Source organism: Mirounga leonina, unplaced genomic scaffold, assembly GCF_011800145.1.
Source record: "Mirounga leonina isolate KUSES-001 unplaced genomic scaffold, KU_Mleo_1.0 Mir_175, whole genome shotgun sequence".
In the NCBI taxonomy this organism is placed as follows: Eukaryota; Metazoa; Chordata; class Mammalia; order Carnivora; family Phocidae; genus Mirounga; species Mirounga leonina.
The window spans coordinates 22,361,710-22,468,490 of record NW_023270453.1 but is presented as its reverse complement, the minus strand read 5'-3'; the positions used below and the strand labels follow the sequence as shown (position 1 = coordinate 22,468,490).

Below are 106,781 nucleotides of genomic sequence, written 5' to 3'. Positions count from 1 at the left end.
GGGGGGGGGGCTCGGGGCTGGGCCCGGAGCCACCTACCCGGCGGGGCCACGGCTCATGGCCTGCGCGCCGGGCCTCTCCCCGCGCCGCCCGGGCCTCGGCGCCCGCGCCCCCGACCCCACCCCTCCCCGCCCCCAAAACGCGCGGGGCTCCGGGCCCGCGCACCTGCCCCGCACGCCGGTCCCCAAAGTTGGCCCCGGAACGAGGGCGAGGGGCCCGGATCCACCCCGCCAGGGGAGAGGCGCGAGCTCGCCTGCGTGCACAGGGGACTCCATGGTGGCCCACGGCTGCCGGTCCGCCTGCTTATTTTAAAACACATAAAGAGTAATAAGCTCGGGGTTTCTGGGAATCTTGCTTCCCAGGGTGGGAGGTGTGTGCTGCTGCGGAGATTTACAAATTAAAAATGCTTTTGCAACAAAGGAGCCTGTGGCGTGGAACAGGTGGGAGCCACCCGTGAAAACGACACGACAGACAGGTCCAGATCCAAATGCAAGAATGGGCAGAAGAGGGCTGTGCAAAAACTCTTGATAACCGTTAATAAATTCTTGCATTCACTTTGTTACCCACTGCTGTGTGAAATGTCAACAACAACACTCGATGACTCTATAAAAATGCATCTCAGAATGCAGACCCACTCAAAAATTAACTCAGAGAGTCAGGTAGTATCAACCTATAAGCCCCAAAAGGGTCAGTAATGTGTACCTGTGATAAAGCAAGAAAGATAAATATTAGATTCCTCAACAGGTGTTGAAACTGTGCCCAAACTGTGCTTGAGGTCCTCAACACAACCGCTCAGAACGGAAACATTTCAATTCAAAAGGGGAAAGTGAGCAAGGCATCAAGGCTAACAATGAAATACAGAAATAGGGGCAAGGACCTCTCATTGAAAGATTTGCAAATGAGTAAAAATCAAAGTAACACCTACTACTGCTCTGATGTATTGTCACAAAACGACCTGTAACATTTTTCATTTGCTGGAATTGGTCTAAGACAAAAACAAAAACAAGAATCCAGCCCAAAAATAAAACTATACAGGACTAATAGCCAAACTTTTTAAAAGACTTCATCGCATAGGACTTCTTGCTGTTCGTTTCTCAACCTTTCCATTCCTACTTTAAAAACCTGGAAATACTTTAAAGGGCCTCTCTCCGGGTTATAATGTGGAGAACCCTACTCCCAGGGACCTATTATCCCCAAACTACCCATAGTCAAGCCAGGAGACAGAGCACATACCAGCCAAAGCAGAATACACTTGCCCCCCGTCTGCCTGGCTGAAGACTGGAAGACACTAAACTGAACACAGAAGGTCACGGCCTTTCAGAATCAAGAGGATATTGACACATATCAGAGTTTTCCCCTACAGGAAAAGGAAGCCACGGGAATGGAATCCCTTTACCGAAAACCTCCAACGCTACTTCCTGACCGTGCACAGAGGTGGAATCAGCTCCAGCAACATCCCCGCCCGACACCGTTTGTCAGGTTTCGGGAAGGAAAAAGCAAAACCCTCCGTGTCTCGGGTCGAATTCTGGCTGCACCACGACACTGTCACCGCGTGTCACCGCGACACTGCTCGGTCCGGACTCCTCCGGGCCACCTCGACAAAGCACCGCGTGCGTAACCACCGCCGCCAGGGCACAGGCCGCTTCCCCTCTCCCGCAGTCCCGCTCCGGCTGGGGGCCGGGCCTCGCCAAGACAGCCGGTCGGGGCGGCCCACCCCTCCCGAGCCCCAGCCCCCGGTCACCTTCTTCATCAAAGCCTCGCAGCGGCCTGGCTTCGCGGGCTCCCCGGGGGTCCCCCGGGCGCCCGCAGAACCGGCCGGGCCGGGCAGCCCCGGCCCCCGAGCGCCCACTGCACAGAAGTCGCGACGCTGGTGTGGTCCTTCCGCCTCGGAAGCAGATGCCCAGCGGCGCTCGCCCCGGCACGTCCCCTCCGCGCCCGGCGAGCGGCGGACGAGGATGCGGGCGCCGGCGCTGCCGTCTCTCAGCTCCCGGAGGCCCGGCTCACCGCTCTCAGCAGCAGTTCCGGCTACGGCGGCCCAGCGGAGACGGCGGGGACGACGCGCGGGGCGGGGCGGGGCGGGGCGACGCGCGCGGGGACGAGCTCGCCCGAGGTTTCCAGCGCGCGCGCCCCCCTAGGGGCGCTGCCATTGGCCAGCAACGGGCGCGCGCGCTTGCGCGTATGGACGCTGGGCGGGGGCGCGGGGCGGGCCTGCGACGCGTGTGGTGTTGTGACGCCGGCCTCGCGGCCGTGCGGGCTAGTACGTCTCTCCGGATTGGTGGGTCGACAGCCAATGGAGTCAGCGCCCGGGCTATGATTGGCCGGGGCCGTGTTGACGGATGCGTGAGAAGAAAACGCTGCCTCAGCTCAGAGTCTTGAATCAGGCGCGAACTGAGTTTTTAACGACAAAGTGTAAAAGTGCAATTGAGTCAGATAAACGCGCCCTTTATTAGATTGAGAGTTTGCTTTTGAAATTCCTGAGCGTAGCGGATGGCGCTGGGCACTCGGGTCATGTTTCTCCGTCGTGGCGATAAAGGAGTGTGTTCTCAATTCTAGTATTATAAAGGCAAAGGATAAGAAAGATGGTGTCCCAGGGTCCAGGCCTGGAAGGAGCACTCATGAGCCATAGGGATCTAAGGGGAGGATAAGAGAGATGGTGTCCCAGGGTCCAGGCCTGGAAGGAGCACTCATGAGCCATAGAGACCCAATGCACAGTGAGATGATCACAATGATCCTGTACTGTAATTACGTGATAGGACTGACATCAGTCTGATAGGACTGACATCACCACATCAGCCATGTTACAACACGAGCATATGTACTTCGCAATACACCTTGAACTTACACGATGCTACTTGTCAAATTTTTTCCATAAAAAATTCTAGTATCGGGCGCCTGGGTGGCTCAGTTGGTTAAGCGACTGCCTTCGGCTCAGGTCATGATCCTGGAGTCCCGGGATCGAGTCCCGCGTCGGGCTCCCTGCTCAGCAGGGAGTCTGCCTCTCTCTCTGACCCTCCTCCCTCTCGTGCTCTCTCTCATTCTCTCTCTCGCAAAAAAAAAAAAAAAAATTCTAGTGTCCATGAAAATGAGGTTTTTAAAAACGGGATCTACCCTGTACCTATGTGATCCAGCACCTAAACTGTCGGATCCAGTAGTATCTGTACTTCCCTCTTTTATTTTTTCACTTTTTAACAATGTGGACCTTTTCCCCGTAGCAACTCTTTTTTTTCTTTAGTGACAAGATATCGCTTTGTTCAAAGTTAATTTCGAAGTTGAAGCACACGTTGCTAATGCGTTTGGGCATGCAATCTGTCCCCACGAGTCAGGCTGATTTCCGATGGGATGAAACGGGAGGTACCCTTGCCTACCATCTTCTTGCCAAAGGAATCCATACGCTCCCCCCAAAGCGTTGCACCTCAAAAGTTCCGTCGAAACCAGTGGCTTTGCTCAGAAATACTCTTGAACCACACCCTCCTCCTTGAGATGAGACAAAGCAGAGTCCAACAAACGGCCTGCGGTCCAGAAGACCCGGCAAGAAGATGAGCCAAAGAGGAGGGAATCTCAACGAAGATGGCAGTTCCGTTTCTCGCCCACATTCTCTCAGCTGACCGACACGGTTAGAAAGGTGTAATTGCAGGAGCGGGTCCCAACAGGCTCTGCATCCTCATCACACCTGCAAGAACATCACCAGCTTCCCTTCCATGCGAAGAACAGGCGAATCCTGACCTCCTAGCTCCCCTTTCCGAGCTGGCGTTGTTGATTCTAGACAGCGGCTGCGACGGGGAGAAAATGCCCCGCAGAACCCCGAAGCTTGCCGCCCCCGGGGACGCGTCAGGAGACTCCTGCCCTCGGCGCCTTACGAACACTCCCGACCGTCTTCGGCTCTTTCCGGCCGCTCGGGGCGCTTCGGGCGGCCTCGGCATCCGCCGCGCTCACCTTCGGCTGTTTCCGCGTACCGCGCGCAGCCGTTGTCTGGGCAACGCGCGGCGGCGCGACGGCTCGGACGGGGTGAGTGGGGTCGGAGGGCGAGGGCGGAGAGCGGCCGGGGAGGGTCTCTCGAGCGGCCTGGGGCTGGGGAGCGGGGAGACGGCGCAGCGGGCCGGACCCCCGTCCCGCGGCCTCCCAGGTCATCTTCGTCCGGAAACCGGGCCTCGGCCAAGCGGGTCGGGTCCGGGCCGGCGGGAGCTGGGCGCGGCGTCCGAGGTCAGCGCGCGAGGACCGACACCGCGGGCGCCGTCGGGTCCGGGCGTGGCCCGGGAGGGGAGGCTGGCGGCGCCGGCGGGGACGGGAGGAGAAAGCGGTCGGCCCTGCAGCCGCACAGTGGGCGGCGATCCCTCGCGTCGCCGGCCCGCGGCCGTGACCCCGCACCGCCGGGGGCGGGAGCCGAGGGGGGGCGCCCCGGCGGGGTGGCCAAGACTGCCGGCGCCCCTCCTCTCAGCATCCCCCGCGGCCCTCCTCCCAGCCGCACCCCTCCTCTCAGCCGCTCCCCCCGCACCCCTCCTCTCAGCCCTGCGCTCCTCAGCCCCTCATATTGCAGCCCGAATGTCTGCCGCGAGCCCCTCAGCTGACCCTGGTAGCACTGAAGACGGGGCTCGGCCGGAGGGGACTGAAGCAAATCTCTTAGAACAAACGGAATTTTTGTCTTTTCCCCAAAGTGTATACATTTGCCAAATATTTTTGTTTTATTCTAGAGACGGAGAGTTTGTTTTAAGGAGACGAAGTGCACTTGTTTCTGAACCACTGCCATTAATCGATGTCTTTAGGTAAGGGTAGTATTGCTGGTCATCTCTCCTCGTGTTTGTTCTGGTAGCTTTTGTGCTATAATTATGCGGATGATACTTTTTTGTGCTAGAAAAACGTTAAATTACAGGTAAAAGCAATAATGAACGTATAAAAATGGACTCATCCGCCCTGGCAGCTTTTTACAACAAAACATCAAGAGCATTTTTCCTTGCTAATAAATATCTTCTTTTTTTTTTTTTAAGATTTTATTTATTTAGGGGCGCCTGGGTGGCTCAGATGGTTAAGCGTCTGCCTTCGGCTCAGGACATGATCCCAGGGTCCTGGGATCGAGCCCCACATCGGGCTCCTGGCTCAGTGGGGAGCCTGCTTCTCCCTCTGCCTCTCTCCCTGCTCATTCTCTCTTTCTCTCCCCCTATCTCTGTGTCTCAAATGAATAAATAAAATCTTTAAAAAAAAAAAAAAGATTTTATTTATTTATTTGACAGAGAGTACAAGTAGGCAGAGCAGCAGAGAGAGGCAGGGAGAAGCAGGCTCTCTGCTGAGCAGTGAGCCCGATGAGGGGCTCGATTCCAGGACCCTGGGATCATGACCTGAGCCGAAGGCAGACGCTTAACCGACTGAGCCACCCAGGCTCCTCGCTAATAAGTATCTTCAAAGTATTCACATATAGGGGGCCTGTTCTTGGGTCTGGGGATGCTGCCGGGACCTCTCACTCTGTGGGGCAGAGAGTGGGCTGCCGGTGCAGGACAGTCAGCCAACCGCACATTTGTGATAAAGTCTAAATGCAGCAGCGCAGTGCAGGGATCTACAGGGATGCTGGAGAGAAGCCTAGAAGTGAGGTCAAAGGGAGGCTTCCTGAGAGCTTCCTGAGTATCCACAGGTGGAATGTGGGGGAGAGAACCTCTGAGAAAACCCCAGGCAGGAAAAAGTCACTTAAAGATCTGTTGGCATACATGCTTATTACAAAATGATATTTGAGATTAAAAAACAAAAAAAAGAGGAAACCAGGCATAACTTTGTTAAGTGCTATTGTAATTCTTTTTGCATCAGTCTAACAAAATTAACATTACTTATTTTTCAGAAGAATATTTTCACAAAGTAAACTTGTAAAATATGAATACAAATTTCCCATAGCCCAAAACTTTCAAGCCTTGGTTGGCTGCAACACATGAAAACTCAATTTGAAAGCTTTCCTTTGCTATATATATAAACACCCAGGTTTTTATGTGTTGGTTGTTTTTTTTTTTTTTTTTTTTTTTTCAGTTTTAATGACTTTATGAAAGTTTGTGTCAGTACTGTACTCCGAAATCAGAGCCCTGACCAGTGTAGATGTCCCCTCGGTGATGTGTGTGTGTAGGAGGCCTCTGGATCCTGCTGCTTCCCCTGACTCCAGTACCCGCCCCCCATGGCAGTGAGAACACCACCTCAAAAAGTGTGCCTTTGTTTAGTATTCAGGGTATATATTCATAAGAAAAAGGTACCTCTGTGCCTTTAGCTTCTCACTGAATGGGATTTCCTTCTGTAGATGCACACTGAGCCTTCAGGGCTTCCTCTGATAATAGCTATTGCATTGTTAAAAGCAAATGGCACAGTCCATGCCCCACTCCAGTGGTAGTGATAGAACGTTGCAGTGTTGAGTATTTTTTTACACAATCTTTTTGTTGTAGTTAAATATACATAATTTAAATTTTATCATTTTAATTATTTGCATGTAAACGAGTCGGTGACGTTAAGCACAGTGACATGTTGTGTAATCATCCCCACAATCCCTCAACAGTACTTTTCCATCTTCCCAAACAGAAACCCTGTCTCCATTAAACATGAACTTCCTGTCCCCCAGCACCACAGGCCCTGGTACCCACCCTTTCACTTTCTGTCTGTGAATTTGACTATTCTAGGGCCCTCCTATAGGTGGAAACACACTGTATTTGTCCCTTTTTGATTGGCTTATTTCACTGAGCATAATGTCTTCTACGTTCATCCGTGTTGTAACATGTCAGAATTTCAAGGCTGGATAGTACTTCATCCTATGTATGCACCATATCGTGTTGATTCATTCATCTGTCAATAGACATTTGGGTTGTTTCCACCTTTTGGCTACTGTGAATGGTGCTGCTATGAACATGGGTGTACAAGGATCTGTTCAAGTCCCTGCTTTCAGTCTTTTGGGGATATACCCAGAACGGGAGTTGCTAAATCATATGGTAATTCTATGTTTAAGTTTTAAGGAACCACCATACTGTTTTGCACGGCGTCTGTGCCAGTTTACACTCCCACTGGCAGTGCACAAGTGTTCCAGTTTTTCCACGTCTTTGCCAACAGTTATTTTCTCTCTTTCTGATCACAGCCATCCTAATGGGCATAACGTTGAATAATTTTGAATGAAAGCAAACTAACCTACAAATACTCTCCTCTGCCAATTAGTGTCCCTAAGCTGACTCTGGGGTATGAAAAGTGGGCAGTGGTGACCATCCTGTCATTCGCCATCCTATCCCTCCCGCAAAGGGGCAATAAGCACATCTTTTCCAGGAGAGAAAGATGTTAAATTTGGGAAACTAAACAAGTTCAACTACCCCACAGTTACCAGGGCTTTGTTTTCTTAATTCTCTAACAAAGGAATCCTGTTGCCTCCTACTACCTGAGAGCCAGATGTAGAAGACAGCCTTGGTTTTCACACTTTATCACAAATTGAATACTAGCTTTTCTTATGTATTTTTGTGAAAGAGTTTTGGGCTTCTATTTGGTTGGAAATTTTTGCTTGAAGGGCAGCTATAGAAATACAAATTTTCTTCATTATGATGAATAAAAATGATCAAGATTTACACATGTGGTCTAGGTGGCTGGGCTTTTTCTTATGGTTTAATGGCAGTGTTTTCTTCTTTTCCATCACACCCTGCATCATTCTAGGTCCAATTTCTTGCTTCTAATTATATATTTTTTCCCTGTTAGAGATCTCTTTCATGTAAAGTTGCCCACATGGTCTTAAGGGGTATTTGTAAGTTGCACTGTGTTATGACAGTAGGTTTGTGATGCTTTTCTTTCCTAATTCTATGTAGTCATTTCTTCTCATTGTTCAAAAGCAACAGGACTTGGCTGTTTTTCTTCCCTGCAGGTTTCATCCTTGGCTAGGTCTGAGTTTCATCATGGCTCTCTATTTTGACCACCGAATAGAAGCCCCGGACTCCGTCGGGTCTCCTTCGCACATCCATTGGCATCCTGTTCATCCATTCCTGGTGGTTGCCTCCGTCAGCACGACCTCAGGAGGCAGCGTGGATATATATCTGGAACAAGTGAGTCCTAGGAAGTAATGTTTCTGATTTCCAGGGCTTCTAGCTCTTGTGTCCCTTTTGTTCTCACATATGTGTGCACATGGATGTATGTTGTATGTGTCATGGGGGAGTGTGTACAGGTGTGTGGTATGTGTTGTGTGTGTTTTTTGTGTGCTATGTGTGTCATGTGTGCCGTGGAGGGGCTATGTTGTGTGTGGTGTGTGCATGTGTGTGGTGTGTGTGTCATGTATAGGGGATATGTGGTGTGTGTGTGCTGTATGGTATATGTATTGTGCAGTGTGTCGTGTGTGATATGTGTCACGTGTAGTATGTGGTGTATGTCACTTGTCTTGTATGTGGTATGTACATATGTGGTGTGTGTGGCATGTGTGTGTCCTGTGGTTATGTGGTATGTGTGCGGTATGTGGTACGTGTGTTGTGTATGTATGTGGTGTGTGTGGTACGTGGTGTCTTTGTCATATGTATGTGGGATATAGTGTGTGCGTGATATGTGGTATGTGGCGTATGTGTGGTATGTGTTATGTGTGGTGTGTGTGGCATGTGGTGTGTGTGTGGTATATGGTGCGTTTGGTGTGCATGTATGTGGTGTGTGTGGTGCAAGTGTGGAATGTGGTGTGTATGGTGTGTGTGTGCCATGAGCATGGAATGTGGTACATGTATGGTATATGGTATATGTGTGGTATGTATTACATGTGGTGTGTATGTATGTGGTATATATGTGGTATGTGTTATGTGTGGTATGTGGTGTGTATGGAAAGTGGTGTGTGTGGCATGTGGTAAGCGTGTTGTATATGTATGTGCTGTATGTGGTATGCGTATATGGTATATGGTGTGTGTGGCATGTGTGGTATGTCGTATGTGATGGGTGTGTGGTGTGTGTGGTATGTGGTATATGTGTGGTACATGGTGTGTGTGATGTGTATGAATGTGGTACATGTGTGGCATGTGGTGTGTGCAGTATGTGGTATGTGTGTCATGTGTATGTGGTATGTGCTATGTGTGGCATGTGGTAGTGGTGTGTATGTATCTGGTGTGTGTGCAGTGAGTGTGGCATGTGATGTGTGTGATGTGTATATATTAGGTGTGTGGTATGTGGTGCTTATGTGGTATGGGCGTGTGGTACATGGGGTGTGTGTGTCATATGTGTTGTGCGTCGTGTGTTGTGAGTGTGGTATGTGTGTGGTATGTGATGTATGCATGTCATGTGGTGAGTGTGGTATGTGTGGTGTGTATATGTATGTGGTGTGTGGTGTGTATATATGTGGTATGTGTGGTATTTGGTGCTTGTGTGGTATGGGGATGTGGGATGTGGGGTGTGTGTGTCATGCGCGATGTGTGTCGTGTGTGTTGTGAGTGTGGTATGTGATGTGTGTAGTATGTTGTATGAGTGTGGTATGCGGTACATGTGTGGTATGTGGTGTGTGCATGTTGTGTGGTGAGTGTGGTGTGTATATGTATGTGGTATGTGTGGTATGTGGGGTGTGTGTCATGTGTGCTGTGAGTGTGGTATGTGGTATGTGTGTGGTGTGTGATGTGCGTAGTATGTGGTGCGAGTGTGGTATGCGATACATATGTGGTGTGTGCATGTCGTGTGGTGTGGTGTGTGTGTATGTGGTGTGTGTGGTATGTGGTGCATGTGTGTGTCTTATGTGTGTGTATCACTTCTTCCTGAGGTTCAGATTCCCAGTACTATAAGAGCCCTGTGATGTGGATAATTCTTTTAGCCCTGCTACTTAGGTTTGGGGCCATATTTAGGGATGTAAAACAGATTCCGTAGTCCATGCCTCGAACCAGAAATGGCCCCTCCATGCTATCTGTGCATCCTGGGCCAGTCTCCTGTTGGCCCCACTGGCCATTGGAAACTGTTGGTGTCCTGTGGCTGCCATAACAAATTACAACAAGCCGGCTGGCTTAAAACAGAAATGTAACCTCTCACCGTTCTGGAGGCCAGAAGTCTGAAGTAAGGGCTCCTCAGGTCCACGCTGTCTCTGAAGGCTCTGGGGCAGGACCCGTGTCGGGCCTTGCCCTGGCTTCTGGTGGTTTCCGGCAATCCTAGGCAGTCCTCCGGTTGCACCTGCATCACTCCACTGCATTTGTCGTCACATGTGTCTCCTCTGTGTGTCTGTGTCTCTTTCCTCTTCTTATAAGGACACCAGCCATCAGATTAGGGCCCATTCCCAATGACCTCTTCTTAAGCTGAACATCTGCAGAGACTCTATTTCCAAATAAGGCCGTATCACAGGCACCAGGTTAGGACTTCAACATGTTTTGGGTTTTTTGTTTTTTTCTTTTTTTTTAAGATTAATTTAGAGAGAGAGAGAATGAGCAGGAGGGGAAGAGGGAAAGGGAGAGAGAATCCCAAGCAGACACCCCATTGAGCACAGAGCCTGACACGGGGCACGATCTCACGACCCTGAGATCCCGACCTGAGCCAAAACCGAGTCAGACGCTTAACCGGCTGTGTCACCCAGGAGCCCTAGGACTTAAACGTATCTTTTTCAGGGTGCACAATTCCACCTGTACCAGGAACTTTGTAGAAGCCCCTCAAACTTCCCATACTTCACCCCAGTCCCCACCTTCCTCAGTGCATGACACACCTCATACTTCACAAAGAAAATCAGAATTTTCTTCCCAGTCCTCAACCTTCTGAAGTGTCACTGTCGCCCCTGCAACTCCAGCAAAGCAGCTAGGGTCATAGTGACATCTGCATGCTCTTGGGTCCTTATCTGATCTCCCCCTCTCTGCAGAGTTCCTCACTCTAAGTCTCTTGGGAAACAGTCTGGAGGTGAGAGGGGGCTGAAAATAACTTTGGCCTTGCAGACCCTGAAAAGGCTCTTGGGGTCACCCCAGAGACTGTACTTAGAGAACCTTGGGATCAACAAATTTGACCTCTTGGCCCACTGCTTGTTTTTGTAAATAAAGTTGTATTGGAACCCATTAAAATGCTAGCTAGCAACCAAGCAGCTGTGAGTATGAGGTCATCCTCCTTGATAAGCTGGTCAGTGAGCTCAGTTGAGTGTTAACTGTATGTTTTCATAGTGCAGCCAAGAGCAAGCTTGGCGATTTAATGAAAATTAAGTAGAACATTTTTTTAATAAATGGCTCTTTATATCTTCTAGCTGATCTCGATATCATTGATTAGCCAGAAGTTCCTAGAATACTGTCTCTCTTCACAATATGGAATTTACCTCTTGCCTATTATAGGGTGAGCATGTGCCCGATACCCATATGGAGAGGTCGTTCCGGGTCACTTCCCTGTGCTGGCACCCAGCGCGCCTGATCCTAGCTGTTGGCTGGGAGACTGGAGAAGTGACAGTGTTTAATAAGCAGGACAAGGAGCAGCATTCGATCCCCCCGACACACACCACCGACGTCACGGTCCTCAAGTGGAGCCCCAACGGGAACTGCCTTGTGTCAGGGGACAGGGTAAGCAGACTTGGCTGACACTGATTTCAGATCCCTACCTTTCCCTGCCAGTGCTCTTTGGGATACACATTGGGAAGGCTGTTAAAGACCAAAGTTTTAGAAATATGTGGTTGCTGAATTCAGTTGATCTTGATGGATGTCATGGCAGATTCTGTTTCATACTGGAAGCAAGGTTTGCAAATTTCATTCTACCATCCCGTAGAAGTTTAAGTGAACTTCTTCAGGAAGCTGTATTCATAAAGGTGGGGTGACTTTTTCAGGTACTATAGTTTTAATGGCACCCCTGAATCATTAGCTTCCCTGAGCATGCTTCTTCATTGCCTGGGAGGCCCTGGTCCTCATTGTCTAGCTCAGGGCTTCTTCACAGGGTCATTTTGCCCCCAGGGGACATTTGGCAGAATCTGGAGACAATTTTTGTTGTCAGAATGGTGGTGGGGCGGACACAGGGCGGTGTCCTGACATCTAGTAGGTGGAGACCAGAGATACTGATCAACATTCTGTAACGCACAGGACAGACCCCACAGCAGAGAATGATCCAGCCTAAAGTGTTAACCATTCCCAGGTTGGGAAACTATGGTCTAAATCGATTCATAAACATATGGCAGAGATTTTACAATGTACTCATTCATTTTACATGTGCCAGGTAATACATTTCCCTGTTTCAAAGTCCCGATAAGTATGAGAAGGTATATATATCATGGCAACTCTCCACCCCCACCCCATCTCCTCCTCCATTCCCCTCCCACCCACCCTCAGTGCCCAAGCTTCGTAAAGCTTCTGTTTCTTCAGATACAAACCAGCACATCCGAATGCATTCTTTCCCCAGTTTCCAGTTTTTGAAAAATCTGAAACTTTCAGAGGCTTTGAAAGGATGATTTAATGAACACTATATACCGTTTATGTAAATTCATTAGCTGTTACCATTTTGTTACATCTACTTTCTCTCTCTATATATATTTTTCCCTGAATATTTGAGACTTTGTCACAGACATCACGCTTCCCCCCTCAACCCTTAGACGTTGCTCTCTTTAAGGACAAGGATTTTGACACAGTTGCACCATGGCATTTGCACTCAGGAAGGCTGGGCTGGGACCGGCACCTGGGACGTAGGCCACTTCCCAGTTTCTCCAGTTGTCCTGGCACGTCTTTGGTGGATATTGTCCTAATGTAGAGTCCAGTCAAGGACCATACATTGTGTTTTTCCACCCCTTCTCTTTAGTTTCCCTTAATCACTAACAGGTCCCTAGTCTTGTCTTTTCTTTCTTCACTTATGTTTGGTCTTTGGTGACACCGACGTTTTGAGGAATCCAGACTGGTTACTTTGCAGAATGTCCTTCAGTTTAGACTTGTTGGATCATCTCCTCGTGGTTACCTTTAGATGAGGTGGTTTGGGCTGGAAATACCACACGGAGGGTGTTGTCTCCTTCATCTTCACAAAAGTGATAGCACACGACGTGCACTGCACAATTTCTGGCTTTTATGTTTTCGTCTGCCTTGCATGTCTCTCCACATTCATACACCGTGACCTTCCTTCTCTCTAAGCCTGTGCGTCGTTACTTGAGCCTGTTACCATGTCCTTCACTGGCCCTTGCTGATAAGCACTTGGTGGTTTCCAATCTTTTGCTAAACAGACAGAGGTACGGTAGCTAACTTTGTGCTTATGTTGTTTCGCGCGCGGGGAAATCAGTGAAAGTCCTGCATGTGGGGCAGCCGGGTCCCAGAGCTTGAGCATTAGTGGTGGGTGCCCGAGACTCCCTCTATGGGGCTAGTACCAGCTCCGACCAACACACCAGCATGTCCCCCACAGACAGTTGGATCCACATTCAGAATTTTGCTGAGAAAAGTGCCGTGTCAGAAGTGTTCTAATTTACATTTCTCTTGCTATTGAAGGGGTCTGTTACTTAGAAGAGCCAATTATATATCCTTTTCTAATCAAATCACTTGCCCATCTTGGTATCGATTTGTTCCCCTTTTTTCTAGATTTTCCTTCTTTTTTTTAAAGATTTTATTTATTTATTTGAGATACAGAGAGAGTGAGCGGGTGAGAGAGAGAGAGCACAAGCAAGGGGAGAGGCAGAGGGAGAGGGAGAAGCAGACTCCCTGCCGAGCAGGGAGACCGATGTGGGGTTCGATCCCAGGACCCTGAGATCATGACCTGAGCCGAAGGCAGATGTGTAACCGACTGAGCCACCCAGGCGCCCCTAGATTTTTCTTCTGTTTTTCAATTCAATTTCCACCTAATGGCATTGCCCTGTCTAGTTGCTTCATGATCTTTCCCCTCTCCCTGCTGTGGAATACTCAGCAGATCCTCTGTAGGAATAAAAGAACTCAAGATCATCGAATCTCATCATCATCTTGATTATATTAAGAAACAACTAACAAAGCAGATTCCTCAAGCATGCAAGGAAACCCAGGTTTTGCTGTCAAACCCTCTGAGTCAATATATTTAAGAAGAGAAATCCTGATCCTTCCAAGAAAGTCTAAGATGGTGCGGATCCTGATTTAATAATGGGCTCAAGCAGGAAAAGAAGTACTGAATGAACGAGCACTCGGAGTGCTGCACCACCTAGAACCATCCTTAGCAGGCTTGGCTGAGGGTCTTCCATCTCTTGCCAGAGACTGTTTTGGTTCAGGTGGGTTTGGTTACCCGTGAAACCATCCCAGACTACCTGAAGTAAGAAGGGACACTTAATCGGAAGCCATTGGAGTATCCCAAGGTCCCTGGAACAGGAGGACAGCTGGCTTCAGGACGTCTAGACCAAGAATGAGGTGCCAGTGGACACACATCCCCCTGCAGTGTGCCCCTTCTGCCACAGCCATGTCTCTCCACTGCCCCGCTCCATTCACAAAGCAGTACCCCAGGTGCTGGAAAGTAAGGCATTCACACCCCCCCCATACACCCAGGGACAACTGCCCCTCCTCCTCTGTCCCAAGTCCCACTCGAGCCCAGTGACCACATGGACAGCAGTCAGCAGTGCCCAGGGAGGTGGGGGAGCCCTGGAAAAGGGGCACTGGGCAGATGCTGCCCCAAGTGTCCATTAGAAGAAACTCCATTGGTGAAGGTGGGACTACTGCCTGGACCAGGTCTCGCTTCCCTGCACACTCACAGAGCTGGGTGGGGGCATCAGGACACCCAGTACAGGGCGAGCCAGCTCGGGACAATTTCAGTGTAAATTATTAGAGATCCTCTTTTAGGTTCCCAGAGGCAGTTCCAGCATGCTGGCAGGTGGGGCTCCTCAGATACCACAGGGTGCCCGCAATTCCCCTCAGTTGTGACACCATCCACCCAGAGACAGCGTCAGCCCCACAAGTGAGGGGCTCAGCCCCACCCGATCGCCGCCACCCCCACCCCAGAGGCCAGTCCCCAGTCCTGTGCTTCTGACCACAGGCTGCACAGTGGAGGGTCTGTCCTCCTTGGGCTCTTCCAGTCAGCTGGAGTGGCTCACATTGCTCAGGGAAAAATCAACAGCCAGATGAGGAGATGCACAGGGCGAGGTCTGGGGAAGGCACAGAGTCCTCTCTAGGTGCCATCCCCCGCAGCACCTCCAGGTGGTCAGCTACCTGGAAGCTCTCTGAACCCAGTCCTTTTGGGTTATTATGGAGCTTCATTGCATACTCAGGATTGAATAAGTCATTGGCCATTGGTGATTGATTCAACCAGGGGAGGGGGGCCCTGTCCCCTTCCTGGCGGTTGGGGTGGGACTGAAAGTTGAACCCTCTGATCACTGGTTGGTCGTCCTGGCAGCCCACCCCGCCCTTGGGCGGAGACCAAAAGTCCCCTTCAGTAACAGAACAGAAGATACCTCTGTGGCCCTTATCCTGGGAAATTCCCAGGGTTTTAGCACCTGTGAGCCATGAACCAGTGGTGAAAACCTGTATGTTTGGTCACCAAATATATACTTCTTTTCAATTACGATGTTGTAGATCCTAACATGTGATTCATCATTTGAAAAGATAGTATGTCTTGACAATGGTACATAGAACACACTACTCAAGAATCTCTTACTACATTAAACTCTTGCTCTTGCATAGGGCTGATTTCTTGCCTTCGGGGGTAACTTGTCTGAGCTTGATAGTATAAAATTGTGTTGGATGAAGTAGCCACAAGGGGGATGGGACAGCTCAGGATTTGTCTCTCCTCTAACCCCTGGTTATCCAGAAACCTGAGGGAGAGCACGTTTGACTCATTGTAACTTTTCTAAGAGATTTACTCTCCAAGTTGCTTTGTAAGGCCGACATTACAGTACAGTTGATTCTCGGACAGCTTGGGGGTTAGGGGCATCAACCTCCTGCCAGTCAGAAATCTGAGTATAGCTTTGACTCCCCAAAAAATTACCTACTAATGGCTTACTGTTGACCAGAAGCTTTCCCAATAATATAGTCAATTAACACATATTTTGTATGTTGTATTTATTACATACTGTTCTTACAGTGAAGTAGGTTAGAATAAAGAAAACATTAAGAAATTCATAAGGGGAGCGCCTGGGTGGCTCAGCCATTAAGCGTTGCCTTCGGCTCATGTCATGATCCCAGGGTCCTGGGATGGAGACCCACATCGGGCTTGTGTTCCTTCTCTCACTGTGTTTCTCTCTGTCAAATAAAATCTTTTTTTTTTTTTTAAGATTTTATTTATTTATTTGAGAGAGAGAGAATGAGAGAGAGAGAACACATGAGAGGGGGGAGGGTCAGAGGGAGAAGCAGACTGCCCGCCGAGCAGGGAGCCCGATGCGGGACTCAATCCAGGGACTCCAGGATCATGACCTGAGCCGAAGGCAGTCGCTTAACCAACTGAGCCACCCAGGCGCCCCTGTCAAATAAAATCTTTAAAAAAAAAGAAACTCATAAGGAAGAGCAAATACATTACAGCATTATACTGTATTTGTCAAGAAAAATCCACATACCAGCGGATCCACGCAGTTCAGACCCGAGTTGTTCAAGGGTCATCTGTATCTGGAAACCACATTCTTGTTTATGATAAAGTGGTGCTCCCCGGCTTGCCTGCAGGGATATTGGAGACCCTGCTGATTGAAAGAAGGGTAGGAGGGAGAGGGTGTGGCTCCTGTGTCTACTGACCTTGAGCAGGAGGCACACCTTGAGGAACCCTTGGGCCTCACAGCAAAGGGCCTCTTTGCAAATGGATTTGGATAAAAGTAGTGCCCTTTGGCAAAGCATAGCTTACATCCTGGCCAGAGGCCTCCTGGACTGGTTCTGATGGTGCCATCTCCCTACCGTGACCTCTAGCACTGGTTGGCACCTTCAGTTTGAGACCTTGATGAGTTAAAAACTGAACCTATAGTACACCTGGCACCCAGATGCTGGTTTCTTTGGGTTTCCTCCAATAACGGGAGCCAGGGCTCCTTGGAGAAATAGCTGATTCTAGAACCGGGGCCGGACAGTGAGCCCAGAGACTCCAGAAAGAAAGGAAGTGCTCACAGAACCCAGAGTACAGGGTGTGTCAGAGGGACACAGAAGCTAACAAAAGACCTCCCAGTGGCCAAAGCTGGAACATCAAAATAAACAAAGTGGGGCTGGATTGTAACCTGAAGTCGAAAGTCAACATCTGTGACATAAATTGTGGTATAACCCTATGATTTCTAATAATTAAGTCAGTGGTGGAGAAGAGACAAATCTCACGTGCTGAGGAACCCCAAATGATTTATGGAGATGGTTCATGCTCAAGGAGGTGACTTCCTTCCAAACAGTATGGGACCAAGAGGGGGAGGAAGAAGGACTTCACAGGGGACAAGGTCACAGATGGGAGGTGACAGGAGGGGCAGCTGCAGCCAGATGAGTCACGTCGACGGCACCGACCCCGACATGCCGCGCCATAACAAGGAGGAGGGCGCGTGGTCTCCATGGCCTTCTCCCCAAACCCACAACCCAGTCCAGTCATGAGAAGAGCATCAACCAAGGCCCAGTGGAGAGATGTTCCACAGCATCCCTGACCAGTCCTCAAAGCCGGGGAGTCAGAGGAGCCTCAGGGGACGTGACGCCCAAATGTCCTGTGGCTCCTGGAGGGGATCTGGGGACAGAAAGCAGATGGCAGGGAGGAACTGAAGAAATGTGAATAAAGCACGACTCTAGTTCATACAATATGTCAGTATTGGCTCATTAATTCTGAGAACTGCCCCACACTAAGTACGATCTGCTAATTGGAGAAGCTCGAGGTAGAGAATGGGACTTCTCTGAATGACCTTGCCACTTTTTGTAAATCTGAATCTGTTCTGTTTTAAAAGCTGGGCACATGACCATTGTTGTCTCCAGGGCAAAGGGCACATGGGAAGGCTTCTGGTTTCTTTGTGTAAGATTTTTGAATTATTTGTACTTGACTGTGCACGTGTAGTAGTTTTGTACTTTGGTTTAAAAGGAGTAAGCCCGGGGGCGCCTGGGTGGCTCAGTCGTTAAGCGTTTGCCTTCGGCTCAGGTCATGATCCCAGGGTCCTGGGATCGAGCCCCGCATCGGGCTCCCTGCTCCGCGGGAGGCCTGCTTCTCCCTCTCCCACTCCCCCTGCTTGTGTTCCCTCTCTCGCTGTGTCTCTCTCTGTCAAATAAATAAATAAAATCTTTAAAAAATAAAAAAATAAAAGGAGTAAGCCCGTGTTCTGTGGCACAGCATAACTCTTGCCTTCTACCAGTCACTGGTAAGAATGTGTCTCCTCCACATGGTATTGGGTTTTCCAGCTTGGTGTCCTGCTCTTGTGGAGGTTGGACCAAAGGGGTCGAGTACAAGGGACGCCCCTGCTGAAACACGATCATGGAAAAACCCTAACTTACTGCATCTTCCGGCTCCCCCCTCCTGGCGAGTAAGTAGGAACTCTAAGTGGTGGCCTTGTCTCAACATCCCTAGGGGCTGGTGCCGGGCGGGATGTGGCTCCTCCTGATGGGATCATAGCTGCACCCCCCCCCCCCCCCGCTCTGGGCACATCTGTAGTGACCACACCTTCCTATAAGGAACATCTTCCTGTAAGGAGTCCTGACTTCCCATCATATCTGCCTTTCAAAGGGACCTCGTTCAGTTGGCGAAGGCGGCTGTGAGCGGTGATGAGAGAGCCCTGGACATGTTTAACTGGAGGAAAAGTGGCTTTGGAAGTTTCCTGAAAATGGGATCTCAAGAGGGACTATCATTCTTTGTCAGCTTGATGGATGGTGAGAAACTTAGGTGGGGACTCTAGGACATTGAAGCATTTTAGGGGTTCTGGTAAGGATTTTAAACAAAGAGATGATGTTTCTGCATAATATAGTAGGCTGTATGTGGGCCGGTTTTAGAGTGATGCGTCCACTGCTCTCGGCAGTTACTTATCCAGTGTTCAGAGGAGGGCCTCACTTTGTCCTGATAGAGACGAATTGGCTGTGCTCGTGTTTGGCGGGCTCTCGCGAGCAGGCTCTCCACCAGCCAGCGGTCCTCCTGACTGCTCCCCTGCGCAGCTCCAGGCAGCATGCGTGGTACAGCGCTCCGCTGTCCGCTCTGTGGGGGCAGGAAGCATCTTCCCTGTAATTCTTTGGCCAAGCTCTGGGGAGGGAGCGCGACGGGGCAGGATGGGCGCAGGCTTTGCTTCCAGGCTGCAGCACCAGCCAGCCTCCGCCGGTGGCCAGCGTTGAGTCCACAGTCTGGACTTTGACTCCTCCTCAGTATAAGCAGGGAGACAGGCCAGCAACAGCAGAGAAATGCAGTGTGAAGTAAGGGGGGAGAAGAGTGCTTTGCCTTCACGGGAGGCACTCACGTGTGTGTCTGCTGCAGGCGCGAGAGCAAGAAAATGCGGTTCACGAAGGTGGTGAGCTTCCAGAGGACGTGCCACCACGCAGCTCAGCCTTGATGGGAAGAAGAGAGCAGAGGACAGCTGGAAGGGGCTGGGGCCTTCGTCATTTTTAAAATAGGGATATTGTTTGTTTCTGGAGGTGAAGAGACAGCTGATGGAGGGGACTTTGAGACGGTCCCGAGGGACAGGAGTGGGCACGGAGCCTTGGGCTGTGTGGGGAAGAAGATGCTAGTGCAAGGCCCCCTTAGCAAGGAGTCGAGAAGATGGTGTGGGAAGAAGGCCTAGCAGACAGGGTTGTGCAGTGGGGACAAGCCTGGCTCTGGAGGGGTCAGTCCTGTCCCTCATTCAGGAGCTGTGGGCTTCGGGGACAGATTACCCCGTCTAGTCAGACTCCTGCTGTGTGCTCACTGGAAATGTCAGCTGAGTGAGCATGTGTGAGTGTGTCGCCAGGCCTGCCACCGAGGCTCGCTGAGGCCAAGGCGGTGCCAGTGTGGTCATATCATGCTGACCATGGGCCTCTGCACAACCTTGAACCTGCCAGTTGAATGGGAAGTCAAGCATTCCTTGGAAACAGATGAGAGGAGATCAGGAGGGTGAGGAGGCTCCTGAGAGCAGCAGAAATGAGTTGCTTCATGGGCGCTCACAGGAGACTCCCCACGGATGCAGAAGCCCGAACGGAACCTGGAGGGCAAGGAAGGGCTGGCAGCCTGGGCCAGGCAGGGGAAGAAAGGTCCCTGGGCCAGGACAAGTGCCCGCAGAGGTTGAGAGCGCAGGCAGGAAAGCCAGCCCACCAGCACGTGGGCCACAGGGGGGACAGGGAGCGGCGGCTGCAGGAGGGCCGTAGCGGCTGCAGGGGGGCCGAAGCGGCTGCGGGAGGGCCGAAGCGGCTGTGGGAGGGCCGAAGCGGCTGCAGGGGGGCCCTAGCAGCTGCAGCAGGGCTGTAGCTCTCAGCCGCCACGTACGGCTGATGGACATGCCTGGCACGTGAGCACACCAAGGTGAACGAAGTCTCAAGGCTGCTGGGCAGGCCAGTGGTGCTGAGGTGAAGCTTATTTCAGAGATGGCCTGGGGGTTATGTGCAGAAGTTGTAAATTTTTATAACAAAGATGTTTATTTTGCAAACATCCCTAAGTAGATTCTGGTGGCTGCTGGTGAGTGCACTGCCGCCCGGACTGACCCCTTTGCCCTTAGGAACGGTGCACTACGTGGATGAGAAAGGCAAGACCACGCAGGTGGCTTCCACAGACAGCTCCGTCCAAACGCTCTTCTACATCGAGGAAAGGGAGGCCCTGGTGGTGGTCACGCAGAACCTGCTGCTGTCTCTGTATGTAGTGAGGCCTGAGGGTGAAGCCGAGGAAGTGATGAAGGTAGGTGGGACCGTGGGCAGCAGGACACGGCCGGGGCCAGGCTTTACCTGACTTCACCACAGCCACCAGAGCTGTCCAGTAGTATCACCTACACGACTTGCTTCCCAGGAGCTTTGCAGGTGCCATCAGATGGGGGTGGGAGAGTCTGGGCTCGCTCAGGGCTGTGCCCCCTCAACTGGCTAGCTCGCGGCCTGTACACCCGGCTGTGACTCAGAATAACCACTCACCTTGCAGCAGCTCATTTGACCTTCAGGATGGAAACGGGGGACGGGCACATCATCCTGCTTCTCATCTGTGCGTAGATACAAGTCCTTGCTTCTGTCACGGCTGCCCCCGGCCCGGGTGTACACAGGTTGTTTTGCGCAAGGGTGTATCAGTCCCCGTCCTGGGCAGCAGCTATTTGGCTGCGGCTGCTGGGAAACAGGAGAACTCCATACAGGTGCCTCTCGGTTCTGCCCTGGGCTCTCGCTGACAGGAGGACGCTGTGGGGCGCACCCCTGTGCTGGGTGCTATTCCAAGTGTGCAGCTCACCAGGGACTGGTCCTCCCTGCTGTCCTTCCAGTTCCCTGGTTTATACCAGAGAAATCTGTGTTCCTCAGAGAATTTGAACTTTCCCTGAAGATACTCTTGTAGATGATGGAGCTGATTTTTTGTAAGCCAGTGTTTACACAGTCATTTACATACCCCTGGCACAGTAGTGGAAAAGAGAGTCTCTGAGTCACCTGGACCTGGGTTCAGATTCCCTTAAGCCACTCACTGGCTGGGGGCCCCGGGCAGGTTTGTTTTCTGCAGAATAGGGTCATGACACCTGCTCAAGAGTGTGTGGTCGTGCCTGAACTGGGCTCAGCGTGGTGGTCGCTCTAGAAATGCACTTACCAGGTGTCATGCACATGGCAGCTCTCATTATCAACCACTTAATGCACAGCAGAGAGCAGCAGTGCAGGGTCAGGGCTGCCTTCCCACATGTCCACACCTGCACCTGCCCAGCTAGAGCGTCCCCGCCCCCCCCCCCAGGCCACCACACACCAGAGACTCCGGGCTCACAAGAGCAACATGCTTCTTTTGCATGTGTCTTGTTATCAGGTCAAGTTGAGCGGGAAGACGGGTCACCGGGCCGACATTGCATTGATTGAAGGCAGTGTACTTGTGACCGCCATAGGGGAACCCGTTCTCAGGTAAGAGCCTGGCCCACACTGCCGATAAGATTCAGTCTCTTTGGAGTAATGTCCTTATTGTCTGTAAGGTACAGACAGATTATGATGAACTTCCACAAATTGGACACGTCCATATAACCAGCTCTGAGATCAAAGAGCACAACATACCACAGACCCCAGGCACCCTCACGCGGCCCTCACAGGGTAGGCTTCTCACTGTCCTGATGGCTGCGTGTGGAATTTCTTTGCCTGGTTTTTTGAGCTTGGTGTCAGTGGAATCGTGTGTTGTGTTTGCTTGTGCAGCTGCTTCAGTTCCGTGTGATGTTGGGGGGGTCCCCCATGTTACTGCGTGTGGTTGGAGTCCCTTTGTTCTCATTGTGAGCTGGTGTCACATATGAACCCCCTGCTCCCTTTGATTATGAACAAGGCATCGAATAGATGTAAACGTGTTGCTGGCAGGCCGTTCATATCGGAGTCCCAGGGGCTGTGTGTGCTTCCTGAGGGTTCTGCCAGTTGAGCAGGACTCTTGGGGCTGAGGGCAGTGCACTGACGTGGCCCCTGAAGGGAGCTGTCTTCCTTTCATTGTAGATTCTGGGATTTAGAAGGCGGAGAGAATTATGTGCTGAGTCCAGAGGAGAAGTGTGGTTTCGAAAAAGCTGAGAATATAAATTGTGTTTCTTACTGTAAAGCCAAAGGTGAGACTTCTCAGGGTTGGTGCAGGAGAGGGAGGGAAGCGGCCTCGGGCCTCGCTCTGGGGGCTGCAAAATGATGACATGACTGCAGCCCTTCAAAGAATGGCGAATTGGTGGTGACTGTCAGTCACTTGAAAGAATCGCTTGGGAACAAGAAAGTGACAGTAAAGCTTTGCTTGCACACACGAAGGTCAGGGGATTTGCTCAGGGTGAGTTGACCTCTGTTCCCTCCTGAAACCGCGAGAAAATGTGTGGGAAACATTAAAAATACCTGTGTATGTGTATGTGCCTATATACATACACACATACACGCGTGGAGGACAGAGAAACAGGAGATGAGCCAGAGCGCCGTTTATTTCGTGCCTGCTGAGCGCTAAGTGCCACAGTAGCCCTGGGGAAGCAGCACTGACCAGGCAGACAGGCCCCTGCTCTCGTGGGAGACTGAGGGAAAACAGCACCAACACCCCCAGCACATGCACACTCACCCTCTTCCCAGGGGGGAGCAGCTATGGAGCTGGAGGCCACTGGGCAGAGGGCTGATGCCCGGATGTTTGAGAGCCATAGTCAGGAAAGAGATTCCTTCAACTCACTTCCTGTGAACTTTGTTTTTACCCATAGGTCTTTTGGCAGCGGGTACCGATAAGGGGCGAGTAGCCATGTGGAGAAAGCTGCCAGGCCCCCAGAGCAGCCGAGTGGCAGAGGGCAAGGACAGGTGGACCCTTCAGACCCCTACTGAGCTCGAAGGCAACATCACACAGATAAAGGTACGAGCCACCAGGGTGCTGGGCACTCTCACCCTCTGCCCTGCAAAACTGGAGGAAGTGATGGTCTTTGAACTTTTTGTCAGTTATGCACCTTAAGACTATATAAAAATAACAACAATAAAATAGTTCCAAAGGCCTTTGGGCTTTCAGAATTGTGGGTCTGGGATTGTGGACACCTGTGTCTTACCTATGTATCCATCCCTTTATCTCTGGTCCCTGTCTACCCTGAGAGCAGCTTTATCGAGATCTGTAACATACCAGTTTTTCTTTTAGCATGTTCACAGTTTTGCACCCCTCACCATACCTCTTAGACCATCTTCAGCACCCGGAAGCAAAGCGTGTGCGCGTCCGCAGTCCCTCTGCTCCCCGCTCCTCCTCTGTGCAGGCGCTCCTCTACTTTCTGTCTCTCTGGATTTGCCCGTTGTGGACATGTTGTAGGGATGGAAGCATAAATCTGTAGCTTTTTGTGTCTGGCCTCTGTCCCTGAGCATCATGTTTTCCAGATTCATCCGCGTGGCTGCACGTGGCAGCAGCGCCTTGCTTTTGCAGCTGAGCCGCGCCCAGGGCAGGGACTGGCGCCTTCTGTTATCCTTCCATCCGTCCACGGACGCTTGGGTTGTTTCCACATTTGGACTTTTGTGAACCCTGCTGCTGTGAACATTTGAGTACGCGTTTCTTTGTGGACGTATGATTTCATTTCTCTTGAGCCTGTGCTTTTTTATCTTATAAATTCTGTCTCGCTGGTGGTGGTCCATATTTGGGGAGACGTATCACACCTTCCTTTCCTTCTTTAAGTGTTATTTCCTTTAATTGTTTCAATATGTTTATAGTGGCTACTATGAAGACTTCATCTGTGGAATCTGACATCTTGGCCTTCTGGGCCATTTCTCTGGCTTGCTTTTTCTTCCTGGGTGTATATCATACTCTCCTGTTTTCCCTGGCTCTGAATTTTTTGTTGCAAACTGGACATTTTAGATAAAATATTGTGTCAATCCTGCAATAGTGATCCTCTTGCTGCACTCAACCTCTAGGGCTTGTGGCCGCTGTTTGCTTATTTGCTTAGTGACCGGAGGGACCACTGTAGTGGCGTCTCTTTCCCTTGTCGTGTGAAGCCTCTGACATCACTCCTTGGAGGGCCGACCTCAGGCATGTGGATGGTCCCCCTTGGGCAGCAGTGGCTATGGGGGCTCCCTGACTGTCCTCTCCCTGATCTGTTGAGCTTTCTGCCTCTGTGGGTCAACCTCTCCTGGGTTGGTTGCTCTGTTGTTTTTTGCAGTGACCCAGGGAATTGCTTGCCCCACAGTCCAGTCCCAGATTTGGGCAGATGTGGTCTTTGAGCTCAGTGTTTAAGGTTTGTTTTGGTCCAGGAAGGCTTCTCCTAGGTATGCCCTTCCCCAGTTCCCTTTGGTCAGTGGTCTGGCCTGCCGTTGAGCTTGTAGTTCTCATGAAGCTTCCAGCCTCCTCTTGATGCTTACCAACAAAGCCTCCACTCTCTTCAAGAACATCCTTAGGCTTGGACTTAACCCACATTGTGTTTCAAATGAAGTCACTTCCTTTGGGGAGCCCGTCAGAACTCTCTGTTCCTATGGACTGCCTCTCCCCTTGGGGAAAACAATCTGAGTCACTGCTCCAGAGCTTGGGAGTGGGGATGGTGGCCGCCTCTCTGGAATGACACCCTGCTCTGTGAGCTTGTGCAGTGTGAGCAAGCTGGGGCCAGGGCGTGGGGTCCCAGCATTCTCAGTCATGCCGTGAGCCCGAGGGACCTTTCCCCTCGCAACGTGGAGCTGGGGGAATGAGATGCCGTAGGCCTGACTGGGCACTGGACAGGGAGCCGACCTCTTGGCTGCGCCTACCAAGAGGGAGCTCCTGCACACTAAGTTGGGAGGCAGGAGGGAGAGAGTCTAGAGGCTCAGGTACCACAGATGCTGCTGTTCTTTTTTTTTTTTTTTTTTTTTAAAGATTTTATTTATTTATTAGAGAGAGAGTGAACATGAGAGGGGGGAGGGTCAGAGGGAGAAGCAGACTCCCTGCTGAGCAGGGAGCCCGACGTGGGACTCGATCCCGGGACTCCAGGATCATGACCTGAGCCGAAGGCAGTCGCTCAACCAACTGAGCCACCCAGGCGCCCACAGATGCTGCTGTTCTTACTGGATTTAGCAGATTTTCCTGAATAAGTGTTGCTTCGTTTGCCTCACGCCCAATTTCCAGAGCACGAGATGGCTGTTTCCTCATAGTTTTCTCCAGTTCTGCCTGTTCCCTCCTCAGGGCTGCTTCCCTGCTGTCCTGCAGGCTGTCTCTCAGACCTGCCATGAGCAAGCCCTCTGAGACAGAATCTACTTAACCCTACACGAGTCTTGAGAGGAAGATGTACCTCGTAAATCATTGAGGGCGCCATAGAGCACTCTGGGGGCTACCTTTAGATCCTCATCTCAGGCCATAGGTAAAAATAGCTTCTGGATGAATTAGTTAAATATCTTAATTATATCTTAAAAAATCTAAATATCTTATTTGTCTTAATTAGGGTAAATAAATGGCTAAAAATAGCATAGAATATTATCAGATCTGCAGAAAAAGTACAACTTTCTCAGATTTGAGGGATGCCTGGATGGCTCAGTCGGTTAAGTGTCTGCCTTCGGCTCAAGTCATGATCCCAGGGTCCTGGGATCAAGCCCCACATCAGGCTCCCTGCTCAGCAGGGAGACTGCTTCTCCCTCTCCCTCCGTCTGCCGCTCCCCCTGCTTGTGCTCTCTCTCTCTCTGACAAATAAATAAAAAACCTTAAAAAAAAAAGTTAAAAAACTTTCTCAGATTTATAGTAATAGGAAGAGCCACACTAATTTTCCTAAAGGACGTAAAAGAAAAACCAAGTACATGGTAACAAATACATACGTTCCTTAAGAGAAGCCTCATTGTTATAAGTGTTATTTCTTCCCAAGTAAATGCACAGATTACATGTACATCCAGTAAAAATAATGACCTTCTTTTTTTTTTCTGGGAGAATTCAACAAAATAAACTCCTCTGGGAGGACACATGGCTGAGGAAAGAATGTATAGAGAATCAGAACATTTCTGTATCACAAACCAGAATATATCTCAAAACTATAGCAATTAAAACAGTACATGCTTACTCAGGAATGGATAAACATATCAGTGGAATGGAGAGCAGATTGAGATAGGTTTGGAAGTTTAATATGAAATTATGAAAGTGGTATTTCACATCACCAGGGGAGAGCCAGGTAATTTAATACATCATGTCAACTTGCTATTCATTTATAAAAAATAAACATCTCTAAATTAACAACCGGTCAGAACAGACATATAAGCGTCTACCCATTGCTTTACAACTTGGGTGTCAGTATTTTAAAATTTTCAATAAAGTACATATTTTATGCTTATAAGTTTTTATATCACCTTACACAATGAGAAGAAGCAGTGCTAGGAAAATGGTTGGTGAGTCCTTGTGTGTGTCACACTTTCCTGCCTACACCTCCCTTCTCCTTGTTCACACTTCTGTCTCTGTCTCTGGCATGGAATGAAGTGGGGTTCCCGGAAGAGCCTTCTGGCAGTGAACAACATCACCTCCGTGGTGATCCTCAGCGAGCAGGCCATGTCCTCACACTTCCACCAGCAAGTGGCCGTGGTGCAGATGTCCCCAAGCTTACTCAGCGTGTCCTTCCTGTCCACGGGGGTGACGCACAGCTTGCGCACAGACATGCACGTCAGCGGGGTGTTCGCCACCAAGGTGACTACAAGGGTGGCCTGGGGTTGACAAAAGACCTGGCCAGTGGTCTGGGTCGTTCAGGGTGGTAAGGGGTGCAAGTGGCAGGTTCCTTTTTAATTTCCATGATTCTTTTTAGGATGCCATTGCTGTCTGGAATGGAAAACAGGTGCTGGTCTTTGAGCCTTCTGGAACCATGTTACGGAATGCAGGTGGGAGTCTTGTCCCTTAGGAGGGGGCTCACAACACCCTGCTTTATCTTCTGACCATCTAAGGGGGGTGTTGGTGCCTGTGGTGTGGGCAGGGGGCTGGCACAGGGCCACCGGGAGCCCCTTATGTCAATCATGCCTGTGCTCTGGCCCTGTGCCGCTGGGCATCACCCTACTGAGGCCGGTCAAGGTGGCTGAGAAGCCCAGGACAATGAAACAGCCAGGAAATAAGGCTAAAGGAGTATAAACCACCACAGTGCTTGCCAGGGAAGGGGGTTGCTACACACCCAGATTCTGAACTTGTTCCAGACCAGGCAGAGCAGTGAGCCCCATGGCATCTTGACCAAGGCCAGCCTCTGTCTGGAAATTTGAGGACATATCGTCAGAGGTGCTCCATCAGCCTCCACCTCCTGTCCTAGTGAGCCACCATGACCTTCACTCTTCAGCACATGCCTGTGGGAGTGGCCGGGGGCTGCTGGATCAGTGACCACAAACCAGACAGACATTTACTGCCTCACAGCTCTAGAGGTCAGAAGTCCAAACTCACGTTGCCTGGGCCAAATCAAGGCATCAACAGGCCGCTCCACCTCCTGAGCTTTGGGAAGTCTGTTCCTCGTTTCTATCAGTGTTGGGTGGCTGCTGGCCATCCTTGGCCGGCTTGCATCGTTCCAGCATCTACCTCCATTGTCACCTTGTTCCTGTCTGAAATCTACCTCCCTCTTATAGGGGCACTTATGGTTGCATTTAGAGCCCACCTGAATAATCCAGGATAATCTCCCCATTTCAAGACCTTCCCAACTTTGGCCATATACTAGCATTCACAGGTTCCAGGGACCAGAACCTGATAGCTCCAGGGGTCACATGCAGCCTACTCTAACAGCCCCCTTGGCCAGCAGTCCTTCTGTACAGTTCTTCCATTCACCCACGCTGACCCCACAGGACCGGTCATTGTGTGCTCCAGGGGGCTACCCCCTGTGGGTTTGTTGGAGAAGCTCTTGCCTCCGGGGGGTGTTTCTTTACTGGTGGTCACCCCTCTCCCCTCCCTCCTTTTCTCCTCTAACACGTCATTGCCTAAACTTTTCTTGTCACACTTTTCCTGCTCTGCCTTATATTATGCCTATAATTAACGTCATCTCCTCCAGTGTGGACCCCCCAGGCCAAGGATGAACTTCTTATCCCCTCTGTAGGACAGCACAGCAGGTGCTGAAGTGTTTCCTGTCGTGTGTGATCATCTCTGGCTAGATAAGAACCCGTCTAGAGACAGAGACTAAGGCTTGTGGCCTCTAGAGCCCCCTCTAAGAGGAACAGACACCCGTCTAAACACTTGTGCTGCCCCAGACCACAGATGCAGCGCCGCCATGGCCCCGCTGCTAGTCACACGGGAGAGGTGGCGGCTCGTGAGTGAGGCGGGGAGCCTGGGGCCACGTCCCTACACCAGCCCCAGGCCTGCAAACTGTCCCTGCGCCTCAGGGCCTCGCTCTCTTCATCTACAGGATGCCAGAAAACACAGCCCTCATGACGCTGTCTGAGCATTATGAAGAGATGGGCCGCTGCCGCATTACGTCCCTCTCTCATCCTAGGAACCTTCCTTTGTGAATCTCCGGTGTTAGCCATGCATGAGGAAAACGTGTACACCGTGGAGCCAAACCGAGTTCAAGTTCGAACATGGCAGGTAAATCACTGCTCTGGAGTGAGTGGGCTTGGAGATGAAAGCCACTAGAACAGTTTGAAAGGCAGTCTCTAAATCGAGCCAGAGCCACTTACTGACTTCAGCAGCCAGATCACAGTCCCCCCGCCAGGTGCTTGCTCGTCACACTGGATTCTGGGCTATCTGGTGCACTGACTGCCGGCACCTGTGAGATCGGGAGGCAAACCAGGGCCTCATGCAGTGATGAGGACTGGATCGCTGGACCCTGAGCACTCAGGTTAGGAAAGGGGAGACCATGTTTGCTGGAGTTAATGTCCATCTTCACTGCCCATAAGTTCAGGACAGGCCTTTCCCTGCATGTGTCTGAGGGTGAGTCCGGGACGGGAGCAACATGGGCCTTGCAGGTGACGAGCTCGAACACAGCCTCGTTCCCCCTGGTGGCGAGGAGTAGGAGGCCCCTACCTGCCAGCATCCCTGATGCCTGCAGGAACCCGGGGGCTGATGGGGTGTGATAGTTTCCTGAGCCTGCCATAATAAAGTACCACAGATGCGGTGGCTTAAAGCAATAGAACTTTAATTTCTCACAGTTTAGGAGATAAGAAGTCTGAAATCCAGGTATGGGCAGGGTTGGCTCCTTCTGAGGTTCTGAGGGAGCATCAATCCCATGCTTTCCAGCCTCTGGTGGCTCCGGCATGCCTTGGCTTGTTGATGCATCACTCCATCTCCACCTCTGTCCTAACCTGGCCTTCTCCTCGTGTCTGGTTCTTGTTTTCTGTATCATAAGGACACTTGTCTTTGGATTTAGGGCCACCCTAATCTGGAATGGTCTCCCCTTGAGATCCTTAATTACATCTGCCAAGACCTCTTTTCCAAATAAGGTCACATTTACAACTTCCAGGTAGATGTATCTTTTGGGGGCCACCACTCAACCCAGTACATGCAGCAGTGCTCTGTGTCAAGGTCGGGAAAACCTTCACGGCCCTGGTTTCAGCTCTTAGTGCGACTGCTTTGTCTGTCTCCAAGTTGTTTGCTAGGATCCACTGTTCGGTTTCTGGAGGCTGCCGTACGCATGCATGGTGTCCCTGTACCTCACGTGCTTCTCATCCTCCCTGCCACAGTTCCTGAAGCAGCTTCCGTGGAGTTCTTCCTGATGGGGCTCACAGTGGGTGGGAAGTGCCACTGGGGGAGGGTCCTGGAGTAGAGGCTTGATGTGGGGAACGGCCTCCTGGGGGAAGGTGTGAGGGGGGCCGGGGGGGGGGGGCGGTAGGCTGCTGGCCCCTTGAGGTCCTCAGCCTATTCGAGGTGGGAGGGGAGCTGGAGGGAAGGAGGCCAGAGCCCGCTGCTGCCGACACTTGTCGGGGACATCTGCTGCAGACATACAGCCCAGGCCGGGAGGGCCATGTTAACGACCCATGAAGGGCACAGCTCTGTGAGCAAGGCAACCTGCAGGTCCTGCTGAAGGGCCGTGGGGCAAACAACCTGTGGGGAAAGGGCTAGTAACCTTAAATATAAAACTGCCAGTTATTTTACCAGCAAAAATGGGTTTATCCGGGAATAGGAGAGAATTGCAGTCTGGGACAAGCATCTACAGCAGAACCACAGCAAGTCTGCAGGATCCCAGACAGGAGGTGCTTCTGTGGGGGCGGATAGGCTGTTGTAAACAGAACGTCCATTGGAGTAAGCTGGGAGCTGCAAGTGTGGTGGCTGCTCATTGGCTGGGCTGTTGCTGGGGGAAGAGGAACCCTTCCTTCCTCCTGCTGGGATAGCGCAGGTGACCCTTGAACAACTTAGAGGCTAGGGATGCTGACCCCCCCATGCGATCAAAAATCCACATATAACTGGACTCCCCAGAAATCTGGAGACTGGGATCTTTACCAATAGCACAGGTGGTCAACACGTATTGTGTATGTCATATGTATTCTGTACTGGATTCTGACAATAAAGCAAACCAGAGGAAAGAAAGTAAAATCACAGGGAAGAGAAAACACCTTTACAGTACTGTATCCAAAAAAAAAAAAATCTGCGAATAAGTGTGTAAGTGGACAGTGCAGCTCAACCCCTGTTGTTCCAGAGCCAGCTGTACTGTCCACTTGCATGGTGGGTCTCTGCCTGTTGGGTCAGCGACCGACCGGCATGGTGGTGCTGAGCGCGCCCCCTGCTGGCCTCCTGGCTCCATTTTCTAAATGAGGTTTCCTTAAGTTTCACATTTCCTCTTCTTGATCAAGATCTTTCTTTAAAAGCATCACTGATCAAATCACATTTTCCATATTTAGTGGTGTTGTTCCTTAGTGCCAGGAAGGGCTTTTCCATGTTGTCATGTCCTACGTTGGTGGCAAAGTGCATTGCTTGATGCAAACCATGTAGGGCCCATTTGAGTAACAACGAAGGTCAGGAGAGAGAAAAATCTCAGGTACTCCAGCATAAAACTTGTATCTTTCCGACGTTGTAAGAGTTAGAGAGCATCTCCTTATTGGGTACATCATTTTTAAAAAGTTTGAAGAGGTAACAAAGTACAAACCTTAAAATAATGATACAAAACAGTAAGTAACATGATAATGCCAAATTGTATGATAGACCAGAACCAGGTGTGAAAGTAGCCAACTGAAATATTTACTGGCACTTACTCTGACGTAGGCGAGAAAGGGTCTCCCTGTGAAAGCAAGCCCAGAGTCGTGTACGCCTCCTAAAATCTCCACTTAAAGCAACCGTGAGAGCAGAATGGTGGAGACTTCAAGAGCACACTGAAAGAACTAACTTAGTGCATTTGCAAAGAACCAGTGCAAATATTAAAAGGAAGCAATAGATGGTGAACTCTTTGCAAAACAGCAAAACTTCAAAGATGTCTTAAAACAGTATTGTTATTTCAAAGGAACTGTGTGGAACCAGATGCATTCTCAATACAGCATATAAAGTTGTGAATTCAGACCACATGAATTTGGATAGTAATTCAGATGAAAGAAAGACTTTTGTAAATTCTGAACCTTCTAAGCCTTCAGGAAAAACAAGTGAAAGATGACTTTGTCGCAGAATAGTAATGAGGCTGTTACTGAAAGGCCACAGACAGGAGAGGTTCCCTCTTTCTCAAGGGCTTCAGAAATGCAGACAAGAGCATCTCTCTCCACGAAAGAGAGAGAAGCAGCAGCAGTGAGGAAAAGGCACACAGGCCTGGGCTGGACATCTGGGGAAAGCAGTCTCATCAGATGTCATCCGCTTCAATTCCAGGAAATCTGTACCTTTAGGTCACCAGAGGGCGTGCAGGGCCAGTCAGGGCTTGCTGCTTTCTATAGACGTGTCCCATGAATCCAAGAGTCTTATTTCCTGTAGTTTGGCAGCACAAAGGTTGATGACCAGTAGCTGATAAGAGCCTTTCCGGTGAGGATGAAGAGAATCTTTCTGGAGGCATCTTTTCTAACAGACAAAATCTCCATGTTGCTGCGAGGTTGATCTACAGTTGTTGTCTCCTAGGAGCACACTGTGGAAAGATTGTGCTACCAAAGCATGGTCATTTTTAATAGAGGCAATCAGGCCTTTACAATATTGAAGTGCATCTCCCTTTATCAACTGTGGGTCAAGGAGGTAGGGGCCAAGTGCATTGGAACGTCTTGTGACTAACTCAGAGGGTGAGAGCCTGTGCCTTCCCAAGTGGGTGGATCTGAAATTCAGGACCAATAGCAGTAGTGCTTTAGGCCAAGATAGTTGAAGGGTCTCTACACAATTTAACAATTGAGTGTTAATAGTGCTGTTAGTGAATTCAACTAACCCTGATTGAGAGTGGTATGCCCAATGAGTGCTGGAAAACCAGCCAAACAGGACAGACTTACTGAAGCACCCACCTGGTAAAATGGGCTCCCTGATCACTGTGTAGTTTGAGAGGGGGTTCCCAGGTAGTGGTAATGTTTTCTAACAGAATTTTAGCCACAGAAGAAGCAGTGGCCTGTTTGCAAGGGAAAACTTCAGTCCAGTGAGAAAACATACAGACTGTGACCAAAACATGCATATCCGTGAGATGGGGCAGTTTTATGAAATCCATTTGTATGAACAGGTTTCTCTGGATTATACTTTTAACAGACGGGACAAGTGAGGTGGGCAATTTTTGTGGCCTCATTAATATTTCTCCACCAATGTTTGTTCATGAACGCTATCATTTTGTCAGTAAAACAGTGGTTTAACACATATACAGTGGTAAGTAGTAGGATTTTGGAATTTCTGATAGGGCCAGATTGTTATTTGGTCCAAACCAGAGTTGTTTTTTTTTTATCAAACTCACAGTTGTTAGATTTCCACCATTGTCTTTCTTTTCTGGGGCCAATTGTAGGGCATCTCTGGTCAGTTTTTCCAAATTGTCAGTTGAAAGAACATCCCTTTGGAAAATGACAGAGGTCTAGCTATCAGTCTCCTGATGTGGTTTCCTTTGGCCTCCAGAGAGTCAAGTCTTGAATGCCCAGGAACCTTAATAATAGCCAGAGCTGCTGGCAAAAGTGTGACATCTAGGGGCACCTGGGTGGCTCAGTCAGTTAAGCGTCCCGACTCCTGGTTTTGGCTCAGGTTGTGATCTCAGGGTGGAGGGATCAAGCCCCATGTTGGGCTCTGTGCTTAGCACAGTCTGCTTGAAGATTCTCTTCCTCTGCCCCTCTCCCCACTCTCCAAAAAAAAAAAAAAAAAAATGTATGGCGGCTAATAAATTTTGGACATAGGAGTCATCTTAAATTTTATTCCCATTGGAGCTAAGGAAACCTTGTTGATTCTTTAACATCCCCAAACCATGGGCTACCCCAAAGGCCTACTGATTGTCAGTATAAATATTTGCAGCTTTACCCTGGCTGAGGTACAGGCTCCAGCATGGGCATGCAGCAGCCTTTTGGGCGGAGGTCACTGGCACTTCACACATCGAAGCCTGGATGACTTCACAGGGAGTTGCGATAGCAGACCCAGCACAATGTTTACCATTTTTTTCCTTTAAATACGAACCATCAGTAAACCATGAAAATGAGCAGTGGGGTGTCCTATAAATGGTCCTGGGGAGTCCAAGGGTGATCTAGCAGTGTTCAGCAGTCATGAGGAGTTTCATCCGCATCCGGATGTCGTCCTTGTTCTGAGATAAGATGCCCAAAGCATCGGACCTGAGTTTGAGCAAACTGCAAATTTTCTTTGAAGACTTTGTCTCTTTAAGATCAAAAGTCTTAACAGGTGGATATTGTCTCTTGTGAAGAGGTTTGAGCAGCGGGAGCAAAACAAATCATCTACATGTTGTCACAGCCTAGAGTCTGCAAAAAGCTTTGTATCATCCAAATCGGCTTTTAAGGTTTGTGAAAAGAAGGATGCTCGGAGAAACACTGGGGCACTCCTGGCTATCCTTATCAACTGGAATACTAAAAATGCACTGTAGAGGTCCACTGTGGCGAAAGTTTTGCATGGAATGAATGCTGGTAGCGTGGGAGGTTGGGAACATCGGGTGCTGAGGGGCAACAGTGTTAGTTACTGCTCACAGGTCCTCAACAGACCTCCATTCCCAGCCACTGGTTGTTCTCACAGGTAAAATGGGGATGCTACAGGGTCTAGTGCAGGGGATAATGAGGCCCTGAACCTTGTAATGTATTATGTAATCTTGAAGGCCATCTGTATTTAGAGGGTTTTGTTCTGGGGAGAGGTTTTGAGGGATCTGTTTTAATCTTGATGGGTGTGCACTGTGGGATCTGCCAGCATCAGTTGAGGACTTTGCTTATAAAGAGGATAGAAGCTTATCCAATAGGGACAAATAACCAAGCAAGCCCGGAAAACCAAGGAGGAGAGTGGCAAGTTGGGAGGGCTGTTGTAAACTGAAAGTCCACTGGAGTAAACCGGGCGTTCTAAGTTGGGGGCTTCTCATTGGCTGGGCTCTTGCGGGGTAGGAGGAAAGCTTCCTGCTTCCTTCTTTTTCCTCCATCTGCAAAGGGCCTCTCTTCCTGTTGGTTCTGTAATTGACCAGGAGTGGTAGGGCTGAGAGCGCCCCCTGCCGGCTGTGGTAGTTCATTTTAAATGAGGTTTCTTTTCATTAATTTTCACAGGAATGTCAACATGCTGAGAAAGCAGGAAAGACATACTAGGAAAGGAAGAACAGACTGCTAGGAAAGGGTGAAGGGCATACTGGGAAGGGGAGAATGGCCTGCTGGGAAACATGGCGACTGAGGGTCCTGGGTGCTGGCCTTGAGGGTCTCTGACAACAGATGACCTGGAGTTAAGTCTTCTTGTTAATATTTTAACTAAAAGGAACATGGGTCCCTGATAACTAGTAATATAATGCCAGCATGTGTATGGCAACGTACAGTAACTTGGGATTTGGAAGCCTGGACTGCGTTTCCAGACCCTTCTCCCCAGCAGGGAGCTCTTGAGGACATAGACACACAAGCTTCGCTTGTTGTTGCTCCTTGGAGACGACACTAGACGGCTGCTGTGCCCCTTCCAGCTCTCTAACTGGACTTCTCTCCACACGGGAAGGGGGAGCTCATCCCCGTGCTTTATTCCGTTGGGGCAGGAGGGACGGGCACCCCGGGGGGGGCTCGTTTACAGGGCCGGAGCTCAGGAAGGGGCTGGTGTCTGACACTGGTGGAGGCAGAAACAGTGGGAAATGAGGCAGGAGGGCCTGTTGACTGGACTGAAGGCCCTTACCTCAGAGACAGTGGGGGTCTTGAAGTCTGGTGTGATGGTGACAAGCATTCTGGCTTGTTTCTTGGTTTTGTGTTATTTTCTCCAAGAAGATTACTTTTGTGTCTGTGTAGTGGGAGAGCCTGGGGGAGCTGGCCAACAGTGAGGTCAGGTAGGAGGGCCACCAGTAAGGTCTGGAGACCTGGAGCCCCAGCTGCCCAGCTGAGGCCAGAGCAGAGGGGAGGAAGAGGCCATGGTTGTGGGGTGGTGAGCAGGTGAGTGGCAGGTAGTTACAGAGGGAATCTTCTAAGTTCCCAGAGCTGGTTCCAGCGTGGTGGGGGGTGGGGCTCCTCAGATACCACAGGGTGCCCAGAATTCCCCTCAGTTGTGACACTGTCCACCTAGAGACAACGTCAGCCCCACAAGTGAGGGGCTCAGCCCCACCCGATCGCCGCCACCCCCACCCCAGAGGCCAGTCCCCAGTCCTGTGCTTCTGACCACAGGCTGCACAGTGGAGGGTCCGTCCTCCTTGGGCTCTTCCAGTCAGCTGGAGTGGCTCACATTGCTCAGGGAAAAATCAACAGCCAGATGAGGAGATGCACAGGGCGAGGTCTGGGGAAGGCACAGAGTCCTCTCTAGGCGCCATCCCCCGCAGCACCTCCAGGTGGTCAGCTACCTGGAAGCTCTCTGAACCCAGTCCTTTTGGGTTTTTATGAGCTTCATTGCATTGTCATGATTGACTAAGTCATTGGCCATTGGTGATTGATTCAACCTGGGGGGCGTTGTCCCCTCCCTGGCGGTTGGGGTGGGACTGAAAGTTGAACCCTCTGATCACTGGTTGGTCGTCCTGGCAGCCCACCCCGCCCTTGGGCGGAGACCAAAAGTCCCCTTCAGTAACAGAACAGAAGACACCTCTGTGGCCCTTATCCTGGGAAATTCCCAGGATTTTAGCAGTTGTGAGTACCAGAAACCCCTAATCTTCCCCATGTAGCATTAGAATCTGCAAGGTGCTGGTACACTGGGCCATCAGTAAACACTGAGTGTCGGCTTAGTGTGTACAAGATTACCTTTGAGTAACATTCATTAACAGAAATGAAAGGCTGCACAGGCTGCTTTCCTTAATCCTAATTCTTTCCTTTTCCTCAGGGGACTGTGAAACAGCTCTTACTGTTCTCCGAGGCAGAGGGGAGCCCATGCTTTCTCGACGTCTGCGGAAATTTCCTGGTTGTGGGGACAGACCTGGCTCATTTCAAAAGCTTTGATCTTTCCCGAAGGTACAATTTTTGTCTAAATAAAAGTGCAGGCCTACCTTGGAGATACTGTGGGTTCAGTTTCAGACCACTTTGGTAAAGCAGGTATCACAATAAAATGAGTCACATGAATTTTTTGGTTTCCCAGTACATACAAAAGTCATGTTTTTACTCTCCTATAGTCTATTAAATATACAGTAACATTGTGTCCAAAAAAAATGTCCATGCCTTAATTAAAAATTCCTTTTTTGTTAAACAGTGGTAACCATCATGTGAACTTCCAGCACATTGTAAGCACTGATCACAGGTCACTGTAACAAATACAACAATAATTAAAAGGTTTGAGATAATGCAAAAATTACCAAAATGTGACAGACACCAAGTGAGCAAATGCTGCTGGAGAAATGGCGCTGATTGACTTGCTCAACGCTGGTAGCCACAGACCTTCAGTTTGTTAAAAAACACAGTATCTTGGACGTGTACTAAATGAGGGATGCCTGTGCACATTTTAAAAATTAGGACAGGACACCTGGCTGGCTCAGTCGTTAAGCGTCTGCTTTCAGCTCAGGTCATGATCCCAGGGTCCTGGGATCAAGCCCCGCATCGGGCTCCCTGCTCAGCGGGAAGCGTGCTTCTCCCACTCCCCCTGCTTGTGTTCCCTCTCTCACTGTGTCTCTCTCTGTCAAATAAATAAATAAAATATTAAAAAAAATTAGGAGACAAAGTGGTGTGTAGAAAATGGTTAGGAGCTGGAAACCTGTTCATGTTCCCATTTCATTCCACTGAGTTTTTTTCATTCTACTAAATTTTTTTAACACCTTATGTTTTGGCATAAATCCTTTTTAAAAAATATTTATTTATTTATTGGAGAAAGAGTGAGGGAGCAAATGGGGGGAGGGGCAGAGGGCTAGGGAGAGAATGAATCCCAAGCAGATTCCACGCTGATTATGGAGCCCTACACGGGGCTCAGTCTCAGGATCCTGAGGTCGTGACCTAGCTGAAATCAAGAGTTGGACACTCAACCGACTAAGCCCCCCAGGCGCCCCTTGGCATAAATTCTTAATCTTTGTATACTGGGGGAGCGAGCAAACAGGAGTATAGTTGAGCACATAGAGCAGGGCAGTTTTTAGGTGGTAAAATTTTCTATTTGGTGGATACAAGGCACTGTAGTTGTCAGGGCCCAAAGAACTTTATAGCACAAAGTGAGCCTAAAAAGTATGCAAATTTTAAAAGTCTTTTAGTGGATCCCAGGATGGAATATGGAATGTGGAAGAACAATCTAAGTGTGCTAGAAATGTGTGAAACAGCGTCCCTGGAGAGGCGGTGCTGACCCCAGCCCTTTGGGGATCAGCGGCATTGTGGACACTTGGCTGGGGGACCGCATATGGTGCTGCCCTGCAGTCCATGGAGCTCCCCCGCACAGGGCATGGGGTGACCAGCCCCCACCGGCACTCAGGCATGCAGAAGTGAAGGACTGAGTAGCCGATGCAGGTTTTGGGAGCTGGGACTTCTCTGTTGGGAGGAGGTGACAGATAAGCAGGGGGACAAGGCGAGAGGAGCCGCATGGTGATAGGTTGAGTGGAAGTCATGTTTAGCTTAATACAGACACAGCCGGGTCAGATACACGTACATCTGGCAGTTAGTCCACATGTGTGTCCTGGCTCTGTGCGGCGGCCAAGAGGCAGCAAGCATGCCTGGCACCTGGATGCGGGTTTCCACAGCATTCTCCATTGGAAGGACCAGGCTCCTTGGAGAAATTCTAGGACTGAGGCAGGAGATGCACACATGAGCCTGGAGTCTGAGAAACTGTCCCAGCCCAGAGGAGCTGAAGGAGAGGGGACCATGAAATGTCACGTGAGGCCTGAAGGGCTCCTGGGACAGAGGATGTTAGGGAAACACGGAGGAAATGGGAATTCAGTGAGAACAATCGGATGAGCCACTGCTTCCCACCCAGTACTTCTCGTAGCAGCAGCAACAAGCCAGAACCAGCTAAGCGGGGGCTGCTTACCTGCAGTTTTGTTTCTCCGCAGGTGTAGCAAGTGTGACAAAAGCCCGTTCTGGCAGGACGAACCGAGGGAGGCAGGGTGCAGAGCGGCTGCTTCTTGTGTCAGAAGAGTGGGGGGGATACATACTCATATTGGCTCAGTAAACCTAGGAACTTTAAAAATTCACCCAGAAAAATCTTGAATCATTTTGTTTACACCTGAAAGTAATACGATGTTATTGTCAATTATATCTCAATTTAAAAACTTTATTTTATTATTTTTTAAAGATTTTATTTATTTGATTGAGAGAGAGAAAGAGAGCTCAAGCAGGAGGAGAGGCAGAGGGAGAACCAGACTCTCTGTGGAGCAGGGAGCCCGATGCGGGGCTTGATTTCTGGGACCCTGAGATCATGACCTGAGCCGAAGGCAGACGCTTAAATGACTGAGCCACCCAGGCGCCCCTCAATTTAAAAACTTTAAAAGTTTAAGCTAGCCCTGGGTTCTAAGCTGGCCCCTCTCCTGGGTGTCCAGACCCTCAGAGTGAGCACCCTTGGGGCTTTGAGGAGCCCCGAGTTTCGTGGATGAAGGTTTGCAGTCCCTCAGAGAGCCGGTCCTAGACTGTGAGCTGCCCGCATGCGGGGAGGGTGAATGGCCGAGGGCTGGGCTTGTGCTTTGCCCTGAGACCCTTGTGTCCCCCCTGCAGAGAGGCGAAAGTGCACTGCAGCGACAAGAACCTGGCCTCGCTGATCCCGGGCGCAGCGGGCATGGCCTCCCTCAGGTGTAACGCCAGTGGCAGCAAGATCAGCATCCTCCTCAGCAAGGTGGGTGGAAGTCAGCGGCTGCTCTCCCAGGACCGCCGTCCTCCTCGGGCTGTGCCCATCTTCGCACACAGCTCTGCGGCCCCACCTCTCCTTCTGCCACGAGGCCTGAGCCCCCACATGTCCCCAGTCCCTAATTCCTCTGAAACCGCAGTTCTCCCTCTTCAGGGCTCTGTAGCTCTTCTCTTTTCTATCCCTTTTCGTCAGCCAGCTGTGCTCTGTTGGCTCGAGGGGGTTGCAAGGACCTCTGAGCTCTAGCTTAAAGAACTAAAGGCGTGATGACAGCTAGAGGGTAGGTTCTGAAGGGCACTGACGTGCGCATGTCTGTCCCGCTCTTCAGGCAGTGGGCCCTGCCGCCCACGGCTGTTTGCTCTTGAATCCATTCATCCACAGCCTTGTTACCGATTGCCTTCCATGAACCAGGCACTTCTCTGGGCACTGTGGGCACAGGCCAGTGGTTAAACAGGAGAGCTCAGCCCCTCCCTGTGGATGAACAGACATCCATCTAAGAATGAGTCAAACTGTGCCACGTGGTGCCGGGCAAGCCGCCGGTTGGGAGGCTTCCCGAGGAGCTGTGAACCCGCCAGGCAAGCATGCAGCGGGGGAGCACCAGCAGAAGCACTGAGAGTGCGAGCAGGTGGCAGAGCCTGGCCTGGCCAAGGGTCCGCTCTCTGTGGCAGAGGGGCGAGGCCGAGGCTGGCACGGTCAGTGGGCCATCACACAGGCACCAGCCTTGGTGCATAATATCGTCTCTTTCTAGGATTGCTTCTCAGTGGTGGTGCCCACTGCAGCTGTCCTGGGGGTTGGGGTTGGCTGATGTGTGCAAGGACGCTTCTACCCCTCAAAGCAGTGTGGAGGTGGAAAGGGAAACCTGGTGAGGAGCTTTGCGGGGATGATGTGGCGTCCTGTTTCAATGTTGAGTTTGAGGCATCTCAAAGCAGTAAGTGGGCCTGTAAAGACAAGCCTGAGTCTCAGAAGGGGAGTCTGGCTGGAAATGGGGATCTTGGAAGGATAAGAGTAGTCCTGCCAGCCTGAGCACTGGGACGGGACATGGGGAGGATGGGTGGTCCAGGGGCACTGATCCAGGCAGCTGGAGGGCGGTGCCAGAACACGCGTGCACAGGACCAGAAGCGGGGCGTGCAGTGGGGGAGAGGGGGAGAGCATCCTGGGATGTAGCACCATCTCCATGGTGCTGGGGGTGAATGCAGGAGTGGGGACGACGCAGTGACTAGTGGCCCTAGAGACCCGCTTCTCCAGCACGCAGTGACAGTGAAGGATGAGAATGCCTCTCCTTGCATCAGGAATTCTTGCCCATGGTAAAAGAAAAAATGACAAAAAGAAGACGTTCAGGTAGCACAAGAGAGCTTGCAGTGAAAATCAGCTGCCCACCCTCCCCTCCAGCCCTGCCGGCACTCCCCTGGGGGTGGGGAGTGTGCTTTGGAAAGGAGAGTCTGGATTCTCTGGGGCAGGAGGCTGGGGCCTTGAGTGTTGCTGACGTGTTTCCGGTCTATTGTTTGTCTTTCATTTTGCTAATGGTGTTCCCGGAGATTAGAAGCATATTCATAGGTACCCAAACCTGTTGATTTTGTGATCCTTCTGCTGCTGTTAAGCTTACAGTATCTTCTGTCTAAAATGTTGACAAATTCATTTCTTGGCCTTTCTTAAGTACTCAGGCCCCCTTAGCTTTCCACTGTCTCTTAGAATAAAACCTGGAACAGTCTCCCTGAATTTCTGGTATTTGTTGCCCCAGCAGCCGAGCTGGTTTGTTGGGACCTGGACTCCCTGCTGTGTCTGTGGTCAGTCCCCCTCAGCGAGGATGACATCACTCAGGTCAGCACTGGCCACAGCTGGACAGCTAGAGTCGGGCCTTCACGACGTTTTAGAACTTGTTTTCAGTGCTTGGAAATTATAAAGTAGTGCTTGAGCTGTGGTCTCAGTGGGATGAAAGTGAATCGATGTCCACTTAGGAAGGCCAGATTGACTGGCGGGTCGTGGACACCAGACACTTGTTCTCAAACCTTTGGCGTGTCAGCCAGGCGGTACCGTGAGCTCCATTTTCTCTTCCCCCAGGCGGACAACAGCCCTGATTCCAAAATCTGCTTCTACGATGTGGAAATGGACACGGTGACCATCCTTGACTTCAAGACGGGGCAGATTGATCAGAGGGAGACATTGCCCTTTAATGGCCAAGAGACCAAGAAGTAAGACTGGTTTGGGAGGATTTCATTGAAAAAATACTGACACTGATACTCAGTTAATGGTCAGCTTTCAGGCAGGCTGCTGAGTTACACTTCAGACCTCAGGGATCTCAGTAGTTACCAGTGCTCAGAACAGGCAGGAGAGCCAAAACGCCCGGGCAGTTAGGATGGACTTGAGCCTCTGAGGCCCTGGAATTACCTGGCAGAACCGGGCTTCTGGAAGGGCAGTGGCGACCAGGGCCGCACGATGGCTGAATCTCAGGGTGAGTGTGGTGGTCACTCAGCTCTGTCAGCGCCTGGAAAGGGAGGGCGTCCGCATGGGTCAACATTGTCTTTCTAGAGAAATAATGGTCGCTGTCAGGGAGTTCGTGTTTGTAGTTCCTGCTCTGCCAAGGACTCACATTTGATTCTGCAGGAGGTGACGCCTGAGGGCCACGGGCGCTGCTCAGGACTCGGGGGGGATGCTGCAGCTAGCACCTGCACCGAGTGCACAGCGGCAGAGCCCACAGCTGCAGAGCCCACAGCTGGCCTTGCCGGAGTCTGTTCCTTTGCTCTTACAGCCCCCACCTCCCTACCCAGCTCAAAGCCTTTTCCAGAACCTTCTTTCCCCTGGTGGCTTAACTGGCCACTGCTGGTGGTCCCACCTGAACACACCCACCCTCGCTTCTCCCCGGCCTTGTTCTGCTGATCTGGCTCCATATGTCCACTGGAATTTCTTGCCATCACCTGAGCCTCATTCTCCAGAAACTGGTCTTGTCTACCCTGGTTGCTCTTCCACCCTGGTTGCCTGGTCTGAAACCTCACAGCTAACCTTTCCCTTAGTCCCCCCATCTGTGACTCATCCCATTTTCCTTGTTTGAACTGTGTCTTAGACTCACGCTTTCCCTCCACCCTCCACCTCTGAGCCACATGGAGCCCAGCCTGTCACTTCTCCGGTGGTGGTGGGACAGTGCACAGCCTCCCCTCGGGCACCTGTCCTCTTCTGAGATCTGACCCTTCCTTTGCCTCCGGACCCAGCTTGTCTGTCGGCAGCATAACACACACATCATCCTGGCAGGATGCGCGGTCCACCCACTGGTCCTGGCAAGAGCCCTCCATGGAGTCTTCAGAGCCAAAGCATCACATGTTCTCCAACAAGACTACACTGGGCCTCTTTCACCAACTTGCTTCAATCTGAGAGTCACCTCAGGCAGGCTGGGTGCACCGTGCTGTGGGGAGGGGCTCCAAAGCCAGCAGCCTAAGCAGTGCCCACCAGCCTGCTGATGCTCACCCAGGTCCCTGGCACGCGTTTCCAGAGGCTGCGAACCCAGATGCTCCTCTCAGTTCTCAGGACTCAGGACGGGCCTTCTCTTTCAGGAGCCACGCCTTTGTGGATGAGAGACTGATGGATCTCATTCCCGTGAACCATTTCTGGGACCAGAGCGAGCCCAGGCTGTTCGTGTGCGAGGCCGTGCGGGAGGCGCCAGGAGCCCAGCTGCAGCCTGGGGACAAGAAGCCGCCCACCGAGGACAACCAAGGCCCCACGGTACCATGGCCGCACCGTGTTTGTATCTAGTCACAGGGGGCTCGGCAGGTTCGCAGTCTCCTGATGTGGTTTATGGGGAAGTTAGAGGGAAGTTGGTGCCCGTGGAGCAGAGTGCCGCCTCAAGGATGTGTGGCCTGCGTCTCCCCTCAGGGTTGGCACGGACTTCTCTGTCTGGTCTCACTCAGACTGTCCTATTTCAGTTTTCCTGTTACATCAAGTACTATGTATTTCTCTCCAGAGCAGAGCCCGCTACCGAAACAGTTAATGGAGCTAAGCCATGGTGGGGGCGTGTCCTGGGGCTGAGTCAGCCGACTTCTTGCTCTTCCCTCCAACAGGCCGATTCCCACTGCATTGGCCTCCTTGCCTGGTCCCTGCCCTCCACCCTGACCAGACTCCCTGGCTCTGTAGGGCATTCCTCCCCCCAGTAGGGTCCAGGACTCCAACACTTTCCAAACGTGCTGTCGGAACGTCTGGTGCTCCCTGCGAAAGCCAGCGGTTGGCTGTGCCTCCCCATCTATGATAGGTTCCCAGTAAGTCAGCAGAGGCAGCCAGCCCGCCAACACTAGCGGGCTTGTATCCCTGCCAAAGGAAGTTCCCTCCCAGGGTGGTGAGAGTGGGGGCCCCAAGATTATCAGCAGTCAGTGTCCACGCCCCGAGACTTTGAGAAGCAGATCCAGTCCTTGGCTCTGAAACACTGAGTGGTAAAATGCACAGAGACGGCATCTCTGTGACTAGGAGCGAGAAGCAGCCATGCGCAGAGTTTTCTCACGGTAGAGGGTGACAACCCCAGGCAAGCGAGGAGGGCGCGTGCTGATCCCCAGTGAAAGGCACTTCCCGGCACTCCGATCAGATACCTCTTTAGGGCTCTTGTGAAGATGATGTGAAATTGCAGGAATTCACACAACCAAGGAGAGGCTCTGGTGTCTTCGACCTCCTGCTGTTCCCGTTCAGAAGGTGCTGCGGACGGTGCTGGTTCTCCAAATCGCACACGCAGGACCCAGCAGAGCACCCGGCCTCTTGGCTCTGTGTCCCTTCTCTCTTGAAAGCAGAGGAGAAAATCTTTCTGCTATTGTTAATTTTTTAGAAGATTTATTTATTTATTTTTAGAGAGAGTGAGCATGTGAGCAGGGAGAGGGAGAGAGGATCTCAAGCAGACTGCCTGCTGAGTGCAGAGCCCCATGCAGGGCTCTGTCTCATGACCCTGGGATCATGACCTGAGCCGAAATCAACAGTCAGACGCTCAACTGACTGAGCCACCAAGGCACTCCTCTGCTATTATGGATTTTTATTTTTATTTTTTTAAAGATTTTACTTACTTATTTGACAGAGAGAGACACAGCGAGAGAGAGAACACAAGCAGGGGGAGCAGGAGACGGAGAAACAGGCTTCCCACCGAGCAGGGAGCCCGATGTGGGGCTCGATCCCAGGACCCTGGGATCATGACCTGAGCCAAAGGCAGATGCTCAACGACTGAGCCACCCAGGTGTCCCTATTGTTGATTTTTATATCAGAGTCAAGGAACTGAACAGAAAAACTTTAAAACACAAGAGTTCTTTAGTTTCAGTCACCAACCAGGATGGGAAGGATTAGCTTTTGCTGCAAGAAAATCCATCCGTGAGAAGGGGCTAGCAGCCCTCAGACTGCATGAGGCTCATCCTTCCAGAAGGGGGAGGTGGGTTATCTCTAAGACTGTTCACGTGTTCATCCTTTCTTCTCTGTTGTGTGTGAACATCCTGACCATGAAAATGGGGATTAGATGCCAAATAGAAAATCGTATCGCCGAACTAGAAACAGCGCTGTTTCCCCTCTCTCGCAGACAGACGTGGTGATTCTGTCCTTCTTCGTCACGGAGGAGCACGGCTTCTTGCTCCAGGACAGCTTCCCCCGGCCTCCCGCCTACCAGAATCTTCTGGGGATCGAAGTGCCTCATTATTACTTCATCAGAAAGGTGGGAGCCCCACGAGCACAGGGCCGTGTTCTCGGGTTCTCCTCCCCTGTTGGGCAGGGGTCTGTGGGGTCTCCCGGAGCCTCCAGGGTGCCACGGCTCCCCTCTTGTTAAACGAGGCAAGCCATCTGCTCTCATGTGTTTCCTGAAACTCCAGTAGTTATGAGGTTTCCAGGTCAGGAAACTTACAGGACTTGGCTTTGCCATCAAGACAGAATAGTGCTGAGGTGGAGTGTCCAGGATCCCTGGTCTCAGGGGCCAAAGACGATGCAGACCCACACAGTCCCAGCCCCAGAGGTGGCCCCCTGTGCTTGTTTAGTGTTGACAGATGGGGTGGTTTGCAGCACACAGGTGCACACTCCCAGCTCCGTTCTTTGTGTGTGTGTTTTAAAGATTTTATTTATTTATTTGACAGAGACATAGCGAGAGAGGGAACACAAGCAGGGGGAGAGGGGAGGGAGAAGCAGGCTTCCCGCCGAGCAGAGAGCCCAATGCGGGGCTCGGTCCCAGGACCCTGGGATCATGACCTGAGCCAAGGCAGACGCTTAACGACTGAGCCACCCAGGCGCCCCTCGGTTCTTTTGGATAATAAGTTCTTTGCCTTCGCTGGGCTTGGCCTCCTCGTCGCCACGGCCCCTTGATCTGTAAGCATCCTGCGGCGAGGCTACGTGGTGCTGCGGGCGGCTCTGTCCACACAGCCTTCCTTCCTTCCCTCGTTGTAAACTGTCAGTGCCGAAACGCTGTTTCTGGACCTCATTTTTACTTAGTGCGCCTTGGGCATTTTCATTTCTCCTCGAGGTGAGAACTCAAAAAGTTGTGAAGGCGTTTAAGGTCCTGTCTATGGAATTTCCCCACGACTTTCCCATCACGGGCTGTGGTTCACTGCATACGCTGATGGGCCTCCTCTTTGCCCTCCTTTCTGTGTCCACACGCCCACCCTCCCCCTGGTCCCAGAGAGGAGACACGTGCAGTGCCGCTGTGAGTGCCACTCCCCACTTACCACCTATACCCCAGACTTTGCCGTGTTCCCAGGCTCTGTTTTAATTTATTCTAAGCTGCACTTGTCCGCATGCTCGTCCTTTCTGCTTGCATGCCTCAGTTACCAGGTTTGTTAGGGAGCCTGATGCCACGGCAGCCCCTGGGTGGGAGCAGCATGCCCATGTCGCTCCGTGGAGCCCTCGTCCTGGTGAGCAGCCCGTCACCTGATGTTTGTGATGCAGGAAGGAGTTTGTTTACCTGGATTGGTAACATAGGAAGTCTTATCAATTCAACCTCTGAAGTGCTTGTAACAAATAGCTGTGAAGCATTGTGTTTTTTTAAAAGCTGCCCTTCTTCAGATTACTGACCTGTATTCCAGGCCTTCAGCCCAGTGTCTGGAGGTTCTCCACCTGCACACTTGAGGGTGTGGATGCGAGTCTGACCCCCCAAGGTCCCCAGCTCGGTGTCCTCCTCTCGGAACAGAGATGAGGCTCCAAATCGAGGGCAGCAGCGAGTTCATGTGGCAGGTGACCCACAGGCTCTCCTGTTTGTGTGAGAATTCCCAAGTGTGACCACAGTAGGCCAGGTTCTGATCAGAACTCAGCATCAGATCCACATGGCCATCCAGCATGGCCAGCCTGTTGGAGGTCAGGCCTCTGCCTTGTGCTTTGTGCACACATTTTCTGTTCCCACTCAGTGCAAACTCTGTAGCATTCAGCCTCCTGACATGACCCAGCCTGTGCTCATCCATGAGCCCTGAATTCAAGCCACCTAGACAGTGGGCTGCCCCAGGTCCTTTGCTTATGCTCTGCTCTGTGCCTGGAAGGGTCTTGCCATCCACACCTGGGTCTGACAAATCCTGCCCGTGTTTCAAGGCCCAGGTCAAGTGCCCCCTAAAGTTGGGGACTGCAGGTGAACGGCAGAGGGAGCAGTGAGATAGGGGCTGCTGGGAACTGAGATAGAGGCAGAGGTCATACAGCAGCAGCGAGGATGAGATCGGGATTCCTGGGCCCAATTCCACCGTGGTGAGGGGTTTCTCCCACAGCACCATGCAAGTCTCAGCTATCACTCAGGTACCATCTGGGTGCCTGACAATTCAATTCAATTCTTTTATTACTGAAGTGCAGTTGACGTCTGATGTTGTATTAGCTTCAGGTGTACAACATAGTGACTTAACACTTCTGTCTACAGCTCTGGGCTCAACATGATCAACTCAGTCCTGACACCGTCCACCCAGAAACAGCGTGAGGTCCCACAGATTAGGGGCTCAGCCCCACCCACCGCCCCTGCCCCCACCCCAGATGCCAATCCCCAGTCCTGTGCTTCTCACCACAGGCTACAGAGTGGAGGCTTCCTCCTTCTCTGGCATACTACTAATCCAAGCTATTGTTTTGGAAACTTCTACCTGAAATCGTTTTGGCGTCACTTAATTTTAAGACTCTGTGCCTGTGAGCACGTCCGTGTGGGTCATGAAAACTCTTCTAGGCTGCAGAACAGACCTGGGAAGCAGACGTCTGCATAGTCATTTCATAACTGTTGAGAAGGTGGCTTTAGTGAACAGCTCCGTTGACCTTGGATGCCCACAAATTCATGCTGCATTTGGCAGGGTCTGTTGCTGGGCGTCCATGCCTGCCTGCAGACAGACCCAACACTGACCAGCTCTCAAGGCAGGGACTTAGCGTAGGCGTTCACTTTACGTGAGCTGACAGCCAGTGGTGGCCTTTGTCATTCAGCCAGGAGAAGCAGACGGAGAAGACCAGGTGGACTCAGGGTGCCCGTGCGTGGGCAGGAGACCCCTGCGAGACTTCTTCGGGCTAGAGGACTGCGATAAGCCCACTCGGGATGCCATGCTTCACTTCAGCTTCTTCGTTACCATCGGAGACATGGATGAAGCTTTCAAATCTATCAAACTCATCAAAAGGTGAGGACTCTGCTCCCTGCGGTGTCAAAGGGATGTGCACGGCTCTCGGGGTCTTTCTTTAGGCCTCTCTCCCCTTCTAAGTGAGCTTCTGAGAATCAGTAACTCTTCTGTGACTGTGTCGTGCTGTATTTCATGGTTTGTCACCTGCGGAAATGCCGCCGTGCTTGGGGACGCAGGATCCCACTGGCATGCTGTGTCACCCAGGAGCCGTGTTGTGGCCGCACGGTGGGGCGCGCAGAGCAGGCAAGCCGGGCTCTCCTCTGCAGGACTCCTGGGCTGCTACTAGCTTGATTTATTGTCAGCCATTCCATGTTCTTCCTCCTCAAAAGTTGTGCAGTTGCTAAATATTTGTAATAACTGTTCCTCTGGGAATAATTGCTACTAACAGGAAGGTTTGAATAACAAACACTCAAAACAGTATAGTGAAAATGCAATTAATATTGTTCTAAAGAAATTTTTTTCTAAAAGAAATTTTTTAAAGATTTTATTTGAGAGAGAACGAGCAGGGAGAGTGAGAGAGGGAGAAGCAGGCTCCCCGCTGAGCAGGGAGCCCAATGCGGGTCTCGGTCCCAGGACCCTGGAGATCACGACCTGAGCCAAAACCAAGAGTCAGAGCTCAACTGACTGTGCTGCCCAGATGCCCCTTTTCTAAAAGAAATTCTTCCTCAAGGGCTGTCTACAAGCAGCCTCCTCTCCATTCCTGAGAGAATTCAGTAATTCTTCTCAAGAGCATTTGACAAATTTTAATCTCCAAAGAATAGAAAAATTATTGCAGAATGAAACTAAAATGGGAAAAAAGACGAAAAATTAAGTCACCTAGAACAGATGCCCCTCCTGCCCTGCCACGGAACGCCCCCTCATTGGCCGCGAAGGTTTCTGTGACACAGAAGCACCTTTCAAAATAGCACATGAGGGACGTCTGTGTGGCTCAGTCGTTAAGCATCTGCCTTCGGCTCAGGTCATGATCCCAGTATCCTGGGATTGAGCCCCGCATTGGGCTCCCTGCTCCACGGGAAGCCTGCTTCTCCCCCTCCCACTCCCCCGCTTGTGTTCCCTTTCTTGTTATATCTCTCTCTCTGTCAAATAAATAAATAAAATCTTAAAAAAATAAAATAGCACACAAGCCCTCGTCCCTTACTTATTTCTAAAATAGTGAGGCCAAACCTTGTTTGTGATGGAAGAGCCTTTTGTACACTGGCTGTGGGTGTGGACAAGAGGGCTCTTAGTTTGGGGGGATGAACCAGAATCTAGATGGCACAATCCAGCCTTCCTCTGGTCACTTTTCATTTAAACACAGTCACAGATCATGACCGACCACAGGGTCAACTTGAATACTTCCATGTACCCTTACATAGTCGCATATGTAATAGTGTGAAGTCATAGATCTTAAATATTTCATTATTCTTTTAGGATATTATTTTTAGCATGTGATTCGGGGTCGAGGGGAGTCCTTTGTGGACAGAAGCTTTGAGGGAGGAGGGTCAGATTTGAATGTTGCCTTGAGTGCTCTGGTGTTGGATGTAATCTGTTATTTCCACAGTGTGTGATGAGCTTATTGTAAATGGTCAGGCCACAGACGCTTTTAGGTCATTCTCAATTGCGTGGTTTTTTAAAGCACCAACCCCAATCCACTGTTTGTTCTGACTGGAGACAAACTCCACACTGATCACCACACTCTCTGGAAGGTCGGAAGCAGCAAGGCTGAACATTTCTTAGCGGGAGGCAGCCTCATGTGGAGGAGGCAGCCAGTGGGCCTGGGCCGGACCCCAGCTTTGCATGCTGCCCACGGGCCCCCGTGTCGGTTTCGTGGGAGTCACTGCCGCCAGGTGGCACAGGGTCAGGCAGGGCAGGGTCCAGGAAGCGTCCAGGTGGGTGTGGGTGGCAGGCTGTCCTTACAAATGTGGTCAGGCAGTCTGGGGTTCTTGGGGGCGGCCTCGGGTTTGAACCCCTCAGATGCAGCTCTTTGATGTTTTCTGTTCCGCCTGGGGAGGTGGCACTGATTCACCTCTTCCAGATTTAGGACCAGGGTTGTTTGGAATCGGTGTGGTATCATGAAGGCCATCGGTAGACCACCCAGCATCTGGCTGAAGCTAGGTTGAAGATTTTTATAGGGAAAAACATAAAGTAATCTCTATGAATTTTCTTTAAATAAATAGATGCTTTTCCCTCCTACTCTGCCATTTGTTGATCTGCTGTCCCAGGGCCACATTGTTCAGTCTGTAGGAACGGAGGCGTCAGAGTTGAACGGAAATGTGAGTAAGGGCCCACAGCGGTGTTCCCACCAGGTCTTGAAAAATGTACCAAGCCTTCTCTTCCTGCCAACCCACAAAAATGACAGAAAAATAGACCAACTTCTTTTCACCCGTGTGGCAGTATGATGGATAAAACACAAGTTTTACACAGTGGTGAAAAGTTTGCATTTTATTTTAACTTAGAAAAATAATCAGGAGCAAAACAGACATTAGGAACACAATCCTGTCATAAAGCCGTAACCATCTGATTGTAAATTCTGAGTCACTCAAGGAAGACCGCAGACAGTTCCAGAAAATCTTCCTGGGTATTCTGCTTTACCAAAGTAAATATGACCAAGGACCCACCGCTCAGCAGATACAGAATAAATTAATCCTAGGCCAAGATGCAGAACAAGCTGGCTGCCACTGTCCATGCACCTCAGCCGCTGGTCTCCTCCTTGGAATGTGCTCAGAAGTGAAGCCAAGTCATGGGTGCATCAGAAGGAGGTGGAGCAGGCAATATATAACCACATAATATATTTATATATAATATAGTAAACATAGCTGTGTATCGTACATGTATATATAGGAAACCCTATGAATCGCCCGCACAGACAGCCCTTCAGTTTCTATACTGTTTAGTTATAAAGTCCTGAGCAGGCTCAGCACGGTGACTCCACATACTCGTTGTCCAGCCCTCGGCGAAACCGTGCGGTCAGGGAGCGGCTGATGACAATCACCCGGGGCCCAATGCAGTCCTCTCTCCTGTGAAGAATGTTCCAGATGAGCATGGCAGCTGCCAGGGTGGCCAGAAGGCAGGCACCAATGTTCAGGTAGCAAGACCAGGACAGGTTGGTATACGGGCCGATTCTGTAGAATGTCACCAGCCCAATGACCAGGACAAAACCTGTAAACGAGAGAGAAGTGTTCAGAAAGCCTTACTTGGAGCCAGGAAGAGGACTGGAAATGGGCTGTTGAGCCCCACAGAAGCTCAGCTCCCAGCTCTTCCCTGCCGCCCTCAACGCCCCCCCCGCCCCCGCTCTGTCTGTCCCAGTGGGTGGTAGCCCGATTCACATGCCGCGCTTCAGTGTTGAGCTGCTTTGCGTTGGGCCTCTGTGTGCTTTTACGACCTTTGGGTGGCTGTGGAGAGACAGTGTGCGTCTACTTAATCCTGGCACGGAATAATTTCGGGGGGGTGCTCCACAAGAAAACAGCCTGGTCCCAGCGCACTCGTCCTTTGGTCTCCAGGGCTGGGCCATTTTCTTAGCTACCCTCCCCATGGAGGTGAACTGCTGCTCCCTGTCCCTCACCCCGAGACGAATCCAGCCTCAGCTCTGCATGAGCTCCTCCCCGGCGCCTAGAAGCACTTCATTCATTCAAGTGAAAGTAGACACAGAAGTCTAAGTCTTAAAAACAACTTAGAAACAACTCAGATTGGTATCTAACGCAGTCCTGTTCTTAGCAGTTTTCTTGTTCTTAGTGTTCGCTTCTAGAGCAGATAGAGATTTTCTTCACACCTCTGGAGTGCCTAGCGCCCACGTGCTCTGGGGAGGGGCAGACAGGGCTGCAGACACGGCCAGTTCTCTTGCTGTTGCCTCCCCTCGCCTCTGCACCCTGCACCTGGTCCTACAGTTTCCCTCGCACCTCCACATCCCCTCCTCCTGCTTCCCCTCCACAGCCTTCTCTTCTGACGGTGGACAGAGTCCTGCGCAGGCCTCACGTTGTTAGCACTTAGCATCACGGTGTCACTTCCTGTCACGGTTTGTTAGTTCTTGCAATAGGAAAGCCAGAGTTCGTGCCCAGGACCTGTCGGCTAGGATAACAGGGCACTGATGTTTGCTAGAGTTCAGGGCCGAGTCGGGGCCGGGAGCCCCAAAGGGACAGAGGAAAGGCCCTGCTGTCCTGCTGCCTAGGAGGCTGGTCCAGTGCAGCCCTCCAACCCCTCCGCCAGGAGGGGCCGGACGAGGCAGATGAGGTAGGAAGGAGGCGCAGTGCTGAGTGGGAGCTATGGCTGTCGAGGGTGAGGGGGCCGGGCAGAAGCAGAGGTGGGGCAGCCCAGGGAGCACCCCACCCTCTGCGGTGGTGACCTGGGGGGAGCTGTTTCTTGGAACCCAATGTACCTGATGAGGACAAAGTCTCTCGCAGTGGTCCGGACGGAAGCCTCCCGCCCCTCCTGGACTCGTCCCTGTCCCTGCCTTGGGCTTTGGCCAGGCCAGCCTCCTGCTGCAGTCCCTCCCCCTGCCCTGCGCTCTGACATCCGTCCGTCTGTTCATGCTGGTCCCTCCGTTCCCCACAGCCTCCCCTGCTTTCCTCAGGAAACCAGATCATGCACGACCCCTGTGGCCCCAGAGCTGAGCCGCAGTGATGTCAGCTCATGGTTCTGGAAACTGTTATAAACTAGTGTGGGGTGAGGGGTTGGGGGAGGCCTGAGCTCTCACAAGCACAAGCAGTTCGGTCTCATCATCACTGTACCATCCAGAAAGTATGAATTAAACATTTATCCACCTCAGTCACGTGCTAAACAACAGCGGCGGTGACTAATCTCCGCATTAATTCTCTGCAGTACTTCGTGGAGCTTTTTATACCCAGAAAGCTTCTGGATACTTCCTTTCTGTTAAAAATAACTAATTCTCTTTGTCATGTACACTGACAGAAAGAAACTTCTGGCATTTCTTTCTCTCCCAGTGAAGAGCATGTCCCTTGCCCACAGTTCTGTGGTACCGAGGTTTGCATTCATGGGAAAAGGAGTGATAGTCCATTTTGTGCCATGAAAATGAAAATACTTCCTGTGTCCCCTCATATTTCTGTGTCTTTGGGCATTTTTTGTCAGCCAAGGGAGCTTGTCATGCCTTGTTTCAATAGGACTCAGCAGGACGGGGCGGGCGGGGACATGCTGGCCGGTGCCTGAGGTCACAGCAAGGGGGCTGTGTCTGGGGGACGGGTGTTTGCTGCGAGGTCAGTGGTAGCCTTCGGGCAGGGAGCCAGGCTGAGCGGAGAGGGCACTGCCTGCAGGGCACAACAGTGGGGACCAGTGCAGTGGGCAGGAAGTCACCGCGATGGCTTCCGTGGTCCAAGTCTGTTCGCCCTTTGCCAAGCATCCTTTGGGGTTGCACTGGTTACAGGAACGTTTAAAAATCTGATATGCAGCCTGAGCCCCAGTTCTGCGACATCATTCATTGTGGGGGTGTATGCAGGGGTGAACAGCCTCGCCCCAGCCCCACAGCTAACTGGGGTTGGCTGACCGCACTGATGAGTAGAGACAGGGCACCATGAAGTCCATTATGAGACATTTCTGTGAAGACCGGGGCAGAGCTGGTCCAGAGCTGGAAGGAGCCAGGCACCCTTGCCTGCCACAGCCAGAAAGGACAAGGCCCCTGTGTTGCTCAGGTGCAGGGCACTGTGGGCTGTGTGCCTTTGCCTGGCCTCAGATCTCTGCCCCCGTCTCCATCTCGGTTAGCGGTGTGGCCACACCAGCCCCTGTCCACTCCTCGAGGATGCCGAGTTCCATCCTCTCCCGGCCTTTGCTGGTGCTGCTAGCCCTGTGCTTGACCAGCCCTGGGGAGGGGGCTGCCGGCAGCACTCAGCCTGGAGGTCCAGTCACAAGTCGGCCCATCGCAGCTCGGGCTTGGCCCGTCCCCTGCTGGCGACCCTGTGGCTGGAGGGCGCCCCCCCCACCCCCGCTCCAGCTCTGCCTCCCAAAGGGTCGTCCAGGAATCACCTAGTGAATTATCTGAGACAAACCCAGATAGATCCCATGGTGTGGAATTGAATGCAGTGTGGGCCTCTGGGAAAGCTTTAGAGTGACCAAGCCCATCGGGGACAGGGCCTGTTCGCCATGATTGTGTCGCTCAGGGTTGGAGCCGCGGCAGGACGTACTGGTCCCCAGGCTGTTCGCTAGTTTCCATGCGCATGTGCTCAGCACAGCTGTTCGCACTGCACGGAGGACTTGTAGTGTGTGCGTGGCGGAGGCATGCTTGACTCGTCCTGGGGGAGCTGGTGTTCTTCTTAGAGTGGGGAAGATTAAATTTACCCGCACAGCGTGGTGCTCCAGGTCACAGAGTCACCAGATCCAGTATGGTGAGCACGGGCCGGGGAGTCCTGGACAGGCCCGCCCAGACCCTGCCAGAGAGTGGTGTTGGCTGGGCCTTTGACACCAGGAGATCCCATTGTAGGGACACTCTGAACCAGGCAGTGAAAATGTTCACTCATGGGACCAGTCGACAAAGCGCGTGGGCAGAGTAGCTGCTGGCTTCCAGAGCGCCACGCAGCACCGCCACACTGGGGCCTGGCCAATGGCAAGACGTGGGGCCCTGTCCTGTGTCTGTATTGGCCAGCACCACAGGGTTACTTGTTTTCTTAAGGTCAGTATCATATAATGGTATATTGTTGAGCATAGGGTAGGCTATTATTTTGTTGCTGTCTTTGTGTATTACGTCCTCCCTCATGTTTGGCTCTGTTGCCCACAATGTGCCCAAACTCAGAGCGTGGAGCTACTTTGATGTTGAGAGTAAGGTTTTTCATATTACAGATGGAAGAACAGGCGGGGGTGGGTAGATTGATTAGAGAATATGAACTCACAGGTGCACAAACAAGCTGAGCACAACTACCCACATCCCGCAAGGTGATGGATCAGTGTCAATGCAGAGCCTGACAGACGGAGTTTCAGAGAGTCTGTCCGTCTGGAGCACTACTGACCGCCCGACAGTAAGCGGCCCCGGGCAGGTTTCCAGCACCGTCCATGGTGCGTCTCACCTCTCTGGCCTGCTCTTCACAGGCTGCACCTCACTTGGCTCTTTTTTCTAGGAGAAGTAGAAAAGAACGTCTAGTTCTATATCCTTATGTGAAAAAAGGTTTAAAGAATTCACATTTATGTGACTTATTCTGTGTAAAGACCCATGTTAGTTTTTGCTTTGTTTCAGTTCAACTTAGAACACATATAGTCAGAGAAAGGGCTTGACTCCCCAACATTAAAAAAAACTAATTTAGGAAAAGCCTTTCCTGATCAGGAAGATACCGGGAACCTACTAGAACAACGGCGCAAGAACAAGTGGACCCCGCCCGGGCCACTGGGGGTGGCACAAACTGCACAGACAAGTGGCACATGGGGATCTCCCGTGTGTGCATGTCAGCAGTGAAAAGCCGCGGGGACATAGACAGGCTCGTGGCCTCGCTGGCCACCTCCAGCCTCCGCCTGGGCACTGGGTAACTGCCATTACGTAGACATTCTTCTGAAATCCAACTTGCTGTTTGCTTCATGAAATTCTCCTGCTGGAGGGGAGAGGAGGGGTATGGGAAGTAGACCCGGGCCAGGCTGGCCTTATTAAATATTAACTCATGGGACCAGTCAACAAAGCGACTGGATGTGCCAGAGACTTGGGCTTCCCCATCTCTGGCACATCCTGGTGTGGAGACCCCCTCAGAATTGTCCCAGAGACTTTTTTCCCAAGACTTCCCAGTGATGTTCATGTTTGTCCAGAAACAAATGCAAGGGGAGACTTTGAGCAAACACCCTGAATTCTGCCTGTGGAGTCAATTCCATCCTCATGAATTTCTGTTTCCAAAGCAAACAGCCCCTTCCTGTGAGCTGGCCACGCGGGCTCTATGAATCACAGCTCAGCCTGCAGAGCGTCCCTTTCCTCTCGCTTCCTTCCTGCCTGCTTCCGAGGGCTCCAGTGCCTGTCACAGGGCCTTCCTGTTGGGGTGACGGTCAAGCACACGCAGGTGGTATAAGGAGAGACCGTGGGGCTGAACCCTGAACCTTCACACAGCACACCTGCTTCACGTTGCGCCTGTGACAGCTTCCAGAGAGAGTATTCACAGAGCAAACTCGCTCTTGGCCCGTGTCAGGGCACAGCCGTGGTTGGGATGTCCCAGCATCTGTGAGCCGCAAAGTGATGGGATCCACGTGTTCCTCCCCAGTGGGAGGGATTCTGGGAAAGGAAAAGCCAAACGTACAGCGGACCTGGTCATGTTTCCACAGAACTGAAGCTCCCAAATGATGCCTGACATGCTGTCACTCTAAGCACAGAGGACATGGAAGTGAAGGGAAAACACAGGGTACGTTTGGGGTACAGACCGGCGCCAGGGAAGCAGGTGCCAAAGACAGAAAAGCACGTTGTCCAGACCAAGCAAGCACCACCCTATTGTGAAAAACAGAAAGTTGTATATTCCTATGAGAAGAACAGCAGAATCCCCACTGGCTCATGAGATGCCAAGACAGCTGCCGCTTATCAACCCAACTGCCCCGTGAAGGTCCAACGACATGAGCATTCTCAGGGGCACAGAGTACTTAGCGTGTTTTAAGTTTTGCCATCATAAGAAAAAATATTAGGATTTCCAGAAGCCAGAGACGAGGAGCCCAGGAGCTTCTGCGGTGATTCTGCTCCCACGGTAGTCCCGCTAGAGCTTGGGAGGCTTTGTGTCAGGAGGAGGGCCGGGCCGGGAGTGGGCTAGTGAGGGCTGGCATCCACCAGCTATAGGACATGTGTGGTGCAGGGACAGCACTCTGAAGGGCCAAGTGCCAGAGCTGCACACCTGTGAGTTCTCACTGGCTTGGGAGCATGGCGTGAGCTCAGTCGGGCCTGCTGGTCAGCCTCCCCAAAGGAGGTGAGGAGTCGTTGGCTAGGGTTCCCGAGGAGAGCCCGATACCATCTCAGAGGCACTCAGAACACAGCAGAGAGCGGAGGCCTCTGCAAGTCGGCTGTATGTTTGTACTTGAACTAGACCTGTTTGTGATGGCAATCGCGCTTTAAGAAGAACCGTAAATCTGAGCAAGCTGCAGGGTCACTCAGATGATTGACAAGGAGCCTGGACTAACGTTCTGCACACATGGAGGTAGGCCAGCAACAGAGCCTGGAATAACCATGAGATTGTCCCCCCAAAAAATGTTCGCCTGGGACCCAGTTGGGTCAGTCAGTCCTGCACAGCCAACAGCCAGGGCCCAGGGCCGTAAGCACCTGAAGAGCCACAGGACGGTCACACTTAGGAAATTTTGGAGACACCCGCTGCTCGGCTCTGAGCAAAGAGCGGTGTGGCGTCCCCAGCAGGCCCACAGGGGGAGGTCAGGGTGGTCACAGCGGCAGGCATGATGGAGCCGCCACCGGCCGGTTGGCCCCAGCTCTCTGGCTGCACAGGAGCTAGGGATGAGGTGGCTCATCCAGGGCCTCAGAACCTGATGCGGCACCTAGATGTCCCAGGACTGCATAGGAGCCTCACCCCGAGGTGCCCGCCAGGCACGCTGCCTGCTGAATCGGCCCTCGGCGGTCTGCTCTGCCCCAGGCGTCACTCAGGTGTGTGACGCAGGGTCCAACGCATCTGCAGTAAGCAGGCCAGGATGACCGTGCGCCTTTGTTCACACAGCAGTGAGACCAGACTCGGACGAGCAGAAGTTGGCCAAAGCAAGAGAGTAAAGGACAGAGGACGGGTCTGCAGAGCCAGCCTCCAGGAGCCCATATGGGAACGTGGCTGTGGTAGGGGGCTGCTTGCACTTGGGTGGGGGTCGGCCCAGTGGCCACCGCACGGGCAGGTCCTCATCGCAGCCCCGATGGGAGCCGTTGCCACAGGGAAAATGGGGGTTGCATGCAGATGTTCAGCTTGTAGAGGTGGAGTAAGAGACAGAAAGTAATCTTTTCAACTTCAAGGTAAATTAAAATTACACTTGGAAGCTTCTGCAAGGAAGCTGGAAACTGCTGGGTGTGACTTTGTGAACAGAATGCAGCAGGTGGAATGGCTGGCGGGACCTGTTTGAGGACAGCAGCTTCGGGGCCCTGCACGTCCCTACGACAGGGTCCCTCAGAGGAGCAAGTATGAGGAGCAGGGCCCGGTGCCTGGATGGGAAGAACGGCGGGCAGGCGGGGAGTCGCCATCCTTGCTGGGTTCCAGCCTGCCCGGCCTCCCCGCCTCCCCATGAATTCGTCAGCACCTTCTCTCCCCGCTGCCCACCCTCTGGCCCCAGCACTGGGGACTGAAGGTTTGCTTGCATAACAGGTACCAGCAGGCATTTCCCCTCCTGGGACAGGATATCCCGGCGCCCTTCAGTCTCTCTCCCTGACTGTTTAAAGCAGACCGGAGCACAGGAAAAAACCTAACTCTAAAATTAGCAGTGTGGTGGAAGAAAGACACATGGCTGCATTCTGTACTGTTTGTCAATGAAACAAGTCTAAACAGGGCCAAGTGCATTTCCTTTTTGGGCAAAACAGACCTGCGGGAGTGATGGTGGGACGCCTCCAGGAGAAGCCTCCTGGAGAAGCCTGCAGAACCGGTGCTCCTGGCTTTTCCCGTCAGCCTGTACCGGTCTGATGGTGTGTGAGCAGAGGCTGCCCCGGTCTGGGGACAGCCAGGAGAGAGCACCCCCGCCCCACAGCCAGGACAGGCCCCAGGACGCCCCAGGGCTGCCGCCAGACAGCTCCCGTTTCCTTCACAGGGCTCCCCCATCCCCACTTGCTCGAAAATATATGATTTGGAAGCAACACTGTCTTGTTCTGAAATGAGGGTTCGTAGGAAGTAAGATGTCCGTTTGACACCAAACCCACAGTCTCTCTCCCAATAATTCTAAATTAAAAATGCCGTGGTCCATTTATTCTGCTGCAAGGAGTTATTTTCAGAATCAAGAGCTGTTCCTTTCATTTCTTCAATGCCTGAATATCTGTTCCTAATTTTCCACTTCCTTCTGGAGGGAATAGAGTTTCAGATAAGCCCATGCGATAGAAAGTGGGCAGCCTCAGTGAGGTTGAGGACCCCATTTCTGCCTTATGGCCCTAAGGTCAGCGGAGGGCAGAGGAGTGATTTTCTGAACGGTCACTGTCCTCTGGGATGTGCATGTTTTTACCCACCTCCCTGGATAAGGGAAGGAGGCCGAGGTGGTCAGAGACCCCGTCTCACCCACATCTCCTTCCTTCTCAAGACCGGCCCTGTGGGGGCAGACGGGATGCGCCCAGCCCCAGTTCCCGCGGATTGCAGGTGACAGAGCCAAGGCGCCTGTCCAGCTCCCTCGGCCCCACAGCTGCTCTTTTCCTGCAAACCGTCTGGTCGGCCCTGGGTGCTCCCAGACCCCGCGGACGACCCGGCCGTGGGGAAGTGACTGGCCCAGGACCACCCGCCTTCTATTAAAAGGCACAGGAAGGCCTGTTTCCAATTCCTGATTCCCACCCGGCTCACTTTCCAGCATGTGAATTCCTGCCAGTCTGTCAGCCTCATTCTCCAGAAAGATAAGGGCCGGGGGCCATTATTCCCAGAATGGTTCACTTCAGACTTCCTGCAGTTTCTCTTCCTGGGTCTGCTGGAACTGTACCTTCAGTGTTGGGGCATGCTGCCATTCCCCAGCAGTGGGAGAGGCAGGTGGGTCGGCTGATCACATCCCCACACCCCAGCCCACGTCATTCCCGCGCAGGACCTCCACTCACACGCTCGCCAGTAGGCAGCAGAAAACCCGAACGTCCCCAGGTGAGCTGGCAGGAAGGAGGCGTAGGGGAGGGGAAACCAGCAGAGAAGACCCCCCGGGGTCATGTGAATAGCTTCTGTGGTTTCCATGGCCACTTGTGCACAACTTCCCGAAACAATCCTATCTCTCGTTTACGCCGCCGCTGCCATCATTCTCAGCCTTCCGACACCAAGGGTGTGCCCGCGCCCTTTCTCAGTTCACGCTACAGCCGCCCCCAAGGCCCGGCCGGTGTGGCCTCCCACCCTGTTCTTGTGGCAGCATGGGCTGTTGGGTGTGGGAGCCAGGACAGGCCGGTGCGCTCAGGAGCTAACGTGTCCTCCATGCTTTGTGCTGCTCATGAGGAAGGGCCTGCCGCTGACCCCGGCCGGGTCCCAGGAAGCTGCATTGTTCAAGGAGCGTGCAAATGAGCTTGGCTGGACCCTCATGCTCGCCCTGACCTCCCCGTTCACACAGCGTTAGTGGGGAAGGTGAGGTGGCGGAGGTGCGGGCTCAGGTGGGGGCTCTCCCCCTGCCCGTGGCAGGCTGCTGCACCATCACTGGGGGGGCTTGACCCCAGGCCACCAGCCACATCAGCTGCAGACAGGCAAAGACATAGCAGATGCCGCAGACTTCAGAAAGCAAGCACGTGAGCCTAGAGCGCCAGCACGCGGAGCACCCTGTCTTACAGCAGGAGAGGGCGGGAGCCCAGGTGCTCGCTGCAGCCTCAGTGCCCCCACCTGTGGTTCTGTCTCACTTCTGCCCACGGTGAAAGGTGGGAGGGTGACCCACGGGAGTCGTGGTGACATTAAAAGACCGCAGCGGGCCTGCCAGCCCCATGCGACCAAGTGTGTGGCCGCCCTGCCTGCCCAGGGCCCCAGGGGTACTCACTTGCCAGCTGGAACGCGGCAGCCATGGCCTCCTCCCAGCACTGCGAATCAGGAGACAGCAGGGGCAGGCCTGCCAGCCCCAGGACGAAGGTGAGCTGTCCCGCAGCGAGCGCTGCCGTGGCCACCAGGTTGCAGGCGCGCATCATGTCGAACTGCACTGTGGGAATTACAGGGGACAAGACAGGTGGTTAGCTCGGGCAGCTCCTGCCTCCATCTGTGCCCGGGGCCTCACCAACCTGCCCTCCCTGCCCTGTGCTCTCCACTCCCCCGGGTGGCGGAGGGGGGTTCGCAGTGCTGGCGTGAGAGGCCTGTGGACAGACACAGCTTCCCCGTGTGCTGGGCGGCAGGGCGCCAGCCTGCAGGAGCGTGCCCGCCGTGACACCTGGCCCCAGCCGGCTGCCGTGTCTGCGCCCTGGTGTCTGTGACTGTTGCCCTTCATAATTAGCGCCTGAGGAGCCCGGAGTGAACCGACGTGTTGCACCACTCCCCGCCCCAGGCCTGGCTCCTCCTGCCTGTCAGGAGTCAAGCACCTTCCTCCTCCCCATTGTCTTTCACAGGCTCAGGGCTCTTGCCCTTTGCAGATCCCAGGCCTTTCCCTGAGGCCAGCGGCGCAGACAGGAGCAGGGCCAAACACCAGAGGCCTGGCTGCTGGGAAGTCAGGGTGGCCCTGAGGGCAGATCGGGGCCGTTGGAGGATGACAGTCCCCACCTGCCCAACTTCTTCATCGGGCCGAACTGGCGGCTGCTTTTGCCCTATCTGGCCGTGTAGATGAGCTGTGTGGACAGTGAGCATGGTTGGCGCTATGCTCTCTCACCGGCTTTTCTCCCCAATACCGCTTTCTTGCCCAGCGGGCTTCACTCCCATGGGCTGAGAGCTCATACTGTGCTCTTGAGAGTAGCTGCAGATCGTTCCTGCCATTGATAGAAACCCTGACGCTCGTCTGATTCAGTAAACGCCTGGGGTGCCAGAGGCCAGGCCTGGCGAGTGCGGGGCTCCTGGCGCTGGGGTGGCAGCGGGGCCTGGCTGGGGAAGGCGCCAGCACCCACATTTCCTTACCTCCCCCGCTTGAGGTGGCAGCTCAGGCTGAGAGCCAGGCTTCAGGTCAATTTGCCGGAAACTTGCTGGCTGCCCAGGCAGTCTTCGTGGTGGAACCCAAGGTGCAGCCAGCCTGACCAGTGGCCGCACGTGCATGCAGGACACCAAACTGGTCCTGCTGTCAGGACGGATCAGGCTCCAGGCAGGTCCTTCCCGTGCGCTGAAGACTGGCCGACCTGCCTTCTTGTGGAGGCCCTGCTCTTCATATGCTCTTTCTGGGGTCTTCACACCCCACGTTCTTTGCAGTTAGTTTTACCAATATGTGACCACACAGAGATTCTTGTAGCCTCAGAGGTGGTCGGATATGGGAGATAGGTGTGACCTCAGAGATGAGGGGCGGTAAACATTCTGGGCACTCGGGTTCAGGGCCGGCCCAGGGAAGTGCAAGGTTCCCCAGCGCAGCCTTGCAGGCCAGGCAAGGAAAGTCTCGCACACAGGGGAGTGGCCTGCCCTCCCGCTCCCTCCGCCCAGCTCTCTGTCCTTCCTGGTGCACAGCTGAAGCCACACACCCTGGCCACCAACAGCCCCCTATGGCATCCTCACCCCATCAGCCTCCAGCCCCATGAATGTGAAGATGTGGGAGGGTGAAGGATAAAGCAGTGACAGCCCACAGACCCACCACCTGCCTGAGAAGACTGCCCTGTGGGCCACGATCCCTCTGCCAGCCACCTGGAGGGGACCTGCAACAGGGGAGGGGGTGCACGTTTGACAGGCGGTGATCACCATGCATGTAGCCTGGGCAGCGGCACCCCACAGGAATGTGGCATGAGGGTCTGTGGCCGGGCAGGCCCAGTGCCCTTTGTCTGCCTCGGTGGTCAGAGAGCAGTGACCCCCTCCGGGCCAGGTGCTCAAGGTTTAACTGCATGTTTACTCACCCCTTACTTGTTTTAGAAAAGGAGGTTAGGGCGCCTGACAGAATGTCTGGAATTTGGAAAGATGAGAAACGCCCAGAGAGCAAGTCTGACCGGGACTGGGTTGGGAGTTCTCCTCGGGCCAGAGGAGGACCTCACGTCTGCCGAATCCCCATGGCGCCTCACAGCGAGGAAAGCCTCCTGAGCAGGGATAACCGTCACGATCGCCGCATGCAGCCCAGTGAGGCGGGCAGGAAGAGCCCCCCCAGTCCTGGAGGACAGGACCCCGCGTGTCACTGAGGACCCCTGCAGCAGAGTCCCCTGACGCAGGGCAGAACGTCAGGTGGTGCTCCGTGAGCACGGAGTGGCTCGGACTCTGGGCTCTGCTGGGCGTTGCCAGGACCCTGAGAGCAGAGCAGACAAGCATGACCCCCATCCCTGGGCTGCCCCCCCACCTGCCACAACATCTGGAGACTAGGACAGCCTGACTCTAGCACCCGAGATGGGGAGCTTGGGATGGATCGAGTCAGGCCTGCGGCCACACACTGGCCTGTAACGGATCGAGATGACTGCGGAGCATGCGGGGTGGAGGGGTGTTCAGCGCTGAGCCAGCATGAATTTGAGCAGGGCACCACCCGCTCCCTCCTCCCCCATCCCTACACCAGCGGAGTGATGGCACAGAGGGCCGGGGTTTTCCCTGGGAGCTGGTCTGACGTGAGGCGGCAGGTGCTGGGGCCCCTGCACAGATTAGCCTGGTGCGCTGCATCCTGCAGCTCGTGCACACGGACCAGGCAAGAAGTGGGTCAGCAGCTCAGTCTCCCGCACGAGAACCTTCCACACTGTTTCCTTTGCTTGGGGCAAATACTGACGCCCAGAGGTTACGGCTCAGCTGCCATGGATGCGTTACCAGTGGTGAGGATGTTGTAGAAGTCGTACAAAGAGCTTGTCAAATCGTGGGAGGGACCACAGGCGGGTGGCCAGGTGGGAAGGCGTTCTGGAGACAAGCACATCCCCACCCTGTGTACCCTCCTGGCCTCAGCAAGGGTCAGAGGGTATGGGCGCCCAGGGAGGGCCCCTGCTTGACAGGGAGGCCTGGGCTGGGGGTGCTCTGTGGGTCAGGGCAGCGCAGAGCCCACACTAGAGCCTCAGGGTCGATGGCTTGCATGACTCCTCAGGACAGTCCCAGGACCCAGCAAGTCCCCTGGGATCCAAGGTCAGCTGTGCTGAGTTTTGAGTTTGTGGAAAAGTTTGAAAGCCCTGCTTGCCAGACACAGCCCATCCCCAACAGAAGACCCCCAGGCTACATGGCAAGGGGCTCTGAGTGGACAGCCTGGGGTTGCCTCCCCCCAGGGACCGGGCCGAGCACATGTCTCCTGCAGCCTCCATCTCTTTGTGGAATTGGACGCCACCTCCACCCCGGCTCCCTCGTGGGTCAGGGCTCCAAGCACGTGGCAGGTGGGGACATTCCCACCCCGAGCACAGAGCTTTTCTGTGCTGCTTGAGGACCTTGTGGACACCCTCTGAGAGCAGTTAGCAAAAGCCCTGCCAAAGCCTCACATTCTCGAAAGGATGAGCTCTGTCACCTGTCCATCTGTGAGTTAGACTCTTGTCAACAGCTTCAAAGAGGCAGCTCGGGGAGACCTCTGCCTGTCAGCTGCTGTGACCACGTCGATGACACGTTCAGTGACAAATGTCTCACTGTGAGCCTTCCCACCCACACACTCAAACCTGACCCCACGGTCAAAGTCCACTTCCCACCTTCTAGAGCAGCCAACAGACCCAGCCGCCAGCGACCAGCCAGGGCCAGGACAAGACCGCGAGGGGCTCTGCTCTCAAGAGCTGCTGCTCTGAGCCCCTTCGCTGCCCCCGTGGCTGGTCTCCTCTCGGAAGTCCTGCCTCGATGACCCTGACAACTGTGGAGTGAAGTCGGAACTCAGCCACGTGTTTTTAAGCTTCTTGTTTATTTTACTAACGAGGTGTATTTTCCAAGAAAAGCAGATCTTCCTTGATCTGGTTAGTGGGTCTGCCGTTTCCCTATGTGTGGAGGCAGAGAAAAGCCCAACACTCGCACGGGAAGAATTCTGTCCTAAAGGAGCCGGGGCAGGTCTGGGCACCGCCGGGAGGGTGGGCGCAGAGCTCAGGGCTCGCCTGGGTTGCCGGTCACCAAACACGCGCCCCGTGTTCACCTTATGCCATCAGAGCTTGCAGGCCCTGACCGCCCTAAAGGAGGCATAAAGATAAGCAGACTTACGTTTGACGGTGCCTCGAGCCTCCTGGAAGCCTGCCGCTTCAGAGCCCCAGCTCAGAGCTTCACAGTCCCGAGCGTCCGCCTGCCCTGGCCGGGCCCCAGGGCTCGGCCCTCCCCGGGCCCTGTCCACCAGCCAGCAGGACTTCCACAGCCCCACGCTCCGCTTGCGCCCATCCTCCAGCGTCTGGTACACCCAGTTGGGGGTGAAGGCCGCCACGTTGTTGAGGACAAGAGAGACCAGGGCCACCAGCGCTGCTGTGGCCACCAGTTTCTGGACAGTCATCGCCGACTGCCGGTGCTGTCCCTTGTCGTGGAGAAAGTCCCAGTCCCGGTCAGCTGCTGTGGCCAGGGAGAGCCGAGACCAGCTAGGGGCTGCTAGAGGACATCACCGCTCATTCTCAGTGGCATCGGGAAGGCCCATGTGACAGGTGCAGGTGAGCTCACCTCAGGCCCTCCCTACCCTCCCTCCTGCACCTGGAGCAGGGCCAGGCCTGAGTTGCAGCCAGCCTCTCGGCCCATCCCGGGGAATAAGCCGGGGCACCAGCGAGAGTCCAGAGTCGTGCGTGCGCCGTCTTCTTGGGAAGCAAGGCCTCTCCTTCCCACAAGAAACAGGAGAGGTGGGCAGCAGTGTGGGGGTCTGTCTCACCTCACTGCTTAGAACCAGCACCACAGAGCAAAACCAGCCGCCAGGCTCTGAGCAGGGCCGGGGGTTAGCTGTGCCGGGAGCGGTTCAGCCTCTCACTGCGGGAGCCCCTGCCCTGTGCCTCTGCCACGAAACAGCCGGTCCTGGAAAGCAGCGAGCCTGCTGCAGGGAGGTGCATGTGCGTGTGTGTCTGTGTGTGCGCGCGCGTGTGCGGCCCCCCCTCCGCAGAGAGGAAATGGTTGTTTTTGAGGCTGTTTTTTGTGAGCTGGTTGGAGGGCGTAGCCAACTGCAACAAATAGCAGCCAAGCCACGGCAGCCAGACTCTAACAGGATGTGTTTCCTGATAGGAAAGCAGGGAGGCCTTCTCAAGTCCTGCTCCAGGACCCTCCTCCCCTGCCCTCCCCACCTTCCTTTCCCAAGGGCAAGGCCTGGGGTGCCAGCCCACAGCAGACCCGTGGTCCCACCTGTGTGTCTTGGATCCTGCCAGCCTGGTGCTCAGGTACCACAGAACAGCCCCAGAGGCGGACAGTGGCCACGGAGCATGTTCCTGCCCTGGGCCCGGGGCCTGAGTGGGCAGGATGCTGGTGGCCAGTCACCCACAGCCATCCGCTGGTTCCCCCAGCACGTAGGCGCCCCGGGGCCTGCCCTTGTCACGGGTTCACAGGCAGTAGATGAAGTGGCCGGGCCTGGTGGAGAGGCCCCCACTTGCCACCCAGATGGGGTGGGTCAGGGGCCCACACCCACAGAACCACCAGGCTGGAGCATCATCCTGGATGGAGGTACAAGAAGGTGGGGTCCTGGACACGCAGTACAGGTCCCCCAGCGAGGCTTGAGGGCGGAGGGAATGTGATCTGTGGCCCGGCGTGTGTCTGTGCTGGCTGTGCATCCCAATGGGGGAGCTCAATCCCTTCTGCACGTACAGACACACGGGAGAGGGGGGCCGCCCCCCAAGATGCCACGCCTATCTGGGGCCCCGAAGCGGCTGTGCACAGAGAGAAGGGCACCCACACACCCCATTACTAGCACGTTTACCCTGGACGTTGTGCAGTCAGACCCCTCAGGCCCCGAGCTGCCCACTCATCGCCAGGTGCCCTCGTCACAGGGGAGGAGGCTGGGGTTGGGGTGCAGGGAGGCCACACACCTGCCGGGGACACAGAGGCGGTCAGATGAGTCCAGCATGGTGGGACTGGCCTGGTCCCCTCGGCTTGCCTGCACCCCACTCACCTCCCGCTTCTGGAGCTCCAGAGAGTTCCTGTGAGTCTAGAGCCCCAGCCCCCGTTATTTTGTGGGTTTTCTTTTTTGTTTTGGGGTTTTTTTTTTTAGTTTTACAATTCATTTAATGGCAGCTGGTAATCAAATTAGCAATGGTTATCTTCAAAAGTTATTAACACTTGCTGTGCTGTCATTTCTCAAGGATGATCAGATATCTAGAGTCACAGACATTTCCCACATAAGATGCATCAGAGGGGCGTCTGGGTGGCTCAGTGGGTTGAGCGTCCAACTCTTGGTTTCTGCTCAGGCCGTGATCATGTGGTCATGGGATCGAGCCCCGCATTGGGCTCTGTGCTCAGTGCAGGGTCAGCTTGAGATTCTTAACCCCACCTCCCCCTCTGCTCCTCCCCCTGCTCATGCGTGTACACGTGCTGTTTCTCTCTCTTAATACATAAAATCTTAAAAAAAAGAAAAAGATACATCATGTAAGTCAGACATGGTCTATCACCAGCATTGATAAAACCAGACCTAGGGAAAGAACTAGGTCTGGGGACACAGGCATGGTCTTACCATAGCAAATGTTTAGCCTGTCCTGATTTTTACAAAATCAGAACAGCAAAAATATTCACCAGTCCCATTACTTTGGATCACATGTCTGTAGGGGGCTCTGTACCTGCTGCAGGCAAGGGGCGCCACCCCCACCCCCACCACCATCACCACTAAGCCTATGTCCCTGAAAGACAGGGGTCTTTGGAGAATTATCTGCCCTTCCGTTCCCTGAGGGATTTGGCCTGTTTTCAGCATTTTTCCCAGCAGAGTTTGTAGCAAATGCATCAGCTGAGTTCTTGCTGCTACCTTCTCTCCTTGGCCTATGTTCTACTCCAGCTTCCTGGGGGCTCCAGGGGGGGCACGCATAGCCCTCCGCACATGGCCCCCTTCTCCCAGGAGAATTAGGACCACTCAGAGTCCCTAAGGACACAGTGCAGTGGGTCGCCTCCACAAGGAGGCTCAATGTTCCACTTGGAGAGATCAGCTTCCCCCCTTATTTATTTAAATCATTTATCCCTGGGTGGCCTTTGATGGCTGCTGGGTCAGCTCTATCCAGCTCCCCTACAGGTGATGTCTGGAGACCCTGCTCCATCCACTACCCCCAGATTCTAGCTGGGGGCCACAGGCCTGGGCACAGAATATGAGTTAGGAATGACCCTGCCCACACAGGACTGTGGGGCCCACCCCAGATACCCAAACCTCCCCAGGGCCCTTCCCATCCTCCCGAGGTGTGCATGCTGGGCCCTGGGGGGTGGGGGGGAGTAGCAGCGCCCCGTGTGCCTGCCCTGTCCGTGCACATGACGGCCAGGCGGGCGGGAGCTTTGTCTCAGAGCAGAGAAGCTCGGGCTGCTTTGTGGGCCAGGAGGCCATGAACCCTGCAAGCCTGAGTGGCAGGCCTGAGAAGAGGGGCCTGTGGGGCCAGTTCCGGCAGCTCTCAAGAGAGGGCTTTCCAGAAAGGGGGGCCGTTTTCAGGCCAGGCCCCTGGGCAGCCGTGTGCCTTGCCCTCTCACAGTGATGAGGTGCAGATGTGAGTAGGGCGGGCGGGGACGACAGGAAGCACTGGAGCTGTGGTGGGCTGGCCCCTGTCCAAAACCCAGAGCTCCACGTCCTGCGTTGGGGCCCTTCCCAGCCGGTAGGTCTCCGGCTGCTCTTCCAGTACTCGCTTCCCACCCACCCCCCCCAGCTTGGTGGAGGCCACTGGTGGCCCTGCTCAGAGGGCGGCGTGGGAGCAGCCCGGCCTTCAGCGACCTGTCCCCCTCGTGCACACAGCAGGCCCAACAGCGTTAGCCCAGGGAGGCACAGGGAAACCAAGTCAGGGAAGGGCTCTGGGACGGCCGCGGGTTTCTCTGCTTGTTTGGGTTTTCCACTTGAATCATATGTAGATATCAGCCACCTGTTTTCTGGACTTAGCAGAGGGTGAAAAAGGGCATGGAGGCACAAGCGACCTTGTCCACACCCCCACGTGGGTCCCTGAGACCCTGGGGTATGGAGTATCTTAAAGAGGATTCCCACGCGGAATCCACTTGGAAAGGGAGAAGGGAAAGGCTTGTGTCTGGTCGGCGCCTTGCTGTGTGGAGCCCCACGGTGGCCCGTGAGCTTGAGAACAAGGACGGAGTCCTGGGGACGTGCAGGATCATCCCCAGGACCCCCAACCTCTATTCAGCCCAGGTCAGGGGCCCACCAGCAGACCCCACACTGGGCATCATGCACTGGTCCTCAGGGGCATCAGGGTTGGGGCTCCCCACCCCCTTCCCCAGGCCCACTGGGGTGTGAAGGCTCTACAGCCCCTTTTCCCTGCGGGGCCCCTGCCGGAGGGCAGCTTCAGCACCTCGGTGGCTCAGCAGAGGGTGCAGGCAGGTGTAGAGCAAGGAACGTTTGACGAGCAGACGGTCATCAAAGCAGGGAGGAAAGTGGGTGTGTGGGAGGCCTGAGAGGGTCCCCATCAGCTGCAGGGGACACAGGTGGCCTTCAGCCAAGGGAGTGGTGGGGGCCCTGGTTTGCCACATTGCTGTGTCCGGTATGTGTCTCGGGGGGTGGCAGGGGTGCGAGGGCTGCAAGCTTACGGAGCTGCCGCATCCCCTGGCACAGCGAGGCGGTCTGGGAGAACATGGCGCGCATGTGTGTGAAGACCCAGCGGCTGGACGTCGCCAAGGTGTGCCTGGGAAACATGGGCCATGCGCGTGGAGCACGAGCCCTGCGGGAGGCTGAGCAGGAGCCAGAGCTGGAGGCCAGGGTGGCCATGCTGGCCATACAGCTGGGCATGCTGGTGAGTCGGGCGCAGCCCTGGCATGGGCAGGCGGGCAGAGGGAAGGCACTGGCCTTACAGGGCAGGCCATGGCCTATGCGTGTCTGGGCCACTCGGTAGCAGGGAACAGAAACCCCCTCAAGGAGCTTGAGCCAAAAAGCAGAGCAAAGCCTCTCTCCTCTCCGGGGCCCTCCCCGTCTCCTGCACGTGCATGAGCTCATGGTCCATCATGCACCTGGGGAGCCAGGCAGGGAGGGGGCAGGCAGACACCCGAGTCAGCTCCTGGTCCACAGGACACTGTGGCGGGTGGGGTCTCCTCCCCAGAATGCAGGGCAGCCCCCCAGCCCTCCCGGCTGACACCTAAGTCAGTCTTGCTTTCTCGCTGTGGGACGGAATGCTGCAATGGCGTGTGGCATCACTGCATGTGGGGGTGCACAGGCAGCTCTCTTGGAGCCGGAGGGCTGATGCATGCTCTCCCACCTCCAGGAGGATGCCGGGCAGCTGTACAGGAAGTGCGGGCGCTATGACCTCCTGAACAAGCTGTACCAGGCCTCTGACCAGTGGCAGAAGGCCGTGGAGGTCGCAGAGCTCCACGACCGCATCCACCTGCGTGCCACCTACTACAACTACGCCAGGCACCTGGAGGCCAGTGCTGACCGCGGCCTGGCCCTCAGCTAGTGAGTGTGGGGCCCCGTCCGGGCTCAGCCGGGATGAGCCCGCTTGCCTCCGGCTTCCCCCTCTGCCCCAGTGAGGCGCCCATAGAGTTACCTAGAGGAAGCTTCTAGACTGAGGCACTACCTCAGGGCAGGTGGTGGCCTTCCAGGTCTGCTGGGGACCTTGAGCTCAGTCTCAACAGGAGAACCTCAGACAGCCCGCCTCCCAGCCCGTGCCGGGTCAGGTCTCTGGGCCAGGGGTCGCTGGCTGTGCCATGGCAGCGCCATGAGCTGCTGGGCGCCGCTGTGCTGTGCTGAGACCGTGGGGAGGAGTCACTGTTTCCCTTCTCTTGCAGCTATGAGAAGTCAGACACCCACCGCTTCGAGGTGCCCAGAATGCTCTCGGAAGACCTGCAGTCCCTGGAGCTCTACATCAATAAGATGAAGGACAAGTAAGTGTTGCTGCTGGATGTCAGGGCCAGTGGGCGGACCGTGGGTTTGCTGCAGAGCCCGGGGGCCTCCCTCCGTTGCTTCTCGTGGGAGAGTGTGAGGCCCTGCTAGGGCGGGGCCTTTCCTCCAGACCCCGGGCTTTCACTCCTGGCCGCGTCACCCAGCTTGCACGCTCCCTCCTGGCTGCTGGCTGCGTGAAGGCACAGTGAGGGAGGCGTTGGGGACCCGGGGTCCTTTCCAGGGGGCGCAGGCCCTGAGTGGGTCTGGCGGGCTCCTCCCAGGACCCTGTGGAGGTGGTGGGCCCAGTACCTGGAGAGCCAGGCAGAGATGGACGCGGCGCTGCACTACTACGAGCTGGCACAGGACTATTTCTCCCTGGTCCGCATCTACTGCTTCCAGGGCAACATTCAGAAGGTAGGAGCACCCGGGGGGCCTGCGGGGGTGGGGATCAGAGACAGAGCCCCAGGCCCGCTGCTCTCTTTCCAGGCTGCTGAGATAGCCAACGAGAGTGGAAACTGGGCAGCGTCCTATCACCTGGCCCGCCAGTACGAGAGCCAGGAGGAGGTGAGGCAGGCTGTGCATTTCTACTCGCGGGCGCAGGCCTTCAACAACGCCATCCGCCTGTGCAAGGTAGGCGGGGCAGCGGGCACGCAAGTTGGGCAGGTGGACAAAGGGGCCCCTGCTGTTGCCCACGTTCACACAGAAAACGTGGAGAACAGTATGGTGTGTGCCATGTCCCCCACCCTGGAGACCTGCACCTTTCCACTGCACCTGCTCCCGCTGGTCTCAAGCCCCCTGGCGGTGTTTGTGAAGTGCCGAATTCTGATTCTCACTGAGAAGTCCTTAAGCTTCCACGGCTTTCCAGCAAGCACTCAGGCTGGCTCATTGCTCGTGGCCTGTAAGCAGCAGGAGGGACGTTCTGCATGCGTGAAAGTGTTCCAATCCAGGGCTCAGAGAGCAATGTTCTGTTAATAGAAAAAGAAGGAAGCCTCCCAAAATGCTGGTACACAGACCCCATGTGACAGTCTGACACTGGTTAGAAACCATCATCATGGGATGCCTGGGTGCCTCAGTCATTAAGCATCTGCCTTCTGCTCAGGGTCCTAGGATCCAGCCCTGCGTCGGGCTCCCTGCTCAGCAGGGAGTCTGCTTCTCCCTCTCCCTCTGCTGCTCCCCCTACTTGTGCTCACTCTCACTCACTCTCTCTCAAATAAGTAAATAAAATCTTAAGAAAGGAAGAAATAAACCATAGTCATGTGGACCTGCAGCATGCCAGAGTTGGGGTGGTGGGCTCCCCCAGGGCACCCTTAGCAAACGCGCACAGGAAGCCCTGGGCATCCCCCACCCCCCACAGGAGAATGGCCTGGATGACCAGCTCATGAACCTGGCTCTGCTGAGCTCCCCCGAGGACATGACTGAGGCGGCGCTCTACTACGAGGACAAGGGCGAGCACATGGACAGGGCGGTCATGCTCTACCACAAGGTGAGCGAGGGCAGGGACCCCAGGGCCTGTCAGTATCTGCCAGGGGGCCACTCGGCGTTCTCGCGACCTGGGGCTTGGGCGCTGCTCAGATTGCGCACCGTCCACAGGCCGGCCACTTCTCCAAGGCCCTGGAGCTGGCCTTCGCCACCCAGCAGTTCGTGGCCCTGCAGCTCATAGCGGAGGACCTGGACGAGAGGTCGGACCCCGCCCTCCTGGCCCGCTGTTCAGACTTCTTCACTGAGCACAGCCAGTACGAGAAGGCAGTGGAGCTGCTGCTGGCAGCAAAGAAGGTACAGTTGGCAGTCCCCGCTCGGCACCCCCTTGGGCACCCAAGCTGGGGGCTGCCTTTTCCAGACGCCGTGGAGGTGGCTTTACCGTCTCTCATGGTTACGATTTCACAAGAAGGCCGTGGCTCCCGCCTGCCCTGGGTGAAGGAGTGCTAGAAGCAGGCTCGCCTCACATAGCCGGTCCAGGGGGACACTCACTGCCCATTTCATAACCCCCATAACTAGGGAGGTGAAATCATCCTTTATGTGTGTGGTAAAGTACACGTAATGTAAAAGTTACCATCTTCGCTGTTTTTTAAGAGTACAGCTCAGTGTTGTCAAGTATGCTCCCATCATGGGGAGAGCCGTCTCCGCGCACCTGCTTTCATCTTGCAAAGCTGAAATGCTGTCCCCGTCAAACAGCAACTCCCCAGCCTCTGCACCCACCATCTACCTTCTGTGTCAATGCATTGGACCACTCCAAGGACCGTATATAAGTGGAATCCTACAGGATTTGTCCTGGGTCCAGCTTGTTTCCCTGGATGTCACGTCATCGGGGTTCATCCGTGTGGTAGCAGGTGTCAGGACTTCCTTCCTTTTTTTTTTTTTTTTTTAATTAATTTATTTATTTGAGAGAGAGAGAGAATGCGTGCACACAAGTGGGAGGGGCGGAGGGAGAGAGACAGAGAATCTCAGGCAGACTCAGTGCTGAGCACAGAGCCTGACGCAGCTAGGTCCCATGACCCTGAGATCATGACCTGAGCCAAAACTGAGAGTCAGATGCCTAACCAACAGCCACCCAGGTGCCCCAGAATGTCCTTCCTTTTTAGGGCTGCGTGATGCTGCGTTCGTGTGCACACTGCCTCGGGTCTGCCCATCCGCAGACACTGGGTGGCCTCCATCTCTTGGCTCTTGTGAATAGCGCTACTGTGAACACGGGTGAACACATATCTCTTCAGAACCCTGCTTTCAGTTCTTTCGGGTGTTTACCCAGAACTCGAATTGCCAGATCATCTGGTAACTGTTCTAGTTGTTTGAGGGACCTCCAGACGCCCTCCCTCACGGCTGCCCCAGAGCACATCCGCCCAGCCGCGCACAGCATTCCGATGCCACCACGTCCTTACCAGCACTGTTTCTAGTGCTCAGTAGAAGCCGGACATTCTTTAAGTAGAAATATTCTCCCTGATAGCCACTGAATGGAGACATAGAAGATTGTTAGTCATGCAAAATTAGCCTGTCCAAATTGAAAGATCTTTCTTCCTGAAGCAGAATTATGCTTACAGTTGAGTGGCTCACTGGTGAGCGACAGAAGAATTCTTCAGCACATGTTCTAGAAAGACCCAGCAGATGCACGTGTCCACCCTCCCCAAGGCAGCCCCAGACCTAATCTGACCCCAGGAGAAACACCACTGGGCTTTCTCTAGCCAGATAAGTGGATTCTGTAGTTTTGCAGTGAAAATCAAATAAACCAGAACAGCCAGGAAAAATCTGGAAGAAGATTAACAAGAGGTGATTAAGCCCTCAGATTGTAAAATATATGACAGGATAATTGGGGTCCAGTGTATGATCAGGCCTACAGATCAGCAGAAAATATTAGAAAATCCAGACATAGAGCCACTTACACACACTCATCTCGTACATGCAGAGGAACATTTCCCAGCAGTGGGCAAAAGATGAGCCATCCAATAAAGGGGGTTGATGCAACCGGGCAGCCACTTGGGAAAACACAAAGGTAAACCCTACTTATCTCCTGCGTCCTAGTAAATTCCAGGTGGGTCTGAGACGTGTGTCAGCAAAACCAGCCGCCACTCCATCGGAAACCACGGATATCTTGTACAATCTAAAGAGAAGAAAGGCGTCTTCTAAGTACGATTCAAAACCCAAATGCCAGTGGGAAGGACTGATCCATTCAGCCAAATGTAAATCTGAAAATAGCACATGGGAAAAAACACCACAAGAAAGTAAAGATAAATAATAAAATGGAAAAAAACGTATCCTACCTCTCTCCCGAAGTGTAATTTTCCTAATAGGTATGGAGTTCCTATGAACCAGGAAGACATTTGCCAGCCACTCAAAAGGAAAGAACAAAGACTATGGACAGTTTCTTTGAAGAAGGAAATGTGGGTGGTCCCAGCACATCAGATACTCAGCCTCATCCATAATGAGAGAAATAACAGGTGAAGATTCACGAAGACCCCATTGCCCTGAGTCAGGCCAGTGCAGGTGAAGAGGTCAGCAGGCCTGCTCGGGCTGGGTGCGAGCGCAGCACGCGGTCCCCGTCTGCAGTAGAACTCACAGACCCCTCGACCCAGCGCTTCCCGTCCTTGGGATCCGTCCTCAGCACAACTGTACACACAGGAGAGGCACCCACACGCCGCTGTCCCCCAGTAAAGAGCCGCCTCCCAGGACACCAGTGTCCCGACAGAGATGGAACCACCTCCAAGACATACGCTTTCTGTCCAATACGTGTTCTTAAGTGAAGGGCATACGATTTCCCTTCAGTTTTCAAGATTAATCAAAACCCTTAGCTTAAAAATTTGAAACGAATTATAGAAGAAAATTAAGTTCTGGTTTCTTTTCCTCCCACAACCAGTGCAGTAGTCTTTTGAGCTCCACGTTCCCCTCGTTGCAATTCAGGGTGTCAGCAGTGTGAAAGTCACGGGGACGAGTGTTGGCCCTTGCCCGGCGAGCGCGTCCAGTCCCTGCCCCGGCGCCCGCCCCCCAGGCCACGGGCCTGGCCTCCCCTTGCAGCCCGGCGCTAACCGCCCCTTCCTGCTCTGTGGCGCCTTGCAGTACCACGAAGCCCTGCAGCTTTGCCTGGAGCAGAACATGACCATCACTGAGGAGATGGCCGAGAAGATGACTGTGTCCAAGGACTCCAAGGACCTGTCGGAAGAGTCTCGGCGCCAGCTACTGGAGCAGATCGCCAACTGCTGCATGCGCCAGGGCAACTACCATCTGGCCACCAAGAAGTACACGCAGGCAGGGAACAAGCTGAAGGTGAGCGTGGGCCCGGGCTGGAAATGGTGTCCCCACTGCTTGGGTTACCCCTCTGGGGATGCGCTTTCCCAGCCTGGGCTTCCGAGGACGAGGGCCCCGCAGGATAGAGGAGCCCTGAGCTCCCTCTTGTGGTGGAGTCCTGCGTGAGCGTCCGGGGAGAGGTGGCAGGAGGGTCATGGCAAGCACAAGGTCCGAGCCCAGACCCTGCCCTTCCTCGGGCCCTTCCTCGGGCTCGCCCTCTGTCTAGGCCATGAGAGCGCTGCTGAAATCTGGGGACACGGAGAAAATCGTGTTCTTTGCGGGCGTCTCAAGGCAAAAGGAAATCTACATCATGGCCGCCAACTACCTGCAGTCCCTGGACTGGCGGAAGGAGCCGGAGATCATGAAGAACATCATCAGCTTCTACACCAAGGGGAGGGCCCTTGACCTGCTGGCTGGCTTTTACGATGCCTGTGCCCAGGTACAGACCCTCCTCCCAGGGCCAGGACCCCCAGGAGGGTGGTGGGGCCCCGGGGGCCCTGACGGGTCTCATCCGTGCAGGTGGAGATCGATGAGTACCAGAACTACGACAAAGCCCATGGGGCACTGACAGAGGCCTACAAGTGCCTGTCCAAGGCTAAGGCCAAGAGCCCCCTGGATCAGGAGACCAAGCTGGCTCAGCTGCAGAGCAAGATGACACTGGTGAAGCGGTTCATCCAGGCCCGAAGGTGTGTCCAGAGCAGAGTGGGGAAGCAGGGACACAGAGCCCCCCAGGCTCCTCTCCCTGCCAGGGACCAGACCAGTTTCACTTGCTCACTTGCAGTGAGCAAGTGCAGAGGAGTCTCAGAGGAGTCCCGTGGACCCTAAGTAGGACACGTGGACATTATGTTGCCTCCTTCTCGATGAGCTCCTCCTGGGGAATTCCCCAAACCTGGGCGCACCGCCAGGAAGACTGTTCCAGAAAAAAACAGAAGTCTGGGGTGGGGGCGGTGAGGCAGATGCAAGTCAGGAGAGTGTGTATCTGAGGGGAGCCTGGGACCTGCTCAGGTGTGTGCAGGGCTCAAGCTCAGTGGTTTGGAGCAGGCAGGCCACTATACCACCTGGGGGCCACAGAGACTGTGGGAAGGAGGCTGGGGGCAGCATGTTGTTGCTATTTTTAGGAAAGACCATGCATCTAAATTTGGACATGAGGCCAGTTTTTATCTATTGGCAACTCGTCCAGCTTTTCCAAGAGCCTGCAGTGTGGGCAGCAGAGCTAAGCTTCTGCCTAAACCAATGAAAGCATTTTCCTTCTCTGAGAACAGCTTTTAGAAGAGAAGTTCCAGAAACACTTTGAGCACTGTTGTATAAAATGCGGCTCCCTGCTTGGACATGTAAATTCTGGAATATCTGCTGAGCTTGGGCTGCAGTGGGGAGAGAGGGGGGCAATGGGCAGCAAGGACCATACAGCGTCAGGACCGGGCTTCCTAGAGCGGGAGCCTGAGCCCCTCCTCCCCACAAGGCCCCTCCGGGTCCCTCTCCCGCTCGCTCCCTCCCCCGCTTGCGCACCGCCCGCTGGCCTTCGCTCATGGTCACCCCCTGCCTGACCACCTTGGGCAGGGTGCCCCGCGTCCCCCTGCATCACAGTGATCCCCTCCAGACTGAACCAGGCAAGGACTGGGTGACAGGCTGAGTCTGGTGCGGTACCAGGACTGTGAGCAACCAGTAAGTTTTTATTCAATGAATCAGCCAGTTTATGAATGAACTCATTAGAGAATTTGTTTAATTCATGGGCGTTGACTTCACAAAAGTTCCGTCCTGCCCATGCCAGGAGCTCCTCATTCAGGCCACAAGCCTGCTGTGCCCCCTGACCCGTAGCGGGGTTCTGCTCTCGGCAGGACGTACACCGAGGACCCCAAGGAGGCGGTCAGGCAGTGCGGGCTGCTCCTGGAGGAGCCGGAGGTGGAGAACACCATTCGCGTCGGGGACATCTGTGGCTTCCTGGTGCAGCACTACCTGCAGGCCGAGGACTTCCAGATGGTGAGGCCTTGGCGGGGCTTGGGGATGACTGGGGGGAGGCCCCGCCGCTGCTACTGGCAGTCCCCACTCTCTCCGCCCCAGGGACCTGCAAGCTCACGGCGAGGAGGTGCTTCTCCTGTCGCGGTGTTTGACTTTTTAGCCTTTTTTTCTTTTGAAATGATTTCAAACTGAGAAGCTACAAGAATAATAGAACCTGCATGTACCCTTTACCAGATTCAGCAGTTTTCAGCATTTTGCCACATTTATTTATTCTATATGTATGTTTTTATATTTCTATTTGATATTTTATACATAAAGTGGGTATTTTTCTGAGCGATATGCGAATTGCAGGCGTCCTTCCCTTCCCCCTCAGTTCACTAACACTTGGTTGGACACCTAGAGGTGGGACGTGGGGTCATACAGCCAGCGCGTTTCACGTTTTCAGAAACTGCCAGACTTTTTTTTTTTTTTAAGATTCTATTCATTTATTTGACAGAAAGAGACACAGCGAGAGAGGGAACACAAGCAGGGGGAGCAGGAGAGGGAGAAGCAGGCCTCCCGCGGAGCAGGGAGCCCGATGCGGGGCTCGATCCCAGGACCCTGGGATCATGACCTGAGCCGAAGGCAGACGCTTAACGACTGAGCCACGCAGGCGCCCCCAGACTTTTCTTTAGTTTCTTTTTTGTAGTATCTCTTTCGTAGTTGGTGTCAAGGTTATTCTGGCCTTATATTCTGGCCACCTCCTTCCTGTATTCTCCGGAAGAGTTTACAAAAGACTGCTGTTGCTTTTTCCTTCAGTGTCTGATAGAGTGCATGAGTGAGCTGACCTGGGCCTGGGGCTTTCTTTGTGGAAGGATTTCGATAATTCATTTCAGCAGAGTGGTTCTCAAACATTTTGGTCTCAGGACCCCTTTGCACTGGGGAAGTTTTCTGTGTGGGGCGACCTGACGCTCTTTATTGTGTTACAGAATAAAACTAACTCACTGAAAAATAAAATAAACCCACTACATGTTGACATAAATAACAGTTTCATTAAAACACTTTTTTTTTTTCTATATTTTCCAAAACATAGAAATTGAGTGGAAAAAGTAGCACTGTTTTACACATTTCCAGGTCTCTTTAATGTCTTGGATGACAGCTGGACTCTCCATTTCTGCTTCTGCTCTCAATTTGGTAAAATGGGTTTTTTAGCTGAAATACATGAAGAAAATCTGACCTCACACTAGTATGCAGGTGAGAGAGGCAGGGCCCTCAGACAGTTGCAGCCCACCTTTGAGCCTACACCAAAACTCAGCAAGTGGGGTTTAGCACCTAGCTGCGAGGTCGGATGCTATTGTACTTGGTGATATGAAAGCCTGCTGGTCCGTCTTGGATCTTTCACACACACATGATCTTATAACATCATGTTGCTCATCTGGAAATTATGGGTTCACTGAGTTAGCAAATGTCAACACGTTTCATTATACGAATCAAAAAAATCCTATTTTTTAGTATTACCACCAGCCCCATCAGAAAAGTCTCTAGATTTTGGGAGGATGTCCAGCTCATGGTGGCCGATACCTAAGGTTTCTGAAATCCTTCCGTGTGAAAGCACACAATTTATCCTGAGCACAAACACTGTCCATTACCATTTTCCTTGAAGTGGTGGCCCCCTTTGTTCACTTCTGAGAAAAAGTGCCACATACCCAGCCCTGAGTAGCCACAACTTACCATGAGTCACATTTACAAATAAAGATGGTGTTCGGAGCAGAAGGGACGTGTTTAGCTCGCACCCTGCACCCGTGTGCTTCCTCATCTCCCCCCCATTTGGTATGATGGGTCTTTAATGCCCACCATCTCGGTGGGTATGGAGCGGTAGCTCTTTGTGGTTTTAATGTGCCTTCTCTCAGTGACTAGCGGTGTTGAGCCCCTTCTCATGGGCTCATGTCCTCTGAGTGCCCAAATCCTCCCCCGTGGTTTTGTTCAGGGTTTGTCTTCTTACGTTGGTTGTGGCCTTTATGAATTCTAGGCACATTTCCTGTACCAGCCTATGACCTGCCAGTGTTTTCTTCCATCTGTGGGAAGTTCCCTCCTATCCCTCTGTCTTCTCCCGATGGAACTCCAATTGCTTGTGAAAATTGTCTCCTGGCTCAACTGATTCTATTCTCTGTTTTTTTCCAGAATTTTCTCTAGTTTTCATTTTTGGCTTTTGCTTTTGCTATTGCTACTGCTTCAAGTTCACCCGTCTTGTGCGGTGTCCACTCTGATGCTGCTCCTATCCCTACATTTCAGCTGGCATTATAATTTGCCCCTCTAGTAGCCTCTGGATTGCATCAGGTAGTTTCCGTTATCCGTCTTGTCTCTCAAGTAGGTCATGTTGTCCTGTTGCTTCTTACGTCTAGAGATTCTTTTGTGTCGCAGACACCGTGGATAAACCATGGTAGAGACTGGGTTCTGTGATGTTCCTCCAAAGAGTATGCTTGTTTGTTTCTTCTTCCTTCCTTCCTTCCTTCCTTCCAGCAACTTCCCTCCACCCATCTCAGAGGCTTGGCTCCCCACCATGGAAGGCAGCCTTGAGAGGGAGTTGCTGCTCAGTACTTTAGCTTGGGCCAGGCTTGAAGTTGGCCCCTGTCCCCACCACATGCAGCATGCCGAAGGGACCAGAGAGCAGCGTCCATTCTCAGGGCACGGGCTCCCCTCCGGGACTCTCTTTTCCAATGTTTCCTCATTTCCGGCTGCTGTGGTTGACCCCAATTCTGATTCCAGTTCTTCAAGCCAGTAAGGGTGGGTTTTCTACGTGCTGGTCTGCTTCCCCCAGTGGCCCTGAGTGGGCCTCTCCTCAGGCAAAGGCTACGGGGAGCAGGAACTCACCTCACCCAGGCTCTTCCCTGCTTCCTAGTGTCGGCTCCCTGCCGTCTGCCCGCCCAAGGCTGGTTCTCCCTTCAGGGGCCTGTGCAGTCTGCCCGGCGCACCCCTGCATGGAAGAGGGCTGCTCCGTGCCAGTCCCTCTGCCCCCACCAGAAGCCTCTCCCCGTTCACCATCCTCTTGTTACCAACACTGGAAGCCCCCGCTGCTCTCCGGCTGCAGTTTTCCTTTGTGTTCCGAGGGTGTCCTGTGGGTGCCGCTCATAGTTAAGAGAGTAGATGTTTCCTGGAGAGACCAGGGCGACCCCAGGGAGCCTTTCACCTTCCTCTCTTGAGCGCTTGTAAAGCGACTAACGATGAATCAATTTCAGAAATGTCGCTAGCGAGCCGTGCCTATGGCATTGGGCCTTGGCCTCCGGAGCGCACAGGACCTCAGCCCATCCACGGCACCATAGCCCGAAGGTCAGCGCCACAAATAACACTCAGGTCCCTGGCCTGCTGCTTGCCCCCTCTTTATCCCCGCCCATATCCACCTGCTGACCCTCTGCTGAAGCAACTCCAAATCTCCTCTTAGCAAGGTTCCTTCTTTTTTGGGGAAGAAACACATAATTGGACTCAGGTGACTGTTTGCTCAACTACTGTTTGCTCAGAAATCACTCTTAATGATTTCACCAGATTCTTTGCTTTCTCAACCCTTGTTTGGAGCCTATGGGATTTAGCAACTTTAACTTAAACAGACCTCTGAGTGCTGAGGAGGTAGGCAGGCCAAGCATCCTCTGGTGGGGAGAGAAGGCCCCTGTCCCTGCTCCGCGTCTCCCACTGCCCCCTCGCACTCGCCTCGCCACTGTGCCAGCCGCCCGACCCTGGACAGTGGGCGTCCTTATCGGCCAGGACGGCCTGAGAACTTCTTTGTCACCCTTCATCTGTATCTGGTGACCATGCCTTCCTTCTGGCAACTGCTGCCTTGACTGTTGAGAAACCAGCTCTGTATACAGAGGGGGTACACCCCTGCACCATGGTCTCCAGCAGCCCCTTGCTTCTGGACCCCACCCCTGGATTCTGTCTAGTCCCCACAGCTCCAAGCCCTGGCCTTCGTCTGCTCTGTACTTGTGGCACGGTGCTGGGCTCCCAGCACAGTCTCCTCCTGTGTGGGTGCCCCCCCACCTTGAGCACCTGGGAGCTTGCACTCTGCCCATCCTCCATCCCTCCAACAACCATAGCTTACTTTTCATCTTCATCTTTTTTTTAAGATTTTGTTTACTTCTTTGACAGAGAGCACAAGCAGGGGGAGCGGCAGAGGGAGAGGGAGAAGCAGACTTCCCGTGGAGCAGGGAGCCCGATGCGGGGCTCAATCCCAGGACTCCCCAGGTCGTGACCTGAGCCAAAGGCAGACGCTTAACTGACTGAGCCACCCAGGCGCCCCTTTATGTGGTATTTTTTCTATCTTAGTTCTATCCACCCAAATTAAAATTGCTCTGGAAATTTTATCATCTTTAAGAAATACTAAGATCTGCGACACCTGGGTGGCTCAATCAGTTAAGCGTCTGCCTTTGGCTCAGGTCATGATCTCAGGGTCTGGGGATCGAGCCCCGCGTTGGGCTCCCTGCTCAGCGGGGAGTCTGCTTCTCCCTCTACCTGCAGCTTCCCCTGCTCATGCTCATGCACACACTCTCTCTCTGACAAATAAAATCTTTTTTAAAAAGAAAAAGAAATACTAAGATCTGATCATCATTCCTTATTTTAAAAAGCTTTTTTTTTTTTTTAAGATTTTATTTATTTATTAGAGAGAGAGAGAGAGGGAACACAAGCAGGGGGAGTGGGAGAGGGAGAAGCAGGCTTCCCGCGGAGCAGGGAGCCCGACGCGGGGCTCCATCCCCAGATCCTGGGATCATGACCTGAGCCGAAGGCAGACGTTTAACAACTGAGCCACGCAGGCGCCCCTAAAAAAAAATTTTTAAAGCTTAGAAATTTTGATCACATCTGAACTTGGTGGTAAGTGTTAGAAGCCACATGAGACCTATTCCTCTCCTCATGCTTAGGTGCGGGCAGGTGTAGCAGGCGTGGGCAGGTGCGGACACGTGCAGGCAGGTGTAGGCACGTGTGGGCCGATATAGCAGGCGTGGACAGGTGTGGACACATGCAGGCAGGTATACCAGGTGTGGACAGGTGTGGGCAGGTATAGCAGGCGTGGAGAGGCACGGACACGTGCGGGCAGGTGTAGGCACGTGCAGGCAGGTATAGCAGGCGTGGGCAGGCATAGGCACGCATGGACAGGTGTGGGCAGATATAAGTGTGGTGCTCTGTGGGAGGCTCAGGTCCCTCAACCCCAGGCTCTCCCACATATTCCCACTGGCAGAACCAGAGTAAGTTCCACAGGAAAACCACTGACAGCTCCACGGTTTACTGGCTTATGATCAAGAACCATATATACAAGAGATTCAGACAAGTTGGGGCAGATTTGATGCTTGGTCAGAGAAAACCAGGTGGACGGCATACACTGGCCACCTGCCCTGCCACCCTGAAGCCATCTGCAGTGTGAATGCCTCCTTCCCTCACGTCTCCTCCAGGGAGCGTGGCCCCCAAACACTCGGGTCCTCCAACCCAGGCTGCTCACAGGGCTTTCCTGCTCAGCTGGGGGTGCTAACCGCAGCCGACAGCACAGTCAGAGCCCAAGCTTTGGACACCGCCAGCCCTCGGAAAGGCTGTGCAGTCATAGACAGTTGTCCCCAGGCCCCTCTTGTGAAGGCACGGGGTGGGTGTCCAGGAAACTCACCGCCCCGGACAGAGGGTGTGGGCTCTTTGGTTTTCGCTGTGCACTAACCTGGTAACGGCTGTCCCAACCCAGGCCTACAGGTACCTGGAGGAGATGCGGAAGCGAGTGCCCTCTGCCAACATGTCCTACTACGTGAACCAGCGGACCGTGGATGCCGTGCACCAGGGCCTGGGCATCCCTCTGGTGCGCACCGTGCCTGAGCACATCCGCCACAACAGCGTGGAGGACCACAAGGAAGTAGACGAGGAGGTGGTGGAAGAGGTGGAGAGTGACCCCTGACGGCCGCTGCTGCAAGCTCCTCTGGAACTTTCCGGGGTTGGTAGCAAGAGCCTGACTTTCTTGTTGAAATATAAACTGGTATTTGACGCCCAGGGCACTGGCTATCCTGCTTAGAAGGGGCAATCGTGTGTCCTTCCGGCATTCCTAGCTCCTGCGGTCCCTTTACTAGGAAGGGAGTTGGCTCATCTTTTCCGTGACAGTCTCCCAAGTACAAATTGTAAAACCTAAAACACTAGAACTCGATGGACTGTGCGTGTTAGTATATTCACCGCGCCTCGTCCCAGCACGCAGGCAGGCACCTAAGAGCACAACTAACAATTTCCAGCGGGACGCACCATTCCTGACCACAGGGCCTGGTGTCCACTGGAATGGACATGGGGGTGGCCTTGCCCAGGTGACACGGTGGCCTGTGCGGGGCGGGTTTCCTCCACGAGGCAGCCTTGCGGGTGCAGCTCTGTCTCCAGCTCCTGCAGGGAGGGGCCGGCCTCAGGCCATTTCAGGGCAGGGAGGGGGACCTTGGGCTCTCCCACCCCCAGCTCCTTCCACAGCTGCCAACACCTGTGCCCCTTCGGAGGGCCCATTGAGGCACTGTGGACCCTGCCCGAGCAGTGAGAGCCACGAGGCGTGGGCGTGAGTACCTGCAGCTCCTTTTTATTCTTCCTTTTTGTGGTTTTTTAAAGTCTGCATTCAGGTGAGGAAGGGGCTTGGGGACAGGCTAAGAAGCAGCCCGCAGGGGCCCCAGTGGCTCCCTCCTTCCTCGGGACCCCTGGGCCACGTTCAGGTGGCCCTGTCCACGGGGGCAGCACCGGAGGCCCTCGCGTGGACTGCTGGCAGAGCCCTCAGGCCAGCCGGGCTAGCCCCAGCGGGGCAGGGCCTTCTTGAGCAGGGACTAAGGAGACGACAGCGGGACAAGTGTGTCTCTGAGCTTCTCCAGAAGCAGGAGCGCTTTCACCGCCAGCACCCTACAGTCCTCATCGGGGTCCTGCTCCGCCACATCTGCCAGGCCCAGAGAAAGCGGGACGTCAGCAGCGCCACCTGGCCGCGCAGGCCAGCCCTCCTTGGTTTCCTGTCAGGGAAGTCTTCCTGCACAAGCCCCCGCGGGGCCCGGCGTGTCCTGGCTGCCCCCGCCCCCGAGATAGCAGCACCTCAGACCCCAGCAAAGGCCTTTGCCTCCCCTTGGGGCGATGGTGGCAGGGAGGCAGGGGGACCCATCCTGGGACTCAGGACGCTGCATGCCTGCAGCACGAGGCCCTGAGCCATCCCGACACATGTGATCAGAGAAAGCCACACTGAAGGGCGCTCTGCAAACCGACCAACACGACAAAAGGGGCCCTTGCCTGGAGCCCGGGTCCCACAGAAAGGAAAGACAAAGGCCGTCATCAGACCTCTGGGCCTCCGAGCGTGGCAGCACATCAGACCATAGAGGCCCAGCCGTGAGCCCCGAGAGTGGAAAGGTGTGCGCTCGCTCTGGGCAACTCAAGTGCCTGTAGGTGGGAGGTCATGCTGGCTCCAGCAGACTTTTCAAAAAATCTTGACGGGGTGCGAAGTTTGTCAAAATGCTAATCGGCAGGGGCGCCTGGGTGGCTCAGTCATTGGGCGTCTGCCTTCGGCTCAGGTCGTGATCCCAGGGTCCTGGGATTGAGCCCCACATTGGGCTCCCTGCTCGGCGGGAAGCCTGCTTCTCTCTCTCCCTCTCCCTCTGCCTGCCTGTCTGCCTACTTATGTAAAGTCTTTAAAAAAAAAAAAATTGCTAATCGGCAAACCTGCTGAGGTTACACGGTGCTCGCTGTATGGCTCTTGTAACCTTACTGCCGATTTGGAATTTTCCAGAACAAATACAGCCTCATCTCCCACGTTAGGGCACCTTCTTTTGGGTCCCCCTGCAGCACCTCCACAAAGTGACCCAACAACAGCCAGGTCCCCACCGCCCCATGCCCTGATGGCTGTGGGGACCCTCCAGGCTGCACCAGCCTCCTCCCTCCCGCCTCGCCAACATGGCTGGGGGCCCGGTGCTCACCCGCCAGCCAGGGCCGGGCTTCCAGCAGCTCATCAGGCAGGTCGGCCAGCAGTCGCTCGGCCGGAACGCTGAGCAGGACAGAGGAGACTGCGGACAGCAGGCCCCGGCGCACATAGCTGACGAAGAAGGCCAGAAGTCTGAGTCCTGATGGAGCCCCAGGCCAGGAAGACCCCATTTCTCCTCGGGGTACAGCAGACACACAGGCAACCAAAGCATGCTCGACCCCACCCTGCTCCTTCCTGCTTAGGAAGTGCCAAGCCAACCTAGGAGCCGCCCCCCACCTCCTGCTTTCCACATCACAGCAGGATTTGGAACCCCGTCTCTGTGTCCACATGGGACCACTGCCCTCAGCCCCACGGCCACTCACGCGTCACCATGGAAGCGAAGGGTCCACACAAACTCCAAGAGGGCCTTGCCCATGGCCACAGCCACCTGAAACCACAGAGACCAGTGGGCAGGGGTCCTGGCACCCAGAAGCGGACCCCACCTTGGAGCCTGTGCTTGGGTCCAAGGTGAGGCCCTCTGTGGGGACAGCCACCAGCTACCACCTCCCCCTCACCGTGGTGTTCACAGCCAGGTACATCAGGGCCCCTAAGGTGTGGACCAATCTCCCAAGAACCAGTTGGTCCTCTCCCAAAAGGTCAAAGGTCACCAGAGGCCTAAAACAGAGAACCAGTGAACGTGCAGGCTGGGCACTCGGAGCTGGCTCCCAAGCCCCTGGGCCACTGAGGGACACCCGGGGCCCCGGACGCCCCTCCTCACTGCCCGTCCCCATGCGTGACCCAGAGTCACGAGGGGAAGGCGTTGGACAGACAGATGCAGACCGGGCGGAGCGGCGAGGCACCACAGTGTGGCTCCAGCCCCACCGGCCAGAGCCCGTCATCTGTGAAACGGTGGCACCTGACACCCCCACATCGCCTGCCCAACCCAGGTCATGACCCTGCTGCAGGACCGCAGACTCCACGCTGGGAAGTCTCCTGTCCGCAAGGGCATGCAGGCCTCCCGCTCACCTGTCAAAGTGCCGAATGAGGGGGAAGAAGAAGTAGCCAGCCACCAAGTTGAATTCGTTGGGGCCAGCATCCGGCCCCCACCTGGGAGAGCGCTGCAAACACACGGTGCTCAAGGTGCCAGGCCCCTCCCCCAGGCAGGACTCCCACTGTGGGCACTGTCCCGTGCGCCGTGGGGCGCAAGCAGCTCCCGGCCCCCGTGACAGCCCCGAGTGGACCCCGATGACCCAGCACACGATGACCCAGCACACGCCAGGTCCATTCCTGCTGATGCAGGATTCCTCAGGCTGTTTTCACGCCCACGTCTGCAGTCCCGTTTTAAAACCACTTCACTCTGATACCCTACAGCATGTGTCCCTCACTCAGTTTGTACCCAAAACTCCCTTCACAGAACGCCCCCAAGCAGGCAGCCCCTAGAGGCCACCGACCACTCAGCTCCCACTCAGGTCCGAGGACCTGAGCCGGGTCCCAGCTGACCTGAGAGAACCGCCGGGTCTTGCTTCTGATCCGCTCCTGCACGACTGCCCGCCAGGCGGGAGCCTGGGTGCTGCTGGGCTGGGAGGCGGGACTCGGGGAGCCACACTGGGGAGCCTTGGGGAGGCGCCCAGGCCGAGACAGCTGCTGGGCAGCCAGAGTCAGGACCTAAAGAAGACCCAAGGCAGCTGTCATTACTCTAGGGAAGGATGGCATTTTCCAAAATTCAAAGTAAACTGAGTGGCCTCGAGCCCTTCGCCCCACGGGCGCCATCAGCCCACAGGCGGTGCCGGAGGACGTTCTGGGGACCACGCAGAACATCAGTTCTGAGTACCCCAGCGTCACCGCACTTGTGTGGGTGATAGGAGGGAAAGCTGGACGGCCCCCTGGCAACAGCCCAGCAGCCTGGCTCCTATACCCAGAGCCCCTTCTATTCCAGAACCTCATCCAATCTGGCGCCCAGACACCTGGGAAAAGGGAAGAAGCTCTGGCCCAGGCTGTGCACGGATGGGCCCTGGGACGCGTGTGGGATGCCCTGGCACAGTCAAGGCCACAGACGGCAGCCTGATGCTGCAGGCACCCGCCCGGGCAGTGCATGCCAAGGGCCGTTCCTTTGAGGTCACACGACACAGTCAAGGACCAAATGCCACTGAGCAGCAAGCACGGACACAATGACCCTGTTCAGTGCCGTGACCGTGGTGAGTGCACAGCTCAGCGGCAGCAAGTTCACCTCACCTGGCCATCACCAGCATCATCTCCAGAACCCCTCCGTCTTCCCAAACAGGAGCTCCGTCCCTGTGAAACACGCCCTCCCCACCATCCACTTCCTGTCTGATTTTGACCCCAACGACCTCGTGGAGGCAGAGCCCTACACCACCCTCCTCTCGGGACCGGCTTTTCCACTGAGCACTGTCTGGTAGGTTCTGCCACATGGTGGCAGGTGTTAGAACGTCCTTTCTTCATAAGGCTGAGTAAGGTTTCATCATGTGGACAGGACGCATTTTGCTCACCTTAAGATGGGGAGTCGTATTGCATAGGAATTCTATCTCAATAAAGCTTTTGTCTAACGTAAAGGACGCACGCAGCCTCCACTGAATCCCATGCGCTGTCAAGACAACCCCAGATGGGGTGCCTGGGTGGCTCAATTGGTTAAGCGACTGCCTTCAGCTCAGGTCATGATCCTGGTGTCCCGGGATCGAGTCCCGGATCGGGCTCCCTGATCAGCAGGGGGTCTGCTTCTCCCTCTGCCCTCTTCCCTCTTGTGCTCTCTGTCTCTCATTCTCTCTCTCTCTCAAATAAATAAATAAAATCTTTAAAAAAAAAAAAAGACAACCCCAGATGGGTGCCGGTCCCAGCCTCTCAGGTCCAGCAACAAGGGACCTGGGGAGGCCTCTGGTCCTGGCCACGTAGCTTTTGGCAAGTACGCATTCCCCTCCCCTCATGAGGGCACCTGGGCCTGACGAGTGGACAGAGGGCCCCAGGCACTCACGTCCAGGATGTCCATGCGCTGCCGGAGGCTGAAGTTGAGGGCGTAGAATTGTGAGGTCAGATACTCTGCGACCTGAGCCGGGCACACGAAAGGCCGCTGTGGGCCACCACCCAGGGCTAGGGCCCCCGTGCAGACGCTGCCTCGTGGCAGGACCGCAGCACCACCCGACCCCTGGGACTCACCGGGGCTGGGTCTGTGACCACGACAGCCACCAGGGCTCGCTGGCGCAGCCCCTCAAACCCCACCACGCTCGTCTTCTCCTCCAAGTGCAAGAGCACCTTGGCCAGCTCCACGCTCACCTGCACACACGGGTCAGCGTGCCTCAGCCCCCCACCTGCCCTCTGCCTCCCCACCCCAGCCGTGCGGGCCTCCCAGGCAGACACATAGCCCTCCCTCACCTCGCGGGCAGCAGCCGGGCTCCTGACAATCAGCCCCTCGAGGGCTCGCAGGGCTGCCTCCCAGCGCTCCCAGTCCTCGGATGAGGTCAGGGCTACACAGAACAGACGGGCCCATGCTGGTCCTCAGCCCTGACCTCGTGTGAGGCAAAGCTGACGGCCAGGGTCTGGGCGCTGGGCGGAGGCAGGCAAGTCCCAGGCCACGGGCAGTTCCCAGGGCTCAGCCACCCCAGGGCAGGGGTTGGTGGGGCTCCCGCCGGGGAAGAGACCCACCTTCCACGCAGTCCCGGACATAGGCAGGTGCCTTCCCACTCTTCAGCTCTTGGTCCCCCGACATGTCATAGGGGACAAGCTCATCGTCACTAGGGAAGCAGCAGAGACCCGCGGGGCCGGCCCATCACCCAGGAGCAGGCAACAGGCAGGCCGTGCTCCTGAGCCACTGGCATTAACCCCAAGTCCCCGAAGCCTCAGGAACAGCAGACTTTTCCTATTAGGGTGCTTGAGAAGAGCGGCGCTGCAAAGCTGACCTGCGACCTCCACACAGCGCGGGCCGTCTGCTCCCACGCTCACATGCACGGGGCTCTGCTCCCCCACGTCTGCGGCTTCCACCTGAGACCAGCCCCTACCTGTCCAGGTCAGAGCCCGAGCCCTCCGACTGGGCCTGGGGGACGTCATCGTCCGTGCTCCCTCTGTCAGGGGTCTCTACAGCCGGGCTTTGGAGAACAAAGAAGGAGCCCTTCGAGGAGGCCCCACACAAGCTTCTGGCCCTGGAAGCCACCTTCCCTGGGAAGTGCTCTCCCTGTCCCCACCCTGCGCTTCTTCGCTTATGTCTCAGCTACTGGAGTCCAGGAGGACAAGGTGATGGGGTAACGCGCGTGCGGGAACAGGCCCTGTCCAGCAACCACGCCCAGAGCTCGGGGACCACGGGGCATGGAGACCCTCACCTTGCCTCCACCTCCGAGGGGCTGTCAGCCACAGGCGGGGGCACCGCCAGGGCCAGCAGCTCGCGGCTCAGCTCATCCTCTTCGTACTGCAACGCACAGAGGCTGGAGCCGGCCCGGGGCGGGCGGGCAGGCCCACGGCCCCTGCTGCCTCTAGCATAGCCCACGACTCTGCGAGTCTACGCAGGGCAGCGGGCAGCACTGGGTGTGCAAGGCCGGGGGAGCCCACCCTCCCGAGGGACCAGAATCCCCCGAGGACATCCTGGGGGGCTCCACAGGTGGAGGGGAGGGGACACCTGTCCAGCATGCCTGAGTCCTGTCCAGAGGGAACACTTGCGGACGCCCCAGGGAATCCGCCTGGGGGCTACACCCCCACCCCTCGAGGTGAGGCCCTCAGCGGGGCCCCCAGGCCCTGTTCCACACCAGCATGCAGGGGCCGTGGCTTGGACCCAGGAAGACGTGGTGACATTGGGGCGGGGCAACACTGAGGGTGCCGCCCTCGTTCACCTGGAACCTCAAGGGAGGCCCGTCAGGGTGGATCCGGGTGCTGGCTACTCCGGCCACAATCATGCCCAGGCGGCGCACAGCGGGCAGGCTGCTGTCCAGACGAGTCTTTACTCCCGCCATGAGGCTAGCCAGCAGCTCTGGAAGCCCCGACAGCCACACACTGAGCGCCGGTGGCGCGTGGGGACAGGCATGGGGCTGGGGCAGGGGCCCGCCTGCTCACCGTCCCGGCTGTCCCGGAGCTCCGTGTCCTGCAGGTGCGCCAGGCAGATGAGCAGGGCCGAGCTGACGTAGCGTTGCTGCGGCAGAGGCGTGTGGCGGATGGCACTGGGGCTGCCCCACGTCTCCAGGAGCTCCTTCAGCGCCTGGTGGGCGGCGCGGGCGGTCACACGGCCCCGCCTGCCTCCCTGCACGGCGCCGCTGACCTGGCCGGCACCCTCACCCACTGCCAGCCCACGAGAGGCTCTAGCCGGCACCCTCTGCTCCAGGCAGGGGCCCCCTCCCTTCCCTTCCCAGCAGAAGGTGGTCCTAGCACACCAGGGGTGGAGGGCCTGGCCGCACTTACCTGTCTGAGGAGCAGGCGCCGCTGGCTGTCCATGGCCAGGTACCCCAGCAGGCTCTGTAGCATGGGCGTCTACGACAGAGGCCGGGCGTCCAGTCACTGCCAACCAGGCAGACACCAGTTGCCCACATGACAGGCCGAGGACCATCTGCCCAGGGGTCCCGGAGCAGAGGCTGGTCTGGACTGAGGGTCAGCAGTGCTTCCTGGACAACCGAGCTCAGCTCCAGACGCTACGGTCACTTCTGGGCCCTGGGGTGGCCCTCAGCCCACCCCCTTACCCCAGTCTCACCGAGTATCGATACTGTAGGAACAGAATTTTTCGGGTCATCACAAACTGGGCCTTCTTACTCTTCAACACCAGGTTCCCCAGGAGCCGCGAGAGGACGTCGGGCCTGCGAGGCACAGGCGGGGGCAGAGGGCAGAGCGTGAACTCCAGACGTCCCCAGCTCCGCACTAAGCACTGGGAGCCCGGGGCCCACGCCCCAGCTCTGAATCACACCTGATGCTCCCTCCTCCCAGGGACAGCCCAGCACGTCCACACTAGCGGATGTCCCTCCCCTGCTCTGGCCGCATCTAGTCGGGGGTGACAAAGGAGCACGGCCTCTCGGCGTGAGCTCACAGCACGTACGAGGGACGGGAGACTTGCTGTCCCTGGAGGCCCGCCTCCTGCCCCCCCTGGCTCCTTACCCCGAGGCGGCTTCCACCAGTCCCGTTAGCAGAGCCTCCATGGCCCGGTCGGGCACACACTCCACCAGGCGCCAGCACACGCGCCGCCAGAGGCAGCTGCCCTGGGTGAGCGCCGTCAGCCGCGGCACCAGCACACCCAAGATCTCCTCTGAGGAGAAGACATAGAGGCCCTGAACTCGGGGCCGTGCGGCACCCAGTGTCTACAGCCCATGGGTCCGCCGGGCCCAGGAGAGGGGCCCAGGCTCCACAAGGGAACTGCGCTGCCCGCCCCCGCCCGGGACGGCTGCAGGAAGGGCGGGGAGACGTCCGCAAAGGACTACGGCTCCTCCCGGGACAGGGAACACTCACTCTGTCTCCCGTGGACACAGGCCTTCCCGAGCACCTGAGACAGGAAGGAGACGGAGCAGTCCCAGCCACCTGGGACGGGAAGGAAAGCGGGATCTCAAAGCAGGGCAGCGGTAAGTCCACGAGACACCTGACTAGGTGGGAACAGACCTCACGTCTGTATGGGCATCTCTGCCTTGTAAAAACACCGTTTCTCTCCGTCTAGTTCCAACTGAAACCTCAGTAGCACTGTCTCGGGCTGGAAGCACCCACCATAATTTCACACTCCGCCTGCTTAATCGCCCGTGATGATCCCACGGAGTATGGCCCAGTGTCGTGGCACGGGGCGGAGGCGGCACCGAGGGGCAGGCCAGGGCAGTGAGCCCCGTGGGGCACGTCTGAGCCGCCCGCAGGGAGGAAACGGGGCATGGGGAGAGGGGAGGCCGGGCCCACCAGCCCCACGATGGCGGTGCCCACCACGAGACAGTCCAGACGTGCACGAAAGGAAACGGAGTATCTGCCACCTAAAGAGGGGCGTCTGAGCTCCTACAAAGACGAACCGGATGCAGCCTCCCAATAGAAGCAGACGTGATCTAGATTTGCTCTGGGCACATTCAGAACACGCTGGAGGCTTCTCAAGCACAGAGCAGGAGGAGGGGCGGCCTGGCTGAGCAGACGCTGGCACGCCTCGCCTCACCCTGGCCCTCTGACCCTCTGCAGTGGTGGGGCCTCCCTCGCAGGGCGGGCACAGGGACGATGTGAGCACACGTGTGAGCACACGATGTGAGCATACACGAGCCCACTCCACAGCCTCAGCGAGACCCTGTGTGCGCCCCATGATGGGAGAGCAGAGAGTGGCGCAGACGCCAAGACCCCAACCACAGCAGACTGAGTGATATGGTCTCTAAGATGCTCCGTGAAGGCCCCCGCCGTGAGCAGCCCCATCTGCATGGCTTCACCGACGGGTCCAACCAAGAGCTAAAGGAATCAAGGTCAGCTCCATCTTCAAGGTCAATAGCCAAGAAGTGGGTGAAGCTCAGCATGCAGGTCACTACCACCCCATGCAGGAGACAACATCTGACCTGCCAACAGTATCACCCCGAGAATCCCAAGCGCCCCGAGGCCGTGAAAAGCCCGGACGGAGGGAGGGAGGGAGGAAGGAACGGGATGGTGGCCAGAGAAAATGGCTGGAAGGACAGTGTGCAGGGGCCCGCACCTCGGAGAGAGTCCACCACCGCCTGCAGCACCCGCATGATCTCCTCCCCGAGCAGAGGGAAGTAATTCTGGGGGAGGAATGCCTCCAGGTTCTCCCGCTGCAGACGGTTGCCTAGGTGGTCGGGCAAGCCCACCACCTTGGTGAGGAGCGTCTCCTGGAGCAGGCGGAAGGCCGGCTCCGTCAGCTGCCGAGACTGGCCCTCCATCACCGCGGCCATCCTGCCCGCGCTCAGGAACCTGGCCAGCAGCTGCGCCATCTTCATCAGACGGAAGCTCGGGCTGAAGCAAGAGCAGGTGTGAAGGGCAGAGCCGTGAGCCCCCACCCTCAGTGTCCCCAGCCCAAAGGAAGAGCAAGTAATCCCACAGCTTAATCGGCACCTGACAACGAGTATCTAAATCCCACTGCCAGACAGCCAGTCCCTGGTGGGGCCCAGAGCAGCTTCCCCACCATGGAGTCACTGGATGCTGCCACTCTCCTCTCCCGATCCACGCCGACTCTGCTGAAACCCAGCTGCGCCACAGCCGAGAGGCCACATGGCAGGACTGTCTCGTGCTCTGACACTGAGTCCGGGAACCACCTTGAGGAAGGTGTCCCCACAAGTGTGCTGCGGGGCCCAGGGAGGGGCCTCCCTGTGGAGCTGAGAGCCACGGAGTGAAGCAAAGGGCCCCACGAGGATGGCAATGCCCACTGCCTACCGATGTCACCCCAGTCTGGAGCCAACCCACTGGCTAAGCCACCAGGATGGGAATGCTCCCGCTCCCTCCCTTCACCAGTGCGGCAGGACCTAGGGCAAGGGCTTCTTCACTGCAAAGGAGATCAACACAGACCGCCTCAACTTTGCAGGCGCTTTGCAGGCGCTCTGCCGGGTGCACGCTCTTTTCTCTCACCTTTCAGGACACCACATTCTCACACAAGCTGGAGAACCTGCTGGTTCGCAATCCTTCAGGCCACACTCGTGTTTCGGACATTACAAGTGACCCCATCATCAGACCCCACTCACCCGGCAGCACCCTCAATGGACTCCATCAGCACCAGGAAGGCTTGGTCAGCAGGGCCCTCCAGGAAAAAGCTGGCCCACAGGTCCTCCAGCTGGCCGTCGGGCAGAAGCTCCAGCCAGCCTGGGCTCAGCCTGCCCACTAGACATCGGAGAACGGCGGAAAAGTGCATCCTGGCAAACTCCTCCTGCTCCCCGGGAAGGGCTGAGTTCTCTGCTCCACTGAGATACCGCTTCAGGGCCCCCAGGGTGGAAAGGAGGCGGCCGCCATCCTCAGAAGAGGAAAGGGTATGAAGTGCTTCCCGGACGGTGAGCGTGACTGCAGACTGCGCTGGATCCATCCTGGAGGCCACAGGACAAGCACATGAGAAGTCCACGGAGCCCTTGGTACCCACGCGGGCCCGGTCTCAGAACCCCCACCCTCTGGCCCCTCTTGTTAAGCTTCTGGGGACCCCAGTCTCTCCTCACCCCTGCTGTTGTCCAGCAGTATCCCCCCCTCCAGCATCTACCAAGTCTGTTCACAGCTTGGTACCCTCTACCGTAGGGCACTGTGCCCCAGGGTCACAAGTGGGGTGCTATTGGCATCTAGTGAGTGGGTGGTAGAACCCAGGCATCCTGGTAAATGTCCTCTATGCGCAGGACAGCGCCCACAGCAGAGGCTTATCCAAACCTAGATGTCAGCAGTGCTGGGGCTGGGAGACCCTGGACTACAGGCGTGCGATCACTTCTAACTCCCTGAGGCATCACCCATCTGCCAAACTCCCTTCTCTCCCAGAAACCAAAATCATCTGTGCTCATATTGGGGGTCAGGTGCCCCTGCAGGGTTGAGTACCATTAAGTAGGCACCTATCACCAGTGCACCCAGCCACTAAATAAGGCTGCATCAGGGGCCCAAGAAGAATCCCCACGAGCCACCTCCCCACCCAGCCGGGTCTACGCGGGCTCAGATGCGCAGGCCGGATAACACGCCAGCGACCAACCCATCCCACGCTTCCTTGCCCAGCGTGCGCGGGGAGTCCACATGGTGGCGCGGCAGGCAGAGGCCTCGTGGGGCGGGCAGGGGACCTCGGGGGACGGGAGGGGGTCTCCGGGGCGGGCGGAGGTCTGGAGACGGGAGAGGGTCTCGGGGCGAGCGGGGGTCTCGGGGGACGGGAGAGGGTCTGTGGGACCGGCGGAGGTCTGGGGACGGGAGAGGGTCTCGGGGTGGGCGGGGGTCTCGGGGGACGGGCAGGGGACCTCGGGGGACGGGAGGGGTCTCCGGGGCGGGCGGAGGTCTGGGGACGGGAGAAGGTCTCGGGGCGCGCACGGGCCTGGGGAGCGACGGGCGGGGGTCTCGGGGAGGCGCGCACCCACTCGGTCCCGGAGTCTCGCCGGCGCGCTCACGGGCAGCCCCGCCGCTACCACCCCTCCGCCGATTCGCCCCGGCCGCCGAGGCCCAGCTCCGCACGCGGTTCGCGGACTAGAGCGTGAGACGGCGGAGCACGAGCTCCCCGTGCGTTGGCAGAGCTGCCGCTGAATTTTTCGAGTCTGTGGGGCCGGACCCCGCGGGCAGATCGCGACGAATCTGCCGCGAAGCCCGGAACCCGGAAGAAGCGTGGGGCGGGCGGCCGCATCTGCGCCTGCGCCGAGTGGGGGCGTGACCCTGGGTGGGTGGGTGGAGCCCTGGGGTGGGCGGGGCCGACAGGGGTAGGCGCAACACCGTTCCACGCGGGGTAGCCAGCCGTAAGTGGCCGTGAAAATTGGCCGAAATCCAGTTCCTTGGTGGCCACTTTCCAATGACTGCTCTTAACCCTGGCGCATATGCGGTGGGCAGCGTCGGGGGTGATCTGGGAAGACCTCAGGGAGGTGCCGGTTCCGCCTGGACTACCCTTGCGGGGAAATCTGGGAAGCATGCATTAGCTCAGCATGCACTCATTAAATGCCTGCTGAGTACAGCAAGCACTCCTCCAGGGCGGAGAATGAAGCCGATCAAGTCCTGGCTCACAAATCAGGGGCACAAATGAAGTACAGGAGCGAGAGGTCCGATGGCAAAGAGTGATAAGAAAAATTGGGCAGTGGGCGCCTGCGTGGCTCAGTCGGTTGAGCGTGGGACTCTTGATTTCGGCTGAGGTCGTGATCTCAGGGTCGTTGGACAGGGCCCGGGGTGGGGCTCCGCGCTGGCCGTCCGGGAGTCAGCTGGAGATTCTCTGTTCTCTTCTTGTCTCCCTCTGCCCTCCGCCCCCCTTCGCGCGTGCGCGCGTTCTCGCTCTCTCTCAAATAAATACATAAAAATCTTAAAAAAAAAAAAAAAAAAGAGGCAGGCTGAGGAGTCTCGTTTTGGAATTCCCGCCCTGGGTGCAGGCAGGAGAACGGGCGGTAGAGGGCAGCCGCGGGCGCAGGGAGCGCAGGTGCGCGGCTAGTGCCTCCCAGGTGTGGGCCTGGCGGGGAGGAGGGCTGGCCTGGGATGCTCCCGAGGGATGTGGGCTGGGACAGGATGCGGGGAGTCCAGGAGGATGCCTTCCTGGGACTCCGGGAACTCCTCCCAGTCCGCTTCTGGATGAGAGCCTCGCTCTCCACTTCCTACAGCAGCTTCGTTCGACCTTGACCCGCTGTTTTCCCCAAGCCTGTCAGGCTACTAGGTGCTTCCTGAAGCACGGAAGATAAGCCTCTTAAGCCTTTACGTGTCTGAAAAATGTCTTTGTTATTTGCTCCAGGCAGGTTCACATTTGAGCTCAATGGACAATTTTCATTGGAAATTATTTTCACTTGGAGATGTGAAGGTTTGCTCCTCTATTTTTGGCAGCCAGCGTTCAGTTCTCTGAGGAGAGTCTCAGTCTTTCCCATTGAGCAGGTTTTTCCTCTGTGGACACTTCTAGAATCTTCTCCGCCTCCATGGGGTTCTGACACTTGACGAGACACCTGGCCCTCTCTGGTGCGCCGTCTTGAGACAGACGGATGCCCTTGACTGTGACACCTTCCCAGACTATCTTCCCATTTTTTAGTCTCACTCTCTGCGCTTGCTTTTCATTGGATTGACCTCGAAGGCCATGTTTTCTTTCTCTCTCTCTCTTTTTTTCATCTCTTTGTCTTTTTGCCCTACTTTCTGGGTAATTGCTTAAAACTTGCCTTTCAGCTTTCCTGATTTAATTATTTGGAAAATCCTCGTTTTCATCTTTTTTTTTTAAAGATTTTATTTATTTATTTGACAAAGAGAGACATAATGAGAGCAGGAACACAAGCAGGGGGAGTAGGAGAGGGAGAAGCAGGCCTCCCGCGGAGCAGGGAGCCCGATATGGGACTCGATCCCAGGACCCTGGGATCATGACCTGAGCCAAAGGCAGACGCTTAACGACTGAGCCATCCAGGCGCCCTATTTGGAAAATCCTCCTTTTCATCCTTCAAGAGCAACTTCTTCCTTGTTGATTTTTCCTTTTCTCATAACATCCATGTTTTTGCCTTGCGGACACAAAGCTTTTCTTGTCTTTCTGGGAGTAGGAATTAAGATGCTTTAGAGCTTTTCCTTGGCTCTCTGCATTTTTCTGTTTGGGCAGATTTCTGTCAGAGGCTCCCATGTATAGAGATCCTTCACTTAGCCTTCATATTAAGCATGAGACAGTCAAGGGCAAGAAGCTCTGTATGTGGATGAGGGGAACTTGTTTTGACAGATGGGGGAAAGGATGCTCTTGTTTTTCCCCAAGGCTAAAGAAGCTCCCACCCTCCTCCTACCTGGGGCTGTGGCTTCTCCTTTCTGGAAGCTGGCAGAACCCTCAGAGTCCCACAATTCAATGTGCAGACCTTTATCTCATCTCTTTCTTTTTCTTAAGTTAGTTTATTTATTTAAAGTAGGCTCAGGGTGCCTGGGTGGCTCAGTTGGTTAAGCGACTGCCTTCAGCTCAGGTCATGATCCCAGGGTCCTGGGATCAAGTCCCACATCAGGCTTCTCCTGCTCTGCAGGGAGCCTGCTTCTCCCTCTGCCTCTGCCTGCCACTCCCCTGCTTGTGCTCTCTCTCTCTCTCTCTGTCAAATAAATAAATAAAATCTTTAAAAAAATAAAGTAGGCTCCATGGCCAGTGTGGGGCTTGAACTCATAACCCTGAAATGAAGAGACACACTATACCAACTGACCAGCCAGGTGTCCCTGTGGACATTTCAATAACTCGCTTTTAGCGTTACCTTTTTAAAAAGTGAATTTTGTTATATGTATAATTTCCACTAAAATTCTTCTTTCAAAAAGAACAGATGATGGGGGCGCCTGGGTGGCTCAGTTGGTTAAGCGACTGCCTTCGGCTCAGGTCATGATCCTGGAGTCCCGGGATCAAGTCCCACATCGGGCTCCCTGCTCAGCGGGGAGTCGGCTTCTCCCTCTGACCCTCCTGACCCTCCCCCCTCTCATGCTCTCTCTCTGTCTCTCTCTCTCTCTCAAGTAAATAAATAAAATCTTTAAAAAAAAAAAAAGAACAGATGATGGAGATTGGGGGAAAGTCACCTGTCTCAGTGCATACCCACACACAGCTACATGCCCAGTCTCTCTCCAGGGCAATGCTGTCCAATCAAAATAGGATGTGAACCCCATATGTGATGTTAAATTTTCTAGGTGGCGGTAGTAAAAAAAAAAAGCGAAAAGAAACAGGTGAAGTTAATTTTAATTTTATATGTGTATATGGGTTTTGTTGTTTTTTTTTTTTTTGAGTAGCCTCCACACCCAACACGGCACTTGAACTCATGACCCCAAGATCAAGAGTTGCACACTCCACAGACTGAGCCAGCCAGGCGCCCCAATAATATATTTTATTTAACCCAATCAACCCAGAATGTTACCATTTCGACATGTAGTCCTGTACAATGTATGACGATTAGTGAGATATTTTACATTCCTTTTTTGTACTAAGCTTTGTAATCCAGTGTGCATTATTTCTGTGGTGGAACTCAATTCAGGCCAGTCACATGGCAGGGGTTCAGCTGCCCACATGGCGCAGGAAAGGGGGGTCCCCAGAGAGCCAGCTGACCACATCCTGTGGCAGGGCTGGTGAACAGAGTGTTCACCAGCTGCAGGTCAAGGAAGCCCTGGGGACCCAGCAGCTTTCTATCCAGATTCACATGAGTCCCTTCACTCAAGTCTGTGCCATGCCCCAGCCCCTCAAACCTCTCTGTAATAAGCTGAATGGTGGTTCCCAAAAATTAGGTCCAAGTCCTAAGCCCACATACGTGAATGAAAGCTTTTTCAGAGCCTTGGGGAGGAGAGGAAGGAGCAGGGCCCTAGGATACGGGGCTCCAGGACTGCAAGAGAATAAACTTGTTTTTTTGTTTTTTTGTTTTTTTAAAGATTTATTTATTTGACAGAGAAAGCACAGCGAGAGAGGGAACACAAGCAGGGGGAGTGGGAGAGTGAGAAGCAGGCTCCACAAGCAGGGGGAGTGGGAGCGTGAGAAGCAGGCTCCCCGCGGAGCAGGGAACCTGATGCAGGGCTTGATCCCAGGACCCTGGGATCATGACCTGAGCCGAAGGCAGACGCTTAATGACTGAGCCACCCAGGCGCCCCTGAGAATAAACTTATTGTTTTAAGCTTCCCCATGGGGGTCATTGGTTACGGCAACCCAGCCATGGTCTAAGTAAGTGGGGCAGGCGGGGACCTCATCCCAGGACCGCTGCAGGGACCATGATGCAGGGAGGGAGCAGGATAAAACCAGAGTCAGTTAAATAGCCCTGCATGGTTCCTCTCCCCCAGGTGCCAGTTCAATGGCAGCAGAAGGACAAAGGTGAAGGAGCCCAGGGCCAAGGAGAGTGCGAGGGCCTAGGAGAGCGCAAGGGGAGGGAGACAGCAGCGGGATGTGGGGATCCAGTGTGGCCTGGGAGAGTGACTGGTCAAGGGTGGAGCAGGGGGAACTGTGGAGAGAGCCCCCAAGGGGAGGAAGGGAGTCAGTGGCCCCAGGCCACAACCAATGACCTGTAACTAATGCAGCTCCAAGGTCAGCATGTTCTGGGTGCTGCTCCCCAAGGCTCCAGGGAGGACCCCTCCTGCCTCGTCCAGCTCCTGGCTCTCCCTGTGCCCGCATCACCCCAGTCTCTGCCTCTGTCTTCCCACGGCCTTCTCCTCTGTGTCTGTCTCTTGTAAGGACACCCTAACTATCAGCATGGTCTCCTCTCAAGATCCTTAATGATGTCTGCAAGGGCCTTTTTTCCAAATAAACTCACATCACAGGTACAGGGGAATTCACGGGGTTAGGACTTGGACTTACCATTTTGAAGCCACCATTCAGCCCACCAGACAACCTATACCCCAAAACAAATTAAGGTGGCCCCCAACCCCATTTCCTTTGCCTTACCTGAGGGAGAGAGGTGGGCCTCACAGTCCCCTCCGTGCAGGGCCAGCACGCTGGGCCCCACAGCAGACTTGGCTCCAGGGGCTCCCTGGCCCTGGCCCGGCCCCATCCAGCTCCCTGAGGTGGGAGCTGAGTCCATGTGCCCCTGCTAAAGCAATCACCGTCTGCCTCTGAGCCAGCCAGGCTGCGGCTCGAACCCAGAATTATTTTCCAGAGAAACTGTTTGCATCTGTTTTAAGCTTGTGTCCTTGGGAACCTCCAGCTCTCCAGAGCTCACTGACTGGAGGGCAGATGCTTTTCATTAAGGTGGTAGGAAGCACCTGACTCCCAGGCAGGGTGGGAGAAGGAAAGCTGGGAGGGCTGTGTGGGAACAAGCAGCGCAAAGCCAGCGGCCCTCTCTCCGCTTCCTCAGGATGGGCTGCCCGCGGAGGAAGGCCCTGTCCCTCCTTATTTTTGTGCCTGCCTGTCTGCATGGGGCTTTGTCACAGGGATACAGCCCTGCAGGGCAAAGGAAACCATTTCTCGAGAGGCTCCGCAGACTGGAAGGGCAGGTGAGTGTAGCCAGCACCTGGGGCAGCTGTGTGTTAAATTCAACAGCCGACACGGAAACAGAGCAGTAAGAGTCCTGCTCTGGGGATGCAAACACGGAGTGCGGGGGTTCTTCCCATCAGTGACTCTACGGTCCCCTACAGGGGCAACCAGCAGAGAAGGTCTGTTGGGCTGTTAGGAAGTCAAGCCAACTGACAGTGAGAACAGGGTGGGAGTCGGGCCGGGCGGTGGTGTGGGAAGCCCCGAGAGGGCTACAGGAGGGGTGCTGGGGCGTCTGGGCACGGGGTTGGGAGCTCTCTGCAGGCTCTGCCTGCTTTGATCCCCACAAACCACTCACGAAGCCCACCCTGCCCTACGTCCACTCAGGCAGGACCCTGAGCGTCACAGGGGTGAGGTGTGGGAGGCGCGAGAGGCATGGGGGTCGTGGGGGAGATGGGGGCCTGAAGCCCACACCCCACAGAGTGGGCGTCTCTGAGCGAGGCCGCCGTGGGGCTGGGTGTGGTCATGGGCCCACCCCTCGCGCAGCCGCCTGGGGATCAAGTCAGTGTGGATGGTGGCCAGTGCGCGACAGGCACCCAGAAGCGTGAGCGGGAAGGCTTGTCCCGCATCCTCCGGGCCCTCTGTGTCTCTCTCTAGTTCCGGAGGCTCCAAGAGGTGACCTTAACACACCTGCGAGTCCTTGCCCGTAACCACAACCTGTCCTACGGCATCGATGCTCGGTTCCAGAGCCTGGTGCGCGAGACCCAGGCCATGGCTCTGGCCGTGAACCAGTCGCAGGCCGCCATGCAGGGCGACCTGAGCCACCTCAAGACCTGGATGCAGAAGACCCAGCGCAGAAGCCAGAAGGTGGAGTCCAGGCTGCTGGCCTTGGGTGCTGCGCTGAGTGAAAAGGGCAAGCAGCGCACCCAGGAGGGGAAGGAGCCGCAGGTGCAGAGGGGCGCCCTCTCCGGCCTGGCCCCGGACCTGAGGGCCCTGCAGGACACGCTCGCTCGCCTCACACACCTCGTGCAGGGCCAGGGCGCCAGGCTGGCTGCTCTCAAGGGCCGGCTGCAGGTGGCCTGCCCTGGCACCATGGCCCCAGGGCTGACCCCGGCCCGGCCCCCGACCCCACCTGGGTTGCCGAGCTCCAGCTCCCCAACGCTGCAGAGGGGAAGGCAGGCGCTCAGGCCTTCACCTGAGACTGGGGACCCACCTCAGGACTCTGCCAGTGGTCTCCAGGGGACTCGGGCGCTCCCCGGCCCGGGCAGCCAGTGGGCTTGGCCCCCGAGAGACCAGGAGAGAATAAGTACCATGGCCTGCCCTTACTCCGTCGGCCTCGCCTCCCCTCTCCCACCTCCTCAGGCCTCTGGTCCCCTCTGGACAGCCTTCTCCCCCAAGCTGTGTGGAGAGGACACTGGCTTCACAGCCCTGTGCACCCCCAGAAGAAAGGGGGGCGTGCAGGTGATGGCCTGTCTTCGGGCCCCCCGGCGCCCTGGGGTGGGTGTGCACAGATGTCGGGTGCTGCTGGGGGGGTCCCCAACTCCCACTTGGTGACCCCTTCATTAGGGCTGGTGGGATAATACGACGCGTCCCCAGCCATCGCCCGCATGAGTCTCCTGTGCTGGCCCTAGATTCTGACGGGGTCCCTGAGGGGAAGAGAGGGGCTGGGAGCCCTCCATCCTTGGGTCCAGTGGGCTAATGGGTTAGAGATGCAGGTCCTCAGCCTGCCGATTGGGACCTTGGACCTCACCCCACCCCATGGACCCCTCTGTCAGGTAGACCTGAAGGGGCATGGCCCCAAAGACATTCACATCCTGACCCCTGGGCCCTGTGGATGCGGCCCCTCACGCGGCAAGGGGACTTTCTGGCTGTGATTACAGACTGTGAGACGGGAGGGGAGCTGGAATTGACACCGGGGCGAGGCAGGAAGGTCAGAGAAGCAGCTGTGAGCTCAGGGACAGAGGTTAGAGGGATGCACTTTGAAGACACAGGCAGGGCCGCGATCCATAAGCAGGGGCCGTCTCTGGAAGCTGACAGGGCAGGAGAGGATTCTCCCTGGGGCCTCCAGAGGGAGCCAGCCCCGCATCCACCATGATTTTCATCAGGGGACCCGGGTCTGGCTTTTGACCTCCAGAACTGGAAGATACTCGATTCGTGTTGTTTGGAGCCTCTGAGTGTGTGGGGCTTCGTGATGGCAGCCCCAAGAGGCTCACGCCGGGGGTCCCGCTGCTGTGGGGCGTGTCCAGAGGCTCACTCCCGCCGAGGTGTAAGACTGCGTGGGCTCCCAGTCTTCCCACCTGTGGGATGGGGTGATGGTGCAGCAAGGACCCATGGCACCCTGCACGGCCAGCCTCACAGTGCTGACTCAGCCACGGGGTCTGAAGCCCATGCCCGGGAGCGGTGTGGACACTCCTGCCGCCGCCTGGTGCTGGGGCTGACTCTCCCCGTTTCCAGCCTGTGATGTGGGCCCCGTGCTGGTCTTCCCGAACACCTCCACCCGGAACGCCGCCTTCCTCAGCCCCGGCTTCCCGTCAGGCCTGCAAGCCCTATCTGTCTGCAGCTGGGTGCGCACGGCCTCGGGCCGCCTGGGCACCCTGCTCTCCTATGCCATGGAGGAGAATGACAACAAGCTTGTGCTGCACGGCAGGGACTCCCTGGCCCCGGGCTCCATCCACTTCGTGATCCGAGACCCGGCCTTCAGGGAGCTGCCCCTGCAGCTGCTGCTGGACGGCCGGTGGAACCATGTGTGTGTCATCTGGATGTCCACCCTGGGCAGATACTGGCTGTACGTGGACCGCAGCCTCGTGGCCACCCGCTCCCACTTCAGGGAGGGCTATGAGATCCCTGCAGGAGGGTCCTTTGTGCTGGGCCAGGAGCAGGACAGCATGGGGGGCGGGTTTGACAGCTCTGAAGCCTTCGTGGGCAGCATAGCAGGCCTGGCCATTTGGGACCGGGCACTGGTCCCCGGGGAGGTCGCAAAACTGGCCACCGGGAGGGAGGTCCCCGGGGGCGCCATCCTGACGCTGGACAATGCCCAGTGGGGAGGCGGATACGTGCAGAGGGTGAACTGCAGCTACTTAGAGCTCTGCCCCTGAGGCCCTGTGCCCTGAGCCCGGCAGGAACAGCCTCAGCAGCCTTTGGCCACCGCTGATCCCAGCACACCCCCGTCCAGGGCCCCCTCCCGCACTGGGGAGGGGACAGGGCAGTGTGGGCGGGAGGGAGCGGGCCAACAGGTGGAGTGGGGCTGTGGGAGGCCCTGTGGACTATGACGCCGTTCCAGCCCGGCAAGCACAGGACTCCGGTGGGGCCTCTCGTCTGGGCTGGGTTTGCTGATGGAGAACCCCGTTTTCGAGGAACCTGGGTGGGTGCACTTGAACTGCCATGGTCCTCTCTCGAGGTGGCTTAGAAAGTGTCCGTCTGGGTGGTCCTTGTTCCCATATCCCTCATGAAAAGGGCCAGGAACCCATTTCCTGCCCTGAAGTTCCAGCAGTGCCAGAGCCAGTGAAGGGAGCAAGCTATTCAGAAACACACACGAGCAACCGACGGCACTGCTTTCAAAGTAACCTTGTTGGGGTTTTATCGGAGCAGGTGTTACAATGCTTATCCGCGATGCATGTCCAGTGCAAAGATGGTTAGCGAATTTACTGAGCTGTGCAACCATCACCACAGTCCAGTTTTAGGGTGTTTCCATGTCCCTGCCCCCCCAAATCATGCCCGTTAGCGGTTGCTCCTGTCCCCCCAGCTCCAGCAAACCCTGACCGGCTCTCTGGGCAGATTGGCCCGTTCTGGACGTTGGACATCTCACCTAAAGGAATCACACACCGTGGGGTCTCAAGTCTGCTTCTGTCGCCAAGCGGCACGCTCCCCAGCCCCGCGGACGTGCCCGCACACCAGGGCCCCCGTCCTCTGGGCGCTGGGCGCCACCCTGCCGGGATGCACCCCACGCTGCTATCCGTTCATCCACTTCCAGTCTCTAGCTTCTGTGAATAAAGCTTCTCCGAGCATTATCATATGAGTCCTTGTGCAGACACGGGTTCCTCTTTCCCTTGAGCGGGTGCCTGTGAGTAGAATTTCTGGGTCGCGTGGTGAACTCACGTCTGAACTTTCAAAGAAACGCCCAAACCGGTTTCCAGAGTGGCTACCGCCCTCTCTGTTCCCACGCCCCGCCAGCACGCGCGCTCCCGCTTCTGGATGTTTATTTTTACTCTTCTGAACCCTGGCCCCTAAAAGAACAGGCACGGACAGGAGGGGCGTTAAGTTTCAGTGTGATGGAAACGAACCCCTACTGTATCGGGGATTCCCAAGGAAGAACCAAACAGACAATCAGGAAGGAGTCTGGGAAGACAGGAGGAGAGGGTGTTGCAGGGGGGAACCCACGCGTGGGAGAGGTGAGGAATCCCTGAGTTCAGAAACAGGCTCGGTTCTTAGAATTCCCCCTGCTTTTTTTTTAAAGATTTATTTATGTATTTATTTGAGAGAGAGCAAGAGAGAGAGAATGCGTGTGCACGAGAGCTTGGGGAAGGGCAGAGGGAGAGAGAGAATCTCAAGCAGACTCACGGCAGAGTACCCCATGGGTGGGTGGGGGGCACTCGATCTCCCGACCCTGAGACCATGACCTGAGCTGAAATCAAAGGTCAGACGGGACTCTTAACCACCTAAGCCCTCCAGGAGCCCCTCCCCCCACTTTAAAAGCGGGAACACAAGCTGGAGAAGCCCCATGCCCTCACCAGCCCTCACCAGCCCGCACTGCCCGGCCTCCGCGAGGGGCCCTGGTTTCATCCTGCAGCTGCCCCGGGAGTGGGGGGGTGGGAGAGTGCTCTAAATGACTCCCTCCACCTTTTAGGGCATTCTCATCTCTGCAGCGCTGTGACCCCAGCAGTCCAGGGCCTTCCGCCCACAGACTCAGCGTGGCTGCTTTCCCTAGGAGTCAAGGTCAGAGGAGACATTCTAGAACCGAAATCCCCAAGTGGCCACAGGGATGCTCCCTGAGTCACTGACTTCTACTTTTCCTTGCACTTCCCCAGGGCACGTGCACCTTCAGGGACAGCGGCTCCTTCTCGGGCTCTTCCTTCCTGGGCACCTGGGGCTTTTTCGGGGGCTCTTGCTCAGTCCTCCCCCCATGAGGAGGAGGGATGATGTGCTGCTTTAGGGGAGACTGGTAATCTGACTACTATTTCTTCAGCAACAGCAGATCCCCAGCATAGAAAGACCACACAGGGTATTATCTCTGGCCCCTCCCCTTTTTTGAGCTTATAATGCCTAGGAGACCCAGGATGGCCCTCCATTCATAGCAGCAATCCCCTACAAGTCCACAGACCCTAACGCCACAGGAATAGGGCAGAGAAGACAGCATCACCGCGGGCGGCCACATCCACATTCGGGAAGCTTCATGGGCAGTGGGATTCCAGGAGGGTGGAGCGGCCTGGGGAATGGCTTGGAGTCAGGGCTGAGACAGCTTCAGGGAGGGCTCTGGTCACTAAGAATTTGGTCTGAGCTCTGTCCAGTAGGACAAGGGAAGCCATGCAGGGTTTGAAGCAGGACAGTCTGAACACGAATCTCATGCGATCGGCCACCCCCATGGGGTCAGTGACAAAGCCCCCCCCCCCATGCATTCTGAAGCATGAGCCACCTGCAATCCATCAAACCCCACCTATGACCCGAGTTTGTTGTGTTTCTGGGTAAGGACAACATGACCCAGAGATGCCCTTCTCATGCTATGGGGACCGGGGCCTGGCAAGAAGCTGGGGCTGGTTTCTCCCTTCCCCGCCCTGCCTGCTTGTCCTCCAGAAGGGCCACTGGTCCAGCACAAGTACAATCAGGCACCTCATCTGTCTGACAGCGTTGTCCTGCTGGGCCACAGAGATGCCCCCTGACCTCCAGCAGGACCCACGGACTGCCCTCACTTCTCTATCACTGGATGTCTTCACAGGAACCCCATTATCCAGTCCACTCAGTCTACACACACCCAGCCCTAGCCCCAGCCCTGCCTGCGCTTCATGCCCGTGTGCCGGGCCACAACCCAGGGGCCATCACGCCGCTCTGGTCCATCACTCGAAAGGGCAAAGCCAGATGACACGAATGAGAAAACACACTTTTTTGAAAGCATGTTGTTCTTAGAATTTCCAAAAGAGCACTGCACAGTCATTGTGGGGAAAATTCAAAACCCTGTCCAACTTCTCTTATTTTAGTTTTAGTTCTGATTTTGAGTTGTGTGGAGGGAGGGGCTCTGTTAACTTC

General features: G+C 54.9%; 5 protein-coding genes and 1 non-coding gene across 17 annotated transcripts in view; 2 read left to right on the top strand and 4 right to left on the bottom strand.

Annotated features, from left to right (window-relative positions):
* CRAMP1 (cramped chromatin regulator homolog 1) overlaps nucleotides 1-2,015 on the bottom strand; it is a 58,202-nt gene extending 56,187 nt beyond the window's left edge. For 3 of the 5 annotated variants that reach the window (XM_035021903.1, XM_035021905.1, XM_035021904.1), the window contains exon 1: nucleotides 164-1,712. In XM_035021903.1, coding sequence (XP_034877794.1) covers nucleotides 164-273 — 110 coding nt within the window. In that variant the 5' untranslated portion in view covers nucleotides 274-1,712. Of the gene's footprint in view, nucleotides 1-163; nucleotides 1,713-1,739 lie in introns of those variants that run through there. The other 2 variants (XM_035021906.1, XM_035021907.1) reach the window with 1 other exon arrangement.
* Nucleotides 2,016-7,461: 5,446 nt separating this feature from the next.
* On the top strand, nucleotides 7,462-83,350 carry IFT140 (intraflagellar transport 140). The gene is made up of 29 exons (XM_035021894.1): nucleotides 7,462-8,028; nucleotides 11,233-11,454; nucleotides 18,136-18,257; nucleotides 18,458-18,600; nucleotides 20,403-20,578; nucleotides 21,662-21,753; nucleotides 22,321-22,427; nucleotides 23,043-23,188; nucleotides 26,726-26,929; nucleotides 27,045-27,117; nucleotides 28,695-28,786; nucleotides 36,530-36,657; nucleotides 39,322-39,439; nucleotides 41,507-41,637; nucleotides 42,991-43,159; nucleotides 44,976-45,107; nucleotides 47,816-48,003; nucleotides 69,226-69,403; nucleotides 69,869-70,059; nucleotides 70,392-70,487; nucleotides 70,767-70,899; nucleotides 70,972-71,115; nucleotides 71,840-71,968; nucleotides 72,076-72,258; nucleotides 75,028-75,234; nucleotides 75,482-75,694; nucleotides 75,775-75,941; nucleotides 77,091-77,232; nucleotides 82,901-83,350. Exons 1-29 carry the CDS (start codon nucleotides 7,882-7,884, stop codon nucleotides 83,105-83,107), a joined length of 4,380 nt encoding a protein of 1,459 aa, XP_034877785.1. The 5' UTR covers nucleotides 7,462-7,881; the 3' UTR covers nucleotides 83,108-83,350.
* On the bottom strand, nucleotides 50,410-65,588 carry TMEM204 (transmembrane protein 204). Of its 2 annotated transcripts, none has more exons than XM_035021901.1 (3): nucleotides 64,737-65,583; nucleotides 60,541-60,696; nucleotides 50,410-51,141 (listed from the first exon to the last, which is right to left on the bottom strand). In XM_035021901.1, exons 1-3 carry the CDS (start codon nucleotides 65,014-65,016, stop codon nucleotides 50,897-50,899), a joined length of 681 nt encoding a protein of 226 aa, XP_034877792.1. In that variant the 5' UTR covers nucleotides 65,017-65,583; the 3' UTR covers nucleotides 50,410-50,896. The 2 variants fall into 2 exon arrangements, with proteins under 2 accessions (XP_034877792.1, XP_034877793.1); XM_035021902.1 differs by lacking the exon at nucleotides 50,410-51,141 and adding an exon at nucleotides 54,764-56,164 and having other exon boundaries at nucleotides 64,737-65,588.
* On the bottom strand, nucleotides 67,088-67,219 carry LOC118022025. Its single transcript, XR_004682359.1, has one exon. It is a non-coding gene; the product is annotated as a small nucleolar RNA SNORA72 (small nucleolar RNA).
* On the bottom strand, nucleotides 83,054-95,299 carry TELO2 (telomere maintenance 2). Of its 7 annotated transcripts, none has more exons than XM_035021896.1 (21): nucleotides 95,067-95,299; nucleotides 93,724-94,059; nucleotides 92,724-93,001; nucleotides 91,532-91,600; nucleotides 91,184-91,331; nucleotides 90,786-90,888; nucleotides 90,500-90,568; nucleotides 90,158-90,299; nucleotides 89,938-90,074; nucleotides 89,434-89,519; nucleotides 89,116-89,202; nucleotides 88,763-88,851; nucleotides 88,493-88,584; nucleotides 88,277-88,393; nucleotides 88,095-88,190; nucleotides 86,609-86,773; nucleotides 86,135-86,226; nucleotides 85,684-85,783; nucleotides 85,492-85,556; nucleotides 85,125-85,240; nucleotides 83,054-83,574 (listed from the first exon to the last, which is right to left on the bottom strand). In XM_035021896.1, exons 2-21 carry the CDS (start codon nucleotides 94,056-94,058, stop codon nucleotides 83,273-83,275), a joined length of 2,688 nt encoding a protein of 895 aa, XP_034877787.1. In that variant the 5' UTR covers nucleotide 94,059; nucleotides 95,067-95,299; the 3' UTR covers nucleotides 83,054-83,272. The 7 variants fall into 7 exon arrangements, 5 of the variants coding, with proteins under 5 accessions (XP_034877787.1, XP_034877789.1, XP_034877788.1 ...); XM_035021898.1 differs by having other exon boundaries at nucleotides 88,095-88,166; XM_035021897.1 differs by having other exon boundaries at nucleotides 95,071-95,299.
* Nucleotides 95,300-99,770: 4,471 nt separating this feature from the next.
* PTX4 (pentraxin 4) lies at nucleotides 99,771-103,639 on the top strand. The gene is made up of 3 exons (XM_035022461.1): nucleotides 99,771-100,567; nucleotides 101,202-101,850; nucleotides 102,999-103,639. The coding sequence occupies exons 1-3, from the start codon at nucleotides 100,430-100,432 to the stop codon at nucleotides 103,637-103,639; spliced, it is 1,428 nt and encodes a 475-aa protein (XP_034878352.1). The 5' UTR covers nucleotides 99,771-100,429.
* The last annotated feature ends 3,142 nt before the right edge of the window (nucleotides 103,640-106,781 follow it).

Bases quoted from the DNA above. Each gene is read 5' to 3' on its own strand.
- PTX4 (XM_035022461.1), top strand. From the start codon at position 100,430: ATGGGCTGCCCGCGGAGGAAGGCCCTGTCCCTCCTTATTTTTGTGCCT. The intron at 100,568-101,201 runs GTGAGTGTAGCC...GTCTCTCTCTAG, and splicing joins TCCGCAGACTGGAAGGGCAG to TTCCGGAGGCTCCAAGAGGT. The intron at 101,851-102,998 runs GTACCATGGCCT...CCCCGTTTCCAG, and splicing joins GAGAGACCAGGAGAGAATAA to CCTGTGATGTGGGCCCCGTG.
- TELO2 (XM_035021896.1), bottom strand. From the start codon at position 94,058: ATGGATCCAGCGCAGTCTGCAGTCACGCTCACCGTCCGGGAAGCACTT. The intron at 90,889-91,183 runs GTAAGGAGCCAG...TGTGCCTCGCAG, and splicing joins CTGGTGGAAGCCGCCTCGGG to GCCCGACGTCCTCTCGCGGC. The intron at 89,520-89,937 runs GTGAACGAGGGC...TGTGCGTTGCAG, and splicing joins GGCCTCCCTTGAGGTTCCAG to TACGAAGAGGATGAGCTGAG.
- IFT140 (XM_035021894.1), top strand. From the start codon at position 7,882: ATGGCTCTCTATTTTGACCACCGAATAGAAGCCCCGGACTCCGTCGGG. The intron at 43,160-44,975 runs GTACCATGGCCG...CCTCTCTCGCAG, and splicing joins AGGACAACCAAGGCCCCACG to ACAGACGTGGTGATTCTGTC. The intron at 77,233-82,900 runs GTGAGGCCTTGG...GTCCCAACCCAG, and splicing joins AGGCCGAGGACTTCCAGATG to GCCTACAGGTACCTGGAGGA.
- TMEM204 (XM_035021901.1), bottom strand. From the start codon at position 65,016: ATGACTGTCCAGAAACTGGTGGCCACAGCAGCGCTGGTGGCCCTGGTC. The intron at 60,697-64,736 runs GTAAGTCTGCTT...TAATTCCCACAG, and splicing joins GGCTCGAGGCACCGTCAAAC to TGCAGTTCGACATGATGCGC. The intron at 51,142-60,540 runs GTGAGTACCCCT...TCTCGTTTACAG, and splicing joins TGCCGCGTTCCAGCTGGCAA to GTTTTGTCCTGGTCATTGGG.